This window comes from Oncorhynchus mykiss, chromosome 4, assembly GCF_057628025.1.
Source record: "Oncorhynchus mykiss isolate SJ-2025 chromosome 4, ASM5762802v1, whole genome shotgun sequence".
NCBI lineage: Eukaryota > Metazoa > Chordata > Actinopteri > Salmoniformes > Salmonidae > Oncorhynchus > Oncorhynchus mykiss.
The window spans coordinates 55,363,645-55,507,823 of NC_143025.1; the positions used below are offsets into that span (position 1 = coordinate 55,363,645).

At 42.7% G+C, this 144,179-nt stretch overlaps 3 protein-coding genes and 1 pseudogene across 8 annotated transcripts; 3 read left to right on the forward strand and 1 right to left on the reverse strand.

Annotated features, from left to right (window-relative positions):
* Window positions 1–27,480: 27,480 nt before the first annotated feature.
* On the reverse strand, window positions 27,481–29,492 carry LOC149984074 (uncharacterized; annotated as a pseudogene).
* A 14,119-nt stretch (window positions 29,493–43,611) lies between these two features.
* On the forward strand, window positions 43,612–75,254 carry LOC110521993 (papilin). 2 transcript variants are annotated; one of them, XM_021600030.3, is made up of 13 exons: window positions 43,612–43,702; window positions 46,313–46,374; window positions 46,775–46,884; window positions 46,979–47,039; window positions 47,132–47,234; window positions 49,158–49,288; window positions 56,394–56,702; window positions 63,837–64,013; window positions 67,280–67,430; window positions 69,018–69,089; window positions 71,290–71,437; window positions 71,693–71,771; window positions 74,809–75,254. In XM_021600030.3, the coding sequence occupies exons 2-13, from the start codon at window positions 46,318–46,320 to the stop codon at window positions 75,085–75,087; spliced, it is 1,677 nt and encodes a 558-aa protein (XP_021455705.3). In that variant the 5' UTR covers window positions 43,612–43,702; window positions 46,313–46,317; the 3' UTR covers window positions 75,088–75,254. The 2 variants fall into 2 exon arrangements, with proteins under 2 accessions (XP_021455705.3, XP_021455706.3); XM_021600031.3 differs by having other exon boundaries at window positions 71,323–71,437.
* Window positions 75,255–75,933: 679 nt separating this feature from the next.
* On the forward strand, window positions 75,934–81,798 carry LOC110521994 (enhancer of rudimentary homolog). The gene is made up of 4 exons (XM_021600032.3): window positions 75,934–76,076; window positions 79,332–79,419; window positions 79,934–80,054; window positions 80,833–81,798. Exons 1-4 carry the CDS (start codon window positions 76,074–76,076, stop codon window positions 80,933–80,935), a joined length of 315 nt encoding a protein of 104 aa, XP_021455707.1. The 5' UTR covers window positions 75,934–76,073; the 3' UTR covers window positions 80,936–81,798.
* A 1,952-nt stretch (window positions 81,799–83,750) lies between these two features.
* LOC110521995 (serine/threonine-protein phosphatase 4 regulatory subunit 3) lies at window positions 83,751–105,935 on the forward strand. Of its 5 annotated transcripts, none has more exons than XM_021600036.3 (16): window positions 83,751–85,364; window positions 86,167–86,222; window positions 86,423–86,521; window positions 86,813–87,433; window positions 90,405–90,482; window positions 93,243–93,359; window positions 93,604–93,720; window positions 97,112–97,243; window positions 97,652–97,754; window positions 98,122–98,280; window positions 98,577–98,746; window positions 98,973–99,115; window positions 100,115–100,329; window positions 100,600–100,796; window positions 101,036–101,069; window positions 104,522–105,935. In XM_021600036.3, the coding sequence occupies exons 1-16, from the start codon at window positions 85,214–85,216 to the stop codon at window positions 104,545–104,547; spliced, it is 2,418 nt and encodes an 805-aa protein (XP_021455711.2). In that variant the 5' UTR covers window positions 83,751–85,213; the 3' UTR covers window positions 104,548–105,935. The 5 variants fall into 5 exon arrangements, with proteins under 5 accessions (XP_021455711.2, XP_090088431.1, XP_021455708.3 ...); XM_090232305.1 differs by having other exon boundaries at window positions 83,751–85,355; XM_021600033.3 differs by lacking the exon at window positions 101,036–101,069.
* The last annotated feature ends 38,244 nt before the right edge of the window (window positions 105,936–144,179 follow it).

The window sequence follows — 144,179 nt, forward strand, 5'->3', positions numbered from 1 at the left end:
CATAAGTTAATAGACCAATATGAAAGAGTTCCAAACCTCTCTGCCAGCTTCAGGTTAAATGTCCCTCACTCAGATCACTCCCAGACAGTCCTAGGAATTCTATCATTTTTTAAAGCCATTTTAATGGTAAACGATTACAGTAAGGTACTTACTTGATTGTTACCCAGAAATGATTTCATACAGAGATAGAAATGCCTTAATGAGATCTAGGTTTCCCTAATCAGAAAGCCTGGTAAAGTAAATGGCAGAAAGTAACTATAAAGGGGTGGAAACTCGGTGTAAATCAGTGACTCCTCACAACACATCCAGCCAATTAAATGCCTTGCTTGGGCGGAGCTCCAAAGGTGCTCTCTAGATTAGTGCCATAGGATCAACTGTGGGAGCAATTATTAGGAAATGGAAGACATACAAGACCACTGATTATCTCCCTCGATCTGGGGCTCCACGCAAGATCTCACCCCGTGGGGTCAAAATAATCACAAGAACAGTGAGCAAAAATCCCAGAACCACACGGGGGGACGTAGTGAATGACCTGCAGAGAGCTGGGACCAAAGTAACAAAGCCTACCATCAGTAACACACTACGCCGCCAGGGACTCAAATCCTGCAGTGCCAGACGTGTCCCCCTGCTTAAGCCAGTACATGTCCAGGCCCGTCTGAAGTATGCTAGAGAGCATTTGGATGATCCAGAAGAAGATTGGGAGAATGTCATATGGTCAGATGAAACCAAAATATAACTTTTTGGTAAAAACTCAACTCGTCGTGTTTGGAGGACAAAGAACACCATACCTACTGTGAAGCATGGGGGTGGAAACATCATGCTTTGGGGCTGTTTTTCTGCAAAGGGACCAGGACGACTGATCCGTGTAAAGGAAAGAATGAATGGGGCCATGTATCGTGAGATTTTGAGTGAAAACCTCCTTCCATCAGCAAGGGCATTGAAGATGAAACGTGCCTGGGTCTTTCAGCATGACAATGATCCCAAACACACCGCCAGGGCAACGAAGGAGTGGCTTCGTAAGAAGCATTTCAAGGTCCTGCAGTTGCCTAGCCAGTCTCCAGATCTCAACCCCATAGAACATCTTTGGAGGGAATTGAAAGTCTGTGTGCCCAGCAACAGCTCCAAAACATCACTGCTCTAGAGGAGATCTGCATGGAGGAATGGGCCAAAATACCAGCAACAGTGTGTGAAAACCTTGTGAAGACTTACAGAAAACGTTTGACCTCTGTCATTGCCAACAAAGGGTATTTAATTGAGAAACTTTTGTTATTGACCAAATACTTATTTTCCACCATAATTTGCAAATACATTCATTAAAAATCCTTCAATGTGATTTTCTGGATTTTTTTTTCTCATTTTGTCTGTCATAGTTGAAGTGTACCTATGATGAAAATTACAGGCCTCTCTCATCTTTTTAAGTGGGAGAACTTGCACAATTGGGGGCTGACTAAATACTTTTTTGCCCCACTGTATTTAGATGGCAAGTTGGTCAGGATGATATCTAAGAGGGTACCCATGGTTACGGATTTAGGGTTGTACTTGGGCGGTTCCTTGATCATTTGTGTGAGATTGCCCAGCACATGTGAGAAATACATCTGCAAAGTTCATGCACACACACTTGCATACTGTCTTACATGTGCTAATTAGAGTTGATTGGTTGATGTTCTTCTCATTTTTGTTTTATATCTATAATATTTTATTATTATTTGTTTTTGTTGTTTATACACCTTGTGGGTGGGGGCAATGGTTAAAACTTTTTATTTTGTAGTTCCTCATTCCTCATTGTACAGTATATAAGAATAAATCACTATGTTGCCAAAAACATTCAAGACTGTTATTGTTTCCCTATAAAATGCATTTAAAACTACTTTCTGCACATTTATGCTACTTTCCTGGGCTATATAAGTGATATCTCTTGCAAAAAAAAAAAATGTATGTTTACACCTATGCAGTACCTTTAGCAATAATAATAATAATAATAATAATAAACCTCTACTTTAGTAAAGAAAACAATTATGACAGGTGTGTTGTAATAAAAACAAATGGTGTCCACTGATTAAATGCAGTCTTTCAGCATTGTGAAGAGGGAAAACCCAGATATTCAAAGTTTGTGATGAATGACAGGTTGTTTCTTCATGCTAAATAGATTTGGGGTTTAAAATTCAATTATGCTGATTTATTTCAGGGGTTTAGTGAAGGCGGGTCATTTTTATACAGTACCCAGAATGTTAAGACTACACAAGGGTTAAGCAGTGGGAGAATACAGATAATACTGTGAAGGTACCTCTGGACTTCTCTTGTTTATCTTATTCTAGCATGATGCCCAGGGAGATGGACCGCCAAGGTCTTTGATTAAAAGTTTTCATCTGTGCTCTGGGTTTTCTATCCAAGCCGTAAATTAGTGTATACATGATACAATTGTGTTAATATATTTCCTGACTTCCCTCGTTCTAAATGGGGTTTTGTTTTGAGGAAATCTGTGTAGCTTATGTATATTTACATATATGTATCCTTAGTTCAGCTAGAATAGAGGCTAAGTTTTCTAAACACATTTTCAGATACATATCTCCTATGATTAATATGCTTCCGGTGTGTCATGAATCTTTGGCAATAATTAAGGAATTAGGGTTGTTGTTGAAAAACAAGCAATTACAGCAAGACCGCCTCATCAGAACACTCATGTTACAAAACTGTAGATGTGAATTTGAATCTAAGAGGCACCCAAATATGAACAAGAAACTAGCTCTCTGGCGAAAGTGGCCTCAACATCGAGAAAACATTACAGACTGGCAAAAATGTTATGTACTATCTATACCAGTGACCAATTTTTGATTGAAACCTCTTAGGGGAAAATGTCATTGCAATTAGAGGAAGCAATTTAGTGCTCCTCTTTACAGGATATTATCTATAGTATATTCCGTTTAAAGGGGATTGCGTGACTAGCTACCTTGTTTCCCCTCTACACTGTCGCTTTCCATGTAGCCGCCTCGTTAATTTGATGGGTTATTATGTCGACACGTGTCTCCTCTCAGAGTAAATATAGATAGATTTATAACGCTTAATCTCTTATAATTTATAATCTCAGGTTTAATGTTTCTCCATTTTAAATAATAAAACGCCAAACTACCTTAAACATTGACCCTCTAGTAGCGAGTGGGTGATTTTATTTTTCATTATTCATATTTTGTCCTCTTGGCCCACAGTAAAAGAGTCTCTGCCAGCTTTGCATTGTTATTTTGTCCTCTTGGCCCACAGTAAAAGAGTCTCTGCCAGCTTTGCATTGTTATTTTGACCTCTTGGCCCACAGTAAAAGAGTCTCTGCCAGCTTTGCATTGTTAGTTTGTCCTCTTGGCCAAGAGTAAAAGAGTCTCTGCCAGCATGATAAAGCATGATAAAGCACTACAGAATAGTAAAGACCACACAAATCCTTCTGTCAAATCTTCAACCTAAAGTATGTTGAAAGGAGATGATAGTATGTGTTGTGTTCTTAGGGTAAAATTCACCTTAAATCACAATTACATTTGTTTTATGATATGTTATTGTCTGGCTTTTAATAACAATATGGTATACTTACAACATATGAGGTGCAAAGTCACTTAACAACATTAAGTGACTGTTTGTGTGAAATATAATAATTCTGCCTCTTAATTGAATTGTTTTGGCCAGCGTTTACCTTGGGGCTTAATTTAATTGTTGTGCCCAATGTTTACCCACAGGCTTAGAATAAGCCCAGACATTTTTGCAAAATTCCTTCAAACAACTGTACCTGGCTACTCCGGGTTAGTTGAAGACACAAGCGTTGAGCTTAAATGGTCATTTCTGTAGAGATATACATAAATTACTGGACCAAGCTCTGTTTAACATCTGTTGTCCCAGTTTTACATGGGTGTTCTTTTAATGGACTATAGGACACTGCTTGGAAGTATGGTCCCTAGCTACACAGCATCCTGGTTTATCCTGTAGTGTGATTCAGTTTAGTGTTCCCTAGGTTTAGTGTTCCCTGGGGTCATGCAGGGACAGCCCCTAAGACCTTGGCTGGTGGAGGGGTGTGTTTGTGTGTGTGTGTGTGTGTGTGTGTTGGAAGCAAGATGTGTGAGAGTGTTGGGAGCAGGTTGTGTATCTTTGTAAGCAGATTGTGTTTGAAGCAAGTTGTGTGTGTGTGTGTTTTGTCTATTTCTGTTTGTGTGTGTGTGTGGGGGGGGGTATTTCTGTGTGTGGTGGGTGTCATGTCTGTGTGTCATCTATGTGTGTGTTGTCTATTTCTGTTTGTTTCTGTTTGTGTGCATGTTATCTCTGTGTTGGTGTGTGGTGGGTGTCATGTCTGTGTGTCATCTATGTGTGTGTGTGTGTGTTGTCTATTTCTGTTTGTCTCTGTTTGTGTGCATGTTATCTCTGTGTGTGGGTGTGTGGTGGGTGTCATGTCTGTGTGTCATATGTGTGTGTGGCTTTGTGCACATGCTGCTGTTGTGTGTGGCTCTGTGTGTGACTTTGTGTGTATTGTGTTCACAGGCAGCGTTGGGATTGGGATTTCGATGCCTATAAACCATTTGTTTCCACCTCGACACCTGCAGAGTTTAGGGCCCTAAAGAGGAGGAAGGTCTAAGCATTAGCCAGCAATCTACTCACAAGATTATCAGGCTTACATAAAACCCACCCAGTGATTAAATATTGAAAAGTGCCCGTTCTGTGGTTCTCTCACAGAAATCAAAAGTGATTGCAAAGCCCTTGGTTGCCCCCTTACTTCAGCCAGCCTTCTCTGTCCTGTGTGGCTTAGTTGGTAGAGCGTGATCCTTGCAATGACAAAGTTGTGGGTTCAACTCCCATGGGGGACCAGTATGAAGAAAAGTATGAAAATGTACGCACTCACAACTGTAATCCACTTTGGATAAGAGTGTCTGCTAAATGACTAAACTGTATTGTATAAATAGGTTTCTTTTCACCAGCCCTTGCTATGGGTGACACTATGTTCAGAGGAAACCGTTGCTACTGAGACACAATGTTCTAAGTGACTCAACTGAGGTTGTTTTGAGCGGATGTCTGAATTTGAGTTTACATTTTAGAGGCTTCTCAACTAGTGGATGTTGATGTGTATTGTATGCTGTTGCATAGACATTGTATCGCTAAGGGATGAGAGTTAAGAGTGAGAAGGACTCCCTGGAGAACAGTGGCAAGTGTTACTGAGTGGACTAGTATCCTGGCTAAATAAATTGAATTAAATGAGAAGTGTCTAGCTTGCATCACTTGGGGTCCAAGAAGACACTAACAGTTGAAAGAGACTGGGCGCCATGGCAATTTTCATTTAGTCATTGATCATCCTTGAGATGTTTCTACAGCTTGATTGGAGTCCACCTGTGTTAAATTCAATTGATTGGACATGATTTGGAAAGGCACACACCTCTCTATATAAGGTCCCACAGTCGACAGTGCATGTCAGAGAAAAAAAGCAAGCCATGAGGTTAAAGAAATTGTCCGTAGAGCTCAGAGGTAGAATTGCATCTAGGCAGAGATTTGGGGAATTGCAGCATTGAAGGTCCAAGAACACAGTAGCCTACATCATTCTCAAATGGAAGAAGTTTGGAACCACCAAGACTCTTCCTACAGCTGGCTGCCTGGCCAAACTGAGCAATTGAGGAGAAGGGCCTTGGTCAGGGAGGTGACCCAAGTACCCGTTGGTCACTCTGACAGACCTCCAGAGTTCCTCTGTGGAGATGGGAGAACCTTCCAGAAAGACAACCATCTCTGCAGCACTCCACCAATCAGGTCTTTATGGCAGAGTGCCCAGACGGAAGCCACTCCTCAGTAAAAGGCACATGACAGCCTTTTTTTTTTAGGAACTCCCCAAATACAGGTGTGCCAAGCTTGTAGCATCATACCCAAGAAGAGTCGAGGCTGTAATCACTGCCAAAGGTACTTAAACAAAGTACTGAGTAAAGGGTCTGAATACTTAACACGACTTCACACGAGAGCCTTTTAAGAATAATCCTGACTAATTTGTTCAGAGATGACTGCAATTCATTTTTTATTACCTTGGGGGTACCAGGAAGAGCATGCATATTCTAAGTGGCTCTGAACAAGAGCTCCTACCAATGACACCATTGCATTTTTACCCAGATATTTGGAGGTTCTTGCCAGAATCCTAATTTTATGGTTCACTTCTGAGAACTTTTTGTGCCATACGCTACCCTCTAGCACACATCCAAGATAATTCATAGTATTTTGCTGTGACTACTAAGTCACCTACTAACACCTTAAAATCCAGGAATTTCCTCAGTTTCCCTTTGGTCCCGAACAAGATGGACTCTGTTTTTCCAAGATGAAGTGACACCATATTGTCATATAACCCTTTACTGGCATTCAGAAGTTCAGAGGGCTGAGGGCTTTCTCAACCACATTTTTGTCTCTGTGGGGAAACCGCCATTGCAGAATCATCTGCATAGAGGAAAAGATCACATGTACAGGCAGATTTCAGAAAGAAAACTGGACCCAGCACACTCCCTTGGGGTACCCCGCACACCCCCTTGGGGTACCCCGCTGTTCAAAATTTTAGGTGAAGACAGGGTCCCATCCACATCCACCATCTTTTTCTTCCTTGCAGATAAGAGCTAACCCATTTTACGGCTAATTTGTTAAAGCCCATGTCTTTGAGTTTGATTAACAGAATCTCACGATCCACTATATCAAATGCCTTTTGGAGATCTAACATAAGCATACCACAAAATGTCCCTCCATCTACTTCCTTCCTGACGTGGTCAGTTAGATATAGTAGACAAGTGTTGGTGGAATGGGATTTCTTAAAGTTAGATTGGAGCTCATATAGTAGGTTATGTACGGAAATATAATTGTCAATCTTCTCAAACATAATCTTTTCCATGGCCTTCGCTAAAATGCACAGGGTTGAGAAAGGCCAATAGTTTCCATGATCTAACTTATTAACATTTTTATATAGAGGAATGTGAGTTTTAGTTCACTGGGATAAAGCCCTTTTGATCCGGAAAAAAGCAGCTTGCCACTAAAAAACATTTCAAAAGTTGCCTATAAACTTTGCCAAAATATTTCAAACTACTTTTGTAATACAACTTTAGTTATTTTTAAATGTTAATAAATCGATCAAATTGTAGACGGGGCAATCTGTATTCAGTAGAGCAAGTAAACAAACCATGCACCTTTTTTCATCTTGCGTAACTCTCAACAGTGTAACGTTGTTCCAGGATGTGCTTCTTCTTCGTTGCACCAATGATTAACTTCAACCCAATTACTAAGACTGGTGACATCCTGTGGAAGTCGTAGGAACTGTAAAATGGTCGCTATCAAATATCCCTTGGCAAAGGCAAAATTCTGAACAGTTTTTTCTCTGGGTTTTGCCTGCTACTTAAGTTCTGTTATAGTCACAGACATGATTGAAACAGTTTTAGAAACTTCAGAGTGTTTTCTATCCACACCACATATGCATAGAATCTATTCCTGGCATGAGTAGCAGGAAGTTGAAACTGTGCACGCTATTTATCCAACAGAGAAAATGCTGCCCCCTATCCTTAAGAAGTTTTTAACACACTTCTCAGGACGAGTATGGTGAGCTGACTCAGGTGGCACCAAACTGACAACACGTTCCTGGTGCTTCCTCCACCAACTCAACAACTCTCCCATTTCTCTTTCCTCCAAATTCTCCTTCTTCTCCCAGACTGGCTCTGGTTCACTCCTCGGCTCCGCCGACTGCTCCATGTTCCCCCCCAAAAAAATTTACTTGGGGTTTCTGTGGCCTTCCTCCCCGACTTCGTCACTGTCCTTCCTTCGCTGCTTTCGCCTGCTTCCACGGCAGGCTCTTCTCTCCTGCCACTATGTCGTCCCAAGTCCAGGATGTTCTCTTCCTAATCTCGTCCAAAGACCAGGATGCCATTGCCTCCCAGACGAGATTAGGAAGAGAACATCCTAATAAACCGAAACTCGCCAAACAAAACAATAAAGCACAAATGAAACGTGAAGCTAGCAGTGCTACTAGTCAACTTTACATAGTCAAGATCCCACAAATCACAATGGGGAAATGGCTACGTAAATATGAGACAACGATAAACACTTGCCTCTGATTGGGAACCATACCAGGTCAACATAGATATATAATTCCCCTAGATGATCCACCCTTAATCCTACCCCGATCTAACTAGCATAGAGAATAAATAGCCATTCTCTCAGCGCAGGAGAAAAACTCCCTGCTTTTGTTTGAAAATGGTGCTGTGGCCACTGTTTGAGAAAATCTTCACCGTTGAATCGTCCGGTTGGAAAATGTAATCCATATGGCCTTCACTCATATCCAGCATCCCAAAGAATGTCTTAGATGGTTTTGTCATTGTGTTCTTGTCACGAGGAGCGCAGTTCACCTACAATTTGTCTAGGAGACGTGTTTAATGGTACGCCAGTGGTGACTACTTGTAGGCCTAATAAAGAAATCTGACTTCCTGGTTGCAATCAGATACTGCCAAGTTGATGAGATACATTTCTATTCATGTTTAGCTTATAGTCATGAAATGAATTAGTATTTGTATTGTTTTGGTATACTCCTTTTCTATGGAAGCCAATGTTAATGACTAGCTACAAACGTCTTCATTTGTTGCGTTATTAATTAAGCTAAGAGATGGAAGCTGTTTTTTTCTGCTGTCTGTCTAGTGCACAAGTTGAGAGGAGTAGTGAGGGAGACCTCACAAATGAGATCTGTCAACCCTTTGATGACAAAGGAGTAGAGAACTCTATGAATGAAGAGCTGATGGAGAGTCTTGGAGAAGAGGCAGGCACAACCGGCTCTCAATGCACCAGCTAGCTGGACATCTACACTGGGCTCAGAGAACTTAGCCAACTTAGTGAGTGTGCATGCACAATATGATGAAATCACATTTTATTTGTCACATACTCCGAATACAACAGACTTTACTGTGAAATGCTTACTTCCTAGCGATTTTTCCAATAATGCTGTTAAAAAGAAAAAAAATATAGAAAAAAACCATAAATAACAATAACGAGGCTGTATTCAAGGAGTACCTGTCACGGCTGATTTCCTCCTCTTCGTCTGAAGCAGCTCTGGACAGGCAGGAGACTCTAGCAGCTCTGGACAGGCGGGAGACTCTAGCAGCTCTGGACAGGCGGGAGACTCTAGCAGCTCTGGACAGGCGGGAGACTCTAGCAGCTCTGGACAGGCGGGAGACTCTAGCAGCTCTGGACAGGCGGGAGACTCTAGCAGCTCTGGACAGGCGGGAGACTCTAGCAGCTCTGGACAGGCGGGAGACTCTAGCTGCTCTGGACAGGCGGAAGACTCTAGCGGCGCTGGAGAGGAGGGAGGCTCTAGCGGCGCTGGAGGGGAGGGAGGCTCTAGCAGTGCTGGACAGGCGAGGCGCACTGTAGGCCTGGTGCGTAGTGCTGGTGGTACTGGGCCGAGGACACGCACCTCAGGGCGAGTGCGGGGAGGAGGAACAGGGAGTGTTGGGTTCTGGACATGCACAGGAAGCCTGGTGCGGGGGGCTGCCACTGGAGGGCTGGTGCATGGAGGTGGCACTGGATAGACCGGACCGTGCAGGCGCATTGGAGCTCTTGAGCACCGAGCCTGCCCAACCTTACCTGGTTGAATGCTCCCGGTCGCCCTGCCAGTTCGGCGAGGTGGAATAGCCCGCACTGGGCTGTGCAGGCGAACCGGCGACACCATGTGTAAGGCTGGTGCCATGTACGCCGGCCCAAGGAGACGCACTGGAGACCAGATGCCTCGAGTACAGGAGGGGGAAAGTACACACCCCTGATGGGCCCCTGTGTTAGGGTCAAAGTAGCTTTCTCAGCGTCACTCTTTCCATCTGCATCAGCTCAACTCATAGGGCCCTTTAATACTGGCCCTTTAATACCTGATATTCACAAATTTCATCAAACATTGGCAGAGCGTACAACTCTGGAACAGGTACAGTTAGTCCTTTTTTTGGTATGATTTATTTGTAACGTTTAAACAGCACAAAACTTACACAAACATCGACTACATCACAGCCGTCCAGAACCACGTTCTCACATCCTCATCTCCTCCAGCTTCCGCATCACTCTCCACCACATGGCCTAAAACTGCACCATTTTGTTTCTCTTCATTCTCTTCGACCTTTAGATAATAAAGTGTTTGACCTTTCCATTGTGTTAATGATGGAGGATTGGTTGAGTTCCAGTTTTTTAAGTAGATGACGAAAAGTATCGTCCAGTCTCAAGAATACAACAATAAATAAAACACATTGGTTATAAAAAAAACTCAAGAGTAAATCAGATGGTGTATTATTTATTGTTATTATCAATATCTGTTATTTCAAAGTTATACCAGTTGGCCATAAGGGTTTCACGTTGTCTTGTTTGTGGTTTTAGGCTGGGTTTCTGTACAGCACTTTGTGACATCTGCTGATGTAAAAAGGGATTTAGAAATACATTTGATTGACTGATATCTTATTCCTTTACTACTACAGATAACTCAGACATGAATTGAATCTAAATGTAGCATTCTCCTTTAATCGAAATATACTTTTGTCTTTGGATTGCATTTTTCTGCCATATCATAGTAAAAAGTGTAGGGTAGGTTTAATTAGATTTTTTTCAATGTTGGTTCATAATCACAGAGTGGAGTGAACATTGCTGATACAGCTAGCGTTTCAAAATTCTGGTCATTACCCCCAAAATTCCCAGGTTTTCCATATATCAGGCTGGAGGATTCCCAGATTTCCTGATTATGCCCTCATGATTCCAGGAGTCTTCCCCAACCAGGATTTCTACAAAACCTGGGGATTTTTGAAAAGTAATAAATATGTTATAAATAAACATATCCATTAATATATAACTCAATGTGTGAAGGGTGGTCAGACACCCCAACAAACACCTCACACCAGTTCATTGTAAGCTCTGAGATTGTTTTAGCTGTGGTGGTGTTGCTGTGCTGTTGTGTTAAGACTCGGGCTCAGACAGAGTGTTCCTGTTTCCACATCGCCAGACCTGCTTCCCACCACACCAGCTTTCCCGTTCGAGGTCGACAGACTGCTGAGGGAACAGAAACCCCAAGTTGATAGCCCAAGTGGAGAAACTGAACAGTGTAATTCTTATATTGTTTTGTCATCGTGTGTCAGTATTGCTAGGGGCATGCAGGGAACAGCCTTTGTGACCATGTCACAACTTCGTGGCCGTGTGTGTTCATCATCCTCTCTCCTGTATCTCCTGTACCTGTGTTGAGACGTGCATAGGCTCAGGCTGTCAATCAATCTGGCATCAAACATGATGTGTAGAAATTTGAACATATTGTGTTTTTCTACAAGTGAAACTAAAACTGTCCTTCTTCGCTTCACTTATGGTCAATGACGAACATTATGACTTGCAGCCTTTCAACAAAGACGTCACCCTGGTGTACAAGAAGATCACTATAAACATTGATGAAGCATATAACCCAGATCCAGGTATTTACCCACTAGATAGGTCTTTCAACATCATATTAAAAGGTGCAATCTGTAACTTTTGTGTCAATATTGCTGCCCTTACACTTGTTTGTAAACTGAGAGGGTGGGACTTGGCAAATCAAATAGTTGGTTTTATCTTTCGGTTCTTGATAAAGTGTTTGTAGTACCTTGAGTTGCCACTGGCAATAATGAAAGGTACAGATTGCACCTGTATGTATTTTACTGAGGTGTCTTTGTAACACTCCTTCCATCCATCTGTTTTCACTCCACACTTTATCTTTAGCAGTATGTCCTATTTTCTGTTATTCCCCATCATAATTACACAAAGTTATTTTTGTCCACCTTGCTTTCTCAACTAATACAGGTATCTTTACCACACCTGTGGGAGGGGCCTACTACTTCATAATCACTTGTAGTGTGGGAAATTCAGGGCAGGTGAACGCAGCATAGCATAGGAACAGTGTGAAAATGGCTGCCATCTATGAACATGCCAACCCAAAAATCTGGCATTTACCACAGCGAGGTGAATGGAGTCACGCTAGACCTAGCGGAAGGAGACTAGGTCTATGTTGTTCCCTGGAGTGGCAATAGAATCTTTGACAACAGCAGAATTAGCATGTTCAGTAGTTACCTTCTATTTCCTATCGATAATAAGTAAAAGTAGGTCTAAAATACTAAAATTACAGTGCATGACTATTATCATGAATTGGAAATGCTTATTTCATTAACTGTTAAAACTGAAGAATACAAAGATGAAAAGTGATGTGTCCATGTAATATATTTAACACGCTTACACACTTACAATCACATATTTGTGATAATTGTTGAGTGGTCCCTGCAGTGTACCATCGCAAACATGGGGCGGCAGGTAGCCTCGTGGTTAGAGCATTGGAGCAGTAGATCCAAGATGGTGTAGCAGTCAGACGTATTTGTCCTTCGTCTTGTCGTGTCCCATGTATCCCATGTTTACAATTGGCTCATTTATCCCCCTCCTCTCCCCTGTAACTATTCCCCAGGTCGTTGCTGCAAATGAGAACGTGTTCTCAGTCAACTTACCTGGTAAAATAACGGATAAATAAAATAAAAAATAAATAAAATATATATTTTTATATATTTTTCTTTGCAAATCTTTTTATAGTTTTCTAAACCCTTACTTCAAAATACTCTCCTGCAACCCGCCTCACCCAATGTGGTGTGGACCTGCTTTTTCTCTAAAGTATTTGTCTTTACCTATATTACTGGAATCTCTCCAACATAAACTAGCCAGCTAACTAGCCAGCTGACGGTCATCAGCTATCCTCTAACTCAGATAGCTCTCGCAAGTTTGTACAACGCGATTCAACCAGAGCATACCGAACCTATTTTTCTCTCCATATCCCTGGATTCCTATTGCAAGCTCTGAACCTTCTCACCTTCCGACCTTCGTAGCTAGCTGTCTAGAGCACAACGGACTGTTGGCTTACGAGGCCCATCGAATACATTCCGAAGCCACTAGCTAGCAGTCAGCTATCCTTTGCTAGCGGTCATCAGCTACCTTTATCCCGGACAACTCTCGCCAGTCTGTACAGCACCACTCAAACCAGAGCTAGTCGGACTTATTCTTCTCGATATCTCTGGATTCCTACCGCAAGCACTGAACCTATTTTTTTATTTTTTAAATTTTTTTATTATGATTATGATTATTTTCTTTATATTTTTCACCTGGAATTATAGCAGCTAACGACCCCTGAACTCACAGCCGCTAATCTGCGGCCTGCTAGCTATCTAAAGCACATTGGACTGCTGGCTTAAGAGGCCCTTCGGACATATTTCTTCGGACACTATTCATATTTTGCCAACTGGCCTGGTTTACCACAAGGAGCCCTGCTGATCTGTCCGCTGATGTAACTGCACGAGGGGGCCACAACAGACTTCCCTCTGTCAAGTCATCCCTCTAAGGCCTTTCTGTTAGCCTGCTAGCCTCGTGCCGCTAGCTGCCTGAAGCCACGCACTGGACTTGTATGATCACCCGGCTACGCATGCCTTTCCCTAACGTCACCATGCCATGTGGATTGCTGTTCTGGTTTGTAACTATTGTTTTATTTCACTGTAGAGCCTCTAGCACTGCTCAACACGCCTCAGCTAACAATTTAGTTCGACCCCCCCACACACGCAGTGACATCACCTGGTTTAAATGCTATTTCTAGAGACAATATCTCTTTGATTATCACTATATGTACAGGTTTACCCCCACTGTATTCACATCCTACTATACCTTTGTCTGTACATTATGCCTTGAATATATTCTACCGTGCCCAGAAATCTGCTCCTTTTACTATCTGTTCTTAACGTGCTAGGCGTCCAGTTCTTTTAGCCTTTAGCCGTACCCTTATCCTACTCCTCCTCTGTTCCTCTGGTGATGTAGAGGTTAATCCAGGCCCTGCAGTGTCTACCTCTAAGCCCATCCCCCAGGCTCTCTCATTTGTTGACATCTTCAACCGTAAAAGCCTTGTTTTCATGTATGTTAACATTAGAAGCCTCCTCCCTAAGTTAGTTTTATTCACTGCCCTAGTACACTCCACCAATCCGGATGTCCTAGCCGCGTCTGAATCCTGGCTTAGGAAGACCACCAAAAACCTTGAAATTTCCATTCCTAACTATAACATTTTCCGACAAGATAGAACTGCCAAAGGGGGCGGTGTTGCAATTTACTGCAAAGATAACCTGCAGAGTTCTGTCTTACTATCCAGGTCTGTAACCAAACAATTTGAGTTTCTACTTCTAAAAATGAACCTTTCCAGAAACAAGTCTCTCACCCCCCATCTATCTTCTGAGCTCGGGCAGCTAGGTGACATAAACTGGAACATGCTTAAAACACCCCGGCCATCCTACAATCTAAGCTTGATGCCCTCAATCTCACACAATATATCAATGAACCTACCAGATATAACCCCAAATCCATAAACACGGGCACCCTCATAGATATCATCCTAACTAACTTACCCTCCAAATACCCCTCTGCTGTTTTCAACCAAGATCTCAGCGATCACTGCCTCCATGCCTGCATCCGTAATAGGTCTGTGAGCAAACGACCACCCCTCATCACTGTCAAACGCTCCCTAAAACACTTCTGCGAGCAGGCCTTTCTAATCGACCTGGCCGGGGTATCCTGGAACGACATTGACCTCATCCCGACAGTAGAGGATGCCTGGTTATTCTTCAAAAGTGTCTTCCTCACCATCTTAAATTAAAATGCCCCATTAAAAAATGTAGAACCAGGTATAGATATAGCCCTTGGTTCACTCCAGACCATTCTGCCCTTGACCAGCACAAAAACATCCTGTGGCGTTCTGCATTAGCATCGAATAGCCCCCTGTGATATGCAACTTTTCAGGGAAGTTAGGAACCAATATACACAGGCAGTTTTCAAAGCTAAGGCTAGCTTTTTTAAACAGAAATTTGCATCCTGCAGCACAAACTCAAAAAAGTTCTGGGACACTGTTAAGTCCATGGAGAATAAGAGAACCTCATCCCAGCTACCCACTGCTCTGAGGCTAGGAAAGACTGTTACAACCGACAAATCCACTATAATTGAGAATTTCAATAAGCATTTCTCTACGGCTGACCATGCTTTCCACCTGGCTACCCCTACCCCGGTCAACTGCCCGGCACCCTCCACAGCAACCCGCCCAAGCCTCCACCATTTCTCCTTCACCCATATCCAGATAGCTGATGTTCTGAAAGAGCTGCAAAATCTGGACCTCTACAAATCAGCCGGGCTAGACAATCTGGACCCTCTCTTTCGTAAATGATCTGCCGAAATTGTTGCAACCCTTATTTCTAGCCTGTTCAACCTCTCTTTCGTATCGTCTGAGATTCCCAAAGATTGGAAAGCTTCCGCAGTCAATCCCCCTCTTCGAAGGGGGAGACACTCTAGACCCAACCTGCTACAGACCTATATCTATCCTACCCTGCATCTCTAAGGTCTTCGAAAGCCAAGTTAATAACTTCTTGTGACTCCCCATCCCGGATCCAGGAGCGTAATCATCGCCTGACACTAATTAGCATAACGCAACGGACATAAATATCCCTAGAAAATATTCCTATTCATGAAAATCACAAATTAAATATATTGAGACACAGCTTAGCCTTTTGTTACTCACACTGTCATCTCAGATTTTCTAAATATGCTTTACAGCCAAAGCTAGACAAGCATTTGTGTAAGTTTATCGATAGACTAGCAGCAGGCAACCTTGTCACAAATCAGAAAAGCAATCAAATTAAATCGTTTACCTTTGATGAACTTCGGATGTTTGCAGGAGAGTATTTTGAAGTAAGGGTTTAGAAAAATATAAAAAGATATGCGAAGAAAATATATTTAAAAAAATATATATACATGGGACACGAAAAGAAGGACAAATACGTCTGACTGCTACGCCATCTTGGATCACTTTTTCTATCTTGTCGGAAGATGGTATAGTTAGGAATGCTTTCCAGAGAGACATCAGGGATTGTAACACAGAAACATGGCTCTCTCAGGATATGCTGTCGGAGTCAATACAGCCACCTGGATTCCTGTGTCACGCCGACAGGAATAAATATCTCTCTGGGAAGAAGAAGGGCGGGGCTGTATGTTTCATGATTAACGACTCATGGTGTAATTGTAACAACATATAGGAACTCAAGTCATTTTGTTCACCTGACCTAGAATTCCTCACAATCAAATGCCAACTGTATTATCTCCCAACATAATTTACTTTGGTTATTGTCACAGCTGTGTTTTTACACCATCAAGCCAATACCACGATGGCCCTCAAGGAACATCACTGGAAACTGGATACCATATATCCTGAGGCTGCATTTTTTGTAGATGGGGATTTTAACAAAGCAAATTTGAGAAAAAGGCTACCTAAATTCTTACAGCATATCGACCGTAGCACAAGCGCTGGAAAAACACTGGATCACTGCCAAGATGGCGTAGCAGTGTAGACGTGGTTTGTCGTCCTCTCGTACTTTTGTATTTTTCGTCTTTTTTTGTATGTATTTCAATTTATTTTCAATCACTTTTTAATTTCTAAATTAAATATACCTTCCGGTAACCCGCCTCAAACAATTTGACACAAATCCATTATTTTCAAGACCTTATAGCTAGAAACTCCATCAGGAGCTAGCCAGCTAATTAGCTACTAGCTATTTAGCCATTGTTAGCCAATGCTAGCTGCCTTTTCTTCTGCACAAACACCAGACATTTTTTTTTTTTTTTGCCTGGATAATACTTTCCAGCATCGGACTGTTTTCTCCACTACAATGCCGGATTCCTGCAGTAAACCTGGACCATTACTCCTGATGATCACAGCTAGCTAGCAGCCACCGAGTGACCCAGCCCCGACTCTAGCCCTGAGCCAGGCCCACCTCCCGGCCTACTCTTTGATCACCCAGCTACTCAGCCGAAGCCTTCCGGACTAAACCCCAACACGGCTAGAATCCACCACTCCGCCGGATCCTTGCAATAAGCACCAGTTAGCCGCGAGCCAGGCTCATCTCCCAGCTAGCAAACAAAATTACTACAACTACAATTACCTCTTTTGCCATCTGGTCTGGACCCTTTGTCAACACGGCGCCCCGCCGTACCACAACGACTGGTCCGCCAACTTAACTCCATCAGCTGTGCCCTCAACTGGCCTTCGCCGGACGTAAGAGCAGACGCTTCTACTTACCCCGGCTTGCTAACTTTAAACTCTGTGTCTCCCATGTGCTAGCGTAGCAACGACTACCCCGCAGCTTCTCTGTTCCATCTATTGCTGTTCACTGGACCCTATAATCACTTGGCTACATAGCTGATGCCTGCTGGACTGTTCATTAATCACGGTACTCCGTTTTGTTTATTTTTTGTTTATCTGTCGGCCCCAGCCCCAGCCTCAAACTCTGGCCCTGTGTGTGGTTAATCGACCCTCTCTGCCCATTCATCGCCATTTTACCTGTTGTTGTCTTAGCTGATTATCTGTTGTTGTCTTACCCATTCTTATCTTAACTAGATCTCCCAATCAACACCTGTGATTGCTTTATGCCTCGCTTTATGTCTCTCTCAAATGTCAATATGCCTTTTACACTGTTGTTTAGGATAGTTATTATTGTCTTAGTTTACTGCAGTGCCCCTAGTCCCACTCAACATGCCTCAGATACCTCCTTTGTCCCACCTCCCACACATGTGATGACCTCACCCAGCATAACTAGCCCGTCCAGAGATGCAACCTCTCTTATCATCACTCGGTGCCTGGGTTTACCGCCACTGTACCCTCACCCCACCGTACCCCTGTCTGTAGATTATACCCTGAATCTATTCTACCACCCTTAGAAATCTGCTCCTTTTATTCTCTGTCCCCAACACTCTAGATGACCAGTTTTAATAGCCTTTAGACATACCCTCATACAACTCCTCCTCTGTTCCTCGGGTGATGTGGAGGTTAACCCAGGCCCTGCGTGTCCCCAGGCACTCTCATATGTTGACTTCTGTAACCGAAAAAGCCTTGGTTTCATGCGTGTTAACATCAGAAGCCTCCTCCCTAAGTTTGTTTTACTCACTGCTTTAGCACACTCCGCCAACCCTGATGTCCTAGCCGCGTCTGAATCCTGGCTTAGGAAGGCCACCAAAAACCTTGAAATTTCCATCCCCAACTACAACATTATCCGTCAAGATAGAACTGCCAAAGGGGGAGGAGTTGCAATCTACTGCAGAGAGAGCCTGCAAAGTTGTTATACTTTCCAGGTCTATGCCCAAACAGTTCGAGCTTCAATTTTTTTTATTAATCTTTCCAGAAATACGTTTCTCACTGTTGCCGCCTGCTATAGACCCCCCTCAGCTCCCAGCTGTGCCCTGGACACCATATGTGAAATGATTGCACCCCATCTATCTTCAGAGTTCGTTCTACTAGGTGAGCAAAGCTGGGATATGGTTAACACCCTGGCAGTCCTACAATCTAAGATAGATGCCCTCAATCGCACACAAATTATCAAGGAACCCACCAGGTACAACCCTAGATCTGTAAACATGGGCACCCCCATAGATATTATCCTGACCAACTTTCCCTCCAAATATACCTCAGCTGTTTTCAATCAGGTTCTCAGCGATCACTGCCTCATTGTTTGCATCCGCCATGGGTCCACGGTCAAACGACTACCGCTGCACTAGCATCGAATTGTCCCCGCGATATGCAACTTTTCAGGTAAATCAGGAAACAATACACGCAGTATATATATATATAAAAGCAAAGGCTAGCTTTTTCAAACAGAAATTTGCTTCATGTAGCTCTAACTCCAAAACATTTTGGGACACTGTAAAGTCCATGGAGAATAAGAGCACCTCCTCCCAGCTGCCCACTGCACTGAGGCTATGTAACACTGTCATTTCTCTACGGCTGGCCATGCTTTCCTCCTGGCTACCCCAACCCCGGGCCAACAGCTCTGCACCCCCCGCAGCTAATTGCCCAAGCCTCCCCAGCTTCTCCTTCACCCAAATCCAGATAGCAGGTGTTCTGAAACATTTGCAAAACCTGGACACGTACAAATCAGCTGGGCTAGATAATCTGAACCCTCTCTTTCTAAAATTATCCGCCACCATTGTTACAACCCCTATTACCAGTCTGTTCAACCTCTCTTTCGTATCGTCCAAAGACTGGAAAGCAGCCGCGGTCATCCCCCTCTTCAAAGAGGGTGACACTCTAGACCCAAACTGTTATAGACCTATATCCATCCTACCCTGCTTTTCTAAAGTATTCGAAATCCAAATTAATAAACAGATCACTGACCATTTCGAATCTCACCATACCTTCTCCGCTGTGCAATCCGGTTTCCGAGCTGGTCACGGGTGCAGGTCAGCCACGCTCAAGGTACTAAACGATATCATAACTGCCATCGATAAAAGAAAGTACTGTGCAGCAGTCTTCATCGACCTGGCCAAGGCTTTCGACTCGGTCAATCATTGAATTCTTATTGGCAGACTCAACAGCTTTGGTTTCTCAAATGACTGCCTCGCCTGGTTCACCCACTACTTCTCAGACAGAGTTCAATGTGTCAAATCGGAGGGCCTGTTGTCTGGACCTCTGGCAGTCTCTATGGGGGTACCACAGGGTTCAATTCTTGGGCCGACTCTTTTCTCTGCATACATCAACGATGTCGCTCTTGCTGCTGGTGATTCCCTGATCCACCTCTACGCAGACGACACCATGCTGTATACATCTGGCCCTTCTTTGGAATCTGTGTTAAGCATCTCCAATCCAAAAATTTAATCTAGAATCGGCTTCCTAGTTTGCAACAAAGCCTCCTTCACTCACGCCACCAAACGTACCCTCGTAAAACTGACTATCCTACCGATCCTCGACTTCGGCGATGTCATTTACAAAATAGCTTCCAACACTGCACTCAGCAAACTGGATGCAGTCTATCACAGTGGCATCCGTTTTGTCACCAAAGCCCCTTATACCACCCACCACTGCGACCTGTACGCTCTAGTCGGCTGGCCCTCGCTATATAGTCGGCGCCAGACCCACTGGCTCCGGGTCATCTATAAATCTATGCTAGGTAAAGCTCCGCCTTATCTCAGCTCACTGGTCACGATAACACCACCCACCCGTAGCACACGCTCCAGCAGGTATATCTCACTGGTCATCCCCAAAGCCAAAACCTCCTTTGGCCTCCTTTCTTTCCAGGTCTTTGCTGCCAATGACTGGAACGAATTGAAAAAATTGCTGAAGCTGGAGACTTATATTTCCCTCACCAACTTTAAACATCAGCTATCTGAGCAGCTAACCGATCGCTGCAGCTGTACATAGCCCATCTGTAAATAGCCCACCCAATCTACCTACCTCATCCCCAGATTGTTTTTATTTACTTTTCTGCTCTTTTGCACATCAGTATTTCTACTTGCACATCATCATCTGCTCATCTATCACTCCAGTGTTAATTTGCTAAACTGTAATTACTTTGCTACTATGGCCTATTTATTGCCTTACCTCCTCACGCCATTTGCACACACTGTATGTAGACTTTACTATTTTTCCATTGTGTTATTGACTATACGCTTGTTTATTCCATGTGTAACTCCGTGTGGCATTTGTAAATGAGAACTCAACTAGCTTACCTGGTTAAAGGTGAAATAAAAAAATACTCTAATGTCAGTGATGCATACAAGGCCCTCCCCCACCCTCCTTTCGGCAAATCTGACCATGACTCCATTTTGATCTTCCCTTAATATAAGCAGAAACTCAAACAGGAAGTACCCGTGCTAAGGACTGTTCAATGCTGGTCTGACCAATCGGAATTCACGCTTCAAGATTGTTTGGATCACACGGACTGGGATATGTTCCGGGTAGACTCCGAGAATAATATCAAAGTATACACTGATTCGGTGTATGAGTTAAGAAAGTGTATAGCAAATGTTGTACCGACAGTGACTATTAAAACCTACCCTAACCAGAAACCGTGGATAGATTGCGGCATTCGCACAAAACTGAAAGCTTGAACCACTGCATTTAACCATGGAAAGGTGACTGGGAATATGGCCGAATACAAACGGTGTAGTTATTTTTCCACAAAGCAAACAAACAAGCAAAATGTCAGTATAGAGACAAAGTGGAGTCGCAATTCAACGGCTCAGACACAAGATGTATGTGGCAGGGTCTACAGACAATCACGGACTACAGTCGTGGCCAAAAGTTTTGAGAATGACACAAATATGAATTATCACAAAGTTGCTGCTTCAGTGTCTTTAGATATTTTTGTCAGATGTTACTATGGAATACGGAAGTATAATTACAAGCATTTCATAAGTGTCAAAGGCTTTTATTGTCAATTACATGAAGTTGATGCAAAGAGAAAGAGTCAACATTTGCAGTGTTGACCCTTCTTTTTCAAGACCTCTGCAATCCACCCTGGCATGCTGTCAATTAACTTCTGGGCCACATCCTGACTGATGGCAGCCCATTCCTGCATAATCAATCCTGGGATTTTGTCAGAATTTGTGGGTTTTTGTTTGTCCACCCGCCTCTTGAAGATTGACCACAAGTTCTCAATGGGATTAAGGTCTGGGGAGTTTCCTGGCCATGGACCCAAAATATTGATGTTTTGTTCCCCGAGCCACTTAGTTATCACTTTTGCCTTATGGCAAGGTGCTCCATCATGCTGGAAAAGGCATTGTTCATCACCAAACTGTTCCTGGATGGTTGGGAGAAGTTGCTCTCGGAGGATGTGTTCTCAGGCAAAATTGTGAGTGAGCCCACTCTCTTGGCTGAGATGCAACCCCACACATGAATGGTCTCGGGATGCTTTACTGTTGGCATGACACAGGACTGATGGTAGTCCTCACCTTGTCTTCTCCTGACAAGCTTTTTTTTGGATGCCCCAAACAATCGGAAAGGGGATTCATCAGAGAAAATGACAATCCCTGCACCTTTTGCAGAATATCAGTCTGTCCCTGATTTTTTTCCTGGAGAGAAGTGGCATCTTTGCTGCCCTTCTTGACACCAGGCCATCCTCCAAAAGTATTCGCCTCACTGTGCATGCAGATGCACTCACACCTGCCTGCTGCCATTCCTGAGCAAGCTCTGTACTGGTGGTGCCCCGATCCCGCAGCTGAATCAACTTTAGGAGACGGTCCTTGCGCTTGCTGGACTTTCTTGGGTGCCCTGAAACCTTCTTCACAACAATTGAATCGCTCTCCTTGAAGTTCGTGATGATCCGATAAATGGTTGATTTAGGTGCATTCTTACTGGCTGCAAAATCCTTGCCTGTGAAGCCCTTTTTGTGCAAAGCAATGACAGCACGTGTCTCCTTGCAGGTAACCATGGCTAACAGAGGAAGAACAATGATTCCAAGCACCACCCTCCTTTTGAAGTTTCCAGTCTGTTATTCGAACTCAATCAGCAAGACAGAGTGATCTCCAGCCTTGTCCTCGTCAACACTCACACCTGTGTTAACGAGAGAATCACTGGCATGATGTCAGTGATTCTGCAATGAATGATTCTGCAATTAATTGCAATTCATCTGATCACTCTTCATATCGTTCTGGAGTATATCCAAATTTCCTTCATACAAACTGAGGCAACAGACTGAAAATTTATATTTGTGTCGTTCTCAAAACTTTTGGCCACGACTGTACAAAAGGAAAAGCAGCCATGTCATGGACACCAACGTCTTGCTTCCAGACAAACTAAACACCTTCTTTGAGGATAATACAGTGCCACCGACGCGGCCCACTACCAAGGACTGTGGGCTCTCCTTCTCTGTGGCTGACGTGAGTAAGACATTTAAGCGTGTTAACCCTCGCAAGGCTGCCTGCCCAGAAAACATCCCTAACTGCATCCTGAACACATGTGCAGACCAGCTGGCTGGTGTTTACAGACATATTCTCGCTATCCCAGTCTGCTGTTCCCACATGCTTCAAGATGGCCACCATTGTTTCTGTACCCAAAAATGCAAAGGTAACTGAACCAAATGACTATCACCCCATAGCACTCACTTCTTTCATCATGAAGTGCTTTGAGAGACTAGTCAAGGGTCATATCACCTTCACCTTACCTGTCACCCTAGACCCACTTCAATTTGCTTACCGCCCCAATAGGTCCACAGATGATGCAATCGCCATCACACTGCACACTGCCCTATCCCATCTGGACAAGAGGAATACATATGTAAGAATGCTGTTCATTGACACAGCATTCAACACCATAGTATCCTCAAGCTCATCATTAAGCTTGAGGCCCTGGGTCTCAACCCAGCCCTGTGCAATAGGGTCTTGAACGTCAGGACGGCCTCCAACTCAATTCTCAATTTATTATAACCTACTGCAGGCCTAAAACCTATGGGTTTAACCTTCTGAATTAGTAGCCTAGGTCTACTCCCAACCGGTCACGTTGTATATCGCCATATTTTCCTAATATTAAAAACAGTCAAATGCATTCCTGAATTCAATCGCATTTGCTGACATGTTGAGGTTTATTAATTTTTTAAATATGCAAGGCTCCCTTTGTTATTTTATAACTACTGTAAATTGATTGAATGTTTTTAAAGACATGGATGACCTGCATGTTGTGTGATGACATGCACAAATTAATGAGTGATTGATTGATATACTGTATATTGAAGTAGGTCTTTATGCTAATAGTAAGTTATGCTAAAACAGCTCCAGTAAACAGGACTCTAACACGGAACCCAAACCGGCTGTGCGCGAGCACCATCGTGGGCTATCGTGCATAAATGTATTTTGCCCCCCCCCCCCCCCCCCTCCCCCCCACACACACACACACACACACCAAACGTGATCACGACACGCAGGTTAAAATATCAAAACAAACTCTGAACCAATTACATTAATTTGGGGACAGATCGAAAAGCATTAAACATGTATGGAAATTTAGCTAGTTAGCTTGCAATTGTTAGCTAATGTTAATTTGTCCTATTTAGCTAGCTTGCTGTTGCTAGCTAATGTTAATTTGTCCTATTTAGCTGTTATTTTGTTGTTATTTTACCTGAAATGCACAAGGACCTCTAATCCGACAATTAATCCACACATAAAACGGCCAACCGAATCGTTTCTAGTCATCTCTCCTCCTTCCAGGCCTTTTCATCTTTGAACTTATATGGTGATCGCATCTAAACTTTCATTGTATTACCACGACAACCGGAAACAAAGATCGTCTTTCAATCACCCACGTGGGTATAACCAATGAGGAGATGGCACCTGGGTACTTGCTTCTATAAACCAATGAGGAGATGACTTTCAGCGCGATCTGAGTCAGAAATAGGAACAACTTCTATTTTAGCCCAGAGGGCATCTTTGAGAAGGTTAAGTCTGCGGCGCTCGTAGGTGCGCGCGAGCAGTGTGGGTGCAATATTTGAATAACATGGATTTCTAAATTTTTTTTGCGAAGCTCGCGCACACGACGTGCCCGGTCTGGTCAGCATGTTAGGCCTACAGCTCCATGTCATTTCAATAACTTAACCTTCTCAAAGATGCCCTCTGGTGGTCAAACTAGCATTAACTAGCATTAATGGCTGACACTTAAGTAACGATATAAATTCTGCCATAGAATTCTGCGGCAACATGCAAGTTGTGCTGCAGTATGACGCAATTTTAAAGGAAGAATGACTGTAGATCATAGCTAGACAGCAATTTTCAAGTCTTGTCATAGATTTTCAAGCAGACTTAACTCAAAACAGTAACTTGGCCACTCCGGAACATTCACTGCCTTCTTGGTAAGCAACTCCAGTGTAGATCTGGTCTTGTGTTGGTAGGTTATTGTCCTGCTGAAAGGTGAATTCCTCTTCCAATGTCAGGTGTAAAACAGATTGAAGCACATTTTCCTCTAGTCTTTCGCCTGTGCTTAGCTTCATCCCGTTTCTATTTATCGTGACAAACATCTTTGCCGATGTGAAGCATACTCATACCATGATGCAGACACCACCATGCTTTAAAATAGTTACTCAGTGATGTGTTTTGTTGGATTTGCCCCAATCATAAGGCTTGGCATTGTTGCCAAAAAGTGTATTCTTTTGCCGTGTTTGTTTTCTTCATTATTAGTGTCTTGTTGCATACAGGATGCAAGTTCTGGAATAATTTGATGCTGTATATTTGTATTATTTTCACTCTGTAAAGTAGGTAATTACTATGGAGTCACTCAAATATTGTTGATCCATCCTCAGCGTTCTCCTATCACAGCCATTGAACTATGTAGCTGTTTTAAAATCACCAATGGCCTCACGGTAAAATCCTGCAGCTCAGTTCAGAAAGACGACTGTCTCTTTGTGTCTGTGTGGGTTAAAACATCATCCACAGCGTAACTGTTAACTTGACCATGCTTAAGTAAATATTCAATGTCTGATTTGTTATTGTTACCCATCTACCAATCTCTGCCCTTCTTTACGAGGTTTATTAAAATCTCCATGGTCTTTGTAGTTGAATCTGTCCTTGAAATTCAATACTTGACGGAGGGACCTTACAGATGTTGTATGTATGGGGGACAGAGGATGGGGTAGTCATTCAAAAATCATGCCAACCCCTATTATTTCACACAGAGTGAGTCCATGTAACTTTATTATGTGATTTGTTAAGACTTGCCTAAACAAAGGGGGTGAATACTTATGCAACAACTATATTTTAGTTATTAAAAAATATATACATTTGTAAAAATGTGAAGAATGTTCTTTTCAATTTGACATTATGGACTATATTGTCTAAATCAATTACAAAAAATCTCTTAAAATATTTTTTTCCCACTTTGTAACACAACAAAATGTGAACAAATCTTGTATTCAATGTGCAATTTAATGTGAAATGCCCCAAAATTCTAAAACCATATTCTTCATGTGAACTCCTTGCCTCAGTGAACATTATTAGGAAATGTGTCAGCCTGTAAACTGTTTTCAATGTTATTGTCCAATGTCGTGTCTACAGTTTGCAAGAAACCCATTTCATGGCCCATGGAAAATACAATAAGGTAACAGCTGTCATACTCTGTAATATCTAATACATTTTCTCACTAAGATCACTGTTAAGATCAATCCTATTTCAGGGGGGGGGGGTAGTTGCCACCCGTAACACCCCTTCTGAAACAGCCCCTACATATACCCTGGCCCTACATCAAAGAGTTGCAATCTACGTCTCTGGGGGAACCTTCTTAACCTTCTCTAAGGCATTGTGGTTTACTGGTTTGATTGGTTTGGTTAGTCCTCCATACAATCCCTTGAGGGCTCTGAAAGGTACACAAACCCTTATGTTAATGATCTTATGGCCTCCCACAATGCCCTGCTTGTGTTTGTGCCATGTTGTCCAACAAGGCAGTTTCTGCTGCAGCTACGGTGGAGTTCATCCCAATTGGTGAAGCAATGTCATCCTGATGACAAATGTTCCCTGCCCCCATCATTCATCTTTATAGGACAAAATGACTGAATATTTTGGGAGAATAATAATCAATGGAGAAATCCGGCCAGGATAAAAATGTCCCAGACTATTTCAACCCTTGTCTTACTCTGTTTTATTTTCAGCACACAACCAGACTAAACTGAAGTAACACTATTATTTGTGACAGGGAATGGATGAGTTGTGGTCTGAGAAGAGGCATTTTGTATTACTTTCTGTAAAAAGGTGAAGGATGAAAAAGGCATCAAACAATCACTTCTCATCTCTTTGTCTGGCAGTACCATTAGCGAACCAGGAAAATAAAGTTAATGAAAGACGGTTTTGGGCAACATGTCTTGTCAGAACAACTAAAACTCTACTTGAGGCTTGACGTTTCAGGACTGTAGGCTAGGATCAGCCCGACACAGGGTTGTGTCCAATATGACATCTGTCAAAGCCCAGAGTGAGCTTTGTAAGGGTCAGGTTTGTAAACAGTTTGGCACCACTGATGATAAGCTATTAGGTTTGCGGGTGGGTACTTTAGTTCAACATGCAACCATTTCTAGGCCTACAGAAAGGCAATGTGGTGTAATGATCAGCTTGACACTTGCTGGCTTGGAGTTTCACATGAGTGTTTCTGAACACTATGGATTGTGAAAATGTTTGTGGTTGTCTTTGCCATTTATGATTATTAACCTAAATGTAAAAAGCTATAATATAATACTATTCATAGTTCTTATTCTCAAATTAGATGTAGCAAATAAATCAAGTATGTGGGTTAGCTCATTACTACGTAAGATTGGATTAATGGTGCTGTTTACAGTAAAGTTGTGACTGTGTTTTTCTGGTGTACAAACACCTCTGTATGAACATTTGACCTTATTTTGATAATACATGGATACTTTACATAAGTGTGGTATGTTGGTTCACCACCTGCCATGAAAAATAATTCCACGTACCAACAAGCAATATAAAATTGAAAAGTAGCCTATTAAAGACAAAGCAATCTTTCAGAGTATTAAAGATTTGAAATATGGTAGAAGTGGGTAATAGTGCGCAAACAAAATGTTCTTGAAATAAGCTCACAAAGCATCATCTTAAATCATTTTTTTCTAAATAACCTACTAGCCTATAGTGTAAAGAAATGACCAACAATAAAAAACAATATTATTCTCAAAGGGTTTTATTTTGTCTCTTGATATAGGCTACGTATTGCACATGGGTATTGTAAAAAGGAGGCTACATTTGGCTACAACATCAACATAGGCCGGTGCGCATCATTTGACTCCTACTAAAAAGATCATAACACAGTGAATCTTGCTTTGAATCAAGTTTAAATGGACATACCTGAGAGGGACTACATGTGTTTTCCTCTGCCAATCCATTCATGATATCATCTTATCATTGGGACATAACCTAAAGGCCTAAAAATAGCCAGCATTTGTGGAACCTATTTTCGTATAAATTGCTTAGTATTTGTGTATTAGTCCGTTATCCTTCAGAATATGGCCCAATGTAAACAACACATACATGCCTATAGCTCAATCCAGATGAGTCAAATTACTTAGTTAATTTCCTCAACAGTAGACAATCGGGTCACATTTGAACTGAAGATATAACCTATAGAAATGTTGTGATGCCAACAATCCAAATAACGGTGTCAAATTAAGGTATCATTTGGAATATTTTAATTATAATTTTCCCAAAGCGTTAATGCATTATAAGAATATAAAGGCCCTACACAACACTTTGTATGGTGTCTAAAAATCATGTGCGCTCTGGACATGTGTAGTTTTGACTGAGGCATCCCCGTTGTCCATGGTAACCAGCTCCTCCAGGAAGTAAGATGACCCTTCCGTTATTAAATCAGAATCACGTTGTGCATCAGTAAAGGTAACGAGTCCCCACGTACCCTGGGCCTGGTCAGAGGTAGAGTCTGTGCGCAAAGCCTGTTGGTCTGCGTTTGGAGCCGCTGAGGCTTCCGTGAGCATCACTCTTGTTCGAGAAGAATCCATAGCTTGACTCTCTTGGATAGAATCCAGCCCATATCCTTCCAGCGATTCCTGTTGTACTCCAAACACCCACCACGTCTCTTCTTGGTCCCTGGCTGTGTGCGTCGGCAAGTTCGCTGGATCCTCTTGAGTGACACTTGGAGACGCGTCTCTGACTTCTGTCGGCGTGGCCAATTTGTTCTGTGTGGCTGCGTAGCTTTGTGCGGTGACGAAGTGTACTATTGTTGGTCCTTCAACCGCTGTTGTGGGCGTATTGCCGTCTGAGGGGACCGTGGGACTTTTACTACTACTATCCAACCACTGAAATGCATTGGTCCCGGCGGTATCTGTTTTTATTGTAACAAGTGATGCCATGGACCTGGACTCATCGCGTGTAAAAGTGTCCGTCTTCTGCGTACCTGTGTGTATGGTATAATTTGGTACACTGGTGGTATTGTTCGTAGTATTTGCCGTTACGGTGGTCACAGCATTGGGTCTCGAAAATGATGATGAGGAGGAGGCAGACGTTGGTTTCCATATTAGGCTGTAATATATGGCCAATATGATAGCCCCCAGAGACACGGACAACACGTATGCGAAAACAGTGGCCAGTCTCACCCACTTTTTGTTGGTCTTCGCAGCCATTTTAGCCTTCTTGTCCCCGGTGTATGTGGCGGGTTTTCCCCGTTCTACGTTGGGCATGAAGTCCCTGTCCCTCATATTTGCCCTCCTCCCTCTGTGCTCCGCCACACCGTCATTCTTGAATGATTAGATGCTATACACCGTGCAATAGAAGATGCGTAGCCTGTTGGATGCTTAACACACACAATGTGTCCTTCACTGACGCTCATCTTGGCTAGAACACGGGCTTATCGCGTAAAACAATTGCACCATTCTGGTATTTATGAGGCATTTACTAGGAAGATAACGAGATGGTGCGCTATAGTCTCCGTGGTCCACGGGCTTTCAGATACACTCACCGCAATTGTTCACCCTGCCGGTGAAAGCTCGAATGGGCGTTTATGGATAGTCTCTGAGGTCCGGGCAGCGAGGTGGTTATTTATTAAATGAGGTAATGTAGCATACAAGGGCGCCTTCTCTCTTGTCCAGCAAATGAAGTGGACGTTCTGGTCTCAAAACATGCCGGGAGGCGGAGCGATGCAAGCCAATACCCTGCGTTGATTCATTTCACTGTCCTCAAATGCCACGATTTAAAGTATTCTTTATATACCTCATGAATAAGAACTCCACTGTTCTGTTTCTCTCTCTCGTTGCAGTAGCCTATAATGATTTCAATTTTTGCTTCCATGTGAAAAAACCTACAATACTGGTTGCAACACATTTTTAATTTTACCTTTATTTAACTAGGCAAGTCAGTTAAGAACAAATTCTTATTTTCAATGACGGCCTAGGAACAGCCTGTTCAGGGGCAGAACGACAGATTTGTACCTTTGTACCTTGTCAGCTCGGGGTTTGAACTTGCAACCTTCCGGTTACTAGTCCAAAGCTCTAACCACTAGGCTACCCTGCCGCCCCAGACCCCTATCCCACGTCATGAATTCACTACACGACTGGTTGCATATCTACAATTAATTAATTCCTATTCCTATTTTGATTACTTTTTTGTTATTGTTCAGCCATCGTCGAATATTTGAATTACAGTCCTTCTAGTCTTGATGCGACGTCACTGAGGTTAACCGCGTAATAAAACCATTGTGACATACACAGGTATGACGGTGCAGAAGTCAGTGTGTTGGCAATTGTGATTGTATACAGGATAGCCATCTTATTGAAATATTTTAAACTCCAAGGATCTTGAATCTCCCTGGCTATCGAAGGCTAATTTAATTACATTTTAACGATGGATGAATTGCTTGATGATGCCCTTAAAGCATTGTGCCATGAACGGAGGTTGGTGACACCTTACTTGGGGAGGACGGTGGAATGGTGTCAAATACATCAGACACATGATTTCCATTCCATTTGCGCTGTTCCAGGCATTATTATGAGCTGTCCTCCCCTCAGCAGCTTCCACTGGTGCCTATAGCTGTGTAGCCTACTTTTTAGTTACAGGCCTACCACTTTAATTGAGGAAGACTTCTATTCTTACCCTTCTATTTAGAAGTTATTGCGAATTTTAGCTTAACCAAATAGAGACCTAACTATGCTTTTAACCTTCAAATACATGCTCAGATCAGACGCTAATATTTCCATGTCGGCCTAAAATGAAGCCATATCGTCAATACAAAAACACAGGGCTGAAACCCAAACAAAAAGAGCGAGGAGTACCTCGAATAAATAACACACGCGCACAATGATTAACACACGGGACGTAATCATCTGCTCAATCCACAATGGCACGAAAGCCAAAACACACAGCACAGGTACTCACACGCACCAATGGACATAGGAACAATAATCAACAAGACCATGGTGAAAAAGGGCACATACACTGCTCAAAAAAAATAAAGGGAACACTAAAATAACACATCCTAGATCTGAATGAATGAAATATTCTTATTAAATACTTTTTTCTTTACATAGTTGAATGTGCTGACAACAAAATCACACAAATTATCAATGGGATTCAAATTTAGCAACCCACAGAGGTCTGGATTTGGAGTGACACTCAAAATTAAAGTGGCAAACCACACTACAGGCTGATCCAACTTTGATGTAATGTCCTTAAAACAAGTCAAAATGAGGCTCAGTAGTGTGTGTGGCCTCCACGTGCCTGTATGACCTCCCTACAACGCCTGGACATGCTCCTGATGAGGTGGTGGATGGTCTCCTGAGGGATCTCCTCCCAGACCTGGACTAAAGCATCCGCCAACTCCTGGACAGTCTGTGGTGCATGGTGGATGGAGCGAGACATGATGTCCCAGATGTGCTCAATTGGATTCAGGTCTGGGGAACGGGCGGGCCAGTCCATAGCATCAATGCCTTCCTCTTGCAGGAACTGCTGACACACTCCAGCCACATGAGGTCTAGCATTGTCTTGCATTAGGAGGAACCCAGGGCCAACCGTACCAGCATATGGTCTCACAAGGGGTCTGAGGATCTCATCTCGGTACCTAATGGCAGTCAGGCTACCTCTGGCGAGCACATGGAGGGCTGTGCGGCCCCCCAAAGAAATGCCACCCCACACCATGACTGACCCACAGCATTCAAAAGTGACCAAAACATCAGCCAGGAAGCATAGGAACTGAGAAGTGGTCTGCGGTCACCCCCTGCAGAACCACTCCTTTATTGGGCGTGTCTTGCTAATTGCCTATAATTTCAACCTGTTGTCTATTCCATTTGCACAACAACATGTGCAATTTATTGTCAGTCAGTGTTGCTTCCTAAGTGGACAGTTTGATTTCACAGAAGTGTGATTGACTTGTAGTTACATTGTGTTGTTTAAGTGTTCCCTTTATTTTTTTTGAGCAGTGTACAAATACAATCAGTGGGAATAGGGGCCAGGTGTGTGTGTGATGAAAGTTCCGGAGGGACCCGTGACATTCTCCCTTTAGTGGCGATATTGTTTATATGCATGGGACAACCTCTGTTTTAAAACCTTGGACACAGTCTACCATTCAGCAATTAGTTTTATCACAGGGGACAATTTTAAGACTCATCATTGTAGTCTGTACAAAATGTAGGATGGACCTCTCTGTCTGTAACAAGAGAGCTGCATTCTCTCTTATCTATTTACAAAGTAATCTGACAGAAACTCCCTCTATATGTAACATAATTCATTAAGATAATAATCATAAGTTACCAAACCCGTTCATAGGAATGGAAAACACTAGAGATTCCTACAGTCTCCACAGATTTGGAAAAATCTGCATTTAGTTTTTTTGCCCCGAATTTGTGGAACAATCTGCAGAGTTCACTGCAGCTAGATGTACAGTACCACTCAGGCAGTTTAAATTATTCATTCAGGACCTCTATGTAGTTGAACGTGATTGCTTTTATTAAATATGTTTATTTTGTTTTATTGTGCTGAATTATGTTGTTTTATACACGTGTATGTTGTTTTAATATTCTGTTTTTATTGTAATGTGTACAGGGCTCTCTTGTAAAATAGATTTCTAATCTCAATGTGACTGCCAGTTCAAATAAAGGTTAAATAAAAAAAATAAAAAAGTTTCACGCAAACATATGCAAACCCAACACCTTCCACTTGTGTATGTTGCACATCTATGTGTATATGATCAGATGTCTTCATGAAATAGCAGTACTTTCATTAGAGTAGCCTATGTCTGCACTATTGTTTGTGCCAACCACCTCACAGCTTAGGTTTGTGACTTTGAGAGTAGCTGTATATTTGAAAGGGACATATTTTGTGCTCAGTAACCTTTTCCATATTCCTTCTGGGATTGTATTAAATATGGATAGATAATCTCCAGGGAGGTGGAGGCAGGGGCCATAGGGTTAATGTTGCTGACTGACAGCCAGGCAGTCAGTCAGTTTCTCCTGGTGACTGTCACTCCAACGGCGTCAGCCTCAGGCCCAAGTCTGTGTTCTTCAGCATTTCACCCTCTACCAAATGGTGTGTGTGTGTGTGTGTCAGTTTGTATCTGAGTGTATGTATGTTCCACACACACATTACATGCTTATTTATGCATGTGTGTGAAATATTAGGCCTATGTGTAATTTTTGCAGGTTTGCTCGTTTATCTATGATTATGCTCATTCATGTGTAACTAGTGATCTGTGTGTGAGCGACAGATTTAACCAGTCACTGCATTTCTCTCTCTTATATCACAAGTAGCCATTTTGGTGCTAGGCAGGTGGCCTCCAAATCTGCTCTTAAAAATGGCCGCTATGACGACATATCATACATACATACACTTCCCACACATCATGACGTCCTCTTCAGAGCTATGTCAATACCCCATGTGACATAATTTCTTGTCTTTAGTTTTTACATCTTTGCCATCTTGTGACACAGTAAGTGTGTGTGTGAGCCCTGTTGGTCCTTGAGCAGCGGGGTTAGGTAATAAACTGGCATTGCTGGCACCAACAGCAGCAGCAGCTGGGCAATATAACACTTCTAGAGATAGAACGTTTTGTAATGTTACACATTTTGGCAAAATTATTATTTTGGGTTAAAAAGCACTCCAGGCCACTCTTGAAAGTCTAAAACTACATAGAAAGTATAAATTACCTGGTTACATTGTGCATGTTATGTCAAAGTGTGTCAAATATGTACGTTAAGTTCTAAACACTATGTTCAATGCATTGTTGTGTGTGTCCCTATTTTTGCCAACAAAAAACTGTGAATAGATCAGTGGTTCACCAATCAGAGCCTTGATGGGCTCGGCCACAGTAACAAGGGGTGTAGTGTAATGATGAAACAATTGTTTTGTTTTTTTGGAGAACGTTTCTTTGGGAACATCAGCCTGACGACAGATACACAGGAATGTTCTTGCAATGTTCCCATGAAACGTGTCTAGAACATCAATTATGCAGTAAATCCTGAGAACCCGGGAATTATTGTGTGACAACTCCTGACAAGGGCTGTTCTGAGGCCCGAGGCTCACTCAAGAGTTACTGGCAGCCTAACATGGAGAACAGAAAGCTCTGAAGTGCCATTTTTTTTGGCATCGATGTCAGTGGTGTGTTATTATGTGTTAATAACATTTAGACTACGTTACCCAGCAGGCTATGCGGGCGCGGGAGTTGGTTAAAGAATGCCTTGCATGGCTAAACATGGAGTTTTCTAGCTGAAGTAAATGTTCATTAAATGTAGTTAAACCTACGCCCCGGTTTGTCATTATATAAGGAAGAAACATAACATGGTGTCAGATTGGTAGTCGGTGTGACGAGACAGAGAAAAGGAGTAATTCCGCAAATTTCCGCAACGAAAATTGAACATTCTACCACAAGTCAAGTAACGTGAGTAGTCGAAGATGCTAGCTTGCAAGAGCGAGGACAACGAGCCGCAGCAGCGAGAGTGACAGCAGCCAGAGTGACAGCAGCGAGAGTGACAGCAGCGAGAGTGACAGCAGTGAGAGCGAGGCTGCAGTGGAATCTGTTGACGAGCAAGTTGATGAGCAACATACTGAAGAAAGGGAAATTGACACTGTTCCTGTTCTCCGTCATGGATAGGCTTAGTCCTCCTACTCCTATGCAGTTAACAGGCAATTTAGCTGACAATTGGAAACGTTTCAAGCAGAGATTCAATATCTACCTAGCAGCCAGTGGTGCAGGGGGAGATGATGACAAATTGAAAGCTTCCATTTTTCTGCATGTTATTGGAGAGGATGCATTGGACATTTACAATAGCTTTCAGCAAGACGAGGCAAACTTGCCATTGACTGTGCTACTGGCAAAATTTGAGGAGTACTTTGTACCAAGCCAGAACGTCACGTTTGAGAGATACAAGTTTTTCTCTCATGATCAGAAACAAGGAGTCAGTTTTGACCAGTATTTGACTGAGCTGAACACACTGAGCAAAACGTGTGAATTTGAAAATCTGAAAGACTCACTATTGAAAGACAGGATAGTCTGTGGCATTCTTGATAATGGACTCAAGGAGAGATTGCTGTTTGAGCAAGATTTTACTTTGGATAAAGCAGTGAATATGTGTCGAGCAGCTGAAACCACCAGAGCACAAGCTAAAGAGCTGTGCAGGGAAGAGACGTCAGTGTATGCAATAAAAAGAGAGGAGCAATACACACAGCGCCTTACAAAACAAAAACAATCAAAAGAGAGAAATCAAAACACTACATGTGGAAAATGTGGATTTAGCCACAAGCCCCAAAAATGCCCTGCATATGGCAAATCACGTAACAACTGTGGGGAAAATAATCATTTCTCAAAATGCTGCAACGCTGAGGCTACAAAGAAAATGGTTCACACAGTCGAGGAGATGGAAGAATTATTTGATTGTTGATTCTGTGGAAATATGCAATGCAGTAAATGCTGAATGGATTGTGCCATTGACTGTGAATGAAACTGTAATACCATTCAAGCTTGATACTGGAGCACAGGTAAACCTGTTGTCGCTGGATGACTCCAAAACACTGAAGGTGAAGAGCAAAATACACCCTGTGAAAATTAAGGTTACTGGTTATACTGGGGAGAACGTACCAGTCAAAGGTAGCTGCATAGTAACTTTACAGCATAAAGGAAAACAGTTCAGAGCACAGCTGCTGATTGTGGAAAATAGTATACAGCCTATTCTAGGAATCAATGCATGTGAAAAGCTCAATTTGTTGAAAAGAGTGTATGTAGTGACATCACAGACTGAAAATGACCAAGAATCAATACTGGCTGAGTATGAGGATGTGTTTGAGGGTCTTGGATGTTTACCAGGAGAACACAAAATATGTACTGATGACAAAATTACTCCAGTTGTGCCTGCATGCAGAAAAGTTCAATTTGCACTGAAGAAAAAGCTCAAAGAGGAACTCGGACGCATGGAAAAGATGGATGTCATCACAAAAATGGATGAACCTACAGATTGGGTAAGCTCACTGGTTATTGTGGTGAAAAAGAACGTTGATCTCAGGATATGTCTAGACCCGAGAGATCTCAACAAAGCAATCAAGAGAGAGCATTTCAAGTTGCCAACCAGAGAAGATGTCGCAGTTTGCTGGAGCAAAGTGGTTCAGTAAGCTTGATGCCTCATCAGGATTCTAGCAAATGAAGCTAGACGATGCAAGCTCAAGGCTATGCACATTCAACACACCTGAGGGCAGGTACAGATTTCTTCGTCTACCATATGGGATTCTCTCAGCGCCAGAGGTCTACCACAAGACAATTCACACAATCTTTGAGCACATTCCAGGAGTGGAGACTATGATGGATGACATCATCGTCTGGGGGTCCACAAAAGAAGAACACGGTGCGAGAGTGAGACAAGTGCTGGACCTGACACGGAAAGTCAACCTAAAACTAAACAAGGACAAATGCGAGTTTGGTGTGAAAACACTTACCTTCGTGGGAGATGCACTTCCAGAGGACGGAGTCAAACCAGACCCGAGGAAAACATCAGCCATCAACGACATGGAGCGCCCGAAGAACAAGGACGATGTGAGACGCTTCATGGGCATGATCACTTACCTTACAAAGTTCATACCTCAACTGTCAGCACAGTCCGCTCCACTCAGATGTCTTCTGGAACAGAAAAATGAATGGTAATGGTCCCATGAACAGGAAAACTGCTTCAAAAACCTAAAGAAGACAATCACAGAAGAGCCAGTGCTCAGTTTCTATAATCCAGAGAAAAGCACAAGGATTTCTGCAGACGCTTCACAGTTTGGCCTGGGAACAGTTCTTCTGCAACAGCATGACGACACATGGCAACCCGTCGCTTATACGTCCAGAGCCTTGACAGGCGCAGAGACAAGGTATGCACAAATAGAGAAAGAACTACTGGCAAGCACATATGCTTGCGAAAGGTTTCACCAATACCGGAGACTTCGAAGTAGATACCGACCACAAACCATTGGTGTCAATCATGTCATGGCTGGGGGGGTCAATGCAAACAGTCCGGGTGGCCATTTGATTTGATGTTCAGGAGTCTTAAGGCTTGGGTGTAGAAGCTGTTAAGAAGCCTTTTTGGACCTTGACTTAGCGCTTCGGTACCGCTTGCCATGCGGTAGCAAAGAAAACAGTCTATGACTAGGGGGGCTGGAGTCTTTGACAATTTTAGGGCCTTCCTCTGACACCGCCTGGTACAGTACAGAGGTCCTGGATGGCAGGAAGCTTGGCCCCATTGATGTACTGGGCCATACGCACTTCCCTTTGTAGTGGCTTGCGGTCGGAGGCCGAGCAGTTGCCATACCAGGCGGAGATGCTCTCTCAGGATGCTCTTGATGGTGCAGCTGTAGAACCTTTTGAGGATCTGAGGACCCTTGCCGTAACTTTTCGGTCTCCTGAGGGGGAATAGGCATTGTCATGCCCTCTTCACGACTGTCTTGGTGTGTTTGGACCATGAGGGTATGTTGGTGATGTGGACACCAAGAAGCTCTCAACCTGCTCCACTACAGCCCGTTGAGAATGGGGGGCGTACTCTGTCCTCCTTTTCCTGTAGTCCACAATCATCTCCTATGTCTTGATCACGTTGAGGGAGATGTTATCTGGCACAACAGTCCCAGGTCTCTGACCACCTCGCTATAGGCTGTCTCATCGCTGTCGGTGATGTGTTGTCGGCAAACTTATTAATGGTGTTGAAGTTGTGCTTGGCCATGTAGGGGTGAACAGGGAGTACAGGGAGTACTGAGCACGAACACTGAGGGGCCCCTGTGTTGAGGATCAGCATGGCAGATGGGTTGTAAACTACCCTTACCACCTGGGTCCGGCCCGTCAGGAAGTCCAGGGTCCAGAACGCAGAAGGTGTTTAGTCCCAGGGTCCTTAGCTTAGTGATGAGCTTCGAGGGCACGATGGTGTTGAACGCTGAGCTGTAGTAAATTAATAGCATTCTCACATAGTTGTTCCTTTTGTTCAGGTGGGAAAGGGCATTATGGTGCAACAGAGATTGAATCATCTGTGGATCTGTTTGGGCAGTATGCAAATTGGAGTGGCTCTAGGGTTTCTGGGATAATGGTGTTGATGTGAGCCAAGACCAGCCTTTCAAAGCAATTCATGGCTACAGACATGAGTGCAATGTGTTGGTAATAATTTAGGCAGGTTACCCTAGTGTTCTTGGGCACAGGGACTATGGTGGTCTGCTTGAAACATGTTGGTATTACAGACACGGTCAGTGACAGGTTGAAAATGTCAGTGAAGACACTTGCCAGATGGTCAGCGCATGCTCGGAGTTCACGTGCTGGTAATCCATCTGGCCCTGCGGCCTTGTGAATGTTGACCTGTTTAAAGGTCTTACTCACATCGGCTACGGAAAGCTTGATCACACAGTCGTCCAGAACAGCTGATGCTCTCATGCATGTTTCAGTGTTGCTTGCCTCGAACTGAGCATAGACGTTATTTAGCTCGTCTGCTCGGCTCGTGTCACTGGGCAACTCGTAGCTGTACTTCCCTTTTGTAGTCCGTAATAGTTTGCAAGCCCTGCCACCTCTGATGAGCATCGTAGCCGGTGTAGTATGATTCAATCTTAGTCCTGTATTGATACTTTGCCTGTTTGATGGTCCGTCGGAGGGCATAGCAGGATTTCTTTTAAGCGTCCGAGTTAGAGTCCCGCTCCTTGACAGCGGTAGCTCTACACTTTAGTCAGTGCAGATGCTGCCTGTAATTCATGGGGTATGTATGTACGGTCACTGTGGGGATGATGTCATCGATGCACTTATTGATGAAGCCAGTGACTGATGTGGAGTACTCCTCAATGCCATCGGAGGAATCCCGTAACGTATTCCAGTCCGTGCTAGCAAAACAGTCCTGTAGCTTAGCATCTGCGTCATCTGACCGCTTCCTTATTGAGTGAATCACTGGTACTTCCTGCTTCAGTTTTTGCTTGTAAGCAAGAATCAGGAGGATAGCATTATGGTCAGTTTGCCAAATGGAGGGCGAGGGAGAGCATTGTACGTGTTTCTGTGAGTGGAGTAAAGGTGGTCTAGAGTTTTTTTTTCCCTCTGGTTGCACATTTAATGTGCTGATAGAAATTAGGTAAAACAGATTTAAGTTTCCCTGCATTAAACTCCCCGGCCACTAGGAGCACCGACTCGATGAGCATTTTCTTGTTTGCTTATGGCCTTATACAGCTCATTGAGTGCCGTCTTAGTGCCAGCATCAGTTTGTGGTGGTAAATAGACAGCTATGAAAAATAGAGATGAAAACTCTCTGGTAAATAGTGTGGTCTACAGCTTATCATGAGATACTCTACCTCAGGCGAGCAAAACCTTGAGACTTCCTTAATATTAGATTTTGTGCACCAACTGTTATTTACAAATAGACACAGACCTCCACCCCTTGTCATCCTGGAGGCAGCTGTTCTGTCTTGCCGATGCACGGAAAACCCAGCCAGCTGTATGTTATCTATGTTGACATTCAGCCACGACTCAGTGAAACATAAGATATTACAGTTTTTAATGTCCTGTTGGAGGTATAGTTTTGATCGGAGCTCATCCATTTTGTTATCCAATGATTGCACGTTGGCTAATAGGACTGATGGTAACGGCAGATTACCCAATAGCCATCGGATCCTTACAGGGCACCCCAACCTATGTCCCCGATGTCCATCTCTTCTTCGTGTGAATGACAGGGATTTTGGCCTTGCAACTTTTAAATGAAGACCCACTGTAGGTGACCATGGCTAAGTTTTAGTTTGATACGTCACAACCCCATACATACACAGAACAAAAATATAAATGCAACATGTAAAGTGTTGGTCTTATGTTTCAAGACCTGAAATAAAAGATCCAGGAAAAGTTCCATACACACAAAAATCTTATTTCTCAACAATGTTGTGTATAAATGTTTACTTCCCTGTTCGTGAGCATTACTCCTTTGCCAAGATAGTCCTTTCACCTGACAGGTGTGGCATATCAAGAAGCTGATTAAACAGCATGATCATGAAACAGGTGCACCTTGTGCTGGGTACAATAAAAGTCCAATCTAAAATGTGTAGTTTTATCCCACAACAAAATGCCACAGATGTTTTGAGGGAGGGTGCAATTGGCATGCTGACTGCAGGAATGTCCACCAGAGCTGTTGCCAGAGAATTGAATGTTCATTTCTCTACAATAAGCTGCCGCCAACGTAGTTTTAGAGAAGTTGGCAGTACGTCCAACCAGGCTCAACCGCAGACCACATGTATGGCGTTGTGTGGACAAGAGTGTGTTACTTTGACTGCATTTGACAGAAATACACTTGTTATTAGGTAGAATTACTTGAAAACTAACTGCACCACTGTGCTTGCAGATGTACAAGAATAATGTGCAAAGAACTTCATGTGTATATGGTTTTGTGCTGGATAATGTGCTGTTATAATTCTTAAATTGTAGTATATCCACTGGATTCTTGAAATAAAAACAGCCTTTAATTGTGATTATTTTTCTCCTGTTCATACAGTAACTGGAGGGATGGAATGGAAGCAGATTTTCATAATATGACATCCAAGTCTTACAAGACATTGTTTTCTCTCTAAACAAAAGAGAGATGGATTACTAAAATATCCTGTGTGACACCCAGGCATGTAGACCAGTGGTTCCCAACCAGGTGTACTAGGACCCCTGCATGTACTTGGCCTATTGGCTTATTTGGATCCCCATTAGCTTTTGCAGAAGCAGCAGCTACTGTTCTTGGAGTCGACAAGAAACACAAAACACAAAACATTACAAGTAACAACACACTGATACACTGATAGACAAGGACAGTCACAGACATTTTTCAAATAACGATATGTAAGCAATACAACAACAAAAATTGCGTGTGAGTGTGTTTTTGTGTGTGTGTCCCCTCACAGTCCCTGCCGTTCCATGATATGAAGTTAGGTCTGTAACTTTGCTGTTTGCTTGAGTAATTGAAGATGGAAGCGAGTTCCATGCGATCAAAACTCTGTATAATACCGTGCACTGCCATGAATTCGCTTTGGATTTTGAAACTGTGAAGAGACGCTTGGGTATGAAAGAGTGTCTGAGTTGCATGTTATTTGAGTATGCAGACAATCTGTCATTTTCATCACGGTAATATTTCTCATAAAAACTCAAAGAGAAGCAGTTCATCTCTCGTCAACCCTCAACCAGGAAAGACTATGCATGTTGTTAGTTCTGTATGTGCAGTTAAGGGCAAGGTGTCCTGCTCTGTTCTGAGACAGCTGCAGCTTTGCTAGGTCTTTCTTTGCTGCACTTGACCATATTACTGCACAGTAATCAACATGGGACAAGACCAGAGCCTGAACAACTAGTACAGTTGATTTTTGTGTCAAGAACGCAGAACATCTTTTTTTATGACAGATATAGCCCTCCCCTTCTTCACAACAACTTTGCCCATGATAATTGATCATTGAATGTTCTACCTAGGAGTTTTTCCTCAACTTGCTCAATGGTCAAACCCTTTATGTACAACTCCAGTTTAGGGTTAGTTCTTAGAGAATGCTTTGAACTAAATACAATGCTTTTCGTTTAGATGTATTTAGGACCAGTTTATTAATAATCACCCAAATCTGATAGTGACTGTAACTCCTCTATTTTTCATACATAGTCATAACAGCTTCATGTAAGACCAGTGGCAAATCAAATGTAAAAATAGAGAAAAGTAACAGCCTGAGGGATATCGTGCTGTACATATCTGATGTTAGAGAAGCTTCAATTGAAGAACAGGTGCCTGTAAAGCCATAGCAAAAGTGAATTTAGGTTGCATACTTATTGAATTTGTCTTTGACTAAATGTGACCGACGTCCTTGATTCGGTCTTATGTAGCAAAATTTGAAGTAGTGTTTTTTACATTGGATAAAATCAGAGACAAAGAGCTACAACATGGTATATTATACACTGCATTTGAGGAACAATGGGAAAGTAATTCTGCTTTGAAAGTTGATAAACTTGTAACCTTACTTATGAGAAAATGGCCTTTGAATGTTTTTTGTCTACACCCGTTCTGCATCGTTCACACCCTCTTAAGCTTTAGATCAACCAATCACTTTAAGGGTTGATCCGAGCATTCTGTCCCAACAACAGCAGTCAAGCACCCAAGCTAACTGACTAACATTTGTCGCAGTGACATTCTATTGAAATGGATAATAGCATAGTGGAGTCTTTTGTTAAGACATGTAGCTAGCTAGCTAAACAATTAACCATAATCACAACTCATGACGTTACTACCCTGCATGAATCTGCAGGTAGCTAACCAACCAGGTTCAAAATTAGTGTAATATCTGAAAATGTAGCTAGCTAGACTATCTTACCCGTGGTTAGAAATCGGAGTAGATAGCCAGAGCGAATTTAACAGCTACGTCTATCAAAAGGTGTCACAGTGACATTCTATTGAAATGGATACTAGCATAGTGGAGTCTTTTGTTAAGACATGTAGCTAGCTAGCTAAACAGTGAACCATAATCACAACTCATGACGTTACGTCCCTGCATGAATCTGCAGGTAACCAACTAGGTTCAATGTTAGCTTTCTAACATTAGGCTATAACTACCTAAGCAAATGGCTCTGAGGTACGAATAACAAGATCATACACCTAACTTTAAGCTAGCTAGCTAACAGTACACTTTAAATGAAAACTAGTTTGTCAAAATTAAAAACTAACTCCTAGGCTTTAGTTCTGCGGACTGGACCCACGGTAAATCATAAATTGTGTCTCAGTTGAGAGGTCCCATCCTGTCCATATACAGTATGGGCTGATTTACAGTAGCATCTGTTCCCTATCATTACCTTTTACTCTCTGTCTTGCCCCTTTCTCAGTCCCTTTCTCTTGTGCTTTCTGTCTACCCTCCCCCTTTCCCTCTGTCCTTCTTTCTCTCTCCCTCCCCATTCTCTCCCCAGAATAGCCTACTGATTAAATTAAAGTATATAGTCCAGCATTCCGTTTGGCTGTTTGTTCAACAGCAGAGACGCAGTAATGTCTCCTCTTTCATCTGTTGAAAACGTGGCATGGGAACCGCTACTAATGGTTCTCTAACATATAGAAACAGGATTTCTTCACCACCCTGGCATGAGTCTTCCTCTGTGCTTTCACACTGAAATAACTCATAAGTAACCTCTTAAGACTTGGCGACTCCAACTGCTCTTCTCATGTGATTTATCAGTGTGTGTTTAGTGGGATTGTGGTTGTGGGGTGTGTGAAAGGGACTTTCAGTGGTCAGAATGAACCACATACAAACCATTAAAGGACATCACTTGTAAGCTGTTTTCTCTGTACGTGTTAAACATGTATTTTTCAAATGTGACACTCTATGCTTTTATTGATGTGTGTGCACAGTACCAGTCAAATGTTTGGACACGCCTATGCATTAAGAAGGAAAGAAATTCCACAAATTCACTTTTAAGAAGGCACGCCTGTTAATTGAAATGCATTCCAGGTGACTACCTCGTGAAGCTGGTTGAGAGAATGCCAAGAGTGTGCAAAGATGTCATCAAGGCAAAGGGTGGCAACTTTGAAGAATCTCAAATCTAAAACATATTTTGATTTGTTTAACACTTTATTGGTTACTACATGATTCCATGTGTTATTTCATAATGTTGATGTCTTCACTATTATTCTACAATGTAGAAAATAGTAAAAATAAAGGAAAAACCTTGAATGAGTAGGTGTTCTAAAACTTTTGACGGGTAGTGTATACATTCATCGTCATCTCCAGATAAAAATCTAATAAAATATGAAAGGCAAAGTGAGCGAAGGGGCAAATCCAAGTGGAAATGATCCAGTGAACAGGATATAAAAGGTGTTAATTTCATGCAAGGAGTTAATTGTAACCTGACACCTGTAGCTAACAGCTTTGAGAGCTGAGAGGTGGAGTGTACAGATAACTGAGTGTCAGTCGCTGTCCTGTCTTCTGGGTGAGTGCACTTCCTTCTAGGATGCTGGGCAAGAGGCTTGGATTTAAACTACAGAGATATTGATAAGCTACTATTGAATGATGATCATATATTCTATTATCATATTCTCATTCTCGTTACATTTTTGGAAACATTTTAGGGAATGTGTCTTTTGTGGTGACAAGTGGTTATTTTGTCTTCTCTGTGTATGTTAAAGCTGTCTGTGTGGCCTGTATGTAAAAGATACGCACCAATAGGATGTAGTCATTGGAACAATTAAATAAGGCAAATTACAATTTCAGCTTAGAGCGATTTCTTGGTCAATTTTCACTGTCATTTTCAGTTAGACACTTATGTTATTATATATTATCATTATATACAGTACCAGTCAAAGTTTGGACACACCTACTCATTCAAGTGATTTTCTTTATTTTTACTATTTTCTACATTGTAGAATAACAGTGAAGACAGAAAGCTATGAAATAACAGATATGGAGTCATGTAGTAACAAAAAAAATGTTAAATGAAAATATATATAATATTTCAGATTCTTCAAAGTAGCCACCCTTTTCCTTCATGACAGCTTTGCACACTCTTGGCATTCTCTCAACCAGCTTCACCTGGAATGACTTGTTGGCTGCTTTTCCTTTACTCTGCGGTCCAATTGGGTTAAGGTCGGGGGATTGTGGAGGCCAGGTCATCTGATGCGGCACTCTTTCACTCTCCTTCTTAGTCAAATAACCCTTACACAGCCCGAAGGTGTGTTTTGGGTCATTGTGCTTCTACACCTTCCTTGCTTGCTGTTTGGGGTTTTAGGCTGGGTTTCTGTACAGCACTTTGTGACATCAGCTGATGTAAGAAGGGCTTTATAAATACATTTGATTGAATTTGATTTATTGTCCTGTTGAAAAACAAAGGATAGTCCCACTAAGCACAAACCAGATGAGATGGTGTATTGCTACAGAATGCTGTGTTGTAGCCATGCTGGTTAAGTGTGCCTTGAATTCGAAATAAATCACAGACAGTGTCACCAGCAAAGCAACCCCACACCATCACACCTCCTCCATGCTTCACTGTGGGATCTACACATGCGGAGATCATCCGTTCACCTACTCTGCGTCTCACAAAGACAAGGCGGTTGGAACCAAAAATAGCAAATTTGGACTCATCAGACCAAAGGACAGATTTCCACCGGTCTAATGTCCATTGTTCGTGTTTCTTGGCCCAAGCAAGTCTCTTCTTATTACTGGTGTCCTTTTAGTAGTGGTTTCTTTGCAGCAATTCGACCATGAAAGCCTGTTTCACATAGTCTCCTCTGAACAGTTGATGTTGAGATGTGTCTGTTAGTTGAATTCTGTGAAGCATTTATTTGGGCTGCAATTTCTGATGCTAAAGAACTTATTCTCTGCAGCAGAGGTAACTCTGGGTCTTCCTTTCCTGTGGTGGTCCTCATGAGAGACAGTTTCATCATAGCGCTTGATGGTTTTTGCGACTGCACTAGAAGAAACTTTCAAAGATTGACTGACCTTAATGTCATAAAATAATGATGGACTGTCATTTCTCTTTGATTATTTGAGCTGTTCTTGCCATACATTTATTTATCCTTGATTTAACTAGGCAAATCAATTAAGAACAAATTATTATTTACAATGACGGCCTACCCCGGCCAAACCCTAACATGGACGACACTAGGCCCCCTATGGGACTCCCAATCACAGCCGGATGTGATACAGCTTGGAATCGAACCAGGGTCTGTAGTGACGCCTCTAGCACTGAGATGCAGTGCCTTTGAACGCTGCGCCACTCGGACTTGGTATTTTACCAAATAGGGCTATCTTCTGTATACCAACCCTACCTTGTCACAACACAACTGATTGGCTCAAACACATTAAGAATTAAAGAAATTCCACAAATGTACTTTTAACAAGTTGGTTTAGAGAATACCAAGAGTGTGCATAGCTATCATCAAGGAAAAGGGTGGCTACTTTGAAGGATCTCAAACATGAAGTATATTTTAATTTGTTTAACATTTTTTGGGGTTACTCCATCATTCCATGTGTTATTTCATAGTTTTGATGTCCACGCTATTCTACAATGTAGAAAATAATAATTAAAAAATTAAACCTGGAATGAGTAGGTGTGTCCAAAACGTTTGACTGGTACTGTATATAATTGTATTAATCCGAAAGTTGATCAGATGTTAAATGAAACGCGTTAGAGACATTTCAGAAATGTTTTCCTTCATATTCATCATCTCCAGCACCACCCCGACATAAACATTTGTGAAAATTGACTGTTTCTATGTTTTCTAGTAAAATAGACAGAAGAAGCTATTGACAACACCGGTGTACATCATGTGATTTTAACCAATTATGAGTAGGAATTGCATACTAATTGCCTACAAACGTTCTTCTAATTAGTTGATGATATCATTGGAAACACATTCTCTTCCTTTATATTTTTTTACTACAAAACATAAAAATTGCATCATGTTCACATGCTGATGTTGGGGGAGATGATGAACATGAAGTTGAACATTTTAGAAATGTCCCTTTAAAAGGACATTGCTGTAAGGTCTTTACAATCTGTAGCTTTCTTCAATGCAGTACTATCATTGCACTTACTCCCTAGTAAACATGGGCATCCTACTGGTCCTGGTTCTCCTGCAGTTACTGGCTGTACCATCATTCTCTGTAAGTGATACTTATTTGATTGTATTATTCTGCAGTGTAAAAACAAGTACAAAGTACACACAGGAAATACAGTACATATGATAATCTAATAATACCACATACACAACATACACATAAAATAGCAAAAATAATACAACACAACTCAATAGCATACAATACAGTTCAAGTTTACACTGAATGTACACACACACAAATAGTATGATTCTGTTTACAAAAACAGCTGGAATGTGGGGATTTTCTATCTTTACCGTACTGGTGTATAATAAAGGTTTGTGTAATGATATGGAATGGTTTGTGGTGATAGGATGTTTTCCAGTTGCTATTCTGGTGTAGAGTACTGTGTGTACTAGTGCACAGTGGTGTCTCAGTGCTTGATGTGTTGGCTGCTGTTGTGTTCCAGCTAACATCGCCCAGCAATGACTACTGGGGGGAGTATGGGGCTTATGGGGCATGCAGTCGCCCCTGTGGCACTGGAGTAGCCATGAGGATCAGGCAATGTATCACTGCAAGGTAAAAGAAAGAGACAGCCAGCATGCAAGTGAGAGAGAGAGAGTGTATATGATGATTGTGTGTCTTTCTGACTCTACTTCTCTTTGACTTGCAGGACGGATGGAGGAAACAACTGCGTGGGATCTTCAAAATCTTACCGCATCTGTAATATGCAGGTGCACACACATACACACACACACACAATCTCTCTCTCTGTTTCCGATGTAAACACTAACAGACGGACATTGTCTGTAATTGCTCCATGCAGGCATGTCCAGTGGGATCCAGGGACTTCCGTGAGGAGCAGTGTGCCCAGTTTAGTAGGATGGACTTCCAGGGCAAACGTTACACCTGGCTGCCTTACCATGGAGGTGCAATACGGATTATATACTGTATTGCCATATAGTATTTTTTTAGCACTTTGATGCTATTTTCACAAGTATGTGGGGGAATTTTCTACACTCTTAGTACAAAACTCCAAACTGGTAACACTTGTAACGAAGCAAGTCTCATATTCAAAACCTTTTATTTTGCATTTATTTTGTTTGGATACAACTTTAACATAGGGTGGGGGAAAAAGTACCCAACTGTCATACTTGAGTAAGAGTAAAGATGCCTTAATAGAAAATGACTAAAGTAAAAGTTTAAGTCACCCAGTAAAATTCTACTTGAGTAAAAGTCTAAAAGTATTAAAAGTTAAATTATAAATAATTTCAAATTCCTTTTATTAAGCAATCCAGAAGGCACCATTTTCTTGTTTTTCTTTATTTACGGAAAGCCACGGGCACAGGCCAACATTCAGACATAATTTACAAACAAAGCATGTGTTTAGTGAGTCTGCCAGATTAGAGGCAGCATGGATGACCAGGGATGTTCGGTTGATAAGTGCGTGATTGGACTAATGTCCTGTCCTGCTAAGCATTCAAAATGTAATGAGTACTTTTGGATGTCAAGGAAAATGTATGGAGTAAAAAGTACAATATTTTCTTAAGTTATGTAGTGAAGTAAAAGTTGTAAAAAATATCAATAGTAAAGTACAGATACCCAGAAAAACGACTTAAGTAGTACTTTAAAGTATTTTTACTTATGTACTTTACACCACTGCTTTTACCACGCAACCTTTGATCCAAAATAGGTTTACTGTGAAATATGAGCACATTGATTTAATCACCAAAACACAACATCATGACATAATGATATATTCTCCATTTTGTTGTTTTAACAACCAGTCAATCCAATAGCAAAAAATGCAAGATACATGTTTAAAAATTGCCCTTACAATGGATTATGCTACAGTACTGTAAATTGCCAATGTTTACCGACACCGGCCATATTCAATGGGTGTTGTACACTTTAGCTTAAGACATGCTGCTAGCTAGGTAAACAATGAACCTAGTAAACAACGTGTAAGATCACACATGTCACGTAACTTTAGCTAATGAGCCAGCCAGCCAACGTTAGCTAGTTAAACAACAATGAGCACAGTGACAATTCAATTCATTACTACCCTGCATGAAAATGCTCGGAGCTAACCAACCAGGTTCAATGTTAGCTAGCTAACAATAGGCTCTAACTAGAAAAGCAAACGGCTCTGGGATATGAATATGAATAATAACGTAAACTAGGGAGCCAGCCAGCTAATATTAGCTAGCTAGCTAACAGTACACCTTTGATCACACCTTAGATTTTTGAAGGGTCAATTCATGTAGGTGTTGCAAGTGTATTGCCTAAAACAGTGTAATGTACTGTAATTTACAGTACTGTAGCATATTATATTCAAAGGGCAATTTTGAAACGTGTATCTTGTATTTTCTGCTATTGGATTAACTGGTTGTTAAAACAACTAAAATGTGAAAAAAATCATTATGTTGTGTTTTGGTGATTAAATCAATGATGTCGTGGTATTTCACAGTACAATTATATAGACAATCATATCAAAAGTAATGTGAGCATTGCATTGTGATAAGCAGTCACTCTATATGAACACATATTCCAATGCAAAACCTGTATTTCTAGGTGTAAAAGTGACTATGATTTTGTGTGTTGTACTTAGTCAATTGAAATCGCTCTTAGAATTTTGAAACGACTTCCTTTATGATGATCTGTTTTGACTTTTGTACTAAGTGTTGTCAAAATGTACCACATACTTGTGAAAAGCTATTGAATAAAACTGTAATATTGATGCAAATAATAGTTTAACATTTCGCTATGGATTGTTACCCATAACAACATTACCCATACACAAAGATGGGCAATGTACTTTGTTGTTTACCTGTTGTTGTTTACCTGTGAAGCCTCCAACCCATGTGAGCTGAACTGCGTCCCCCGTGGAGAGAACTTCTTCTACAGACACAGGCCTTCCGTGGTGGACGGGACACCCTGCTATGTGGGGCGCAGTGACATCTGTATCAACGGCATCTGCAAGGTTAGTAGTTAGTACTTTCCCACTGGGCACACTTTGGTTGAATCAACGTTGTTTCCACGTCATTTCAATTAAATTACGTTGAACCGGCGTGGAATAGACATTGAATCGACATCTGTGCCCACCGGGTAGGTAGGTACTTCAACTTGCTTGTTGAATTGGAAAATACATTAGAAATGTTATCTTTCTGATGACGGCAACACACCAAAATGCATGGGGCTGTTTTAGTGGGTAAAGTGCCAGCACCTTAAACACAAATGCAATACATGTCTTTGTATCTGTCTATCCCCTTTCACTGAAATGTATAATTTTAAATGTTTAGGTCTCTTTTACAGATGAGCCATGAATTACATAAATTACAGAAAATACACACATCAACATAAATAAACATAAATGCAAGCAGAAAGAAAAACTTGCTTGTCTCCACCCCCTCCAGGTGTCGCTTATTATCCCCGGTGTATTTATCCCTGTGTTTCCTGTCTCTCTGTGCCAGTTCGTCTTGTTTTACCAAGTCAACCAGCGTTTTCCTAGCTCCTGTTTTTCCCAGTCTCTGTTTTTTCCTAGCTCTCCTGCTTTTTGACCCTTCCCTGTCCTGACGCCGAACCCGCCTACCTGACCTCTATGCATGTTCTGACCTCGAGCCTGCCTATCCTCTTGTACTGTTTGGACTCTGATCTAGTTTTTGAACTCCCACCTGTCCCCGACCTGCCTTTTGCCTACCCCTTTTGTTATAATGAATATCGGAGCTCAACCATCTGCCTCCTGTGTCTGCATATGCGTTTCGCCTTGTGTTATGATAGTACGAACTGGCCATGACTGACCCAGCAGACTTGGACCAGCTCCGTCACATTGTCTCCCAGAAGGGAGCCACATTGGGAGGCATGAAGAGCTACTGAGGGACCTTTTGGAAGGGCTTCGTTCCGCCACGACCAAGGGTTCAAGGCTATTATGGAGCAAATCTGTGAATTAGCTCATAGGCAGCATACTACATCTGAGACCTCCCAACCACCCAGTAATCTTTCTACTACTAGTGGTTTTGTTCAACCTACCCTGGCTCCCCGAGAACCCCACTTACCTCCTCTGGAGCGCTGTGTAAGCAATCTTGGTAGCTGCTGGGCATTCCATCCCCAATGCTCCCTCATTTTTGAACTCCAGCCCTCTTCATTCCTGTCGGACCGATCGAAGATAGCGGTTTTAATCACACTAATGTCTGGAAGGGCGCTTTCCTGGGCAACGGCTGTGTGGGAGCAGCAATCCGCTGTGTGCCATAGCTTGGAGGAATTCATGGCAGAAGTGAGGAAGGTTTTCGATTCTCCGGTGCCCGGGTGGGAGGCGGCTCAAACTACTGCTGGTACATCAGAACTCCCGTAGTGTGGCAGACTACGCAGTAGATATTTGCACATTGGCCGCCAAGAGTTCCTGGAATCCAGAGGCTCACACCTTCCTCCTCCAAATACCACGGGCCCTCGATTCCCTCATCGTCCTGGTGATTAGGATTGATGGGCGCCTACGAAAATGCCGGTGTGAAAGGACGATGGGTTCGTCTGCTGATGCTGGCACACGTCCTAAGGAAACCGTAAATCCCCGACGTGTGTATTCCAGGGTAGAGCTCAAAAACACTCGAGGTTCCCCGAGAATCATCGGCGATGAGTGAGTTTGATACTCCTGAGCCCATGCAACTGGGAAGAGCTAGGTTATCGGTGGGGGAACGCTCACATAGGCTGAATTCTAACTGTTGTCTATACTGTGGAGGGGTGGGACATTATATAGCCACTTGCCTTGTTAAGAAACCATTTTCTTTAGTGGGTACAAGTACTCTGGTGAGCCAGACTGGGAGTCCCCTAATTTAGTCACCCGCCCACCTTTTTTTGTGATTCTGCTGTGGGAAGACCAGTCTAAGTCTCTCCGGGTGCTCATTGACTCTGGGGCTGATGTACAGTGGGGCAAAAAAGTATTTAGTCAGCCACCAATTGTGCAAGTTCTCCCACTTAAAAAGATGAGAGGCCTGTAATTGTCATCATAGGTACACTTCAACTATGACAGCAGTGATGTTTTGGGGCTGTTGCTGGGGAACACAGACTTATGGATGCTAGCATGGTTTCGGAATGAGGTATTCCCACTCAACTTCTCTTTGTCCCCATGGATGCAAGGGCACTGGACGGCTGCTATATTGGTAGAGTCACCCATAGCACAGTGCCCGTTCATATACGGATATCAGGAAACCACAGTGAGACCATGCAGTTCCTCCTCATCAATTTTTTAAAATTATTATTATTATTATTTATTTTTTTCCTGTGGTTTTGGGATTCTGTTATTGACTGGACCACGAGCTCCATCCTGTGTTGGTGCTTTAAAGAGGCACAGCCGTCCTTGAGACGTCACCCTCGGGATGTTAGCAAAGCCTCAGATGTCTCTGCCGTTCCCACTGAGTACCATGACCTGGAGGTCTTCAGTAAGGCACATGCCTACTTCTCTTCCCCCACACCGTCCTTATGTTTGTGCCATTGATCTCCTCCCTATCCGGCCTGGAGACCAAGTCCGTGGAGGAGTACATTGAGGATTCTCTGGCTACTGGAGGCATCCGTCCATCTGCATCTCCTGCCAGTGCCGGTCCTTCTCTTTGTGGAGAAGGACAAGACCCTGCGTCCGTGCATTGACTACCAGGGTCTGAATGATATAACAATCAAGAATCGTTACCCCCTACCACTCCTCTCCTCGGCTTTCAAACCTCTCCAGGTGGCCACCATTTTTTCCAAGCTGGACCTTCGGAATGGCTACCACCTAGTTCGGATACGCGAAGGAGATGAGTGGAAGACAGCATTTAGCACAGCCAACGGACATTATGAGTACCAGGTCATGCCGTTTGAACTCACCAAGAATCGCTGTCTTCCAGGCCCTGGTAAACGATGTGCTCCGGGACATGCTAAACCGTTTTGTTTTTGTTTACCTTGACGACATCCTGTTTTTTTCCTGCCCAAGAACATGTTCTTCATGTCAGACAAGTCCTTCAGAGCCTCCTGGAGAACAAATTGTTTGTGAAAGCCGAGAAGTGAGTTCCACCGCTCTACAATCTCCTTTCTGGGATATGTCATCGCTGATGGAAATGTCCAAATGGATCCTGAAAAGTGAAAGCAGTGGTAGATTGGCCTCAACCTAAGTCCACGGTGCAGTTACAACGTTTCCAGGGATTCGCTAACTTCTACCGCCGTTTAATTCTGGGCTACAGCACCCTAGCAGTCCCCCTCTCTGAACTCACGTCTCTCAATGTACCGTTCACATGGTCTCCAGCTGTCGACTGAGCCTTCGTGGACCTGAAGCAGCGGTTCACCTCTACCACCGTCAATTTGTGGTAGAGGTCGAAGCTTCTGATGTTGGAGTGGTGGCCATCCTGTCCAAGCGATCTGCCCAGGACCAAAAGCTCCATCCCTGTGCTTCCTGTCCAATCGTCTCAATCCTGAAAAGAGGAACTACGAAGTAGGCAACCGAGAACTCCTGGCGGTCAAGTTGGCACTGGAAGAGTGGAGGCACTGACTGGAAGGAGCCGAACAGCCTTTCTTGGTTTGGACCGACCTTAAGAATTTGGAATATCTACTTACAGCCAAGAGCCTTAACACCAGGCAGGCCCAGTGGGCCTTATTGTTTACAAGATTCAACTTCACCATTTTCCAGTGTTCAAAAATGTGAAGCCTGATGCCCTCTCCCGCCTATCCAGTTCCTCTGCCACACCATTGTCTTCTAAACCCTTCTCCGTGCCTTGTCGCTTCAGTGGGTTAGGTATTGTAGCCTTGGTCCGCAAGGCACAACGCTCCCAGTCTGAACCTGAAGAGGGCCAAGCTAATCGGTTGTTTGTCCCTATCTCACACTGGTCCCGGGTCCTTGAATTGGCTCATTCATCCAGGCTGACCTGTCATCCAGGTTGCCGTCGTACCCTAGCCTTCCTCCGACAACATTTCTGGTGGCCCACAATGGTTCCTGACGTCTCTGCCTTCATCACCTTGTGCACTGTCTGTGCTCAGAACAAGATTCCACAGTAAGCTCCTTCTGGCCTCCTTCAGCCACTACTAGTCCCTCATCGTCCCTGGTCCCATATCTTTCTGGACTTTGTCACTGGGCTCCCTCCGTCTGATGGCAACACTGTCATTCTGACGGTAGTGGATCGGTTCTGCAAAACCACCCATTTCATCCCTCTCCCCACACTACCCTCTGCCAAGGAGACAGCCCAGTTTATGGTGCAGCACGTCTTCCGGATCCATGGACTCCCGGTAGACATGGTCTCCTACCGGGGTCCTCAGTTCTCGTCTCAGTTCTGGAAGGCGTTCTGCACCCTTATTGGGTCATCGGCCAGCCTGTCCTCCAGATTCTATCCAATCCAACGGCCAGTTGGAGCGAGCTGACCAGGACCTGGAAACCACCCTAAGATGCCTGGTCTCAACCAACCACACTAACAGGAGCCAACAACTGGTCTGGGTGGAGCATGCCCGGAACACCCTTCCCTGTTCAACCACGGGACTCTCCCCTTTTGAGTGCTCTATGGGGTAAAAGCCTGCACTCTTCCCAGAACAAGAGCAGGAGGTCAATGTACCCTCGGCCCAGATGTTTGTCCGCCGCTGTCGACGTACCTGGAGAAGGGCTCGGGCGGCACGTCTCAAGACCAACTCCAGGTATCATCAACAGGCGGACCGTCGCCGGACTCCAGCTCCCCGCTACCGCATTGGGCAAAGGGTATGGCTCTCCACACGGGACCTGCCCCTTCGGGTGGAGTCCCGCAAATTGTCCCCCCATTTCATTGGCCCTTTTCCCATCTCTTGAGTCCTTAGTTCCACTGCTGTCCATCTTTTGTTACCCCGTACCCTTCGTATTCACCCTACTTTCCATGTGTCTTAAGCCCGTGACTCACAGCCCTTTGTCTTCTGTCTCCAGGCCCACCCCTCCTCCCATGTCATCGATGGCCATCCGGCCTACATGGTGAAACGCCTCCTGGGTGTTCAGCCACAGGGCAGGGGTTTCCAGTACCTGGTTGACTGGGAGGGTTACGGCCCGGAGGAGAGGTGCTGGGTTCCTGCGAGAGACATCCTGGATCCAGCACTCATCACCGACTTCCACCGCTGACACCCTGGTCAACCAGGTATGCGCCCAGGTAGGACGCCAGGTGGCGCCCGCTAGAGGGGGGTACTGTCACGCCCTGATCTGTTTCACCTTTCCTTGTGCCTGTCTCCACCCCCTCCAGGTGTCGCTTATTATCTCCAGTGTATTTATCCGTGTTTCCTGTCTCTGTGCCAGTTCGTTCAACTAGCGTTTTCCTAGCTCCTATTTTTCCCAGTCTCTGTTTTTTCCTATCCCTCCTGGGTTTGACCCTTGCCTGTCCTGACTATGAACCCGCCTGCCTGACCACTATGCCTGTTCAGATCTCAAGCCTGCCTATCCCCTTGTACTGTTTGGACTCAGACCTGACCACTGAACCCCTGCGTGTCCTGACCTCAAGCCTGCCTATCGCCTGGTACTGTTTGCACTGCAATTCATGTCAATGGCCTAATAGTACAGTAGAGCTCTTTTGACTTGCACACAATATAGCTGGGTTACCCTGTCTTGTCCCTGAGGGTCCACGGCCCTGCAGCGCCCCAACACACCCCACTCAGCTTTAGGATCTTAGTGAAACATTCTTTAGTGGTTTCGGGTGTGTTAGGCCAAGGCCAGAGTGACAACAGTACAGCAGACCTCCAGGGCCAGGACTGAGCAGCCCAGCAGCTAGGGATTGCCTAAATACACTCTAAATCTTGTAATAAATGCAATTTCTTCTGATAAGTCTCCAGTATCAACATTTCCAACCAAACAAAAACAGGTTAAAGGGAGAATCTGTAGACATATTGAGATAAAAGAACACTCTTTGCCAGAATTCAGCCAGCCTTCCCAAGACCATAGCCTAATAATCCCCAGTTTACAATTGGCTCATTCATCCCCCTCCTCTCCCCTGTAACTATTCCTCAGGTCGTTGCTGCAAATGAGAACGTGTTCCCAGTCAACTTACCTGGTAAAATAACAGATAAATAAAATAGCATATTGAAACATGTTCCCTTATGTGTTTAACACCTCCAGATTAGGAAGTACATTTCAGAGTGCATGATATTCAGTTTCACTGGCATATAGTACGTTCTATGGATGGTCTTAAACTGCAGTAATTTATGTCTGAGATATGAACATGACTGGGAATTCTAACATATCTGTATCCATTCATCATCATTAGCTTCTCTCAGGTCTTCCTCTCATTTTTGTTTTACATGTTTTGTGTCACCGAGAAAAGCCTCTATCAACCCTTGATACAGTTTTGAAATCAACTTTAGAGGTTTGTCACACTGCCTTAAATGTCTTTCAGTCTTTGAAGCTTCTTGCTTGTCCAGTGTTTGCTGCACAGAGAGAATAAAGTGTTGTATCTGCAAAAGTTCACTTCTGCGCCGTCAGAGACTGGTCTTCCCTGGTTCTCCGACCCTGCTGTGATCCCTGTCACCATCTGATCCTGTTCAGATGAGGCATGACAAAGAAATACTTGTGTACATTTATACGTTATATTATCCAAGAATATAATCAATGGTTCAGCAATTGAAATTACCATTATTCACAGATCCCAGATTGTAGCCTACACATTAACCTGATCCTACTAAGACATTATGAGCATAGTGTTGTTTACTGACTTTTCACCATGACAGTGTAGAGCTGTTTATACAATGTCAGTGTGAAAGTAGGGAATTAGCTAGGGAAACTGTCAGATCAATAACATTACTATACTGACTAAAAACAAACATTGCATTGAGAAAACATTTGGCAGCAGGTTTCATTGTTTGATTCAGGTCTAGTGTGATTAAGCAAAAATAGCTGTGTGGAGTGGCTGCCAAAGCTCCATTCTGGGTGTGTACAGGAGGACTTGGCGTGGCTCCTGTTGCAGGGTTGGGGCTGCCATCGGGGGCAGGAGTGTCCCGGGCCTGTCCTGGGGATGGGAGTAGGGAGGATAACCAAAACTAGCATGGGAGGGAGGTTGTGGGGGGGGCATATAACTGTGTCATCTGTTCAGGGATGTTGTTTGACCATGTAATCCTCCTATATTTTCCTTCTCTAGGCTGTGAGAAATGGAGAAATCATTGGCATGGACCACGATGTGGTGCCTGCCATTCCCGCTCCCGGTGCCAACCTCCGCTACCGCGAGCCCCTCACGTATGCCTACACATACAGCGCCTGGTCCGAGTGCTCGGCCCCCTGCAACAGTGGCACCCAGCACCGCAGCGTGCAGTGCATGGTGCAGGACTCGATGGCACCCCATGTAGTGGATGACTCTTACTGCGTCTCCCAGCAACTGCCCAGGCCGGAAAGCCAGCAGGCCTGCAACCAGCAGGGATGTGCCGAGTACAGCGTGTCCAGCTTCAGTGTGGTGGGTACCTGGGGGGACCAGTATGGTCGGTATAGTGAGACTGTTACCAGTATTATTACTAGTATGATTATAAGACTAAAGGGTGGCTGTGGGAGTGTGGTGGGTTACCAGTCAGACCTGGGTTGAATACATAATGTATGTCAAATACTTTCAAATACTTTGAGTTGCAATGGATTTAGTTTAGCCGGTACCAATGGAATAGTCCCAAAAGTACATACTCCAAACTAATTCAAGGACATCTAGTCTCAAATACTTTCATGTATTTGACACAGGTCTGGTCCCAGTATGGTCAATAGAGGGGCCTGAAATGACTTATATGCTTTCTAAATATAGTATAATCAAATTATAAATCCACTAACTACAAGATTTCACCTTCCTTATAACTGAAAAATACATATTTGCATGTTTAGTGTTAGAGAAAATGTACATATTTTCTTAAGATCCCTCTTGATCAAAACATCTGATCCCTCCGCTGTGAATGCTACACTGAGGTCTAGTTTGGCTTCCTGAACTCGCTAGGAACACATCTTTCATTTCTTATTATACTTATCCATCAATGACGAACGAAGATTTTTTTGTTGTTTAAAATCTAATCATATTTTTTATTTTATTTATGGCTATAAATCGATCTCTGGATATGCTATAATGATCAACTCTCCTGCTGTGTTAAGATGTAAGGATTTGTCTGTGGCTGTGACATACTGTAGGGTTCAATCAGGAGTTGATGGACAGTCTCAAGTAGTTTCCCAGCCTCAAGTAGTTTCAGATTTCACATCCTACATCACACAGACGAACAAAATATATTACTGTGGCTGTTGCAATCAGGGCAATTGCTCAATGCATGCCATTTCCATCTACAGTGTCCACACATCAATTTATACGCCAGAATGTCAGTCGGAACCGGTACCAGAACCACGGAAAATATTGTATGCTACAGATTGGAAAATAAATCAAATGTGACTCTGGATGACAACATAATGATGTTTGCTTCCAACATTAGGGCTGTTTTCCTAAAGAATATCAATCCGCTTCGTGTTTTGTTTCCTTACCACGATACTACCAAGTATCGCAATAATGGCATTGTCCCACCAAACCAGTAAAAAAAGGCACATTACACCCTGTTGTGATAATTGTCTTGCTTGCACTATAACCCATTCGTTCATACGCCACCTTGATATACAATAAGGCCAAGACAACAGTCCCACAGTGGTGATATGAATTCAACTACACCTATATTTGTTTCATAACAAAACCGGAAGGGCAAAATCTGTACTGTGAAGTCAACAAAGCAAATAAATATTGCATGTAACAAACAGTTACATGGCCTACAGCATGGTCAAGCAAGTTAATGTTTCTGCCATTTTACTAAACAACTACTAATTTAGAACCATGGAGTTAAGCAAGTCAGCACAAAGGAAACAGGAGCATTGCCTCCGCTATTCCAGCACCATTTCTTCTTAAACATTGAAACATCATCAAATCAACAAGGTTGTATGCAATGTATGCTTAGTTTAATACAGTGAAAACAAACTTAAATATACCAAAAACGATTTAGTCCAATCAACAAACTATACTGGAAACAATAAAACACTATGAAAAATCAGGGAAACCTGGCCTGGTATTCAAAGCTGACTTTGGAAAGACTTTTGATAAAGTATGACTGGAATTTATATATAAATGCCTGGAATATTTACATTTTAGAGAATCTCTTATACAATGTGTTAAAGTTATGTATCTTAGGTGTAAAATGTATCTTAGGTGTAAAATAGAAAATAATGGCTACTTCTCAGAAAGTATTAAACTGTCAAGAGGAGTAAAACAAGGCTGTCACCTATCAGTATATTTATTTATAATGGCCATCGAAATGTTAGCTATAATATCAACTATAATATCAAGCGGCTAGAAATCCAGGGTTTAAAAGTTGTCATTGTATGCTGAGGATTCATGTTGTTTTCTTTTAAATCCACAATATGGATCCTTTCACAGCCTCATCGAAGATCTTGATATTTTGTCCTAACCTCTCTGGATTACAACTAAATCGTGATATGTGTACTATACTATGTTTTGGATCACAGAAAAAGTAACTTTTACATTACCATGTAGTTTACCAATAAAATGGTCTGACGGTGATGCGGACATACTCGGTATTCATATCCTGAATATGATCACACTACAATACATTTTTATAGGAAAAAAATCACCCTGATTAACTCTTTAGCCATATCCCAGTTTACCTATTTATTTATGGCCTTGCCTACACCTAGCGAAAAATATGACATTTTAATTTGGAATGTCAAGCCAGACAAAATTGAATGTATTTATATAATGAATATTAATTCGGAGGGCAGAAATGATTCAATATTAAAGCATTAGTCCTCTCACTAAAGGCTTCAATCTCACCCCATATTCAGATTACAGCAATAGAAAGTTGGTTGCAATTTAAGTTTAATCCACCAGAAAAGACAGAACAAACAATACTACAAATACTATGGTTCAAATATACACTACTGTTCAAAAGTTGAGTCACTTAGAAATGTCCTTGTTGACAGAAAAGCATTTTGTTTGTCCATTAAAATAACATCAAATTGATCAGAAATACAGTGTAGACATTGTTAATGTTGTAAATGACTGTTGTAGCTGGAAACGACAGATTTTTTTTCTGGAATATCTACATAGACATACAGAGGCTCATTATCAGCAACCATCAATCCTGTGTTCCAATGGCACATTGTATTCGCTAATCCAAGTTTAACATTTTAAAAAGGCTAATTGATCATTAGAAAACCCTTTTGCAATTATGAATGATTTTAAGAATATAGATATTTATTACTTGCCAAATAAAATTTATATTTCCATGGAAATACATGGGTAGCCATGAGAAAGACCCCCCTCCTAGCGATCGACTATCGCTTTGGGGTGCAATCGGGCGATGTAGGCTTGTACACAATCGACTAACCTTAACACAAACCCCCTCTTTGTGTATGGTTACAGTAGGCAAACGTATGTTAATGGTTTTAGGAACAGCAGTAACATCAGGCAGGATTTAGGCTACCAACTGCCTAGCCAGTTGTAGCTCAAGCTTGGGTGCAATGATCACGTTCCCGGCCTGGCTGACTGTGTGGATTCTCATCGATTTAACGTTACGTTAACCTACATGTTACACTAGTAAAGTTATAAATTATATAACGTTAGCTGTCGGCTATATTAGCCATGAATTACCATTCTTTGTGCAGCTTCAAATGTCAAACAAAAAAAGTTGGAAGTTGTTGCACCTCAGTCTGTAATTTTCTTCCCGCATGTTTTGCAAGTTGCAACCGTTTTTTTTTGTTGATACAGCTTAGTCTTTATTTCCAAAAATAATAATTTTGGGTAACATCTTTCCAAGGGTTCCATCTGAATTCACCCACCGACGTTCCTCTGCACTGCCACGTGCAACTTTTTCCCAGCTGGCACAATTTGATTGGCTGTTGTCCGATTCAACTGTAATCTGTTGAATGAAGAGTTGATGTGCTGCACACTTTAAGAGCATATTCTTTTATATTTGGGCTTGGGGAGGGTATCAAGTCAGTTCGAGTCAAAAGGCTCAAGTCCAAGTTGAGTCACGAGTCACTGGTGTTAAAGTGAAAGTCGAGTTGCAAGTCATCATATTTGTCATGTGACTCGAGTCTACACCTCTGCCTTGTAGTAACCCATTTATTTTTAAACAAATCCAAATATATTTTGGGTCCTTCAAAGTAGCTGAAGTGGGGCAAAGAAGTATTTAGTCAGCCACCAATTCTGCAAGTTCTCCCACTTAAAAAGATGAGAGAGGCCTGCAATTTTCATCATAGGTACACTTCAAATATGACAGACAAAATGAGAAGAAAAAAAAAATCCAGAAAATCACATTGTAGGATTTTTAATGAATTAATTTGCAAATTATGGTGGAAAATAAGTATTTGGTCAATAACAAAAGTTTATCTCAATACTTTGTTATATACCCTTTGTTGGCGAATGACAGAGGTCAAACGTTTTCACACACTTGGCCCATTCCTCCATGCAGATCTCCTCTAGAACAGTGATGTTTTGGGGGTGTTGCTGGGCAACACGGACTTTCAACTGCCTCCAAAGATTTTCTATGGGGTTGAGATCTGGAGACTGGCTAGGCCACTCCAGGACCTTGAAATGCTTCTTACGAAGCCACTCCTTCGTTGCCCGGGCGGTGTGTTTAGGATCATTGTCATGCTGAAAGACCCAGCCACGTTTCATCTTCAATGCCCTTGCTGATGGAAGGTGGTTTTCACTCAAAATCTCACGATACATGGCCCCATTCATTCTTTCCTTTACACGGATCAGTCGTCCTGGTCCCTTTGCAGAAAAACAGCCCCAAAGCATGATGTTTCCACCCCCATGCTTCACAGTAGGTATGGTGTTCTTTGGATGCAACTCAGCATTCTTTGTCCTCCAAACACGACGAGTTGAATTTTTACCAAAAAGTTGTATTTTGGTTTCATCTGACCATATGACATTCTCCCAATCTTCTTCTGGATCATCCAAATGCTCTCTAGCAAACGTCAGACGGGCCTGGACATGTACTGGCTTAAGCAGGGGGACACGTCTGGCACTGCAGGATTTGAGTCCCTGGCAGCGTAGTGTGTTTCTGATGGTAGGCTTTGTTACTTTGGTCCCAGCTCTCTGCAGGTCATTCACTAGGTCCCCCCGTGTGGTTCTGGGATTTTTTTTGCTCACCGTTCTTGTGATCATTTTGACCCCACGGGGTGAGATCTTGCATGGAGCCCCAGACCGAGGGAGATTATCAGTGGTCTTGTATGTCTTCCATTTCCTAATAATTGCTCCCACAGTTGATTTCTTCAACCAAGCTGCTTACCTATTGCAGATTGTCTTCCCAGCCTGGTGCAGGTCTACAATTTTGTTTCTGGTGTCCTTTGACAGCTCTTTGGTCTTGGCCATAGTGGAGTTTGGAGTGTGACTGTTTGAGGTTGTGGACAGGTGTCTTTTATACTGATAACAAGTTCAAACAGGTGCCATTAATAGAGGTAATGAGTGGAGGACAGAGGAGCCTCTTAAAGAAGAAGTTGCAGGTCTGTGAGAGCCAGAAATCTTGCTTGTTTGTAGGTGACCAAATACTTATTTTCCACCATAATTTGCAAATAAATTCATTAAAAGTCCTACAATGTGATTTTCTGGATTTTTTTTCTTCTCATTTTGTCTGTCATAGTTGAAGTGTACCTAAGATGAAAATTACAGGCCTCTCATCTTTTTAAGTGGGAGACCTTGCACAATTGGTGGCTGACTAAATACTTTTTTGCCCCACTGTATCTTTTGCTTTGATGACAGCATGGCACACTCTTGGCATTCTCTCAACCAGTTTAAACTGGAATGCTTTTCCAACAGTCTTGGAGTTCCCACATATGCTGAGCTTTTCCTTCACTCTGTGATCCAACTCATCCCAAACCATCTCAATTGCCAGTTGGGTGATTGTTTAGGCCAGGTCATCTGATGCAGCACTCCATCACTCTCATTTTTGTTTAATTAGCCCTTACACAGCCTGGAGGTGTGTTGGGTCATTGTCCTGTTGAAAAACAAATGATAGTCACACTAAGCGCAAACAAGATGGGATGGCATATCGCTGCAGAATGATGTGGTAGCCATGCTGGTTAAGTGTGCCTTGAATTCTAAATAAATCACTGACAGTGTTACCAGCAAAGCAACCTCACACCATCACACCTCCTCCATGCTTCACGGTGGGAACCACACGTGCAGAGATCATCAGTTCACCACTATGCGTCTCACAAAGACAAGTGGTAAGAAAGGAATAAGAAGGAAAGAAATTCCACAAGGCATACCTGTTAATTGAATACATGAATCTGGTTGAGAGAGTGTCAAGAGTGTACAAAGCTGTCAAAGGCAAAAGGTGCCTAACTTGAAGAATCTAAAATACACTTTTTTGGTCACTGCGTGATCTCATATGTGTTATTTCATAGTTTTGATGTCTTCACGATCATTCTACAATGCAGAAAATAGTAAAAGAAAGAAATAACCTTTTAATGAGTAGACGTCCAAACTTTTTACTGGTATTATCTCTATGGGGGATTGGAAATGATGCAGACAAATACATGGATATTAAAGCTGATATACCCCTTACAGAAATTGGTCCAATCAATGTGGCTGTCAGCGGTACTGATTTCTGTCTCTCTCTCTGTGTGTGTGTGTGAGAGTGTGCATAGACTAGATGAAAGCCGATGTTCATGGGTCTGTTCATGGGTCTGTCATATAGTACGCTTTTTTGTCATACTTGTTGTCATACTTAGGCTTGCTAGCCTAAGTTCCTCGCATGGGCAACAATGAATCAGCTAAGTTAGCTAGTTAACATGAGCCTACATATTACATTTCAATCGTCTCAGTGGCACAATATATGAATTCATGATTAGATTCGCCGTCAAAATCATTGGCCTGTACAGAGTGTTAAGTCAAAACCACAAGTCCAAATCCCCATCTCCATCCATGACTTAAGAAAAGGCTGATTTAGTAAGCTAGCTTCTGCAGGACAACAACACAAGCTGATCAGAAACACGTTTCTGACAATGACGTTTTGCTTTGGATGTGATTTGATTGGTGTGAAACCAAATCCAAACTGGCCTCTCTTGGGGTGTTTTGCTGCATCAGGACAACCCACAGTTGAGCTCAGCTCAATGCTGATTGGCTAAATGCTTGCTGGTATCAATCAAAAGGTACGGCGACAACGTCATACTCTTTTGATCCAGACAGCATCAGATACAAGGGCTACACATACTGAAACAGAGGGGCGCTGTTTCCCTTGTTCGGATGATTTCTCCGGTGAGATTGAGACACTTTGAAAACACAGAGATACATTTTCATTGGTGAAATATTTGGGGAAGCCTGGCTTTCCATGGCAACCATGAATACACGCCACTGCTCGTTTGAATCCCTGAGCCGACAAGGTGAAAAAAATCTGTCAATGTGCCCTTAAGCAAGGCACTTAACTCTAATTTCTCCAATGTAAGTTGCTCTAGATAAGAGCGTCTGCTAAATTATTAAAATGTCAAATGTAAGATTGAGCCATTGATCTTGTTTTGATGCCAAGTTTCCCTGTTATATATTTCCCATTCCCAGTGTTCGGTGACCTGTGGGGACGGCCAGCAGACCAGAGAGGTGGTTTGCGTGGGGGCAGGAGGGGAGCGCTTTGGTGACCAAGCCTGCAGTGGTCTGGTACGCCCACCTGCAGTCCAAGCCTGCCGCAAGCCAGCCTGCCACATCCACATCAGCTGGCACGTCCATGACTTCGGACTGGTAACAGAGAGATACATTTAGTTGTTTGTTAAATTGTTCCACATTGTTGCTTTGGCAATACATACAAGTCATTTTGTCATGTCAACAAAGCATTTTGAATTGGAGAGGGATGTTCGACCTCATACTATACCAGAGGAGGCTGGTGAGAGGAGCTATAGGAGGACGGACTCATTGTAATGGCTGGAATCAATGGAACAGCGTCAAATGTAGTTTCCATATGTTTGATACCATTCCACTTACTCCATTCCGGCCATTACAATGAGCCTGTCCTCCTATAGCTCCTCCCACCAGCCTCTTCTGTACTATATCCTTATGTAGCATCTCTGTAACAGAGACACAGGAATACAAAACAGGAGTAGTCTAAACATGAAACCATACCACCTAATGGATGATAAAACGGAGTGCTAGATAAAGTTGAAGTAATCAGGGAGTGATGAAGTCCAGGTGTGACCGGTGGTAAGTAGACAGGCGACGTCAAGTACCAAAGCGGGAGTAGACTTGACAGTACACCCCCCCCCCCGAGGAGGGAGACAGGTGGCATGGGGCTTGGGAAAAACCTCCCAAAGATCCTGGTAAACCTCCAGGATGTCGGCCTGAAGAGCAACCACCAGGGTCACGGCCCAGGCCGTGATCGCCATTCTCAACCAGGAGATGGTGGGGTCGTGGCGTTGGAGCCACAAGATTCTGAGGATGACTTTGTGTACGGGTGCCTGGATGATGAGGAAGGGAAGGTTTTCTTGGTACAGGGGTCCAAAGGGTGATGGTGAGTGGTCCTGTGATGTGTGTCCCAGATCCCAGTGGTCAGTTATCCTGTTTGGGATAGGGGGCTGCATTTTCACATTTGGAAGAAAAGCGTGCCCAGAATAAACTTCCTGCTACTCTGTCCCAGAAGCTAATATATGCATATTACTAGTAGTATTGGATAGAAAACATTTGACATTTCTAAAACTGTTTGAATGATGTCTGAGTATAACAGAATTCATATGGCAGGCGAAAACCTGAAAATCCAACCAGGAACCGGGAAATCTGAGGTTTGTAGTTTTTCAACTCATTGCCTATTGAATATACAGTGTCTATGGGGTCATATTGCACTTCCTAAGGCTTCCACGAGATGTCAACAGACTTTAGAACCTTGTTTGAGGCTTCTAGTGTGAAGTGGGGGAGAATGAGACCGGAATCAGCCACGAGCTGATCATGCGTGCACACAGCCACTTTAATAATGGAAATTAATGTAAAAATATATCACTATCCACTTTAAACGATGCTACTTAATATAATGTTTACATACCCTACATTACTCATCTCATACAGTGGGACAAAAAAGTATTTAGTCAGCCACCAATTGTGCAAGTTCTCCCACTTAAAAAGATGAGACAGGCCTGTAATTTTCATCATAGGTACACTTCAACTATGACAGACAAAATTGTATTTTTAATGAATTTTTTTGCGACTCCTCTCTTTGGCTGGAAAATGGCAGTGTGTGTTTTTGTGACTAGGCTCTGACCTAACATAATCAAATGGTGTGCTTTCGCTGTAAAGTATTTTTGAAATCGGACACGATGGGAAGATTAACAAGAAGTTAAGCTTTAATTTGGTGTATTGCACTTTTGAATGTATGAAAGTTACATATTTCCCCCCCAAAAAATTGATTTTAGCGCACTGCCTTTTCAGCTGAATGTTGTCGAGGGGTTAGCCTCGACAACATTCAGAACCTAGCCAAGGCCAGCATACAAGGCCAGCATCCCCTAGCCATAAGAAGTTATACAGCTCTTGAAACGGAAAGGAGAGCAGGTATGATGTTATTTTCAGGGAAGAGGCAAGGGCCTGGTCAATAAAATTCCCAGTGGCATCGGAGTCCACTAGAGCTAGGGCGTCCTTTGAGGTGCAGTCGGTGAGTTTAACCTCCCTGGGATAGGGGGACGCAAATGTCCCACTTAGCCAATAGCCAGGGAAAATGCCAGATTCAAATAAAATACTATAATATTCAAACTTTCATTAAATCACACATGCAGGATAGCAAATTAAAGCTACACTCATTGTGAATCCAGCCAACATGTCCGATTTCAAAAATACCTTTCGGCGAAATCATAAGAAGCTATTATCTGATGATAGCACAGCAGTAAACAAAGAGAGTAGCATATTTCAACCCTGCAGGCGCTACACAAAATGCAGAAATAAAATATAAAACATGCCTTACCTTTGACGAGCTTCTTTTGTTGGCACTCCAATGTCCCATAAACATCACAAATGGTCCTTATGTTCGATTAATTCCATCCATATATATCCAAAATGTCAATTTATTTGGCGTGTTTGATCCAGAAAAAAACTGCTTCCAATTTGCGCAAAGTTACTACAAAATATCTCAAAAGTTATCTGTAAACTTTGCCAAAAAATGTCAAACTACTTTTGTAATACAACTTTAGGTATTTTTAAACGTTAATAATCGATCAAATTGAAGACTGGTCTATCTGTTTTCAATAGAGGACGAGAGGAAACTAACACTACTTTTCAAGTCTTGGTCAACTCTCAACAGCGTTACCCAGTTCCAAGATGGCCGTACTTCTTCATTGCACAAAGGAATAACCTCAACCAAATTCCAAAGACTGGTGACATCTATTGGAAGCGGTAGGAACAAGTGCAACTGCAAACAAGTCCCTAAGAAATATTGTTTCCCCATGAGAACTCACTGAACAGACCGAGACCTAAAAAAAAAAAGAATTCTGAACGGTTAGTCCTCTGGGTTTTGCCTGCTACATAAGTTCTGTTTTACTCACAGACATGATTCAAACAGTTTTAGAAACTTCAGAGTGTTTTCTATCCAAATCCACTAATAATATGCATATCTTATATTATTGGCATGAGTAGCAGGAAGTTGAAATTGGGCACGCTATTTATCCAAAAGTTGAAAATGCTGCCCCCTATCCCAAAGAGGTTTTAATAGGAAAGACCATGGAGTGAATACAAAAACAGGAGTAGCGTCTAAACATGAAAACAAGAAACAATACTACCTAATGGGTGACACAACAGAGTGCTAGATGAAGGGGAAGTAATCAGGGTAGTGATGAAGTCCAGGTGTGCTTCATGATGGGGCACAGGTGTGCGTAATGATTGTTGCCAGATGTTCGTAATGATGGTTTGCCAGGACCGGTGGTTAGTAGACCGGCGATGTCCTACAATTTTCTCTTATATTTACACAGAAGTAGAAAGGATATCTATCATGCTCTCTCTGTCCTCTCTTTCTCTGCTCTCTCTCTTCCTCCCTATAGTGCTCTAGGAATTGTGGTGGAGGGGTGCGGGAGAGGAGGGTAATGTGTATGGACACAGACCAGAACCCATATGAGGAAGACAGGTGCACCCCCCACCCTAAACCTGCTACCGTGGAGCACTGTAACACCCAGGCCTGCCATGAAGCCCAAAGTGAGTCAAATTCCAGTGTGTGTGTGTGTGTGTCTATATACACTACCATTCAAAAGTTGTGTCACTTACAAATGTCTTTGTTTTTTAAAGTAAAGCAAAAAAAGTATATTAAAATTACATCAAATTGACCAGAAATACTGTGTAGACATTATTAATGTTATAAATGACTATTGTAGCTGGAAACACTTGATTTTTTTTAATAGAATATCTACATAGGTGTAGAGACCTGGAACACGTTCCAGTGGCACATTGTGTTAGCTAATCCAAGTTGATCATTTTAAAAAGCTAATTGATCATTAGAAAACCCTTTTGCAATTGTGTTAGTACAGCTGAAAACTGCTGTTCTGTTTAAAGAAGCAATAAAACTGGCCTTCTTTAGACTAATTGAGTATCTGGAGCATCAGCATTTGTGGGTTCGATTACAGGCTCAAAATGGCCAGAAACAAAGACCTTTCTTCTGAAACTCGTCAGTCTATTCATGTTCTGAAAAATGAAGGCTATGCCATGCGAGAAATTGCCAAGAAACTGAAGATCTCATACAACGCGGTGTACTACTCCCTTCACAGAACAGCGCAAACTGTCTCTAACCAGAATAGAAAGAAGAGTGGGAGGCCCCGGTGCACAACTGAGCAAGAGGACAAGTACATTAGAGTGTCTAGTTTGAGAAACAGACGCCTCACAAGTTCTCAACTGGCAGCTTCATTAAATATTACCCGCAAAACACCAGTCTCAACATCAACCTTTGAAAAGGCGACTCCGGAATGCTGGCCTTCTAGAAAGAGTTGCAGAGAAAAAGCCATATCTCAGACTGGCCAATAAAAATAAAATATTAAGATGGGCAAAAGAACAGACACTGGACAGAGATATAGCTTTTCTTTGCAGCTCTGCCTACAAGGCCAGCATCCCAGAGTCGAATGAGAGTGTGCAAAGATGTCAAGGCAAAATATGGCTACTTTGAATAATCTAAAATATATTTTGATATGTTTAAAACGTTTTTGGTGACTACATGATTTCACATGTGCTATTTCATAGCTTTGATGTCTTCACTATTATTCTACAATGTAGAAAATAGTAAAATCTTTGAATGAGTGGGTGTGTCCAAACTTTTGCCTGGTACTGTATACATACTGAAAACAAATCAACAACTTGTAAAGTGTTTTTAATGAGCTGAAATAGAAGATCACAGAAATGTTTTTTATACACCAAAAGCTTATTTCTCTCAAATTTTGTGAACAAATTTGTTTTACATCCCTGTTAGTGAGAATTTCTCCTTTGCCAAGATCATCCATGAGGAGTATTTCTGTATGTAATAAAGCCCTTTTGTGAGGAAAAATTCTGATTGGCTGCATCTGGCTCCCCAGTGGGTGGGCCTATGCCCTCCCAGGCCCACCCATGGCTGTGCCCCTGTCCTGTCATGTGAAATCCATAGAATAAGGCAAAATTAATACATTTCAATTGACTGATTTCCTACTTTGAACTGTAACTCAGTAAAACCTTTGAAATTGTTGCACGTTGCTTAGATATTTTTTGTTCAGTATATGTATGTGGGGTGGTTCTATTCATGTATCATTGTCTCTCTATGTTTAGGTGTCCCAAGTATCCATGACCCAACTGGACATGACAGCACTCTGAGAGGATATGTGCCTTATGACTCTTCAGGTACGAGTGTGCGTTAGGGATGTTTTTGTCTCTATGCATGCATGGGCATGTGTATCAATTTGTGTGCGTAATTATAATCATATGTGTGTAGATTGACTTGGGATAATTAAAATACTTCTTAGGGCTAGGCGTCCCGCTAGCGGGACAACTTCCTGTGAAACTGGAGGGAGCGCATTTCAAATAAATAATCATACAAATTATTGTTATTAAACATTTTTTAGGTAAATATAAGTGTCTTTCGGTTGAAAGCTTAAATTCTTGTTAATCTAACTGCATTGTCCGATTTACAGTACCTATTACAGCGAAAACATGCCATGCGATTGTTTGAGGACGGCGCCTCATGTCAAAATATTTTTCCTCCAGCACAGGTTTCATAAATTCACAAATAGCCATTAAATATTCACTTACTTTTTGAAAATCTTCCCATGATTTGTCATCCAAAGGGTCCCAGCTATAACATGTAGTGTGTAGTGTTTTGTTGGATAAAATCCTTCTTTATATCCCGAAAAGTCTGTTTAGTTGGCGCCATCGATTTGAGTAATCCACTCGTTCAACTTGCAGAGAAAGGAATCCAAAAATCTACCCCTAATCTGTGTCAACAAGTCAAAATAGATTTCTATTTACTCCTCAGATACCCTAAAATGTAATCAAACTATAATATTTCTAACGGAAAGAAGTATGTTCAATAGGATACCGATTTTAGCAGTTGTGTCCTGTCTTCATGGCGCATGCAAACACAAATTTCCAAGAATGTGTCCCTGTACTAAAACTGATATTTCTTATTTGTTTTGGAAGTTACAAGCCTGTAACATTGAACATAGACTGACACCCTGTGGAAGACATAGGAATTGCATCTTGGGAGTTAATTTTAGGATGCTCTTACACTTGCCATTGTAAGAGGATGGTCTCTCTCAAAAAAAATTCTGGTTGGTTTTTCTTTGGATTTTCTCCTACCATATATAGTGTTATATTAATTTGAAAATTAACTTTTCTATCTCTCCTTAAGCTAAAACACCTCTCTTATAGTATGTTCCATTCTCTGTCTAGACAGTGTTGTAATCCATCAAAATATTATAACTACATATCGACAAGACAGGATCCACTAGTCAAAGTGGTATATCAACATCTGAAAATATACTCTCTGGCTAAACATAACTATGGAATTCCTAAATATACGATAGCAAAAATAAACACCTTCAAAACATGTATTATTTACATTTTTATCCATCTACACTACTGTTCAAAAGCTTGGGGTCACTTAGAAATGTCCTTGTTTTTTTAAAGAAAAGCACATTTTTGGGCAATTAAAATAACATCAATTTGATCAGAAATACAGCGTAGACATTGTTAATGTTGCTACTATTGAAGCTGGAAACAGCTGATTTTTTAAATGGAATATCTACATAGGCGTACAGAGGCCCATTTATCAGCAACCATCACTCCTGTGTTCCAAATGTTGTGTTCGCTAATCCAAGTTTGTAATTTTAAAAGGATAATTGATCATTAGAAAACCCTTTTGCAATTATGTTAGCACAGCTGAAAACTGCTGTCCTGATTAAAGAAGCAATAAAACTGTCCATCTTTAGACTAGTTGAGTATCTGGAGCATCAGCATTTGTGGATTCGATTACAGGCTCAAAATGGCCAGAAACAAAGACCTTTCTTCTGAAACTCGTCAGTCTATTCATGTTCTGAAAAATGAAGGCTATTTAATGTGAGAAATCACCAAGAAACTGAAGATCTGGTACAATGCTGTGTACTACTCCTTTCAAAAAACAGCGCAAACTGTCTCCAACCAGAATAGAAAGAGGAGTGGGAAGCCCCAGTGCACAACTGAGCAAGAGGACAAGTACATTAGAGTGTCTAGTTTGAGGAACAGACCAAGTCCTCAACTGGCAGCTTCATTAAATAGTACCCGCAAAACCCCAGCCTCAATGTCAGTGAAGAGGCGACTCCGGGATGCTGGCCTTCTAGGCAGAGTTCCTCTGTTCAGTGTCTGTTCTTTTTCCCATCTTAATCTTTTCTTTTTATTGGCCAGTCTGAGATATGGCTTTTTCTTTGCAACTCTGCTAAGGCAAAAGCCAGCCTCCTGGAGTCGCCTCTTCACTGTTGACGTTGAGACTATAGCTACATTAAGTATATAGGCTATTTATATAGATCATCTAAAGATTTAGCCATATGTCTGTGTTTGCTCTCTCTAGCCACTAACACAGTGTACGACCCCTATTCCACAGCTGTGGTTGGTCCTCACTGCTCCCAGTCATACTACGGCTGCTGCCCCGATGGCCACACTTCCTCCGGTGGGCATAGAGGAGAGGAATGTCCTGCAGATGACTGCGTACGCACCCGGTAAGACCTAGGTGGCATCTGTTCAGTTGGGTGCAACTTTACATAACTTTAAGATAGAGATAACATTGTGTAAAACAGACATGGCATGCAGAGGCAGATTAACTTTGTTACTTTGACAGTCCAACTAGTGACATTCACATTCATGGATGCTGTCTGAGTCCATGTTTCTGTCTCACCTACCTTTGTGCCTTTCCATAACAGCTATCGTTTTTTTGTCTACCCTATACCTTACCTGTGTTTGTCTCCGGTTGTCAGGTACGGCTGCTGTCTGGATGGGGTGACTCCTGCTCAGGGTCATAGAAGGGCAGGATGTCCTGATTCCCACCCACTTGCGGTAAGAGCTGCCCACTACCCATTGTGGCAAGACCACTCTTTTTCTTTCACAATCAAAAGCAGTCTATCCATCCCTTTAGATTGGAAAATCTCTCTCTAAGTAGATAATAAATAATAAACAAAAGTGAAATAAACAATACAAATTAACAGTAAACATTATTTTAGAACTTCTGTGAGTGTAAAGACATTTCAAATGTCATTATGTCTATATACAGTGTTGTAAAGATGTGCAAATAGTTAAAGTACAAAAGGGACAATGAATAAACAGAAATATGCCTCTCTCTCTCAACCAGTCTTTTTCCAATTCAATGTAAGGGCTTTATTGGCATGGGAAACGTATGTTTACATTGCCAAAGCCAGGGAAATGGATGATAAACAAAAACATTTTTTTACAGTAAACATTACACTTACAAAAGTTCCAAAAGAATAAAGATATTTCAAATGTCAAACTATTATTTATATATACAGTGTTGTAATGATGTGCAAATAGTAAAAGTACAAAAGGGAAAATAAATAAACATAAATATAGGTAGTATTAACAATGTTTGTTCTTTACTGGTTGCCCTTTTCTTGTGGCAACAGGCCACATATCTTGCTGCTGTGACTGCACACTGTGGTATTTCACCCAATAGATATGGGAGTTTATCAAAATTTGATATGTTTTCAAATTCTTTGTGGGTCTGTGTAACCTGAGGGGAAAGACACTGCTCAAAAAAATAAAGGGAACACTTAAACAACACAATGTAACGCCAAGTCAATCACACTTCTGTGAAATCAAACTGTCCACTTAGGAAGCAACACTGATTGACAATAAATTGCACATGCTGTTGTGCAAATGGAATAGACAACAGGTGGAAATTATAGGCAATTAGCAAGACACCCCCAATAAAGGAGTGGTTCTGCAGGTGGTGACCACAGACCACTTCTCAGTCCCTATGCTTCCTGGCTGATGTTTTGGTCACTTTTGAATGCTGGCGGTGCTTTCACTCTAGTGGTAGCATGAGACTGAGTCTACAACCCACACAAATGGCTCAGGTAGTGCAGCTCATCCAGGATGGCACATCAATGCGGGCTGTGGCAAGAAGGTTTGCTGTGTCTGTCAGCGTAGTGTCCAGAGCATGGAGGACCTACCAGGAGACAGGCCAGTACATCAGGAGACATGGAGGAGGCCGTAGGAGGGCAAGAACCCAGCAGCAGGACCGCTACCTCCACCTTTGCAAGGAGGAGCTCTGCAAGAGCCCTGCAAAATTACCTCCAGCAGGCCACAAATGTGCATGTGTCTGTTCAAACGGTCAGAAACAGACTCCATGAGGGTGGTATGAGGGCCCGACGCCCAAAGGTGGGGGTTGTGCTTACAGCCCAACACCATGCAGGACTTTTGGCATTTGCCAGAGAACACCAAGATTGGCAAATTCGCCACTGGTGCACTGTGCTCTTCACAGATGAAAGCAGGTTCACACTGAGCACATGTGACAGACGTGACAGAGTCTGGAGACGCCGTGGAGAATGTTCTGCTGCCTGCAACATTCTCCAGCATGACCGGTTTGGCGGTGGGTCAGTCATGGTGTGGGGTAGAATTTCTTTGGGGGGCCGCACAGCCCTCCATGTGCTCGCCAGAGGTAGCCTGACTGCCATTAGGTACCGAGATGAGATCCTCAGACCCCTTGTGAGACCATATGCTGGTGCAGTTGGCCCTGGGTTCTTCCTAATGCAAGACAATGCTAGACCTCATGTGGCTGGAGTGTGTCAACAGTTCCTGCAAGAGGAAGGCATTGATGCTATGGACTGGCCCGCCCGTTCCCCAGACCTGAATCCAATTGAGCAGATCTGGGACATCATGTCTCGCTCCATCCACCAACGCCACGTTGCACCACAGACTGTCCAGGAGTTGGCGGATGCTTTAGTCCAGGTCTGGGAGGAGATCCCTCAGGAGACCATCCGCCACCTCATCAGGAGCATGCCCAGGCATTGTAGGGAGGTCATACAGGCACGTGGAGGCCACAAACACTACTGACCATCATTTTGACTTGTTTTAAGGACATTACATCAAAGTTGCATCAGCCTCTAGTGTGGTTTTCCACTTTTTAATTTTGAGTGTGACTCCAAATCCAGACCTCCATGGGTTGATACATTTGATTTCCATTGATCATTTGTGTGATTTTGTTGTCAGCACATTCAACTATGTAAAGAAAAAAGTATTTAATAAGAATATTTCATTCATTCAGATCTAGGATGTGTTAGTTTAGTGTTCCCTTTATTTTTTTGAGCAGTGTATGTCTCTCTAATATGGTCATACAATTGGCAGGAGGTTAGGAAGTGTAGCTCAGTTTCCACCTCATTTTGTGGGCAGTGTGCACATAGCCTGTCTTCTCTTGAGTGCCAGATCGGCCTTCGGCAGTCTTTCTCAATAGCAAGGCTATGCTCACTGAGCCTGTACATAGTCAAAGATTTCAGGTATTCTGCCAGTGTGTACTCTCTGTTTAGGGCCAAAGAGCATTCCAGTTTGCTCTGTTTTTGGTAAATTCTTTCCAATGTGTTAAGTAATTATCTTTTCGTTATCTCATGATTTGGTTGGGTCCAATTGTGTTGCTGTCCTGTGGCTCTGTGAGGTCTGTTTGTGTTTATGAACAGAGCCCCAGGACCAGCTTGCTTAGGGGGTTCCTCTCCAGGTGTACTTCTCTGTAGGTGATGCATGAATTGCTTCCTTTTAGGTGGTTGTAGAATTTAACGTCTTTTTTCTGGATTTTGATAATTAGCGGGTATCGGCCTTATTCTGCTCGGCATGCATGATTTGGTTTTATGTTGTACACAAAATATATTTTTTGCAGAATTCTGTATGCAGTCTCAATTTGGTGTTTGTCCCATTTTGTGAATTCTTGGTTGGTTGTGCAATGGGTTCTATAACTGATTCTAGTATTTTAGCCAAATCCTAATTGGTATGTCAAATTTTATGTTCATTGTGATGGCATAGAAGGACCTTCTTGCCTTGTCTCTCAGATCGTTCACAGCTCTCTCACTCTCCTTCTTTCACTTTCTAGGACCACTCCGCTCCTGCTCAGTCTGGCCCTATGTGTTCCCTGTCACATGACGCAGGACCCTGTGCCATTTGGACTTCCCGCTTCTACTACAACTCAGCCACTGGCAGTTGCACCCAGTTCTGGTTCGGCGGATGCCAGGGCAATGCCAACAACTTTGTCTCCAGGGACCATTGCCAAAGGAAGTGTGGCGGTGCCGTCGTGACACCAAGAGTGGCATCCCCACACGCACGGTCCGTGAGGGTGAGCACAAGGGCGAGGGCATACCGTGTCCGGTCTTAAGAGACACAAGAAGAATGTGTTTCAGTGACACACAGGGGAAAGGAAAAATATGAAGCAATATGATTTACCTGTTTAATCTGTGAATGAATGTCTTCCAAAATTTGACCTGCACCATTTCTATTATTTCTGTCATTGTTGATATCAATAAACTGAACAGATCTGTTGAATCATGGTGTCCTTCTTGTATCATACTTTTTATTTCCTTTTTACAGGGGTGGAAAAAGTACCCAATTTTCATACTTGAGTAAAAGTAAAGATACCTTAATAGAAAATAGTAACCCAGTAAAATACTACTTGAGTAAAAGACAACATTTGGTTTTAAATATACTTAAGTATCAAAAGTAAATGTAACTACTAAAACATAATTAAGTATTAAAAGTATAATTTAAAATTCCTTTAAGAAAACCAGATGACGCTATTCTTGTTTTTTAATTTATTTACAGATAGCCAGGGCACACTCTTATCACTCAAACAAAATGTACAAACAAAGCATGTGTTTAGTGAGTCCGCCAGATCAGGGGCAGTAGGGATGACCAGGTATATTCTCTTGATACGTGTGTGAATTGGACCATTGTCCTGTCCTGCTAAGCATTCAAAATGTAAGGAGTACTTTTGGTTGTCAGGGAAAATGTATAGAGTAAAAAGTACATTATTGTCTTTAGGAATCTAGTGAAGTAAAAGTTGTCAAAGAAAGTAAAGTACAGATACCCCCAAAAACGACTTAAGTAGTACTTTAAAATATTTTTACACCACTGCCTTTTTACATTGAGACTGACCCCAGTCTATTTATGTTAAATAAAAACGTACAAAACACTTTTTTACAAACTGGTGCTTTTACTTTGAAGTAGACATTGACCTTTTTCTACCGGAAGAGAATCTACCTTTACTTCCTTTCTTTAACAGCTGCATTGCACGGGGATAGCAAAGCAGTATAACAGCAAATTAAACACTGAATCTGCAAGTCTAGCTTGGACACCAGAACAAACATGGTAAGAGTGATTGTTTATCGGGGGGGTTTTCGTCATATATTGCATGAAACTTTTATTCAATCATTTGGCTTTTGCTAAGATAGCTTACTGTGGCTAGCACTAGCCCGAGCTCGCGACTTTACTAGCAACTACTATAGTTGCTAATTTGTCTAAATGTTATGAGCTAAACGTAGCTACTAATGTTAGCCTGTGCATTATTAGGTAGGTCATGTTAAGGGGAAAAGCCACTCAAACGATCTTTTGTTTTTCACGGTTGATACAGTCCTAGTCTGATTTAATCAGGCTGTAATACACAATTAATTGGCATATACAGCAGGAAACTAATGACTGCAAAATCTTAAATGTTCCTTTCGAGGAAGAATGTTTAATAAAATGACATTTGAACGTACTTTACCTGCTGTGGTGTTGGTCCTTCAGATGGTCAAAATTTGATACAAAAAAATCCATGCGTGTACTTAAGTCTTGTGTGCATGCATACTAACTGAAGTCAGCGGGTATTTATATTGTATTGCGCGTGTGCCTGGTGATAGAAATGTCTACTTCAGGACCAGCACTCTAAAAAGTAATAAATACATTCCTGTTGATATTGTCTCAATTTCAACCATCTTAAGGACATGGTTTTGTAGTCATTAGTTTCCGGCTGTATATACCAATTCATTGTGTATTACAGCCTGATTAATCAGGCTAATAGAGGAGAAGATGGGGGAGGAGCAGGCGGCCGAGAACGGAGAATAAACAAAAGATAACTCATCCCAAGGGCTTTGACTTCTCAAACATGACAAAGCTTACCAAATATGATGCCCCATCACCTTATTCATTCAATAACTTACTTAGATAACAATTGTTGTGACTATACTTGAATTAATCTGATGACTGCTATCTCTAAATAACAAATGTTTAATTGTTACCCGATGTTTAATTTAATCATGTAACAATTAACTCATTAGGATTTGGGGCACCACGAGAGGTTATTTAAAGAGTTACCATCTCCCAAATTAAACTCTAGAAGGTATTACATTGATGAACAGTCATCTTATTAATCATTACCTCGTATCATTATCATTCTGAACAGGCGTAACCTTCTTGGATCTGCAAACATCCCAGCTTTGCTCATGATTCGGTTCTAGACAAATTGGCTTATTTATTTTCTAGCTAATTAAATAACACAGAATAAACATACACCCTTCATACATGAGAAACGGGTCCCTAGCGGATTCTTTTCATATGACGGCTTGTTACGCAGAAAATTAATAGTGGGGGGAGAGAAAGAGGGACACTTATCGTGGATACATTTTAGAACTTTTCCCACAGTAATCATATACTTTGCACACGAACAGCCACCCGTTTGGAATAAGAAGTCATGAATGAATTTACGTGCGAGTACCTTTGTTTGCCGTCTCAGTCTGAACCAGGCCGCCTTAGGAAGGATGTGGGTTGGCCTTTCAGCGGCACGCTTGTAAGGCTCTGATTGTCCGAAAGGTTCTACTGTTGTTCACTCTGAAAGGTAGCCAGCCGTGATGATGGTAGGAGAATACTGTGATTTGAAGAGTAATAGGATGGTGTGAAGAGCACGCTTGTCTAGATATTTTTGTATGGCTGAAAGTAAAGTAAAGCCACGACACTATCAAGCAAGTCAGTTACAATGACTGTCTAGGAACAGTGGGTTAACTGCCTTTGTCAGGGGCAGAACGACAGATCTTTAACTTGCTAGATCGAATCCCCGAGCTGACAACCTTTCAGTTACTGGCCCAATGCTCTAACCACTAGCCTACCTGCCGTGTCATATAGGTTGTACACTCTGCAAACAATATGTCCACTCAGACAATGACAACAGCAAGCCTGGAATAATAATAATAAATGCATTAAAATAAATGACCGTAACCAAAGTAAAACATTGTAGATTATGAATGATAGGAATTAACAGTAAATGTCCTACTGGTGATATGCAATGGGGAATTTATATACACTAACAATCAAACGCAAACAATTCACACAATTTTGCGGGAGAGTGCATTCTGGAGAGAGAAGTGCATCTGGGCACATGGTCAATCCGACATCTGCATTGGCCATGCAGCATTTACGGTGATGTGACCTCAGCTAAAGTCAGGGCATTCACAATTATTGCATTTCGCAGACCAGTGCAGCGCTGTTGTCAAGGAAGTGAGTTTGTTTATACAGGATGTACCGCCCCCACCTACCGTCAACCAATCATGTCTTCAGTACAGCTTTTGACATAATTGATCAGTCTGCTGCTGGAAAATCGTATGTGTTATGGCTTTACACCCCCTGCTATTATGTGGATAAAGAGTTACCTGTCTAACAGAACACAAAGGGTGTTCTTTAATGGAACCCTCTCAAACATAATCCAGGTAGAAGGAATTTTCCAGGATAGCTGTTTAGGCCCCTCAAACGGCTTGTCTCTGTGTGACCCAGAGGCCACAATATGTCCAAAGCATCATTAAATCACTACTAGTCATGCTTCATTCCGGGCCTGCTATTTGCACGGTCCCTGCGGTCAGACAGAGCTACTGTCAATGTTTACTAACGACTAGCTGCCTTAACACTCAACAAGGCAGGTCCAACAGGCCCTGGTTTTGTCGCACCTGGACTACTGTTCAGTTGTGTGGTCGGATGCCACAAAGAGGGACTTGGGGAAAATTGCAGTTGGCTCAGAACAGGGTAGCATGGCTGGCCCTTGAGTACACGGAGAGCTAACATTAATGATATGCATGGCTCAAAGTGGAAGAGAGATTGACTTCTTCATTACTTGTTTTTGTAAGAGGTGTTGACAAGCTGAAAGTACCGAGCTGTCTGTTTAAAATACTTGCACACAGCTTGGACACCCATTCATACCCCACAAGACATGCCACCAGAGGTCTCTTCACAGTCCAAGTCCAGAACAGACTATGGGAGGCACACAGTACTACATAGAGCCATGTCGTGGAGTATGGGCCTGAGGGCGTGTTGTGAATTCTGTAACAAATGTATTGTTGTACGGTGTGGTACAGAGCTTGATCTGGCCTCTGCATGTCTCTGTAGGCTCTGCAGTTGCGTCACATCCTCCATATGAAGCCTCCAACCACATTTTCGAATCAAGCTAAAATGGGCTTTTAGTCAAGGCCTCCAATGGATTAGTTCACTGAGATGGGCGCAAATGTGTTACTGCTCGAGTCAACAATCTCGGTCGACCAAACTATCGACCAGTTGGGGTCAGCCGTAGTCTGTGATAACTCTTCTTGTTTCTCTGTTTTGCAGTCACACACAATTCTGCTTGTCCAGCCAACAAAGAGACCAGAGGGGAGGACATATGCCGACTACGAGTCAGTCAACGAATGCATGGAGGGTGAGAGTCAATCTACAGACAGAGTGCAACAGTTTTTAAACCAAGAGTTCCAACTGGCTAATACTTCCGGGAATGCCTTGAGAAGCAGACCCCACAGACCAGACCGTGGTTTGGGAAGTGGATGGTAGAAGTTACATTTGTCCTTATTTGTTCATTTTTTTCAATCTAAAGGCACAACCTAGATTTGAGCCAATTTCTAATGTAGCTGAGCATGTCATTACTACAACCTCGTGAAAATGACAAACTGACACTTTCGTCAAAAACGACATTATAGCAAAGGAATGCCTTTGATTTGACGACCTGCACGTGCGCGACACAATCGTTAGATCAGATGATGTTTCTGCACATGAGCTTAGCTAGCTAACGTTGCCATTATGCTACAGTGTGCCCTTTTGAACACGACCCTAGTGTAAAAAATAAAGCTTTTAATGGTTTGTTGGCGAGGTGTTTTGTCTGTAACTTAAGTATTTTCCCATGTAGTTCTATGTCTCACCCTGTGTCCCTCTTGATCCAGGTGTGTGTAAAATGTACGAGGAGCACCTGAAGAGGATGAACCCCAACAGTCCCTCCATCACCTATGACATCAGCCAGCTGTTTGACTTCATTGACGATTTGGCGGACCTCAGCTGTTTAGTGTAAGTAGTACTGTACAACCTCACTGTTAAAGGGATAGTGCAGTACAATTTATGTCTGCCTGCAGTTTGAAGGAAGGTCAGTTCTGGGGCCATTGCTAATTAGCATTAGTGTAATGACGAAGTCTACAGGAACAGCTAGCATGCTACACCTAATGGTTTAGCCTTAACTTCACCTTGCTTACTAGAGTGCTAATCAAACTAATACTAAACTGCAGGATTGTACTCGTTAGTCCACACTGTAGCAATACGGTTTGCAAAGTAAAATGAATACAAGCCTTTATCAGGTAATCCCGCCCTGTTTCATTCCTAGTGAATACGACCTTGTTTTATCCAGTCATTTCACAGCTCTTGAGGAGCTGTCAACAGTTGGCCAAGGTTTAGGGGACTAGGGGTCAACTTCAGATTGGGACTAAGAATTGCCTTCTGTTTTCACCCCAGTAATAATGAGGTCCAGTAGGCTATTTGACAATAAGGCTTCATCTCATGAGAACAAAGTTACGTTAATGACATGTCTCTCCTGGGTCGTATTCAAAATGTTGTGTGATAGAAAACTAGTGTTTCTTATTGGACAATTCAATGGGTTTAATCATTAGTCATAACCCTTCCAAACAGTTGCAATTTGCAACGACAACGAGAGTTTCTATTGGACAAATTTAGGTAGGTCCCTCCCTGTTATGTTTGGTTCCTAGTGAATACACCCCAGGTATTTCCTCTCAAATGTCTTTTTTTTTCTTGCATTTGTTGTCTAATAAATACGAACCATCACCTCTCCATCCAGATACCGGGCGGACACTCAGACATACCAGCCATACAACAAAGACTGGATCAAGGAGAAGATCTACGTGCTGCTGCGGCGTCAAGCCCAACAAGCTGGGAAGTAAAGACAGGAAGGGAAGGAGCTGAGAGGTTGCCCCCTTTGCACAGCTCTAGGATCAGTTTACTCCACCCTGAAATGAAAATCACTAGGTAATGAAAAGCCCAAACTGATTCGGGACCAGTACATAGGGGCAACTTCATCCTTGGCTTTTTGGTAGAGGTTGTAAAGAGGGAGGGGGACAGTGGCCCTTTTCGAATACACAACGTGCATTCACCCTCCCTTGAGATAATCACAGATCGAGAAGTGATTGGATAGATGAGAACAAGGTTATCAACCTATTGCTTTCACCAATTCAACTGAATCTGATCATTGATTACGCCAAGTAAGGGAGGAAAGTATTCGAACGGCGACAGTGATCTATGGGCGGGAGACAAGCCTATCATTTGTTTGGGTCTATTCTTTGTGGAAGTGGCTAGTTGATTGAAGGACAAATGTATTGGTAAAGATGGGTCTTTTGAACAAAAGAAACTAGACAAGATTACATGAACTAAAAACAGGACAACTATTTTTGTTTCTTTCATTAAATGTCCATTTCTGTTCAAGGAAGAGGGTTATGAGGAGTGACTTTGCTTAGTTTTTTAATGAAAATTGAATTGAAACATGCCACTGATGGTGTCCGTTAAGGGTGTAATTTGGTAATTTTGTAACATTGACGAATGTGATTTACCTTAAATGCTGATTATTAATTTAGGGTGAATTATGTCAGCTTTATTTTCCGTATTTGCAACTCTTACTACCATTTTTATTTTAGACCTGTGAAATCCTGTTTTTGTAAACTTGATATTTGGAATTTCTGACATCTAATTTCATGTTTTCTCTGGTAATTGTTTTTTCTCTGAATACAGGAAATAAACTTTTCAGATTTTATTTGGTGTGTTTTACTGGAAGCATATCAACACACTACTGCATCTGTTTATTTACTGAGAGAATGTGAAGAAGTTCTACTACACCGGCTCTGACGCTCGTCGGCTGTGGCAGGGCTTGCAAACTATTAGACTACAAAGGGAAGCACAGCCGAGAGCTGTCCAGTGACACGAGCCTACCAGACGAGCTAAATAACTTTTATTCTTGCTTCAAGGCAAGTAACACTGAAACATGCGTGAGAGCATCAGCTGTTCTGACGACTGTGTGATCACGTGTCTGTCTAACCAGACACCTAGGTATTTATAGTTGTCCACATATTCTAAGTCAGAACCGTCCAGAGTTGTGATGCTAGTCGGGCGGGAGGGTGCGGGCAGCAATCGATTGAAGAGCATGCACTTAGTTTTACTTCCATTTAAAAGAAGTTGTAGGCCTCGGAAGGAGTGTTGTATGGCATTGAAGCTCGTTTGGAGGTTAGTTAGTGTCGAAAGAAGTTCCAGATGTATACAGAATGGTGTCAACTGCATGGAGGTGGATCAGAGAATCACCAGCAGCCAGAGTGACATCATTGATATATACATAGAAAAGAGTCAGCCTGAGATTTGAACCCTGTGGCACCCCCATTTAGACTGCCAGACGTCCGGACAACAAGCCCTCCAATTTGACACACTGAACTCTGAGAAGTAGTTGGTGAACCAGGCGAGGCAGTCATTTGAGAAGCCGATAAGAATGCAGTGATTCACAGAGTCAAGCCTTGGCCAGGTCAATGAAGACGGCTGCACAGTAATGTCTTATCGATGGCGGTTATATCGTTTAGGACCTTGAGCATGGCTGAGGTGCACCCATGACCAGCTCGGAAACCAGATTGCATAGTGGAGAAGGTATGGTGGGATTCGAAATGGTCGGTGATCTGTTTGTTAACTTGGCTATCTAAAATTTTAGAAAGGCAGGGCAGGATGGATATAGGTCTATAACAGTTTTGGTTTAGAGTGTCTCCACCTTTGAAGAGGGGGATGACTGCGGCAACCTTCCAATCTTTGGGGATCTCAGACGATACGAGAGGTGGAATAGGCTAGTAATAGGGGTTGCAACAATTTCGGAAGATCATTTTAGAAAGAGGGTCCAGATTGCCTAGCCCAGCTGATTTGTAGGGATCCAGATTTTGCAGCTCTTTCAGAACATCAGGTGTCTGGATTTTGGTGGAGAAGCGAGGGGGCTTGGCCAAGTTGCTGCAGCAGGTGCTAAGATGTTGGCCGGGGTAGGGGTAGCCAGGTGGAAAGCATGGCCAGCTGAGGAAAATTAAATGATCGATTATAGTAGATTTATCGGTGGTGGCAGTGTTTCCTATCCTCAGTGCTGTGGTCAGCTGGGGTGCTCTTATTCTCCATGGGCTTTAGTATCCCAAACTTTTTGGACAGTGCTACAGGATGCAAATTTCTGTTTAAAAAAGCTAGCCTTAGATTTCCTAACTGACTGAGTATATTGGTTCCTGACTTCCCTGAAAAGTTGCATTTCACAGGGGTTATTCGATGCTTATGCACAATGCCACAGGATGTTTTTGTGCTGTCAGGTCTGGGTTGAACCAAGAGTTATATCTGTTCTTTGTTTTAATGGGGCATGCTTATTTAAGACTGAGGAAAGCACTTTTAAAGAGCAACCAGGCATCCTCTACTGACGGGATGAGGTCAATATCCTTCCAGGATACCCGGGCTAGGTCAATTAGAAAGGCCTGCTCGCTGAAGTGTTTTAGGGAGTGTTTGACAGTGATGAGGGGTGGTCGTTTGACCGCGGAACCATTACGCACGCATGCAATGATCCTGGGTGTAGACAGCAGAGGAGTATTTAGAGGGCAAGTTGGTCAGGATGATATCTAAAAGGGCTCCCATGGTTACGGATTTAGGGTTGTACCTAGTAGGTTCCTTGATAATTTGTGTGAGATTGAGGGTATAAGTGTTGGGTGTTAAGCATGTCCCAGTTCAGGTCAGTTCAGTACGAACTCTGAAGATGGATGGGGGCAATCAACTCACATATTTTCATAACTGTATGGTTGGGTAAGGGCTTGTAAGTAAGGATTTCACTGAAGTGTCTACACCTGATGTGTTCGGTGCATGTGACAAACACTATTAGATTTTAAGTGCATTTAAGACTCACAAATTAATTAAGAGATGGAGGAACATATTTGAATTGGTAAACTACCAGTGGATGAAAAATTGGCATTCTCCAGGGAAGCCTGAATATGAAAATAGTATCTTACAAATAATGTTTAATATTTTTCTATTACTTGCAAGGTATATGTAGTAGTTATGAGTCCTTACCATTAGCTGGATATTTCTTCATATTCTGTCTTTTGCACCAAGTGCAGGGCCGCTTACAATTGGCCCAGGGTCGTCATGTTAAAATAATAATTTGCTCTTAACTGACTTGTCTAGTTAAATAAAACAAGGCTCAGGGTCGTCTCATCTTTTGAAAACTGTACTGTTGCTTTAAAATGTGTCAGGCTGCCCTGTTGTTGCTGTGCTGGAAACCCCGTACTTTCTGAAAGGACCCAAGATGGCTGAACGCACACAGGGGGGGTAGTTGGCAATTATCTGTGCAATATGATGGACATTCATGTTAAATAACGTTAGTATGTGAAACGTAACATTGATGGAGTTATACGATTACAGCTGGTTGATCTGCATAATTTTTGAGTGCAAGAATACCTCGTAAGGAGAGAGACGGGTCTCTCTGCGGCCCAGAGCCAGAACATGGCGGAACACTTGGGAAAGAAATAGCTAGCAGCTAACGGTATTATCAAGAGACACCGAGCTAGCTGATCCGAAACGTCGGGGGCTACATTGGACAACACTGGTTGTAAACGGGCAATAATATAACCGGTGCATAGTATTTCGCATAGTATCGCTATTTAACAATTTACTGTTTTCATACGATGTTTAATGTAGCTAGGCAGTTGGCTGACTAGCTAACTTGCCTAGCTAACTTGCTAGCCAGCGATCTAGCCCACTACGGTAGTTACAGTAGCTAGCATACAACAATCATCTCACTGTAGCTGAAGTCTGAGGATATAGCCAGGTGATCTTACCTGAATGTTTACCTTTGAAACATACTCGTCATACTTATTAGTTAGTCTGTGCTGTTTCTGGAGGAGAACGCGAACCTAACTAGCAAGTCGGTTATGTTAAACAGCGCGACTTGATCATGCGTCGTGCATTTCTAGTCTGCGAAAGACATGTTTTGCGGAAGCCAGCTAAGGTTAGTTATCTGTAGGAAGTTACAATTAGCAAACAGCCAAACCCAAGTAATCTAGCTACTGTTTTTGAAAGCGAAAGTGGATCTAGTTATCCTCATACGAGGAAGTCGGTAGAGTTGCGGCGCAAGGTAAATACATCGGCGGGGGAAGCGGCCACGACCACCTGCCAAGATGACGGATACCCGCCGCCGAGTCAAAGTTTATACTCTCAACGAGGACAGACAATGGGATGACCGCGGTACGGGACACGTCTCCTCCGGTTATGTGGAGAGGCTGAAAGGCATGTCTCTGCTGGTGCGAGCGGAGAGCGATGGTGAGTCAGGTATAAGTATTGTTGCTACTCTAATACCCTCAACCATTGGTTTAACTCTTTGTTCTGATCATTTCATGAATCATGTTGTTGATAACACCTAATTTGTTAGCAGTAAACAAACTATATCGTTTGTGTGAACTATTATGGTAGTTTTTGTGTACTCTTATTTAGACTGTCAAAAAATAAGCCTTGATATCTAGTGAGTGGGTGGTCCATTAAGCCCTTGACATCATAAACAAGGCACTAACCCTAAATCCCCATATTGTGCACTGAAAGACGAAAAAAACATAGCTCGACTGGATCATGGAATGTCCCCCATCTCTTTCCTCCAGTTGTATTGAGCCATCACGCTGTTGTAAACTTTCTCAGTCCAAGAAGTCTGTCATCGCCTTGCACTTATGCCTTGTTCGAAACAACTGAAGTCTAAAAAAAATAGTGATCTTCGGGGCGGAAAGTGGGAGCTCTAGAAAAAGGCCAGAGTTCCCGAGTTGGGATTCCAAGTTGGATGACCATTCAAATCAAGTTTTCACAGCGGGAACTACATTTTTTTCAGAGTTCCCAATTGTTTTGAACGCGCAGAACTCTGAGATTTCCGAGGTCCCAGTTGTTTTGAATGTGGCATTACATAACCACACTGTCCTCACAGCCTCCCAAAGAGGGTTTTGAGATACTCAAATCTCAATTTAGCACCTCTACTGTCCTGTTTATAGCAGTAACCTGCTACCTCCCCTTTCGAAGTCTTTGTGCAAACTGCGAAACTGCACGTTCGTTGTTAGTGTAATAACATACTGTGTTTTTTCTCATCCCTCAGGTTCCCTACTGCTCGAGTCGAAAATCAACCCAAACACAGCCTACCAGAAACAACAGGTCAGTCACTTGCTTGATGAAGACACTTGAATATGAGCATTATGTGGTCTATGACCTGGTCCATGTTCATTAGGCACCAAATGGAAGAAACTGGGAGGAAATTACTGGAGCTGGTCACATAAGAAACATCTGTGTTTTCAGACACCGCATGCCCTGATGAACACGTTGCTAGCTTTTTTTCCCTTCTCTTGTCCTTTCAGGACACATTGATAGTGTGGTCGGAGGCTGAGAACTATGACCTGGCCCTCAGCTTCCAGGAGAAGGCCGGCTGCGATGAGATCTGGGAGAAAATCTGTCAGGTTGGTAACCTTATATTCCTGTGTGTATGTTCAGTGTATGTATAAGTTGAAGGTGAATCAGGCTCAACTCTGTTTTGTGGCCAGAAGCCCAAAATCCCCCTAATAATGAAGGAAAATGGGTTAGCACTCACTTGACAAAGTGACAGCAGATACTTTGATTTAAAAAATCAAAGTATGGTTTAAAAGTAGGATCATGCTTGTTCTTGTTTAACACATTTCTTCATGCGTTGTGTTTTGACTTGTCTCTCTGTTCTGTCCCTCATGTTGTGTTATAACTCCGATCTCCAACAGGTCCAGGGCAAGGACCCGTCAGTGGACATCACACAAGAGCTGGTGGACGAGTCGGAGGAGGAGCGCTTTGATGACATGTCCTCCCCAGGCCTCGAACTCCCTCCCTGCGAGCTGGGCCACCTTGAGGAGCTTGCCGAGCTCGTGGCCTCATCACTCCCCTCCCCCTTACGCCGTGAGAAACTAGCCCTGGCTGTGGAGAACGAGGGCTACATCCGCAAGCTCCTGGAGCTCTTCCGCCAGTGCGAGGACCTGGAAAACGCAGACGGCCTCCACCACCTATACGAGATCGTCAAGGGCATCTTCCTGCTAAACCGCACGGCCCTCTTCGAGGTCATGTTCTCTGAGGAGTGCATCATGGATGTGATTGGTTGCCTGGAGCATGACCCTGCGCTGGATGGGTTGCCGCGGCGACACCGCGACTTCCTCACCAAGACGGCGCGCTTCAAGGAGGTCATCCCTATCGGTGACCCCGAGCTGCGGGCCAAGATCCACCAGACGTACCGCGTGCAGTACATCCAGGATATGGTGCTGCCCACGCCGTCGGTGTTCGAGGAGAACATGCTCTCTACGTTGCACTCGTTCATCTTCTTCAACAAGGTGGAGATTGTGGGTATGCTGCAGGTGAGGTCGGGGCGTAGGGAGCATAGTAGAATACACATGCAAGTAAGGTATCCTGATTTTCATACTGTTCTGTTACCATACTGGGATATACGGGATTACCGTCAGTGTACACAAGGGGCGCTATTTCTTTCCAAAGGTGTTTGTGCATAGCCATCTCTATGGAAACGCAAGAGTGTTTGGTAAGTGAGTTAAGACACAGATGGCACAATGAGCCAGATGTTTCACCGGATGTATAAATCTGAAGCATCGGGTTGGCATTTCCACTCGCCACCAAATATGGTGATGAGAGGAAGCCAAGTGGCCGGAAGTGGGAGAAGATTTATTTTGTTCGACATTCTGCTAATTTTCTCAATACAGTTTTGTGTTCCCCAAACTAGAATTTGTTAGTTATTAACAGAGTGGACTAAGTTTTTTTTGTAGACTTTTAAAGTTACATTTTTTTTGCATTGTTTAGGAGTGCAAGGGCCAATTGAGTTATTGCACTTGCACACTTCAGAGTAGGCGTTCCCTAATGGAAATATACAAATACATGCAAGAATGCACCAATAGGATCTTGGCTCTGCCCACCACCTTGCTTGTTCTTCCCACTGATTAATTTGCTCCCATTGGAAACAACAGACGTGGTCTGTCTTGGGTTACTTATTTAAAAAAATCTTTGGTTACGTTGCTTGATGGATACGTAGAGAGGTTGGTTGTTTTGCAACAAAACTGATGTGTGCGCAACAATGGGGTAAAACAGACTGGGTTGGTTTCAATTGGTTTACGTGTTGTCAACAGTGATCCCAGAAATGTTCCATATGCACAAATTGCTTTTCTCTCATTTTCTGTTCAACTTTTGTTTACATCCCTGTTAGTGAGCATTTCTCCTTTGCCTAGATAATACATACACTTGACAGGTGTGGCATATCAACAAGCTGATTAAACAGCATGATCATTACACAGGTGCACCTTGTGCTGGGAAAATAAGGCCACTTAATGTGCCGATTTGTCACACAATGCAACAGATGTCTTAAGTTCTGAGGGAGCGTGCATTTGGCATGCTGACTGCAGGAATATCAGCCAGAGCTGTTGCAAGAGAATTGAATGTTCATTTCTCTACCATAAGCCACCCCCAACGTCGTTTCAGAGAATTTGGCAGTATGTCCAACCGGCCTCACAGCCGCAGACCATATGTATGGCGTTGTGTGAGTGAGCGGTTTGCTGATGTCAACGTTGTGAACAGATTGCCCCATGGTGGCGGTGGGGTTATTGTATGGGCAGGCATAAGTTACGGACAATTGCATTTTATCAATGGCAATTTGAATGCACAGAGATACCGTGACGAGATCCTGAGGCCCGTTGTCGCGCCATTCATACACCGCCATCACCTCATGTTTCGGCATGATAATGCACGGCCCCATGTCGCAAGGATCTGTACACAATTCCTGTAAGCTGAAAATGTCCCATTGAATGCATAGTCAGACAGGTATTGTGCAGGTTTGGGATGCTCTGGATCAACATGTATTCCAGTTCCTGCCAATGTCAGCAACTTTGCACAGCAATTGAAGAGGAGTGGGGCCACATTTCACAGGCCACAACCAACAGTCTGATCAACTCCATGTGAAGGAGATCGTGCTGCATGAGGCAAATGGTGGTCACACCAAATACTGACTTGTTTTGTTTTTTGAAGGTATCTGCAGTGGTGTAAAAATACTGACGTAGGTCAAGTGGGTACTTTATCTACTGCTGGGTATCTGTCACCAACAGATGCATATCTGTATTCCCAGTCATGTGAAATCCATAGATTAGAGCCTAATGAATTCATCTAAATTGACGGATTTTCCATATGAACTGTAACTAAGTAAAAACGTTGAAATTGTTGCATATTTTTGTTCAGTATTATTTTCCACAATGTGTACTTGTCTCAGTTGTTGGTCAGCTAGGTAGCATTTTTTTTGTTGACATATTAATGTTGACAGAAAATTAGTCAACACCTCAAAGCAAGAACAATAATTTTTTTTTTTACCTTTATTTAACTAGGCAAGTCAGTTAAGAACAAATTCTTATTTTCAATGACGGCCTAGGAACAGTGAGTTAACTGCCTGTTCAGGGGCAAAACGACAGATTTGTACTTTGTCAGCTCGGGGATTTGAACTTGCAACCTTCCAGTTACTAGTCCAACGCTCTAACCACTAGGCTACCCTGCTATTAGCTGAAATGGGGCACCTACGATTCCCCACATGGCAGCTTCTTGTCTTTTTGGCTATCATAAAAAATCATAACAAAGTACGACTTCCGACACCATGGATGTGCTCACATAATTTTTGTGACGTTGTCAGCCAATCCGTCTGTAGCTCATGCTCATCAGGCACCAAATGGAAGAAAACGGACTGAAGCAGGAAGGCCGCAGCTGGGCATGTCCAATAAATAAAAAAAAAGCACATTTTCATTTTCTGTCACAAAACATTAAACAAACAAAAAAAATTGTCTGTGTGCCCTAAACAACAAGACTCTGGTTAACACGATACAGCTACACACTATGTGAAGGTCTGACTGAAACGGAAAATGGTCAAACTGTCATAAAGACTTCTCAAAGGTCCTTTATCATGGCTCTAACCTGGCCAGTCTGTCACCTGCAAGTCAGGGTTGTGTTCAGAAGGCACAAAAAACAACAATGTGTTCGTATTGGACAGGGACAGATAGTACATCCTGTTTTTCAAAATGTTTTCTCCTGTTTTGTGCCTACTGAAACAACCCCAGGGAGTCGGGCATGGTGGGACAGCTAAACAGCAGACCAACTGCCAAAATGCCTGAAATTAAACACTATAGTGCAGTGATGCAAGCGACAGCTAGAAGTTGCCTTCATAGGCACAGCTCTAGGATCAGCTTACCCGTTTCCAACCATAACCGTTTGGGAGTCAAAACAAAGAATTGGCAGTAATCAGTGTCCATCTTTCATGTTCTCTTCTTTTTTTCCTTTCCCCTCCCTCAGGACGACGAGAAGTTCCTGACGGACCTCTTTGCACAGCTCACAGATGAGGCTACCGACGATGACAAGAGACATGAACTGGTACGCCAACTGACAGCAGCGCAGGCACAAATGTTTTTTTTTACACCTGACAAATATCCCCACCTTCCTTACACAATGTAGTCTTTCTCCCCGGCTGATTTTTCTGGGCTAACAATGGTAAGAAATAATACAAAATACTGCAAAGTTTCCTAAGGCCGAGAAGTGTTTATTAGACCTATGGTTCTAGGGATGTAACGATTCCCTCTGTCCTCAGTTCCAATGTTTAAGATCCAATGCATCGGTCTGCGGGAGCCCAATCCCATCCAAATGTGAAGCACGCATCGGTCAGAAAACCCATTCAAACATTAAGAATGCGCACACCGCAGAGTGTGCGAGACAGCTGCTCACCCCAACGAGAGGCCTATCCCTGTTCTAGGCTATTTGTACATCTGCTGGGCACCTTCAGAATTGCTGCTTGTAAAATGGCTTTTGCATTGTCAAATCATGGGTTTTATTATTTGAGTGACAACCAACGTAATTTGCTGAGTCATTGTTACCTTTGCCAAATGCACTGTAGAAAATAGTTTTTTTACCAGTGTTGTGTAGCCTACCGGAGTGGATACAACTCACATCCAACTGCTGATTGGGGTTTTCAATCATTTAGATTGTTCAGGTTTGCCATAAGATGTTGATTTGCTTTAAACAGTGTATTTGGTCCTTTTTTTACCCGAACAGGGTAGGACATCAATGATTTTTGTGAGCTGTGCATGGTCACATTCATTGGTCAGAGTGGGATAAAAGACAGGGTAAAATCCAAAGTTGCATTTGATTAATTAGTTACATTTCTGAAGATAAATATGGACATAGTACTAGCTCTCAAAATGTTTCATCTGTAGGAATGTCCAGTTAATCAAGTAGGTGATGATGATTTCAGAAAAAAACTATGGGGGGACAAAAGCCTAAATTGCCCCCACCCCAGGGGTGGTAGATGCTCAGCCTGCCCTATGGCTCAGCTCAGGTGCCTACACACACAGACACTGAGGGCCACGAAGCTTAAGCTGAAAGTACACTACAGACTTTTGTCCCCGATTTAGCTGTCCCAGACAAGTTTTTGTGATCGGAGACAAATTACCCATGTTGTTGCCAACTTGAGACTCTCGGTCGTCACTGACACTTATTTAATGTGATCGGGTCAGAGACGCAATCTGAGGGCTACCGATCCTGTCTTTGAGCAGTCCCAGACGTCCCGATGTTTTCAAACCTGTTTGTTTTCAAACCTGTTTGTTTTCAAACCTTGCTTCTACACCTGCATTGCTTGCTGTTTGGGGTTTTAGGCTGGGTTTCTGTACAGCACTTTGAGATATCAGCTGATGGAAGAAGGGCTTTATGAATAAATTTGATTTGATTTTATCGGCACAATCTGCAATACTCTTGGGTTGCGCATCTCGCACTTCAAATTTTTGGCAATGGTGATCAGCAATAGCCACTTAGAGCTCACCAGAGAAGAAGCCAGTGGGGAGATGTTTCACTTTACCCAGAATGTGTTTACTCAAGCATGACACCAAGTATGCCTTTGTCAGTAATGTAAAGTACTTAAGTAAAAAATACTTTAAAGTACTAAAGTAGATTTTTGGTGTGTCTGTACATTACTATTTATATTTTGGACTACTTTTACTTCACTACATTCTTTAAAATATATATTGTACTTTTTACTACATACATTTTCGTTGACACCAAAAGTACTTACATCCCCGGTCATCACTACTGCCTCTGATCTGGTGGACTCACTAAACACACATGCATTGTTTGTAAATTATGTCTGAATACTGGAGTGTGCCCCTGGCTATTCGTAAATTTAAAAAAAACAAGACACTTGTGTCTTCTAGTTTTCTTTAATATAAGGAATTTTAATTATTTATACTTAATACTTAAGTATATTTGAGCAATTACACTTACTTTTGATACTTAAGTATATTTTAAACCAAATACTTTTAATCAAGTAGAATTTTACTATGTGACTTTTATTTGAGTCATTTTCTATTAAGGTATCTTTACTTATACCCAAGTATGACAATTGCAGTGTTATTCAATTCAAAATGTTGGCTACAAACTTTTGAGGCTGCTTTGAGCCGCCACTCGTTAACGTAGCTACAAATCTAATCACATGTCATTGTGTTTGTGAGACAGTGTGGCGGTATGGCGAATCCTCACGACTAAGTGAAGAATCTTGTCATGTGTGTGACACCCCCGTCTGCATCTAGATGCGTATCGAATCGTTCATGAAAGGAGAGTTGCACATCCTTAATGCTTCCTGGTCCTGGGAATCCAAAGGGGATGCAGCACGTGTTTGTTTTTCCCCCTTCCACGCACACACTTCGTTCAAATGATCAACTCATCTTTAAGCCTTTAGTGAAGGGGTGTCAAACGCATTCCATGGAGTGTTTGCAGGTTTTCCCTTGTACTTGATCAATCATTTAAGGTGATTGATTTGTTAGGAACTCCCCGTCACCTGGCTGTCTAGGTCTTAATTGGGCACGAATTGAAAGGAAATAACAAAAACCAGCAGACACTCGGACGTCCATGGAATGGGTTTGACACCCCTGCTTAAGTTCAGTCAGCTGTGTTCGTGCTAGGGCGAAAACAAAAAACTGGGCTTGGAGACACTGCATTAGACAATTAAAAGAAACGCACATAGCAAATGAGACATGCAAATGAAATAATTGAGGATGATGCCAAAACTGGTGTGCCATAGGCCGCTGCACCACTCGGGAGCCCAGTTAGTTAGCCAATGGCTAACACAAAGCATTGTTTTCCCCACAGGTAAACTTCCTAAAGGAGTTCTGCGCCTTCTCACAAACGTTACAACCTCAAAACAGAGACACCTTCTTCAAGACTCTGTCAAACATGGGAATTCTCCCTGCACTAGAGGTTATACTGGTGAGTGCCCACACACACACATGCCCTAGCCCCAACCTGTGTAAATTCCACCTAGCCTATTTGAGGGCAAGGTGGACCTTATTGCTTAAACCAATTACCTACACAGTTATTTAAGGTCTACATGGATGGAATATTGTACTCAAACTCACTGCTTTGTATTCCTTAGCTGTCTTTTCCAATGTTATTCTCCTCTGTTCTGATTGTTCATATTGTATTCCGTTGTGAATATTGTGTGTGCCGTCAGGGGATGGATGATGTGCAGGTGCGCGGCGCAGCCACCGATATCTTCTCCTATCTGGTGGAGTACAACCCCTCTATGGTACGAGAGTTTATCATGCAGGAGTCCCAGCAGAACGACGATGTGAGTACAGCTCTTTTACCTGCACACCTCCCTCATGCAGTAGGGCAACAGAGATAGGAATCTGAGTTTTAGACTGGACGTGGGACATATATCTAATGCAACAAGACAAACGGACTTCTGTAGGCTACAGACAGACACATTTTGGCAGGTGAGATGTCTTTTTCACCAGCAACGTTGGTTGGTGATCCTGGCTCCACAGTGTGAGCATTTCACAGTCAAGTATGATCACATTTTGTAAAATGAATGCTACAGGAGCTGTTTTCAAAGTATTTTGATGGTGAGTGCAGTTTTTTGTTTCATAGCTGGTAAATTAATCTCTGTCAAAGAACTACGAATCCTATATAGCCTGTCCCATCTCACACTGCAATCTCACAGGCACAAACGAGCCTTTTACCATGGTAACCTCGCGCACTTAAAGGGCAAGGTGAACATTTTTGTCTCGTCTTTGATATTTTGGTTCAAAGGAACAAAAAATGTAACTAAATACTATACCACATTTACTTATTACTTGAAATGCATGTTATTGTTTTCGATACATTACAGAGCATGCTCATCAGTTTTGTTGGTTTAATTATAGTGAGATATTTTAGCTGGTAAAAAAAATCTGAGTGTCTGGTAGATTTTTATATCTACCTGCCACAGTGGCTAATGAAACAAAAAGTACATTTTAGGCCCTGAATGTAAATGCTGCTTGTGTGTGCTAAAGCACATAATACATTTACAGTATTCATCTAGGCCTACATTAAAATGTATGTAAACATGCGATCAGTATTTATTATAAAGTTAAGTGAATTTAAGTTAATATTTCAGTGTTCTGATCAGCGATCTACCTCCATTCCCGACGGGTTCATATCTCTGAGGTCCTACCGTATGGTAATTTAAAAGTTTCTAACGAACATCTTGCTTCTGCCCTTTGAGGCGTTGCAGTCTGACTGTATGTCGCCAAGCCTGTGTCATAAGGAGCGGAGAGTGACAGGGCTTAATGTAGGTGCCACAATACTTTGTTTTTCCATAGGAAAACACAAAGCAGACTAAAAAAATATATATATAACTGCTTGATGTCAAATGTAATGTAAATATAAATAAACTCATGTGATTCTGAGTGACAACATTAGGATTGTTTTCCTCTGAAATATTGTCTGCTTCATGTTTTGTTTCCTTGCCAAGAAACCTTTTTGAGTATCGCAAAACTGGTACCAGGTCCTAGAACAGTGGGGCTCTGAGTGATTGACAGAACAATTACATGACCATCTGAGAAAATAACTTCTTTTTTTATATTTTATAAACACGAAAGGACCTGGGCTCAGTCCTAAACTTAACCCCAACCTTGGATAGTTAGTGGTCTTGTTTTGTGGCTTCATTGTATTCTTTAATCAATGTTTCATTCAGATCTTAGTGCACGATTGTCACAAAGGTGTCAGGAATATTTCTGCCATTGAAATCTTTGGGAGGGCCATCTTAGCATTTCAGTTCAATCTTCGTCTCTCCCGAGCCCGTACGGGAGTTGTGGCGATGAGACAAGATAGTAGCTACTAACAATTGGATACCACGAAATTGGGGAGAAAAAGGGGTAAAAAGGACATGAAGGACAGTCAATCCTGAAAATTTCAAGCACACTCACAAAAACCATCAAGCACTATGATGGAACTGGCTATGATGAAACCATCAAGCACTATGATGAAACTGGCTATGATGAAACCATCAAGCACTATGATGGAACTGGCTATGATGAAACCATCAAGCACTATGATGAAACTGGCTATGATGAAACCATCAAGCACTATGATGGAACTGGCTATGATGAAACCATCAAGCACTATGATGAAACTGGCTATGATGAAACCATCAAGCACTATGATGGAACTGGCTATGATGAAACCATCAAGCACTATGATGAAACTGGCTATGATGAAACCATCAAGCACTATGATGGAACTGGCTATGATGAAACCATCAAGCACTATGATGAAACTGGCTATGATGAAACCATCAAGCACTATGATGAAACTGGCTATGATGAAACCATCAAGCACTATGATGAAACTGATGAAAGCCACCATTGTGTATGATGCAGGCAGCTCCTCATGCCACAACGAAACCAGATGTCATTGTTTTCGTTTTTGAAATATTTTTCATTTAGCTTTTTTTTGCTAACAAAAAGAATACATAGACAAACACAACCGACTTAATGTTTACATACATTCATCTAATTGTTGTTTGTCTAGACAATTTTTTTTTTCTTCCAAAATATTTAAATTATAAAACATTTGATTCTTTCATTCTCTTAAAGTTGGATCAATTGACTTCCAGTATTTATGTAATGACTTATTCAATACAAGTGACAAAAATAATATTGTACAACCCATTGCACGCCCAATTTTTCAGTTTTTGATTTGTTAAAAAAGTTTGAAATATCCAATAAATGTCGTTCCACTTCATGATTATGTCCCACTTGTTGTTGATTCTTCACAAAAAAATACAGTTTTATATCTTTATGTTTGAAGCCTGAAATGTGGCAAAAGGTCGCAAAGTTCAAGGGGGCCGAATACTTTCGCAAGGCACTGTATTTCCAAAGGGGGTGTTTTTAGGGAGTGATATTGGTTCTTGTAGAATCCATTTAATTTTCTAAACTGTAAAGTTGTTCATGTTCTTAGCTCCATCCTTCGAAACCAGACACGTGAAAAGATTCTGGGGATGAGCATGCGTATCTTCAATATGTACCCATTGTTCCTCTTTAGTGCATTTAACAATATGACGCAAGTAAAAAAAAAAAATAAAAAAAAAAAGCCTTGCTTGGTGAAAAGATACAATTCCAAATCTGGAAGGTTAAAACCACCTTTAAATTTAGGGACATGTAAAACTTTCCTATTTATTCCGAGTTTTTTATGAATTCTCTTATGGCAGAGTATATTTTTTTAAAGAATGTTTTCGGTGGGGTAATTGGTACTACTGAAAATAAGTATTAACTTTGGGAGCCATGCCATTCTAGGGGTTTGTTCCGCATGTACGTTTTATGGGGATTATTCCATTTAATTATATCTGATTTCAATGTTTTTAATGAGACTGATGGCAATTTTGTATTTTTACCTTTTGACGTCTCACACAGATGTTAGGCCTCATGAACAGTCTTGACTTAGAGTCTAGCTAAGAGGTTTAAAGTACCATATTCATTCAGTTTGAAATTCTGGACATAAGCCAGCATACTCTTCAAACCAGCCAGCCAGGTAAACTACCAAGCAACAAAGGGTAGTCCACAATATTTCATGGCATCCGGCGCGTCTTCCTACGAGTCGCCTATGTGTTTTGAATGCTAGTGGCGAATTTGCTTCTAGACTCTGATCTTCAGCCAGTTTTACATTTCCCCCACCAATGGTCCCTTGGTGTCTCCCAGGACATCCTGCTGATCAACCTGATCATCGAGCACATGATCTGTGACTCGGACCCGGAGCTGGGCGGCGCCGTACAGCTGATGGGTCTGCTACGCACCCTGGTGGATCCTGAAAACATGATGGCCACCGCCAATGTGAGTAGAGCGGCTCGCTTCTGACCTTTTTCCTTACCCCTTTCACCCTGATAACATGCTGGTCATGGCCAATGTAAGTCTTACAATGCCCTCTCACCCCCCCTGAGAGAGTGGCTGGAATTCGAATCGACCCTTAGCTCCTAGTCCTTGGGCAGGATCTAAATCCCACCAGGCATACTTCCTAGAGGCTCCGCTACCGTTTTGTGACTTCACTTAGGCACCACACCTAGGGCTTCGCACAGAGATTTCGCTGCATTCCATCATTTGAAACTAAGGAGATCACTTGGTAGAGTGTAAACCAAACCCAACTTACTCTCTAGGCACTTCCTTCAGGTCATGTGTGTTTTGGTGAAACCCTTTTCACTTGGAGTGTTAGCATCTCATGGTTTGACTCTCCTCCTCCTGCAGAAAACGGAGAAGACAGAGTTCCTGAGCTTCTTCTACAAGCACTGCATGCATGTCCTCTCTGCTCCTCTACTGGCCAACACCACGGATGACAAGCCCAGTAGAGGTGTGTCCCCTGTGTGTGTGCAGAGAAACAATGTTTTACCTGCATCCAACTGAACCAGAAATACACTATAAGATATATGTGTGTGTGAGTGCCCTGTTATTGTCAGGATGACTGGCACACTCACTTAAAGTTCTATATACAGTATCTGATGCGACCAGGTACAATTTAGCGCTCTGTCACACGTACGCGCATGCATGCACACCCGAGATGAGCCACCATATGTCAGTGCTCTGAGTGAATGAATGACCTCTTACACAAGTACACACACACACACACACACCATATGAGCCACTGTATGTCTGTGTGAGTGCTTCATGTTTGTTATGAACACCCACACCGTTAACCACCTCCCTGTAATCCCCTCCAGATGACTTCCAGACGTCTCAGCTGCTGGCGCTGATCCTGGAGCTGCTGACGTTCTGCGTGGAGCACCACACCTACCACATCAAGAACTACATCATCAACAAGGACATCCTCCGTAGGGTCCTGGTGCTCACTGCCTCACAGCACGCCTTCCTGGCCCTCTGTGAGTCCTCTATACACACACACACAACATAACGTTCAGCTCGCCAATAACCCGTCACTATATCCTCACCAAGCCTGTGTTGTATCTTTCTGCATCACCACCACACTCTAGACCTTTAAAACACTTGTCCTTTTCTCTTTCTATTCCAATATCTCACACACACTTGCTGAGTCTCTCTCTGTGCTGACACTCAGGAGAGAACTGTAACATCTGCACACTGTACGAGTTGGTTGGAACATTGTTTCTGTATCAACTTGATCACAGTGAGAAGGTGAATGTGTGTCAAACTCCTCCAGGCGCGCTGCGCTTCATGAGGCGGATCATCGGGCTGAAGGACGAGTTCTACAACCGCTACATCATGAAGAACTTCCTGTTTGAGCCGGTGGTCAAGGCCTTCCTCAACAACGGCGCCCGCTACAATCTCATGAATTCAGCCATCATCGAGATGTTTGAATATGTCCGCGTGGTGAGCATTTCTTCGCTTCCAATGTCTCCTGTGTTTGTGTTTGAACTTTTATTGTAAAAAACAATTATATCACGAAAGAAAGTATAAATGGTAACATACTACTAGCGGCCTTACTTTTGACAATATCACCTCTGCTTAGACAGAACAAAACCTAAGCTGAGCAAGAATGGTATGGTCTTTCTCTCTCTCTTCTCTTTCCTCCTCTATACGCTACCGTTCTCCCCAGGAGGATGTGAAGTCCCTGACGGCCCACATAGTGGAGAACTACTGGAAGTCCCTGGAGGATGTGGACTACGTGCAGACCTTTAAAGGACTGAAGCTGCGCTATGAACAGCAGAGGGAGAGGCAGGACAACCCCAAACTGGACAGGTTCATATATTGTTTTTGTGTTTATTTATTGTCATGTGTCCATTGTTTTTACTATGTGCTTCAAAATGAATTGCACCTCTGGGATAAGAAAGACCACTCTAAGACTGAGGGGGAAGGGTGATGGGATCAAACAAATCACGTTTATTTATATCGCCCTTCGCACATCAGCTGATATCTCAAAGGGCTGTACAGAATCCCAGCCTAAAACCCCAAACAGCAAGCAATGCAGGTGTAGAAGCACGGTGGCTAGGAAAAACTCCCTAGAAAGGCCTAAACCTAGAGAGGAACCAGGCTATGTGGGGTGGCCAGTCCTCTTCTGGGTGTGCCGGGTGGAGATTATAACAGAACATGGCCAATATGTTCAAATGTTCATAAATAACCAGCATGGTCAAATAATAATAATCACAGTCAGAACAGTTGAAACTGGAGCAGCAGAACAGCCAGGTGGACTGGGGACAGCAAGGAGTCATCATGTCAGGGAGTCCTGAGGCATGGTCCTAGGGCTCAGGTCCTCTGAGAGAGAGAGAAAGAAAGAAAGAGAGAATTAGAGAGAGCATACTTAAATTCACACAGGACACCGGACAGGAGAAGTACTCCAGATATAACAAACTGACCCTAGCCCCCCGACACACAAACTACTGCAGCATAAATACTGGAGGCTGAGACAGGAGGGGTCAGGAGATGGCTGGATGGATAGATGAAATACATATTCTGCTAGTGATGTTTGGGGTTGGTAGTGGGCGTTCTAGCTGTAGTTTTGAAATGGCTGCCATTAGCTACAGAATGAGTGGGTTGTTGTCTTTGGCTTTAAACGATTCCAATTGGCTAGTGATACAGTCTTCTTTTAGCTCGACTCAAGCTGATTGGCTTTATGAATGATTGTCCATTTTTTACCTTTGGAATCCACAGGGTTCTATCAATTTGCTATCCCTAATTTGTCTGTAACTCAACTCTGCAGTCGTGCTCAAGTTGAATTGTTTGCCAACTCTCCTTACACAGCATGCGGTCGATCCTGAGGAACCACCGGTTCCGGCGTGATGCGCGAACGCTGGACGACGATGAGGAGATGTGGTTCAACGCGGACGAGGAAGAGCTTGAGGACTGCGAGGCGGTGGTGCCCCCCTCGGACAGCAAGATCACCAAAGCGAGCGGTGGCGCCGGCGAGAATGAAGACCTCATGGACCCCATCAGCAAGTTCATGGAAAGGAAGAAACGTAGGTCGCAGGGAAAGAATGCATGAATTACTGACAGAACTGGGTCAAATGCATATGTGAAGTGCTATTTTTTAAGGGGAGTTTAGATGCACTTGTTTTGGTTTGGAATTTGTACTTTTTTTTTCGGTGCTCCGGGGAAATTAAATGAAGTGCATTTGAGGGTTGCTGATATACTCTGTACTGAGAAGAAAATAAGTTGTCTTGCGTCTTTAGAAAAAAGTAAAACTGACAGTCCACAACTGTCTGGATCTTTGTCTTTCTGTCGAACAGTGAAAGACTCCGATGACAAGGAAGTCCTGGGCAAGTCCAGTAGTCTGTCAGGCCGCCAGAGCCCCAGCTTCAAACTCTCCTTCTCCGGCTCCACCACCAAGACCAGCCTGTCCAGCCCGCCCGCATCGCTGCGCCCCGGCTCACCTGGGTCAGGGGCCAAGGGCTCGCCCCCGACAGCAGCCACAGTCACCACGAAGGTGGGTAGAATCACCAGACTAGTCTCCACCGGGACCTGGGTTGTGTTCATTAGGGCACAACAGAAAACATTTCAAATGTAAAATAGTTATTGGACAGTTCAAGTTTGTCTGTTTTCTTCATTCTGTGCCTAAGAATGGAATAATTATTTGGGGGTCAGAGTTTAGTTCTTACAAAAACACAGGGATCGTTTACCCAAAGTATAAAATTGACACATTTTGTTTCCTTACCTTGAAATCAGTCCGGAGAAGGACAGACTGCAATCCACACTTCGGGTTTGTTTGCCGAACCACTGCTAACAACATTCACTTTTGCAAGTGAAAAACCATTAGAAGTCAATTTACCCCAATCGCACGCTCCCTCTGAACTTGAGACATCTGTGACATTGTGTTATATAACAATTCTACTGCCAATGTTTGTCTATGGAGATTGCATGGGTGTGTGCTCGATTTTATACATCTGCCAGCAACAGTTGTGGCTGAAATATCCAAATCCGCTAATTTGAAGGGATGTCCACATGTATGTGGACAGTGCATTCAAAAAGTATTCAGACCCCTTGACTTTTAAACATTTTGTTACGTTACAGCCTTATTCTAAAATGGATTAAAACAAATGTATCATCAATTTACACACTACCCCATAATGACAAAGCAAAAACAGTTTTGCTTAAAAAAAAAAATGTATTTACATAATTATACAGACCCTTAAAATTCAGACTTATAATTGAGCTCAGGTGAATCCTGTTTCCATTGATCATCCTTGAGATGATCAATTGATTGGACATGATTTGGAAAGGCACACACCTGTCTATATAAGGTCCCCCTGTTCACAGTCCATGTCAAAGCACTGCAGCACTCCACCAATCAGGCCTTTATGATAGAGTGGCCAGACTGAAGCCACTCAGTAAAAGGCACATGACAGCCCGCTTGGAATTTGCCAAAAGGCAACTAAAGACTCTCAGACAATGAGAAATTAGATTCTCTGGTCTGATGAAACCAAGATTGAACTCTTTGGTCTGAATGCCAAGCGTCACGACTGGAGGAAACCTGGCACCATCTCTACGGTGAAGCATGGTGGTGGCAGGATCATGCTGTGGGAATGTTTTTCAGCGGCAGGGACTGGGAGAGTAGTTAGGATCGAGGGATAGATGAACAGAGAAAAATACAGAGTGAAGAATAGAGATCCTTGATGGATCACTCAGCCTCCGACTGGGGCGAAGGTTCACCTTCCAACAGGACAACAACCCTAAGCACAAGATAACTCAGGACTGGCTTCGGGGCAAGTCTCTGAACGCTCTTGAATGGCCCGGACTTGAACCTGATCGAACATCTCTGGAGAGACCTGAAAATATCTGTGCAGCGACGCTCCCCATCCAACCCAGAGCTTGAGAGGATCTGCAGAGAAGAATGGAAGAAACTCCCCAAATACAAATGTGCCAATCTTTTAGCGTCGTACTCAAGAAGACCTGGTTGTCTGCTTTCCAACAGACACTGGAAGACAAATTCACCTTTCAGCAGGACAATAACCTAAAACACAAGGCCAAATATACACAAGTTGCTTACCAAGATGACATCACATGTTCCTAGTGGCCTAGTTACAGTTTTGACTGAGCATATATTTTCAAGCCGATTTAAGACTTAAACATTTTCAATTCAGGTTGTAACACAAAAAAATGTGGAATAAGTAAATGGGTATGAATACTTTCTGAAGGCCCTGTGTGTGTATATACTGTGTGTGTGTTTATATTTTAACTCAGCAAAAATAGAAACGTCCCTTTTTCAGGACCCTGTCAATCAAAGATAATTTGTAAAAAATTGCAAATAACTTTACAGAGCTTCATTGTAAGGCGTTTAAACACTGTTTCCCATGCTTGTTCAATGAACCATAAACAATTAATGAACATGCACCTGTGGAACGGTTGTTAAGACACTAACAGCTTACAAACGGTAGGCAATTAAGGTCACATTTATTAAAACTTAGGACACTAAAGAGGCCTTTCTACTGATTGAAAAACACCAAAAGAAGATGCCCATGGTCCCTGCTCATCTGCGTGAACGTGCCTTAGGCATGCTGCAAGGAGGCATGAGGACTGCAGATGTGGCCAGGGCAATAAATTGTAATGTCTGTACTGAGACGCCTAAGACAGTGCTACAGGATGGACAGCTGATCGCCCTCGCAGTGGCAGACCACGTATAACAACACCTGCAAAGGATCGATACATCCGAACATCACACCGGCGGGACAGGTACAGGATGGCAACAACTGCCCGAGTTACACCAGGAATGCACAATCCCTCCATCAGTGCTCAAACTGTCCACAATAGGCTGAGAGAGGCTGGACTGAGGGCTTGTAGACTTGTTGTAAGGCAGGTCCTCACCAGACATCACCGGCAACAACGTTGCCTATGGGCACAAACCCACCATTGCTGGACCAGACAGGACTGGCAAAAGGTGGTCTTCACTGACGAGTCGCGGTTTTGTCTCACCAGGGGTGATGGTTGGATTTGCGCTTATCGTCGAAGGAATGAGCGTTACACCAAGGCCTGTACTCTGGAGCGGGATCGATTTTTGGAGGTGAAGGGTCTGTCATGGTCTGGGGTGGTGTGTCACAGCATCATCGGACTAAGCTTGTTGTCATTTCAGGCAATCTCAACGCTGTGCGTTACAGTGAAGAAAACCTCCTCCCTCATGTCGTACCCTTCCTGTAGGCTCATCCTGACATGACCCTCTAGCACCACAATGCCACCAGCCATACTGCTCGTTCTGTGCGTCATTTTCTGCAATGGAATGTCAGTGTTCTGAAATGGCCAGCGAAGAGCCCGGATCTCAATCCCATTGAGCACGTCTGGGACCTGTTGGATCGGAGGGTGAGAGCTAGGGCCATTCCCCCCAGAAATGTCTGGGAACTTGCAGGTGCCTTGGTGGAAAAGTGGGGTAACATCTCACAGCAAGAACTGGAAAATCTGGTGCAGTCCATGAGGAGGAGATGCACTGCCGTACTTAATCCAGCTGGTGGCCACACCAGATACTGACTGTTACTTTTGATTTGACCACCCCTTTGTTCAGGGACACATTATTCCATTTCTGTTAGTCACATGTCTGTGGAACGTATTCAGTTTGTCTGTTTTTGAATCATGTTATGTTCATACAAATATTTACACGTTAAGTTTGCTGAAAATAAATGCAGTTGACAGTGAGAGGACGTTTGTTTTTTTGCTGAGTTATATGTATGTAGGTGGGTGGGTGTGTGTTTACACATACACTACCGTACAAAGTTTCGGGTCACTTAGAAATGTCCTTGTTTTTTAAAGAAAAGCAACAAAAAAAATCCATAAAAACAACATTGATCATAAATACAGTGTAGACATTGTTAATGTTATAAATTACTATTCTGATCAATTTGACATTTTAATGGACAAAAAAAATAGCTTTACTTTAACAAACAAGGACCTTTCTAAGTGAACCCAAACTTCTGAACGTGTGTGTGTGTGTATAGGTTTTCACTCAAGGATTTCAATGGCTGAAAAGTCCTTGAAGTCCTCTTAAGGGGCTGATTCTGATGGGAATCAGACATCAGTTTGGGGGCTCTAAGATAGTAGCTTTCAGGCCTTAAGTTTTAGACCTCTGTTATGGTAGAGTTAAGTAGTTATTTTCTGTAAGAAATCTAATCAAGATCAGATCTGAATACATGAATGACCTCGCCCCCACTTTCTCTTGCTCTTTCTCAGGTGGGGCTGGTGGACTACCCCGATGACGACGAAGAAGAGGAAGAGGAGGTGGGTGGCGAGAGTAAAGAAGAGACTCCGCCCTTGTCCAAGAAGTCCAAGCTTAGCTCCTAATAAAAATACATTGTTAATGACTGCTTTCCACCGATCCCATGATAGACCCCACACAGGATGGAGCAAACTCTGCTCAAACTGTTAAAACGAATACACAAACCCCCTCTTGGTTTTCAATGGGTGCTTCTGTTAAGGAGCGGACTATGGATGGAAACGCGTCTCCTCCAACTAATCCCAATATACAAGTGCCAATCGGGAGGCCGCAGAGCTAGGAACGAACGAACGGAAAAGAGAAAGGCGGAGATGGAAGACTATTACCGATAGCGGCGTCAGATAAAAGGGGCAGACTGACGATTTGTAATCCAACAAAGCTAAAATACAGCGGGAAATGACCACATAAACACACACATTCATCCACACACAGACTTAAACCCCAAAGAGCTTCCGTGCTCGGACCATGACCCCCAAACCCCCCCCCCCCACTCAGGGAAGGACATCACAGCGCCCCCCCTCCCCCAATGGGGCCGACCAATCAAGATGCAGAACCACTCACCCCCTACGCTGACTTCTCCACCCACTTCTGTTAATTTCTCTCTTCTCCCTCCACTACTCCCCCCCTTTCTAATTTTTTGGTTCGTTTTTAAGTTGTTTTTTTTTAAAGATGTTAGTTTCTAAGACCAGACGGGAGACTGCAGACCAACGGCGAAATCACTGTCGTTGTTTTTCATTTTATTGATGTCATCAGTGCTGTCGTCTTTGCTCAGCGGAAGTTCTTCCTCTCAATAGAGAAAAGCCAGCTGTTAATTTTTTTTCCCTTTTTAATCACTCTCTCTCTTCTGTTTTTGTAAATGACAACAAAGAGACCTGCCTTTTACATGTTCAGGAACTTCTGTCTCACTTGAACAGGTTTTTAAAGACCGCAGTAGGTTGAGCTAGTTTTACCCTTTTTTTGCCCTTTGAAACTGCAGATTTTTTGGACAAAATAATTTGTAATCCTGTCTTGATTAAAGATTGAGTGGAATTAGATGTGATCAATTTTATCATATCTTCACTTTTTTTTTAGTTTTGTTTTCCATTGTTCAGAAATATTTGGGACCATTAAAAATGATCTTTGCTGTATGATGTCCAACTACCTTTTGTGAGACTGAGATTGTGTTCTCTGCACTGCTATGTTGCAGTAGCCTAGTCCCAGATCTGTTTGTGCTGTCTTGTCAACTCCTATGGTGGCGTGACCATGACCATCAGAATCGGCAAGACTTTTCACTTTACACTTTTCATTTTTTGGGATGTTGAAAGGTGTAGTAGAATATTTTATTGTGAATGTGAAGTTTTTATAATTCATAAACCCATTTTTAGCAATTTTGTAATGGTTTGACTTGATAATGAGGTCATCTTTTTACAAGGGTGAACCTCAGTTGTTGTATGTCTGCACTGTCTCCACCTGGTGGTGCTCTCGTATCACACAATACATGGAAAAGAGAAGAAATGTGGCTATATAGTCCTGTAAGGTCTTGAGGTGCACCGTTTGTCCGTTCCGTTTTCTTTCTGCACCGGTTTTCTTTCTTTATAATTTATCATAAGGTTCAGAATTCTATCAAAGTTTGTCATCACTAAAGTTCTACCAAAGCTCAACATTTTTTATATTTTCAATTTTGCAGGGAGTCTATGGGTGAGTTTAATGCTATAAATTCTATTCATCCCCAAGGGGAAATTATTGATGGAATCTACACTTTACATTTTTTATTTTATTTAAATGGTAAAACCAAGGATAGATGTGTGACTGATCATTTATATTTATGCTAAACATCGATTAGTCATGTCTCCTTCCCCATTTCTATCTGTGCCTCGGCAGGAGCTGGAAGAATTCCCAAAAGCAAACAGCGACATGGGGTCACCTTAGCGCAGGTCGTATTATCCCACCTCATCACTTCAATAGCAGTCGACTATCAAACCTCTGCTATTAATTAAAACCATCTGATTTAAACCCATCTGATCCCCAGAGGCTCAGCGGGCCCCTATTCACTTACTCACGCTGCTTATTTAAAACTCCATTCACTACAAAGCCTTTTACAGACTTTGGAGTGAATGGACTTTTCAAAATTACCACCCCCCCCTCCACCACCAATGCTATGTCTATTCCCCAGCATGATGGTGTCAGTGTTTGTGAGTGACTGTGTGTTCTCCCTCGACTCCCTGGAGCAAGAGGGGCAGTCTGGTAGTAGCCAGGAGATGCCAGGTCTACTCGTCCGAAAGGCATGCCATCCCAACGCAAGGTTTTTGCCAAGACTCTTGCCCCCTTGCGTTGCCCGCCTGTGTGTCTGCCAGCCTGAAGGCATCCCCACTGGCGGAACTGCTAGCGTGCCGTGGACTTCCTGGCGTGGCACTGAATACCCTCTTTGACAGCTCTTTTGATTGGCACGACACCCATCTTCTCCTGCCTTGCTGCCTCCAGTTTCGCAGGCTGGGATAGTCTGACTGATCAGGAGCTGTTCGATAGTTTGACGTGTCAAGGATGAACAAGAACAGGAATGCATGTAACCCACAACACAACATACCTGGTTCAGTTGTACACTGTCTCCTAGGCCCTTTAGACCAGTGCTTTTCCTCTAATTTCCAGGTGGGCCCCCAAAGCAACATCCAGGCCCTCGTCTGGCATCACAATTATCAATTGTAGCCAACTTCTTTCAGGCAGGGGAAAACCGGTGTACACTTATTGTCAGATCATCATCCTGTATCCAAACTACCCGAGCAGTGGTCCACAAACTTTTGGTAATGTAGCGTATCCTCATAATTCCCTTGCCAATACGTTTGAAAACATGGTCTCATGGGTTCCAGCTGAGGGAAATGTAAGCAAATGTTACTGTCATTTGGTTGAGGTGAAACTAGATGAACATACAAAATGTTATTATGACAGTGGTAATTTGTGTTTGTAAATTAGTAGGAATTGAGCGTCATATACAGGCAGGTGTTCAAATGGGGGGGGGGGGGACCGGATTCTGGGATTGAAATAATTTTGTCATGAACAAAAATTATAAGGTGAATTCAAGGATTTTATATGAGTGATTTTCTACCCCTGGTATACAGGTTGAGAGTTAGGCTAACTCAATATTACTTGATCCAAGATGGCGTAGCAGTCGGACGTGTGTCTTGTCCTGTCCCGTGTAAATATTGTTTTCCTTGTTTTTTTTCCCCCCGGTTATATTTCGTATTCATTTTAATTTCCATCTATATTCCATCTACGGACTCAATATACTCTCCGCCTCACCCAATGTGATACAGATCTGCTATTTTTATACTTCTGAACCAGAATCCCCCATCAGAAGCTAGCCAGCTACTAGCTAGTAGTCAGTTAGCCACTGCTAGCAGTCTTCACCGTCAACTCGGACACCAGCCAGCCTCAGCTCGGTCAATACCTGCCAGTCTGCACAGCGCGATATCAACCCAGAGCATATCGGACTGCTTTTTCTCTACCACATCTCCGAATTCCTACCGCAAGCTCTGAACCTTTACACTGGATCATTGCAACGAGTGGCTACTCCTGACTAACGTCTCTGTCCCAAAAAAAGCACCAGCTAGCCTCGAGCTAGGCCTATCTCCCAGCTAGCCGAAGAGGTTCACCAGCTAATTCTTGGGCTACAATACCTCTTTTGCCTATTGGCCTGGACCCTTTACTGCCGATCCATCATGACTGGTTTGTTGATGTAATCGTCCGAGCAGGTTTCAACAGGCTCTTCCGTTGTGACGTCGCCGAAGGCACATCTGCTAGCCCCGGCCCGCTAGCTGTCTGATTCGCCGTGTCTCCAGCTCGCCTAGCGTAGTAGCGACTACTGAACGGCTCCCTGACTAACCTATTGCTACTCATTGAACCCTATGATCACTCGGCTACACATGCCTCTCCCTAATGTCAATATGCCTTGTATATCGCTGTTTTGATTCATTATTATTGTCTTATTTCACCATAGAGCCCCCAGCCCTGCCCAATATGCCTTAGATAGCCCTTTTGTCCCACCCTCCACACATGCATTGACCTCAGCTGGCTTAAATGGTGCCTCTAAAGACAAAACCTCTCATCATCACTCAATGCCTTGGTTTATCTCCACTGTACTCACATCCTACAATACCCTTGTCTGTACATTATGCCTTGAATCTTCCACGCCCAGAAATCTGAACGCACTAGACGACCAGTTCTTACAGCCTTGAGCCGTACCCTTATCCTACTCCTCCTCTGTTCCTTTGGTGATGTAGGGTTAACCCAGGCCCTGCAGCCCCCAGCACCACTCCCTTTCCCCAGGAACTATCATTTGTTGACTTCTGTAACCGTAAAAGCCTTGGTTTCATGCATGTTAACATCAGAAGCCTCCTCCCTAAGTTAGTTTTTTTCACTGCTTTAGCACACTCCGCCAACCCTGATGTCCTAGCCATGTCTGAATCCTGGCTTACCGAACTACAACATTTTCCAACAAGATGGAACTGCCAAAGGGGGCGGACTGGCATTCTACTACAGTGAGAGCCTGCAGAGTTCTGTCATGCAATCGTGGTATGTGCCCAAATAATTCAAGCTTCTTTTTTTAAATCCACCTTTCCAGAAACAAGTCTCACCGTTGCCACTTGTTATAGACCCCCCCCCAGCCCCCAGCTGTGCCCTGGACACCATATGTGAATTGATTAACCTCCCCATCTATCTTCAGAATTCTTACTGTTAGGTGACCTAAACTGGGATATGCTGAACACCCCGTCCTTCCTTCAATCTAAGCTAGATGTCCTCAATCTCACACAAATTATCAAGGAACCTACCAGGTACAACCCTAAATCTGTAACTACCCTCTTAGATATCATCCTGACCCCCTTGCCCTCTAAATACACCTCTGCTGTCTTCAACCAGGATCTCAGCGACCGTTGTCTTTGTGCGTAATGGGTCCGCGGTTAAACGACCACCCCTCACCACAGTCAAACGCTCCCTAAAACACTTCAGCGAGCAGGCCTTTCTAATCGACCTGGCCCGGGTATCCTGGAAGGATATTGACCTCATTCTGTCAGTAGAGGATGCATGGTTGCTCTTTAAAAGTGCTTTCCTCACCATCTTAAATAAGCATGCCCCATTCAAAAAAAATGTAGAACTAAGAACAGATATAGCCATTGGTTCTCTTCAGACCTGACTGCCCTTGACCAGCACAAAAACGTTCTGTGTCGTTGTGCGTTAGCATCGAATAGCCCCCGCGTTATGCAACTTTTCAGGGAAGTCAGGAACCAATATACACAGTCAGTTAGGAAAGCTAAGGCTAGATTTTTCAAATGGAAATTTGCATCATGGAGCACTAATTCCAAAATGTTTTGTGACACTGTAAAGTCCATGGAGAATAAGAGCAGCACCTCCCAGCTGCCCACTGCACTGAGGCTAGAAAACTGTCACCACCGATAAATCTACAATAATCAATCATTTCAATAAGCAGCTCTGCACCCACTGCAGCAACTTGCCCAAGCCCCCCTGCTTCTCCTTCACCCAAATCCAGAGAGCTGATGTTCTGAAAGAGCTGCAAAATCTGGATCCCTACAAATCAGCTGGGCTTGACAATCTGGACCCTCTCTAAAATTGTTGAAACCCCTATTATTAGACTGTTCAACCTCTTTCATATAGTCTGAAATCTCCAAAGATTGGAATGCTGCCACGGTCACCCCGCCCCCCCCCCCCCCCCTCTTTAAAGGGGGCGACACTAGACCCAAACCGTTACAGACCTATATCCATCCTGCCCTGCTTTTCTAAAGTCATCAAAAGCCAAGTTAACAGATCACCGACCATTTTGAATCCCACCGTACCTTCTCCACTATGCAATCTGGTTTCCAAGCTGGTTATGGGTGCACCTCAGCCACGCTCAAGGTCCTAAACGATATCATAACCGCCATCGATAAAAGACAGTAATGTGCGCCGTCTTCATCGACCTGGCCAAGGCTTTTGACTGAATTCACTGAATTCTTATCGGCAGACTCAATAGCCTTGGTTTCTCAAATTACTGCCTCTACTGTCTAAATTTGGCTTCCTATTTCGTAACAAAGCCTCCTTCACTCATGCTACCAAACATACCCTAATAAAACTGACTATCCTACCGATCCTTGACTTCGGCGATGTAATTTACAAAATAGCCTTCAACACTCTACTAAAGCAGACTGGATGTAGTCTATCACAGTGCCATCTGTTTCGTCACCAAAACCCCATATTCTACCCACCACTGCGACCTGTATGCTCTCGTTGGCTGGCCCTCGCTACATATTCGTCGCCAAACCCTCTGGCTACAAGTCTCTGCTAGGTAAAGCCCCGCCTTATCTCAGCTCACTGGCCACCATAGCAGCACCCTTCTCGTAGCACACGCTCCAGCAGGTATATCTCACTGGTCACCCCCAAAGCCAATTTCTCCTTTGGTCGTCTTTCCTTCCAGTTCTCTGCTGCCAATGACTGGAACGAACTGCAAAAATCTCCCTCACTAGCTTTAAGCACCAGCTGTCAGAGCAGCTCACAGATCACTGCACCTGTACATAGCCCATCAATAACAGCCCATCTATCTACCTACCTCACCCCCATACAGTATTTATCTATTTATCTTGCTCCTTTGCACACCAGTATCTCTACTTGCACACCATCATCTGCACATCTATAACGCCAGTGTTAATTCTAAATTGTAATTCTTTTTCCACTACGGACTATTTATTGCCTTACCTCCCTGCTCTTCTACATTTGCACACACTGTACATAGATTTTTATATTGTGTTATTGACAGTAAGTTCGTTTATGTGTAACTCTGTTGTTTTTTTGTCGCACTGCTTTGCTTTATCTTGGCCAGGTCGCAGTTGTAAATGAGAACTTGTTCTCAACTGGCCTACCTGGTTAAATAAATGTCAAATAAATAACATGCATACATACATACAGTTGAAGTTTACATACACCCTAGCCAAATACATTTAAACTCAGTTTTTCACAATTCCTGACATTTAATCCTAGTAAAAATTCCCTGTTTTAGGTCAGTTAGGATAATAGTAGAGTGATAGTAGAGTGATTTATTTCAGCTTTTATTTCTTTCATCACATTCCCAGTGGGTCAGCAGTTTTCATACATTCAATTAGTATTTGGTAGCATTGCCTTTTAAATTGTTCAACTTGGGTCAAATGTTTTGGGTAGCCTTCCACAAGCTTTCCTCAATAAGTCGGGTGAATTTTGGCACATTCCTCCTGACAGAGCTGGTGTAACTGAGTCAGGTTTGTAGGCCTCCTTGCTCGCGCATGCTTTTTCAGTTCTTCCCACAAATGTTCTATGGGATTGAGGTCAGGGCTTTGTGATGGCCACACCAATACCTTGACTTTGTTCTCCTTAAGCCATTTTGCCACAACTTTGTAAGTATGCTTGGGGTCATTGTCCATTTTGAAGACCCATTTGCAAATAATCTTTAACTTCCTGACTGATGTCTTGATGTTGCTTCAATATATCCACATAATTTTCCTTTCTTGTGATGCCATCTATTTTGTGAAGTGCACCAGTCCCTCCTGCAGCAAAGCATCCCCACAACATGATGCTGCCACCCCCGTGCTTCACGGTTGGGATGGTGTTCTTTGGCTTGCAAGCCTCCCCCTTTTTCCTCCAAACATAACGATGGTCTTTATGGCCAAACAGTTCTATTTTTGTTTCATCAGACCAGAGGACATTTCTCCAAAAAGTACGATCTTTGTCCCCATGTGCAGTTGCAAACCGTAGTCTGGATTTTTTTAATGGCGGTTTTGGAGCAGTGGCTTTTTCCTTGCTGAGCAGCCTTTCAGGTCATGTCGTTATAGGACTTGTTCTACTGTGGATAGACAGTGCCTTGCGAAAGTATTCGGCCCCCTTGAACTTTGCGACCTTTTGCCACATTTCAGGCTTCAAACATAAAGATATAAAACTGTATTTTTTTGTGAAGAATCAACAACAAGTGGGACACAATCGTGAAGTGGAACGACATTTATTGGATATTTCAAACTTTTTTAACAAATCAAAAACTGAAAAATTGGGCGTGCAAAATTATTCAGCCCCTTTACTTTCAGTGCAGCAAACTCTCTCCAGAAGTTCAGTGAGGATCTCTGAATGATCCAATGTTGACCTAAATGACTAATGATAAATACAATCCACCTGTGTGTAATCAAGTCTCCGTATAAATGCACCTGCACTGTGATAGTCTCAGAGGTCCGTTAAAAGCGCAGAGAGCATGAAGAACAAGGAACACACCAGGCAGGTCCGAGATACTGTTGTGAAGAAGTTTAAAGCCGGATTTGGATACAAAAATATTTCCCAAGCTTTAAACATCCCAAGGAGCACTGTGCAAGCGATAATATTGAAATGGAAGGAGTATCAGACCACTGCAAATCTACCAAGACCTGGCCGTCCCTCTAAACTTTCAGCTCATACAAGGAGAAGACTGATCAGAGATGCAGCCAAGAGGCCCATGATCACTCTGGATGAACTGCAGAGATCTACAGCTGAGGTGGGAGACTCTGTCCATAGGACAACAATCCGTCGTATATTGCACAAATCTGGCCTTTATGGAAGAGTGGCAAGAAGAAAGCCATTTCTTAAAGATATCCATAAAAAGTGTCGTTTAAAAATTGCCACAAGCCACCTGGGAGACACACCAAACATGTGGAAGAAGGTGCTCTGGTCAGATGAAACCAAAATTGAACTTTTTGGCAACAATGCTAAACGTTATGTTTGGCGTAAAAGCAACACAGCTGAACACACCATCCCCACTGTCAAACATGGTGGTGGCAGCATCATGGTTTGGGCCTGCTTTTCTTCAGCAGGGACAGGGAAGATGGTTAAAATTGATGGGAAGATGGATGGAGCCAAATACAGGACCATTCTGGAAGAAAACCTGATGGAGTCTGCAAAAGACCTGAGACTGGGACGGAGATTTGTCTTCCAACAAGACAATGATCCAAAACATAAAGCAAAATCTACAATGGAATGGTTCAAAAATAAACATATCCAGGTGTTAGAATGGCCAAGTCAAAGTCCAGACCTGAATCCAATCGAGAATCTGTGGAAAGAACTGAAAACTGCTGTTCACAAATGCTCTCCATCCAACCTCACTGAGCTCGAGCTGTTTTGCAAGGAGGAATGGGAAAAAATGTCAGTCTCTCGATGTGCAAAACTGATAGAGACATACCCCAAGCGACTTACAGCTGTAATCGCAGCAAAAGGTGGCGCTACAAAGTATTAACTTAAGGGGGCTGAATCATTTTGCACGCCCAATTTTTCAGTTTTTGATTTGTTAAAAAAGTTTGAAATATCCAATAAATGTCGTTCCACTTCATGATTGTGTCCCACTTGTTGTTGATTCTTCACAAAAAAATACAGTTTTATATCTTTATGTTTGAAGCCTGAAATGTGGCAAAAGGTCGCAAAGTTCAAGGGGGCCAAATACTTTCGCAAGGCACTGTACTTAGGGAAAGCTTAGCTAAAAGCATTATTTCAGAATGGGATTTTCTTTTCTTCTCGAAGACAATTGGCCGGTGCCAATTTTATTCATCTGCTTTTCTATTTTTGTATAGGACAAAATTAACCGCTAATGAAACCCTTGCCATGTTTATATCTCAATTCCGGAAGGATGATGCAAGTGAAGTTCAGGCTAGTGCTGTAGGTTGGTTGTCTTTGAATGCAGCAGTTAACCATTCTTAAAGTCTTTACTTAAAGTGAATTGTTAATAATTTCCTTATTTAAGACATCAATTCCAAACTTAACATGGTTCCACATGGTGATGTTTTTTATGTCCCCAAAAAGTTTCAAGTTGATAGGCCATTTTGGAGAGGATCTAAATGGACACGTACAGTGGCTTGCGAAAATATTCAAATCTATTTTGTTTCCTTACAACCTGGAATTAAAATGGATTTTTGGGGGGGGTTGTATCATTTGATTTACACAACATGCCTACCACCTTGAAAATGCTAAATATTTTTTAGAAAATGGAAAACTTCAGCGTGCATAACTTATAGTCTCTATAAGCTTGGCACATCTTGCCAGTGGGATTTTTGCCAATTCTTCAAGGCAAAACTGCTCCAGCTCCTTCAAGTTGGATGGGTTCTGCTGATGTACAGCAATTTTAAGTCATACCACAGATTCTCAATTGGATTGAGGTCTGGACTTTGACTAGGCCATTTCAAGACATTGAAATGTTTCATCCCCCATGGCGTTTTTCCTGTTTTGTCGCAATACAACTTCTAATTTAAATGGATTTTTATTTGGATTTCATGTAATGAACATGCACAAAATAGTCCAAATTGGTGAAGTGACATGAAGAAAGTAACTTGTTTAAAAAAATTATGAAAAAAAGTGGTGTGTATATGTATTCACCCCCTTTGCTATGAAGCCCCTAAATAAGATCTGATGCAACCAATTACCTTCAGAAGTCACATAATTGGTTAGATTGCACACAGGTGGACATTATTTAAGTGTCACATGATCTCAGTATATATACACCTATTCTGAAAGGCCCCAGAGTCTGCAACACCATTAAACAAGCAGCACCACGAATAACAAGGATCTCTCCAAACAGGTCAGGGACAAAGTTGTGGTTGGGTTATAAAAATATCTGAAACTTTGACCATCCCACGGAGCACCATTAAATACATTATTAAAAAATGTAAATAATATGGCACTACAAAAAAAACAGGCAAGGAGGGCATTAATCAGAGAAGCAACAAAGAGATAACCCTGAAGGAGCTGCAAAGCTCCACAGAGGAGATTGGAGTATCTGTCCATAGGACCACTAAGCCGTACAAATGTACACACATAGATTTTCAGAGCTGGACTTTATGAAAGAGTGTCCAGAAAAAGCCATTGCTTAAAGAACAAAATAAGCAAACACATTTGGTGTTCAACAAAAGGCATGTGGGAGACTCCCCAAACACATGGAAGTAGGTACTCTGGTCAGATGAGACAAAAAATGTAGCTTTTTGGCCATCAAGGAAAAATCTATGTCTGGCGCAAACCCAACACCTCTCATCACCCCGAGAACAACATCCCCGCAGTGAAGCATGGTGGTGTTGGCAGCATTGTTGTCACTTTGGATAAGTGTCTGCTACGTAAATAGCATATATTCTGGTATTATAGTACTGTATTGCCACTGCTGTAACATCTGCTAGTCTGTGTAAAATACACTTTGATTTGATTTGTTTTGTTACATACAGTACATCTCTGATCTTGTGAATATCAGATTTTGTGTAAACTTACTAATATCATAAGTCATCATCATAGTAGTATATTTAAGCAATACGGCCGGAGGAGGTATTGTATATGGCCAATATACCACGGCTAAGGGTTGTTCTTATGCACAACGCCATGCGGAGTGCCTGGATATAGCCCTTAGCCATGGTATATTGGCCGTATACCATAAACCCCGAGGTGCTTTATTGCTATTATAAACTGATTACCAACTTAATTAGAGCAGTAAAAATAAGTATTTTGCCTTACCCGTATAAGGTCTGATATACCACGGTTGTCAGCCAATCAGCATTCAGGGCTCGAACCACCCATTTGGTTCCGCCTGGTACGGCAACTGCTCCGCCCTCAACCGTAAGGCTCTCCAGAGGGTAGTGAGGTCTGCACAACGCATCACCGGGGGCAAACTACCTGCCCTCCAGGACACCTACACCACCCGATGTCACAGGAAGGCCATAAAGATCATCAAGGACATCAACCACCCGAGCCACTGCCTGTTCACCCCGCTATCATCCAGAAGGCGAGGTCAGTACAGGTGCATCAAAGCTGGGACCGAGAGACTGAAAAACAGCTTCTATCTCAAGGCCATCAGACTGTTAAACAGCCACCACTAACATTGAGTGGCTGTCGCCAACACACTGACACTGACTCAACTCCAGCCACTTTAATAATGGGAAATGATGTAAATATATCACTAGCCACTTTAAACAATGCTACCTTATATGTTACTTACCCTACATTATTCATCTCATATGCATACGTATATACTGTACTCTATATCATTGACTGTATCCTTATGTAATACATGTATCACTAGCCACTTTAACTATGCCACTTTGTTTACAAACTCATCTCATACTGTACTCGATACCATCTACTGTATCTTGCCTATGCTGCTCTGTACCATCACTCATTCATATATCCTTATGTACATATTCTTTATCCCCTCACACTGTGTACAAGACAGTAGTTTTGGAATTGTTAGTTAGATTACTTGTTGGTTATTACTGCATTGTCGGAACTAGAAGCACAAGCATTTCGCTACACTCGCATTAACATCTGCTAACCATGTGTATGTGACAAATACAATTTGATTTGATTTGAACCACCCATTTATAATGGAGTATATATCATACTTTATATGTTTCTACTTTACAGACATACATTTTCATTATGTACTTCTCAAAGTGTGTACTAGACTCAACAGTTTACATGTCAAATCCATAGGTTTACCAAATGTTTAAGTGATCATCATCAATGAAGAGCAGTCGGATTAAGTAATAGTAAAATGTCTCATAACAAAAGAGAAGAGAATCATATCAAAAGCACTGCATTGTGAAAGGCAATTACTTTACATGAATGTATTGCAATGTGAAACGCATTTCTAGATGAAACACTGATTTAAGTTTGGTGAGAAAGTGACTGATTTTGTGTGTTGTACTTAGTCAATTGAAAATGCGCATAGAGTTTTGAAACAACTACCTTTTTGATCTGTTTTGAGTACTAAGGGCCGCCCTTCTTGCTCCCCATATCTAGCTGCAAAATAGGAAACGTAGCCTCAACGGGGAGGAAATCCATGGCCTTGCACTGAGAAATTGTTGAAACAAGCCCCTCACAATGTGCACTTTAATGTCCGCAAAATAGACCCAGGCGTCGTGGCCGCTACAGACGGACAATGACCTGTGTACTCGTGCACAAAGTGTCCTCTCTCCCTCTGTGTCTGTGGTGGCTCCCCGGCTCTAATAGATGTGATTTGGCCACTCGGCACAGCATGTCCAAGCGTGTATGATTAATCAAAAACAGCCAGGTCTGGTGTGCTGTGTGTCCTACAGGGGTGTGAGAGCGGCACGAGGCTCCGAACAGTCAGGGACCGCCGGTGGCTTTGAGACGCTGTTAGAACCATGTGTGAGGACACAGCAACTCAGTCCGCATGCATTCTTTGATAGCTGTGATAAAAGACCAGGAGAAAAGTCATCCGTTTTGACCATGTGTTTTAGATTAATGCTGCGGCCGGGAGAGGAGAGGCCTCATCGTAGTACTACACTGCTGGGTTTCTGCCAGCCTTAGAGTTTGATTTTTAGTTGTCAGTAGGTGTGTTGATGAGAGACACGTTACAGACAGACTCCCTCGTGATAACTTGGTTCACACACACTGTAAAGGTCAGATATAGACCTACTGGATGAATTCCCCTTGTTATTGCATATAAAATGTGTAGTTTTACCCTTTGCAGTAGCCTACTCTGTATTTTGAATTGTGCCAAGCATTATCCATTATGTAGGCCTACAGTGTGTGTGTGCATATGTGTGTGTGTGCACATGCGTGTGTTGCTCACTTGCCTGCCTGCATGCTGATATCACTTCTAACCCTTATCTCATCCACTGTAAAACAATTGTCCATGTGTTTTGCATCTGTGATTTCATGTGCAACACTACTTAACTTCTACGGGATCGGTGTGTGTGTGTCCCGAGACGGTTGAGCTAACGTAGGCTAATGTGATTAGCATGAAGTTGTAAGTAACAAAAACATTTCCCAGAACATAGACATATCTGATATGGGCAGAAGGCTTAAATTCTTATTAATCTAACCGCACTGTCCAATTTTGAGTAGCTATTACAGTGAAAGAATACCATGCTATTGTTTGAGGAGAGTGCACAATTATGAACTTAAAATGTATTAATAAACCAATTAGGTACATTTGGGCAGACTTGATACAACATTTTGAACAGCTATATAATGGTTGATTGGATCAGTCTAAAACTTTATGATCCCAGATGACCAGACACTAGTACACTGAACAAAAATAAAAACCTAACATGTAAAGTGTTGGTCCTATGTTTCATGAGCTTAAATAAAAGATCCCAGAAATGTTCCATACTTACAAAAAGCTTATTTTGCCCAAATATAAAAAAAATCCCTCTTAGTGAGCATTTCTCCTTTCCAAAAATAATCCATCCACCTGATAGGTGTGGCATATCAAGAAGTTGATTAAACGCCCTGATCATTACACAGGTGCACCTTGTCCTGGGGACAATAAAAGGCCACTCTAAAATGTGAAGTTTTGTCACAGAACACAATGCCACAGATGCTGACTGCAGGATTGTCCACCAGAGCTGTTGCAAGAGAATTGAATGATCATTTCTCAGCCATAAGCCGCATCCAATGTTGTTCTAGATAATTTGGCAATAAGTTCAACCGGCCTCACAACTACAGACCACGTGTAACCACGCCAGCCCAGGACCTCTACATCCAACTTCTTCACCTGTGGGATTGTCTGAGACCAGCCAGCAGATGAAACTATGGGTTTGCACAACTGAAGAATTTCTGCACAAACTGTCAGAAACAGTCTCAGGGAATCTCGTCGTCCTCACCAGGGTCTTGATCTGACTGCAGTTCGGCGTTCGATAGCACGCTGGAAAAGTGTGCTCTTCACAGATTAATTCTGGTTTCAACTGTACCGGGCAGATGGCAGACAGCATGTATGACATCATGTAGGTGAGCGTTGTGAACAGAGTGCCCCATGGTGGCGGTGGGGTTATGGTATGGGCAGGCATAAGCTACGGACAATGAACGCATTTTATCGATGGCAATTTCAATGCACAGAGATACCGTGACGAGATCCTGGGGCCCATTGTCGTGCCATTCATCTGCCGCCATCACCTCATTTTTCAGCATGATAATGTACATGCCACATGTCGTACACAAGTCCTGAAAGCTGAGAATGTCCCAGTTCTTCCATGGCCTGCATACTCACCAGACATGTCACCCGTTGCGTATGTTTGGGATGCTCTGGATCGACGTGTATGACAGCCTGTTCCAGTTCCTGCAAATATCCATCAACTTCGCACAAACATTGAAGAGGAGTGGGACAACATTCCCCCGGCCACAATCAACAGCCTGATTAACTCTATGCAAAGGAGATGCTGCACTGTATGAGGCAAATGGTGGTCTCACCAAATACTGACTGGTGTTCTGTTCCACAGGTATCTTTGACCAACAGATGCAAGTCTGCATTCTCAGTCATGTGAAATCCGTAGATTATGGCCTACTGAATTACTTTCAATTGACTGATTTGCTTATAAATCAAACTGTCACAGTGATAAAGAGCGCACCTCTGCACCGGGAATGTGTGTTGTGTGTGTGTGTGTGTGTGAAAGAGAGAAAGAGAGGGAGGGATCATGTGTGAGTAGGAAGTGTACACTCGGTTGGCGCACTTTAAATCCTACTCATCATGAGCAGACGACCAGTCCAAAATAAACCTCTATGGCTTACACACACACAATCTCTCCCTCTATTTTACTGTGACCGCAGGTCTCATTCACAGTAATACAACAATCTCTAAGGATTCTATTTTTCACCGCTGTTACTATTTGAAGTCACACATTGACTACAGATAAAACCTCCACCTCCAATTTCTCCCCCCATTAAGACATACAGTGCCTTGCGAAAGTATTCGGCCCCCTTGAACTTTGCGACCTTTTGCCACATTTCAGGCTTCAAACATAAAGATATAAAACTGTATTTTTTTTGTGAAGAATCAACAACAAGTGGGACACAATCATGAAGTGGAACGACATTTATTGGATATTTCAAACTTTTTTAACAAATCAAAAACTGAAAAATTGGGCGTGCAAAATTATTCAGCCCCTTTACTTTCAGTGCAGAAAACTCTCTCCAGAAGTTCAGTGAGGATCTCTGAATGATCCAATGTTGACCTAAATGACTAATGATGATAAATACAATCCACCTGTGTGTAATCAAGTCTCCGTATAAATGCACCTGCACTGTGATAGTCTCAGAGGTCCGTCAAAAGCGCAGAGAGCATCATGAAGAACAAGGAACACACCAGGCAGGTCCGAGATACTGTTGTGAAGAAGTTTAAAGCCGGATTTGGATACAAAAAGATTTCCCAAGCTTTAAACATCCCAAGGAGCACTGTGCAAGCGATAATATTGAAATGGAAGGAGTATCAGACCACTGCAAATCTACCAAGACCTGGCCGTCCCTCTAAACTTTCAGCTCATACAAGGAGAAGACTGATCAGAGATGCAGCCAAGATGCCCATGATCACTCTGGATGAACTGCAGAGATCTACAGCTGAGGTGGGAGACTCTGTCCATAGGACAACAATCAGTCGTATATTGCACAAATCTGGCCTTTATGGAAGAGTGGCAAGAAGAAAGCCATTTCTTAAAGATATCCATAAAAAGTGTCGTTTAAAGTTTGCCACAAGCCACCTGGGAGACACACCAAACATGTGGAAGAAGGTGCTCTGGTCAGATGAAACCAAAATTGAACTTTTTGGCAACAATGCAAAACGTTATGTTTGGCGTAAAAGTAACACAGCTCATCACCCATCCCCACTGTCAAACATGGTGGTGGCAGCATCATGGTTTGGGCCTGCTTTTCTTCAGCAGGGACAGGGAAGATGGTTAAAATTGATGGGAAGATGGATGGAGCCAAATACAGGACCATTCTGGAAGAAAACCTGATGGAGTCTGCAAAAGACCTGAGACTGGGACGGAGATTTGTCTTCCAACAAGACAATGATCCAAAACATAAAGCAAAATCTACAATGGAATGGTTCAAAAATAAACATATCCAGGTGTTAGAATGGCCAAGTCAAAGTCCAGACCTGAATCCAATCGAGAATCTGTGGAAAGAACTGAAAACTGCTGTTCACAAATGCTCTCCATCCAACCTCACTGAGCTCGAGCTGTTTTGCAAGGAGGAATGGGAAAAAATGTCAGTCTCTCGATGTGCAAAACTGATAGAGACATACCCCAAGCGACTTACAGCTGTAATCGCAGCAAAAGGTGGCGCTACAAAGTATTAACTTAAGGGGCTGAATAATTTTGCACGCCCAATTTTTCAGTTTTTGATTTGTTAAAAAAGTTTGAAATATCCAATAAATGTCGTTCCACTTCATGATTGTGTCCCACTTGTTGTTGATTCTTCACAAAAAAATACAGTTTAATATCTTTATGTTTGAAGCCTGAAATGTGGCAAAAGGTCGCAAAGTTCAAGGGGGCCGAATACTTTCGCAAGGCACTGTATAAAACACACTGAATGGAACGCAGAGTTAAAACAGCCCCCAAGGCTTTCATAGTATAGCAGACTATTCAGGAGGTGTTATTGAGGAATGAGACCACACTGGGGAACGTTCAGGAACACAACGGCTCTTCTGAATGCAGGCCAAAGGCAGAGAGAGACAGACATCCTGACAGGGGTTGTATTCATTAGGGCATGCCGTAGAAAAATGTTTTGCAACGGGATATGAACATGAGCGTTTCGCATTGGGAAGTTCAATGTAGTTCCGTTTTCTCCCGTTTGGTACCTAATGAATGCGACCAGGGGCAAGCTAACCTCATTCACAGCCATGTAAAATCCCTCGGGGCATAGAAGTGAATGGCCAACAACCAACCGTGATGCAGCTATTGAATTCACTTCATTCACTTTGTGTTTAAAGCCGACTCAATAAACAGGGGAATTAGACGTCAAGGACCTCAATGTTCAACTGGAGTTTGAACATGGGGAGCGAGTCACAGACTCGCAGCCAAACCGCAGCCACCGGTAACAGGATTTACACTGTGATAGTCTGTGTATGTTCGACTCACATTTAACTCAACATGTAACTCAACAAATCAAAAAACGGTTGCCGCTATGTTAATTTCTTGGCACCTGCCAGGTTTTGCTTGTAATATAAAATTAACCAAATATAACTTGTGTTATACACACAGTAGTGGTATAAACATTGTTTGACATTCACACTTCCCTTCCAAATTTTCCACAGACAGAGTGGTCATTTTTTTTGATACGGCGGACTATCAGCTCCAAAGATGTCGAATCAGGGCCATCAAGCCAACATGGTGGCCCGCTGAGGTGTCTGGAGGATTGTGGCGGCGGCTCTTTGTCATGGGGCGATGGCGTCTGTACCCTGCCAGTTGCACTGCGCCTGGCCTGCTGTGTCTGTGGTCATCGGGGAACTGGGTGGCCATGGGGGAGAGAATGGAACCAGGTCAAAGCCAAGCCCCTGCTAGCTTAACTCATCCTTTCCCCATCTGTCTGTCTGTTGCTCGCTCTCTTTTCTCTCTCGCACTATCAATCTCTCTCCATTCCTCGCTATTGCTATATTTTCTCTCTCATTCTCTCACTTTCTCCATTCATCCTATTTGACCGCTCCTACTCTCTTTTCCCTGTCCATCTGGCATGTGCCCGCTCTCGTACACATGCACACACACATGCCACACACACACACCGCTCCCTCCCGCCCTCTCTGTGGCCTAGGGGCATGTGGTTTACTTGGGCAAGAGATAAGAGAAGTGTGTCAGCTGGTGGTTGTGAACAAACCCATCTTTAATTTCTTATTTTCAGCTCTCCTGTTTGGACTCCTCTCTCACTTCTCCACCCCATTCCCAACCCTCTCCTCTCTCCCTTTCATTTCCCCACTATTTCCTCTCTTCCTACCTTCTCTCTCTTTCTCTCTCTCTCTCTCTCTACCTTCCTTTCCCCACTTATCGCCTTCCTGACCTAACCCCTCTCCTCTCCTCCCTCTCTCATTTGTCTGGGCACAATTGCAAGAAGAAAGAGCAGCATTTTCTTGGTCTTCTTGTGTGATGAAGAGAATGGACTTCAAATGCTCTCCAGGATAGAGAGGGGGGGAAGACAAAGGGATGAGAGAACGAGACACATCTCCTCACGCTGAAGGAAAATAAGTCTTCTTCCTCTCTCACTCACTTGGGACGTCCGCTATACATCAGAGGGCAGAGGCACACACCCCTCTTTCTGGGCGAGTGATTTCCACCAGCCTCCTTTCCCTGCCCACACACACACTGGGGGCGCTTTGATTTCCTGATTGCCTTGGTTTCTTTGGCGGGCCAGTTAGGTTACAGTTCAGACTCAGTGCCAAGGTGTGTGTGTGTGTGTGTGTGTGTGTGTGTGTGTGTGTGTGTGTGTGTGTGTGTGTGTGTGTGTGTGTGTGTGTGTGTGTGTGTGTGTGTGTGTGTGTGTGTGTGTGTGTGTGTGTGTGTGTGTGTGTGTGTGTGTGTGTGTGTGTGTGTGTGGAAAAGAGGGCTAAGAATAGCAGCTAACGATTGCCTCCACTGGCTCTCTCTCTCAGACACACACACACGATTTTGCAACATTTGCCCATTATTATTTTCATAACTTCTTCATGCTCTGTCAAATTGGATGTTGATTATTGCTAGACAAACATTTTCTAGTCTTGCCATTCATTTTAAAGTAGATTTAAGTCAAAACTGTAACTCAGCCACTCGTTCACTGTCTTCTTGCTAAACTCCAGTCTAGATTTGGCCTTGCATTTTATCCTGCTGAAAGGTGCATTCATCTCCCAGTGTCTGGTGGAAAGCAGACTGAACCAGGTTTTCCTCTAGGATTTTGCCTGTGCTTAGCTACATTCAGTTTATTTTTTATCCTGAAAAACTCCCCAGTCCTATTACAACATACCCATGTTGGTTGGGCATCAAATAAGCCATGTGGGTTTTATGCTAGCTAAAATTCCCTCTTTGAAGTTAGTAGCTAACTTGAGAATGCATCTTCTTTAGGAGTGCTGTTTATATCCTGTCTACTACACATCATTCATACTGTGTCTCATGATTGCAGGTAAACAAATGTGTAAAGTATATGTTTTATACATTTATGAGCACCAGCTAGCAGCGTATTAGCGTATATGTATTATATTTCTTCACCACAAGAGTGACATTGAGTCATTTTTCAGGTTAATTTGATATCTTTTGATACTAAAATGGAGGATAGTTTATTCTGATGGTGTAAATATGGAGATTATAGATGGAAAATATGTATTTATTTTTATTATAGTAAATGCGTTTTTTATTAGAAATGGTTAAATCCACTATAACAGTGGTTCCCAAACGTTTTATATTCCCGTACCCCTTCAAACATTCAACCTCCAGCTGCGTACCCCCCTAGCACCAGAGTCAGCACACTCTCAAATGTAGATTCTTTGCCCTCATTTTAATCCTGCCACACACACACTATACGATGCATTTATTAAACATAAGAATAAGTGAGTTTTTGTCACAACCCGGCTCGTGGGAATTGACAAAGAGCTCTTATAGGACCAGGGCACAAATAATAATATAATAATAATACATTTACATATAAAACATTATTTGTTCATCGAAATATGTGAATAACTCACCACAGGTTAATTAATGAGAAAGGTGTGCTTGAAAGGATGCACATAACTCTGCAATGTTGGGTTGTATTGGAGAGTCACAGTCTTAAATAATTTCCCATACACAGTCTGTGCCTGTATTTCGTTTTCATGACCATATCCCCCGTGCATCCCGCAAAGGCGGAGGTGTTGCTAACATTTCCGATAGCAAATTTCAATTTACAAAAAAAAAAAACGTTTTGGTCTTTTGAACTTCTAGTCATAAAATCTATGCAGCCTACTCAATCACTTTTTATAGCTACTGTTTACAGGCCTCCTGGGCCATATACAGCGTTCCTCACTGAGTTCCCTGAATTCCTATCAGACCTTGTAGTCATAGCAGAAAATATTCCAATTTTTGGTGATTTTAAATATTCACTTGGAAAAGTCCACAGACCCACTCCAAAAGGCTTTCAGAGCCATCATCGACTCAGTGGGTTTTGTCCAACATGTCTCTGGACCTACTCACTGTCACAGTCATACTCTGGACCTACTCACTGTCACAGTCATACTCTGGACCTACTCACTGTCACAGTCATACTCTGGACCTAGTTTTGTCCCATGGAATAAATGTTGTGGATCTTAATGTTTTTCCTCATAATCCTGGGCTATCGGACCACCATTTAATTACGTTTCCAATCGCAACGAATAATCTGCTCAGACCCCAACGAAGGAGCATCAAAAGTCGTGCTATAAATTCTCAGACAACACAAAGATTCCTTGATGCCCTTCCAGTTGCACCCCTAAAAACTAAAAACATTTGCAATAAGAAACTAGCTCCCTGGTATACAGAAAAGCAAGCTTCCAGAAAATTGGAACTGAAATGGCGCCACACCAAACTGGAAGTCTTCGGACTAGCTTGGAAAGACAGTACCATGCAGTATCGAAGAGCTCTGACTGCTGCTCGATCATCCTATTTTTCCAACTTAATTGAGGAAAATAAGAACAACCCAAAATTAATTTTTTATGCTGTCGCAAAGCTAACTAAAAAGCAGCATTCCCCAAGTGAGGATGGCTTTCATTTCAGCAGTAATAAATTCATGAACTTCTTTGAGGAAAAGATCACAATCATTAGAAAGCAAATTACGGTCTCCTCTTTGTATCTGCTTATTTCTCCTAAGCTCAGTTGTCCTGAGTCTGCACAGAACTGCCAGGACCTAGGATCAATGGAGACACTCAAGTGTTTTAGTACTTTATCTCTTGACACAATGATGAAAATAATCATGGCCTCTACACCTTCAAGCTGCATACTGGACCCTATTCCAACTAAACTACTGAAAGAGCTGCTTCCTGTGCTTGGCCGTCCTATGTTGAACATAATAAGCGGCTCTGTATCCACCGGATGTGTACCAAACTAACTAAAAGTGGCAGTAATAAAGCCCCTGTTGAAAAAGCCAAACCTTGACCTAGAAAATATAAAAAACTCTCTGCCTATATCAAATCTTCCATTCCTCTCAAACCTTTTTCGCAGCAACTCACTGCCTTTCTGAAGACAAACAATGTATACGAAATGCTTCAGTCTGGTTTAAGACCCCATCATAGCAGTGAGTCAGCACTTGTGAAGGTGGTAAATGACCTTTTAATGGCGTCAGACCGAGGCTCTGCATCTGTCCTCGTGCTCCTAGACCTTAGTGTTGCTTTTGATACCATCGATCACCACATTCTGTTGGAGAGATTGGAAACCCAAATTGGTCTACACGGACAAGTTCAGGCCTGGTTTAGATCTTATCTGTCGGAAAGATATCAGTTTGTCTCTGTGGATGGTTTGTCCTCTGACAAATCAACTGTACATTTCGGTTTTCCTCAAGGTTCCGTTTCAGGACCACTATTGTTTTCACTATATATTTTACCTCTTGGGAATGTCATTAAAAACAGAATGTTAACTTTCACTGCTATGCGGATGACACACAGCTGTACATTTCAATGAAACATGGTGAAGCCCCAAAATTGCCCTCGCTAGAAGCTTGTGTTTCAGACATAAGGAAGTGGATGGCTGTAAACGTTCTACTTTTAAACTCGGACAAAACAGAGATGCTTGTTCTAGGTCCTACAAAACAAAGAGTTCTTCTGTTGAATCTGACATTTAATCTTGATGGTTGTACAGTCATCTCAAATAAAACTGTGAAGGACCTCGGCGTTACTCTGGACCCTGATCCATCTTTTGACGAACATATCAAGACTGTTTCAAGGATAGCTTTTTTCCATCTACGTAACATTGCAAAAATCAGAAACTTTCTGTCCAAAAATTAATCCATGCTTTTGTTACTTCTAGGTTAGACTACTGCAATGCTCTACTTTCCGGCTTCCCGGGTAAAAGCACTAAATTAACTTCAGGTAGTGCTAAATACGGCTACTAGAATCCTGACTAGAACCAAAAAATTTGATCATATTACTCCAGTGCTAGCCTCCCTACACTGGCTTCCAGTTAAGGCAAGCGCTGATTTCAAGGTTTTACTGCTAACCTACAAAGCATTACACGGGCTTGCTCCTACCTATCTTTCCATACCATACCTACACGTACGCTACGGTCACAAGACGCAGGCCTCCTAACTGTCCCTAGAATGTCTAAGCAAAAAGCTGGAGGCAGGGCTTTCTCCTATAGAGCTCCATTTTTATGGAATGGTTTGCCTACCCATGTGAGAGATGCAGACTCGGTCTCAACCTTTAAGTCTTGACTGAGGACTCATCTCTTCAGTAGGTCCTATGATTGAATGTAGTCTGGCCCAGGAGTGTGAAGGTGAACGGAAAAGCTTGCTGTCTCTGGGGGCTGTGCTTTTGCAAAGGGCATCAGTGTATTAACAGCGCGATTTGCCAAGGCAGGATACTCTGAGCGCAGCCCAATCCAGAAATCTGGTAGTGGCTTCTGATTAAATAAAATGTTCACAGAAACGCTTGTTGCAATTTCGATGAGGCTCTCTTGTTCATATATTGGTAAGTGGACTGGAGGTAGGGCATGAAAGGGATAACGAATCCAATTTCTTGTGTCATCCATTTCGGGAAAGTACCTGCGTTATTGCGCACCCAACTCACTCAGGTGCTTTGCTATATCACATTTAACATTGTCCGTAAGCTTGAGTTCATTTGCACACAAGAAATCATACAATGACGGAAAGACCTGTCTGTTGTCCTTGTTAATGCAGACAGAAAATAACTTCTTAATCATAGCCTCAATTTTGTCCCGTACATTGAATATAGTTGCGGAGAGTCCCTGTAATCCTAGATTCAGATCATTCAGGTGAGAAAAAACTTTGTGTGAGAAACTCATCATTATGCAAGCTGTCAGACAAGTGAAAATTATGGTCAATAAAGAAAACTTTAAGCTCGTCTCTCAATTCAAAACAAGGTGTCAATACTTTGCCCCTTGATAAGCAGCGCACTTCTGTATGTTGTAAAGCGTTACATGGTCAGTGTCCATATCATTGCACTATCATCATCACTATAGTGTCCAAAACGTCTTTCAAGCTGTCAGGCATTCACTTGGCAGCAAGAGCCTCTAGGGGGATGCTGCAGTGTACCCAAGTGGCGTCAGGAGCAACTGCTTGCATGTTTGTTACCACTCCACTATGTCTCCCTGTCATGGCTTTTGTGCCATCAGTACAGATACCAACACATTTTGACCACCAAAGTCCCTTTGATTTCACAAAGCTGTTCAGTACTTTAAAAAGATCCTCTCCTGTTGTCCTGGTTTCCAATGGTTTGCAGAAGAGGATGTCTTCCTTAATTGACCCCCCATAAACGTAAAGGACATATACCGGGAGCTGTGCCAGGCCCGCCACGTCTGTTGACTCATCCAGCTATAATACATAGAATTCACTGGCTTGTATGCGAAGCAGTAGTTGTTTCAAATCATCTCCTGCCATTTCACTGATGCATTGTGAAACAGTGTTGTTTGATGGAGGCATTGTCTGTATAGTTTTTTTGGCCTTTTACCCCAGCATTGTCCCAGCCATATCCGCGGCAGCAGGATAATTAAGTCCTCCACAATAGTATGGGGCTTGCCTGTCCTAGCCACTCGGTAGCTCACCAAATAAAACGCTTCTAGCCCCTTCTTATTGATAATATCTGTTGCTTTTACACGTCTTACTACTCGAAAGTCGTCTAAATTCTTGCTCAAAAAACTCCTGTGGCTTATTTTTCAAATTGACATGTTTTGTTTCTAAATGTAAAGCTTTCTTTGAGTTGTGAGATATTACTTTTGCACATATAACACACTGTGGCTGAGCAAAGGCACTACTCCTTTGTGAACCCCAAATCAATGTAGTTCTCATCATATTTGCGCCTCTTCGATGGTCCAACATCCCTGTCTGTTGTTCGGTGCTTTCCCAGGTAAGGGGACAGTAGCTCTTCGGCTGCATCAGATTCCCAACTGTCAGTGTCCTTGCTAGCTGGGCTAACAACAAATGTAGAATTACTGATGCTAGCATTGGATATGCTCATGGAAGCAGAACAACTTGTGTCATCAACAGGTGCAGGTGTAGTACTGCTGGTGGTAGTAGTAGTAGTAGTAGTAGTAGCTGGTATGTGTCTCTATGAAAGAGGGCCTTACTTTTTTTGAACCATTTACCCATTTTCGAGCATACGGAATGAGCAGCAGCTACGTTTGGCTACATACAGACCGTTAGTGGAATTCCCGTGAGAGAGTAACGGTTAATGTGATTGGATGTTAATTATTTGACTAGGCTACCTGTATTTGACATTGTGTTGTTATTTCTCCGAACACTAGATGGTTTAACTTCTTCGATATAGGGGGCGCACTTTTAATTTTTGGATGAAAAACGTTCCCGTTTTAAACAAGATATTTTGTCACGAAAAGATGCTTGACTATGCATTGTTCTTTTTGGAAAGAAAACACTCTGACGTTTCCAAAACTGCAAAGATATTGTCTGTGAGTGCCACAGAACTGATGCTACAGGCGAAACCAATATGAAATGTCAAACAGGAAGTGCCCCAGATTTTGAAGGCGCTGTGTTCCAATGTCTCCTTATATGGCTGTGAATGGAACAGGAATGAGCTTACACTTTCTGTCGCTTCCCCAAGGTGTCTGCAGCATTGTGACGTATTTGTAGGCATATCATTGGAAGATTGACCATTTTACACTACATATACCAGGTGGTCGCTTGGTGTCCTCCGTCGCAATTATTGCATAATCTCCAGCTGCGTGTATTTTTCTGTTTGCTTCCGAAGAGAAACCCAACTGCCACAAATGATTTATCATCGAATAGATATGTGAAAACACCTTGAGGATTGATTCTAAACAACGTTTGCCATGTTTCTGTCGATATTATGGAGTTAATTTGGAAAAAGGTTCGGCGTTGTAATGACTGAATTTTCTGGGTTTTTTCTTAGCCAAACGTGATGAACAAAACGGAACGATTTCTCCTACACAAATAATCTTTTTGGAAAAAATGAACATTTGCTATCTAACTGAGAGTCTCCTCATTGAAAACATCCGAAGTTCTTCAAAGGTAAACGATTTTAGTTGAATGCTTTTCTTGTTTTTGTGAAAATGTTGCCTGCTGAATGCTAGGCTTAATGCTATGCTAGCTATCAATACTCTTACACAAATGCTTGTGTAGCTATGGTTGAAAAGCATATTTTGAAAATCTGAGATGACAGTGTTGTTAACAAAAGGCTAAGCTTGTGAGTGAATATATTTATTTAATTTCATTTGCGATTTTCATGAATAGTTAACGTTGCGTTATGGTAATGAGCTTGAGGCTATGATTACGCTCCCGGATACGGGATTGCTCGACGCAAGAAGTTTTTAAAACTTTTGGCAGTGAAACGAAGCTACTCAGGTGATTAAAAAAAGTCACCCAAATCTTTAGCCCCGTTGAAAAATATAAATGGACTTTTTGAAAATGTGAAGAAATTAAGAAATTAAGGAAAAATATTTCAATATATTTTTTAAATGTGAATCTCATTTTTATCTGGCGTACCTCCGACAGCATTGCGCGTACCTGCACTATACTATCAGAATGACTTTGATAGACAATTCAATTGTTTTTTGTTAGTATATTATACAGCAGATTTATGGAGAATTGCTGTGGGAGTGCTATTTATATCCCATCAACTACTGACAATTTATCCATACTGTGTGTGTGTGTCTCATCGTTGCAGCTTTGGAAATAAAATAACTGTCCATCCATTGCTCCTTCCTGTGTTGACTTGCTGACTTGAGGGACGGGACCAGGAAGGTCACACCGCCACAACTATGCTTGAAAATATTGAAAGAGGTACTCAGTAATGTGTTGTATTGGATTTGCCCCAAACATAACACCTTGTATTCAGGACAAATATGTTATAGCTTTGCCACATTTTTTGCAATATTACTTTAGTGCCTTGTTGCAATCATTAGCATATTTTAGAATATTGGTATTCTGTACAGGCTTGCTTCTTTTCACCCTGTTAATTAGGTTAGTACTGGGGAGTAATTACAATGTTGTTGATCCATCCTTAGTTTTCTCCTATCACAGCCATTAAACTCTGTGACTGTTTTAAAGTCACCATTGGCCTCATGTTAAAATCCCTGAGCGGTTTCCTTCCTCTCCAACAACTGAGTTAGGATGGACGCCTGTATCTTTGTAGTTACTGGGTATATTGATACACCATCCAAAGTGTAACTAATAACTTCACCAGGCTCAAAGGGATATTCAATGTCTGCTGTTTTTTACCCATCCACCAATAGGTGCCCTTATTTACGAGACACTGGATAACCTACCTGGTCTTTGTGGTTGAATCTGTGTTTGAAATTCACTGCTCGACTGAGGGCCCTTACAGTATGTGTGGGGTACAGAGATAAGGCAGTCATTCAAAAATCGTGTTAAACACTATTATTGCACACAGAGTGAGTCCATGCAACTTATTATGTGACTTGTTAAGGAAATGTTTACTACTAATACTAATGTCAAAGTGGAATTATGATTTTAGACATTTTTACAAATGTATTAAAAATGCAAGCTGAAATGTCAATAAGTATTCAACCCCTTTGATATAGCAAGCCTAAATACATTCAGGAGTAAACATTTCCTTAACAAGTCACATAATTAGTTGCATGGACTCACTCTGTGTGCAATAATAGTGGGAAAAGTGTGGTAAAAGTCAAGGGGTGTGAATACTTTCTGAAGGCACTGTAGAAATGTGGTTAACGTTAACATTAGCAAAGATAATGACCCTACTTGTCTACTTGCAAAAGGTAACTTGCTAGTGCCGTAGCTGGCTATAGGTTATCCATCATCATGATCCATGGTTATTTATCAAGCTGACCAAATTAGCAAATGTCACGTTCCATGGCTACATGGGCTACTACACGGCCTGCAAGGACTGTGAACACCTATATAACCTGGTACTAGCTACGCTATAAATAAACATCGAGACAACACACAGACCCGACAGCTAGGAGGATATCCATCTGAACGACGGCAGCGGGAGGAAGCACTGAGAGCTGCTGACTTGGCGCTGTCTCTTTTGGGTCTCCAGTTGTGGTTTGCTGATATTTTCACCCAGTATGTCCAGAACCAGATGCTACGGAAAATAGCCTACATACACCCACTCGCCACTTCTGTGGCTGTAACACAAACACACACTGTTTCCTCCCTTGCCATAGCCACACACAAACATGTCTGTTGATCTGGTTTGTGAGTCAGAAGGCAGATCCTGGCTATGACGCCCATTGAATCCAGCTTTGGTTTATGAGTCATGCCATACATGCACGCTCACAAAGAAACCCCAGAACAACGTACATTTATCTCAGCCACACACACACACACACACACACACACACACACACACACACACACACACACACACACACACACAAAATCCCCCAGCCAACTATCACACACAGTGTCTCGTCTTTCAGATAAGAGCTGCCCTGATATTGATGAGGTCATTATGGGCCAACACTGTCCTGACCTTTACCGACCACCGTCCATTTGTCCAGCCAGATGGCCAAAGAGAGAGAGAGGAGAGAGAAGGAGGTGGGAGAGTAGATGGAGAGAGAGAGAGAGAGAGAGTAGGTGCACGCTGCACGCTGCACGCTGCAGCAGCAGCTCTTGTCTGACAGATGTTCCACTCAAAGGCTCTGTATCTGTATGATGTACGCGCGTGATAAATAAGATACATAACAAATATACTGTTCACACGTGCTAATTAATTAGACCGATAAGCATGACCAGTCAAATGTATTAACGGTATTTCCATCAATGAATAGGCTAAATACATTATTTCACAATGGGATTGTTTCTTCTTCTTCTCCTGGACACTTGGCTGCCTCCAATTGTATTCATTGTCTTTTCTATTTTCTTTATTGGACAAAAGCTGGCTATTACCAGCTAACGTGTGTGTGTGTGTGTGTGTGTGTGTGTGTGTGTGTGTGTGTGTGTGTGTGTGTGTGTGTGTGTGTGTGTGTGTGTGTGCGTGTGTGTGTGTGTAAGACACTTTGCTGAACTGTAAGTAAAGACGGTGTGCGAAACACTAGTGAACCATCATACTGAAAAGTTGCTCAGTAATGTTTCCCAGGTCTTCTCCTCAGTGTTTAATATCTAACCCAATACCAGTTTGATATTAGTTTAGGAATGCTGTCGATCTACCCCCTGTGGTTTCAATCTGACCCCAGACTAGAAGTTATGTGTGTTTAGGAATTCTTCCAACTACTCCCCTGTGTTCAATATCTGATCTGGAACCAGAGTTTAGAAGTATAGGGCGTGAACCTTTTTCTAGGAGGCAATCTCCAATCTCCTGTCATGAAAAAAATATTTGAAGAGACAAACATCTTTGAAGAAGTCCTAAGATACATAGAATAGGTTCTATTTTTATAGGTTATAAAAATAGATTCCGCTTCAGAGCTCCTTTGAGAAATATTGAATGCGATTCCTGCATGTTTCTTTCATTGTTTTTTTCATCTTTTGTGATTACAGTATATTGCCCATTGTGACATGTTTCTTTCTACTTAGTCACGTGGTCACTCAGATGGGTTTTGGGACTCAATAAGAGCTGAATAAGCTAGCTAAGCCGACCAATTTCTGCCCATAGAATTGCACAATGCAGTAACTCATGGTTGTAACACATCTTCAAGGGAAGAAGGTCTGTTACCAATCTTCAGTTCAGTGTCACCTACTTTAGAGACATCTAACCATCAACAGACAACTTGTTTCCCTCTCTGCAAAACTGTCCATCTGCATCTTATCACCAACAACACCCATCCCCCATCCATGTCCCATCCACAATTCCAAAACTCCACTGCCCTCACCCAAGGGGTCAAAGTTGTTCCCCTGCCCTGTTTCAGATCTGATTGGCCTCTCACTGCACTCGCACAAAGGAGTGTGTGTGTCTATGTGTGTGCAAGATTGTTCTGTGTGTGTTCGGTGTGTGTATGTGCGCTTTTATGCATGTGTGCACGTGAGCGAGCAAGCGTGCACGTACGCATGAGCGTGCGTGTGTGTGTGAGAGTAGCCAGTGGCCACTGAGCAATTGTGGGTTCGAAGCCTACGTTAAGGATCCATTAGCTAGACTGCTGTAGGTCAGATAGGGGAAGTTTCTATAGGTCACTAGAGATGCCACATGCTCGGCCGTCTGTTCTCTCTGGTCATCGGACCATCAACGTGGGCTCGGGTGACAGAGCAATGGCTTTGAGAATGGATCCTCCACTCACTAAATTGTGTATGTGTCTGTGTGTCATGGGTGAAATGATTCATTCAGATTCAGTTCCCCTGCTGGAGAGGTTGGCAGATGTGTGGGGGGGGGGGGGGGGGGGGAGCAGGTATGGGCTGGGCCTTTTTGTCTATGGACAAGACATAAACTTGAATAAGGTAGGCTAGATTCAGTTTATGGTTAAGTGGAAACAGAATCTACTCTATTCAATGTCTATTCCAAATCGCTGAATTGAAAGCATTCAGAGAAAATACTGATTCGTTTTCAGAACAGGGCTTATTTTGAGAAACGGCTGGAGAAGGCTACATGTTTGAGGTACAATTGTGTATTTGATGTGTGTAGTGTGTAATACGTGTATTTGTGATTGATTGATATGATGGATCCCGTATGCCAGCCTCGCTCTCTCTCGGTCTCTTTCTCTGTCTCTCTCTCACACACACACACACACACACACACACACACACACACACACACACACACACACGGAGTTGACCCTGACAAGACAGGACAGGGCTCAGTTCCATGGGCCAAGCTCCAGTGCTTCTACTAAGGGGGTGAAATGCAACACCTCAGTGTCCCGGATCGATGGGCTCACCCCTCTGACTACTGTCTCTGTGGTCTCCTCCTACCCCCTGCCATATCTTTATCTCCTCTCTTTCTCACTCCTTCTCAACAATCTCTCCATCTATGTCAGTGATATCTCCATTTTCTTGTTCATCCTCTCTCAATAATTCTCACCATCTCTATCTATTCCTCTTCTCTCTCCTTCTCTCTCTCTTCCTTTCTCTCTTCTTTTTCTTCTCTCGGTCTCTGTCTCAAACATCCAGCTCTCCCTCATTCCCACTTTTCCTTTCTCTTTCACCTCAAATCATTTCAGCTTGGATGTGACTACCTCTTGTGTTTCTGATGCTCGAGGAAGAGATGAGTGTGAGAGTAGGACCGGGGTTTGAGTGGAACATCCGTAAAGGGAGACGCAATACAATACAGCTCTGTCCAACGTCTCAATCAGTCTCACACACTGTGTGTTTGTCTGTGTATGTGTGTGTGGTATTCGCCGCCAGAGAGTCTCTTCACTACCACTCAGGGACCACTTGGCCCTCACAAAGCCATGACTGTGGCCCTCTGTGTCCAGGATCCAATATAAAAACTTGTGAATTCCAGCAAAGGTTTTCTGTAAATGTCCTCTTCTGGCTGAGAGAGACCTTGTATCCACTGTTAACTCTCAAGGAAGCCTAAGAAAATCCCTCAAACCTTTCATCCCAGACAACGATAATTACCTTCAAATGGCCGCCTCAGAAACGTGTGAGCCTCTCACACATATTATCTTAACACATGTTACTTACTGTACTTACAATGAGAGCTCCCATCTGTATATTTCCCTGCTCCTTTCTTCTCAGCTACAGAGAAACACAGTTCATTAATCATCACCTGGGACTCTGACAGCCGTTTGATTCCGCTTTTTGATCCAGTCCCTTTCACAGCTCCCTCTCTCTGGCAAACGGTATGCCAGAGGGGTAAGACAGGAGGAGTGCAGGCTGGGATGGAGGGGTGGAGGGGGGGGCACATCACAGCTCCCTCTCTCTGGCAAACGGTATGCCAGAGGGGTAAGACAGGAGGAGTGCAGGCTGGGATGGAGGGGTGGAGGAGGGGGGCACATCACAGCTCCCGCTCTCTGGCAAACGGTATGCCAGAGGGGTAAGACAGGAGGAGTGCAGGCTGGGATGGAGGGGTGGAGGAGGGGGGCACATCACAGCTCCCTCTCTCTGGCAAACGGTATGCCAGAGGGCTAAGATAGGAGGAGTGCAGGCTGGGATGGAGGGGTGGAGGAGGGGGCACATCACAGCTCCCGCTCTCTGGCAAACGGTATGCCAGGGGGGTAAGACAGGAGGAGTGCAGGCTGGGATGGAGGGGTGGAGGAGGGGGGCACATCACAGCTCCCGCTCTCTGGCAAACGGTATGCCAGAGGAGTAAGACAGGAGGAGTGCAGGCTGGGATGGAGGGGTGGAGGAGGGGGGCACATCACAGCTCCCTCTCTCTGGCAAACGGTATGCCAGAGGGGTAAGACAGGAGGAGTGCAGGCTGGGATGGAGGGGTGGAGGAGGGGGGCACATCACAGCTCCCTCTCTCTGGCAAACGGTATGCCAGAGGAGTAAGACAGGAGGAGTGCAGGCTGGGATGGAGGGGTGGAGGAGGGGGGCACTTTCACAGCTTCCTCTCTCTGGCAAACGGTATGCCAGAGGGGTAAGACAGGAGGAGTGCAGGCTGGGATGGAGGGGTGGAGGAGGGGGGCACATCACAGAGGCGGAATTGGCCGTGAGTGAGTAGTTACCGGATCGTCAGCAAGGTCTTTTCCGACAGTGGTTGTGCGTGTGTGTGTCTTTACGTGTGTTTGTACGTGTGTGCATGTGTGTGCATCCTTCTCTCCTTTCTCTAACTCCGTTCCGCTCTCCTGCTTCCCATTAGGTTTCATTTGAAATGCAGATCTATAATGACTCATCAGAAACACATGTTGGACCAACACACACACACACACACACACACACACACACACTCCCCCCTCATACAATCTGATAGCCGATCTGTGGAGTTCACTGTAAAATCTGCCCAAGGTGCGTTAGACCGGGACCGCTCTGGAAATACCTGGAAGTTACCCCGGATGCATGTTGTTTTATCCTGCCTCTCCGAGGTCACCATGGTTCAACCAAGCTTCATAGGCATACCTCTATGATTGATTTGGATCACAGCCAAGGAATGTTCTGCCCTCAGGCAGCACGCGGGGCTCAGACAGAACCAGGGTTGCATTCATTAGTGCACACCATAGCAAAGTGTTTTGCAACAGAAAACGCACAAACGTTTCCTATTATACAAGTTCAGTCTGCAAAAACTATGGTAAATACTGCCAAATTTTATTTGCATATACCCTGCCTATTCCCCTACCCCATATCGCAACTTGAACCACCCATACATGAGAAACCCATATATTGTGTTCCCTACAGGTTATAGAAAAGATCAGAAGTTCTTTACTATCTATTCAGACCCCAGTCCAACCTACCTACAGGTGATAGAACATTGGCTCATTTAGTATGTATCCAGTATGAAAGCCTCTACTTCTGTGTCAAAGAAAATACAACTAAAACACTATAGTAAATACTACAGTAATGTTTGGAAAAACACTACTGTACTACAGTATACTACAATTTGCAAAATCACTACATTAGGGTCTCCTGAGTGGCCCAGCGGACTAAGCACCACATCGCCGTGCTGGAGGTATCACTACAGACCCAGGTTCAATCCCAGGCTGTGTCTGGGAGACCCATGAGGCGGCGCACAATTTGACCAGCGTCATCCTGGCTAGGGGAGGGTTTGGCCGCCCAGGATTTTGTTGTCCCATCACACTGTAGCAACTCATTATTGCGGGCTGGGTGCCTGTAAGTTGACTTCGGTCGCCAGCTGGACGGTGTTTCCTCAGGCACATTGGTGCAGCTGGCTTACAGGTTAAGTGAGCAGTGTTTGAAGAAGCAGTGCGGCTTGGCAGGGTTGTACAGTGCATTCGGGAAAGTATTCAGACGCCTTGACCTATTCCGCATTTAGTTTTTTTGCAGCCTTATTCTAAAATGGATGTAATTGTTTTTTCCCCTTATCAATCTACACACAATACCCCACAGTGACAAAGTGTCTGAATACTTATGTAAATATGATATTTAAGTTTTTAAAACCTTTTTAGGATAGGCATCCTGCTAGGGGAACACCTCAACAACATCTGGTGAAATTGCAGAGCACGAAATTAAAATTACAGAAATATAAATATTTAACATTCATGAAAATACAAGGATTATACATCAAAATAAAGCTTAACTTCTTGTTAATCCAGCCGCTTTGTCAGATTTCAAAAGGCTTTACGGCGAAAGCATACCATGTGATTATCTGAGGACAGCGCCCCGCTTAAAAAAGCATACAGACATTTTCAAGCCAAGTAGAGGAGTCACCAAAGTCAGAAATAGCGATAAAATGAATCACTTACCTTTGATGATCTTCATCTGGTTGCACTCACATGAGTCCCTGTTACACAATAACTGTTTGTTTTGTTCGATAAAGTTCCTCTTTATGTCCCAAAAACTCAGTTGTGTTGGCGCGTTTTGTTCAGTAATCCACTGGCTCAAAGGTGGTCATATCAGGCAGATGAATTCATCCTAATAGTACCGGTAAAGTTAGTTGAAACATGTCAAACAATGTTCATAATTAATTCTCAGGTTGTCTATTGTCTGAATGATCTATAATATTTAAACCGGACAATAGCGTCTTCAATAGAAAGGAAAAAGAATGAAGGGCGCGCAATCGGTCACGAGCGCAAAGGAGCTCTGGTTCATTCTGCATGCCACTTGCAAAATGGTCTCATTCTTCCTCATTCTTCAGAATACAAGCCTGAAACAATGTCTAAAGACTGTTGACATCTAGTGGAAGCCATAGGAACTGCAATCTGAGTCCTAACCCAACATATACTGTATAGGCATTCAATTGAAAACTACACACATTAAAAATATCCCACTGGATGGATTTTCCTCAGGTTTTCACCTGCCATATCAGTTCTGTTATACTCACAGAAATACTTTGAACAGTTTTGGAAAGGTCAGAGTGTTTTCTATCCAAATATATTATAGGCATATTCTAGCTTCTGGGCCTAACAGGCAGTTTGAACTCTGGCCTGAATGCCAAGCTTCACGTCTGGAGGAAACTTGGCACCATCCCTACAGTGAAGAATGGTGGTGGCAGCATCACACTGTGGGGATGTGTTTCAGTGGCAGGGACTAGGAGACTAGTCAGGATCGAGGGAAAGATGAACGGAGCAAAGTACTGAGAGATCCTTGATGAAAACCTGCTCCAGAGCGCTCAGGACCTCAGACTGTGGCGACGGTTTACCTTCCAACAGGACAATGACCCTAAGTACGCAGCCAAGACAACGCAGGTTTCGTTACACGTCTCTGAATGTCCTTGAGTGGATCAGCCAGAGCCTTGACTTGAACCTGATCGAACATCTCTGGAGAGACCTGAACATAGCTGTGCAGCGATGCTCCCCATCGAACCTGACAGAGCTTGAGAAGATCTGTAGAGAAAGATGTGAGAAACCCCAAATACAGCTGTGCCAAGCTTGTTACATCATACCCAAGAAGACTTGAGGCTGTAATCACTGCCAAAGGAGCTTCAACCAGGTACTGAGTAAAAGTTCTGAATACTCATGTAAATGTTATATTTATTAAATGATACATTATACCTGTTTTTTGCCTATTATGGGGTATTGTGTGTAGATTGATGAGGCAAAAAAAGATTTTACCCATTTTAGAATGGAAGTCCTACGGTGTCAGAACGTGTTCCTACGGTGTCAGAACGTGCTCTGTGCTTTGTCTGGGGGTGGTTGCACTCTGAGGCCCCCTTTCATAACCCTTGGGCCCCGCCTGTCTGAAATGAAAAGCCTTTCTGTCCTTTTATCGTGGGAAGTTGCACAGTGTTGGTGATGCATCTTAGAGTACCTTAGATATGCAGTCCTATCGAATAACAACATGGACATTTCCGGGAGGCACGTATTGTATGTTTGTTTTTGTAGTAGTGTGTATGTAGATCGTGTATGTCTGATATGGGTGGTACTGTGTAAGGTGGTTAATGAGATTCTGTCTTTTTACTTTTCAACAAGACATGTTTTAATGCTTGTTTTTAACAGCTATTTATTTTTCAAATGTATTTATTTACAGAGTTTTTCTGGAACTTTCTTCCTGACAGCTAAAGGTCCCGAAGCTTCTGCCCATGTGTGGGATTCTCTACTTCCTGCACAGTCTCTGCTCCACTCGTAGAGAACAGGCTGCTCTGGCGAATGGTGCTTGTCTAAAAAGCTGAATCAAATGTCTGCAAGATCACATAATGATAGTACTCTACATAACATAACCGAATATAATAGCACAGTATAACGTTACTGTTAGACAAAAAAACACAATTTCTTATGAGATTTTAGGATGATTGTGCAAAGGGTCGCATTTTTTCTCTCATGTGGCCACAACTCAACAGCATGCCACTAGGCAAAATATGTACTTTGATTGAAACAAAACACAGGTAGTCTATGCTACCGTTGTTAGAACCATACGCTCTAAATTCGCTTACTGTGCATAATTCTGCTCTAAAATTCGCACACTGTGCATAATTCGAAACAACACACGCATAACTGAGAATGTCTAAATGCATATTCCCAAGAAAGTGATTGAGGTCAAATGGTGACCATAAAATGATGTGAGTAAAGTCCGGGTAAAGAAACACATGCGCAGAACGTGATACATATCTTTCCAGGCGTTCCAGAGGGACGGGACAGGGTGTATTCATACCTATTGACTTATTCCACATTTTGTTGTGTTACGGGCTGAATTCAAAATGGATCAAATAAAATAAAAATGTTGCCAATCTACACACAATACCTGATAATGACAAAGTGAAACATGTTTTTAGAAATGTTTGCAAATGTATTGAACATTAATTAAGAAATATCTAATTTATATAATTATTCACAACCCCTGAGCCAATATTTTGTAGATGCACCCTTGAGTTGTTTTGGGGAATTTTCTCGCATTCTTCCTTGCAGATCTTCTCAAGCTCTGTTAAGTTAGAGGGGCAGTAGTGGTGAACAGCAATCTTCAAGTCTGGGCTTTGGCTACGCTACTGAAGGACTTTCACATTCTTGTTCTGAAGCCATCCCAGTGTTGCTTTGGCTGTATGCTTCAGGACATTGTCCTGTTGGAATGTAAATCTTCACCCCCAGTCTAATGTCGTTTGCACTCTGAAGCAGGTTCTCATCAAGGATTTGCCTGCATTTGGTTCCATTCAGTGTTCCCTCTATTCTTACCAGTCTCCCAGTCCCTGACACGGAAAAGCATCCCCATAGCATGATGTTGCCACCACCATGCTTCACGGTAGGGATGGTGTTAGACTAGTGATGAGCTGTTCCTGGTTTTCTCCACACACAGCACATTCAGGCCAATAGTTAAATGTTTGTCTCATCAGACCACAGAGTCTTTTGCCTTATGCTCTGAGTCTTTCACGTGCCTTTTAGCAAACACCAGGTTTGCTGTCATGTGCCTTTTTCTCAGAAGTGGCTTCCATTTGGCCACTCTCCCGTCAAGCCCAGATTGGTGCGCTGTAGAGACTGTTGTCGTTCTGGCAGTATTTACCTTCTCAGCCAAGGAACTCTGTAGTTTTGTCAGACTGGTTATTGGGTTCTTGTTCACCTCCCTGACCAAGGTCCTTCTTGCCCTGTTGCTCAGTTTGGTCAGATGGCCATCTCTAGGCAGAGTCTGGGTAGTATTACATATTTTCCATTTCCCAATGATGCAGACCACTGTGCTCTTGGAAACTTTCAACACTCTAAAAATGGTTTTATACCCTTTCTGAGATAAATGTCTCACCACAATTCTAACTCGGGGATCTACAGATAGTTCCTTGGAGATCATGGTATATTTTCTGCTCTGACATGCACTGTAACACATGGGACCTTATGTAGAGGTGTGTTTCTTTCTAAATCATTTCCAAATAATCCATTTGGCCACAGGTTGACTCCAATCGAGTTGAAATGACATCTCAAGGATGAACAAATTAAGTTGGATGCACCTGAGCTCAATTTGGAGTGTCAGAGCAAAAGGTTGTGAATACTTACGTAAATGAGGTATTTCTGTATTTCATTATCAATAAATGTACAAACATTTCTAAAAACATGTTTTTACTCGGGTATTATGGAGTATTGTGTGTAGATGGGTGACACCCCCCCCCCCCCCCCACCCTGATATAATCCATTTTGAAATTCAGTCTGTAACACAACAAAATCTGGAATAAACCAAAGGGTATTGCTTCCTCACGAGGTGCCATAATGGAATGTATTTCACAGCCAATATTTTCTGTTGGTAATGCTTCCTCACAAGGTGCCATAATGGAATGTATTTCACAGCCAATTTTTTCTGATGGTAATGCTTCTTCAAGAGGTGCCATTATGGACATCTATTTAACAGCCAATATTTTCTGTTGGTAATGCTTCCTCACGAGGTGCCATAATGGAATGAATTTAACAGCCAATATTTTCTGTTGGTAATGTTTCCTCACAAGGTGCCATAATGGAATGTATTTCACAGCCAATATTTTCTGTTGGTAATGCTTCCTTACAAGGTGACATAATGGTCATCTATTTCTAGAGAATTCAACCTGTTTCTTGGGTGTTCGGTTGAGAATAAGCTATTGAACCCCTTACAAATTAGGATGAATGTTTAGGTCTTCATCTGGGACTTATTTTCACACATCACACTGACCATTGTATGTCGCACCACAGGACCATTATTCCTGTCCAACCGTATGAGCACCATAACCATAATAACCAGTGCATGAGGTAATTAGATAAGTAGATACGCATTTCTGTTGTTCCTGTGTGCTGGGATTATTATGCTTATCGGGGGTGGGGAGGGACAGGGGTGTTCAGTAATGTGTGACATGTGTTTATGCTGAAGACATTGTGATTTTTCCCCCAGCACCCTCAACAAAGAAGACGGTGCTTCAGGTTGTCAAAAGGGAGAGGAGTGTTAATTCATTTCCCATCTCTTTCCTTTGTTCTCTTTGTTTTACCCTCTCTCTCTTATGTACGCTCGCTCTCTCTTTATCTCCCATTATCTCTGTCACGGGTACTTTCCCTAGGTCTCCCTCCCTCCCTTTTTCTCAAGTGTGCTCCCTTGCTCTACCTCCCTCCCTCCTGCTCTCCTTCTCTCCCTCCCTCTCGTTGTCCTTCCACGTATATCTCAGTCCATGCTGTAATGTGTAGATGATGTCATTGCGGAGGTTGCATTTATTGCCTAACGTTACTTGCTAGAAGGCAGACATGAATACATCCCAAATGGCACCCTAATCCCTTTATAGTGCACTACTTTTGACCAGGACCCATAGGGCTCTGGGTCAAAGGTAGTGCACTACATAGGGAATAGGGTGCCATTTGGGCTATTCCCATAGACATGTAGACAACTGTTTTTATTAGGAGTAGACACAATGGGAGCTCTTCAGGTGTTGGTGAGGATTTCATCCCCTTTGTCTCTCTCTGTCTGACTGATGACTTCCTTTGTGTCTTTGTCTCTTCGGTACAGTATCCCTTTTTCCACTTCTTCGTTTTTCTCTTTCTCGCTCTCTCAATTCAATTCAATGGGCTTCAATGGCATGGGAAACGTGTTTACATTGCCAAAGCAAGTGAAATAGATTTCTCTCTCTCAATTCAATTTCAATTTACTTTCAATTTAAGGACTTTATTGGCATAGGAAACATATGCAAGTGATATAGATAATAAACAAATGTGAAAAAAAACAATAAAAAATTAACAGTAAACATTACACTTACAAAAGTTCCAAAATAATAAAAACATTTCAAATGTCATATTATGTCTATATACAGTGTTGTAATGATGTGCAAATAGTTAAAGTACAAAAGTGAAAATAAATCAACATAAATATAGGATGTATTTACAGTGGTGTTTG

Coding starts and splice junctions, on each gene's coding strand:
- LOC110521993 (XM_021600030.3), top strand. CDS start 46,318: ATGGGCATCCTACTGGTCCTGGTTCTCCTGCAGTTACTGGCTGTACCA. Junction 46,885..46,978: donor AGGCAATGTATCACTGCAAG/GTAAAAGAAAGA, acceptor TTTGACTTGCAG/GACGGATGGAGGAAACAACT. Junction 71,438..71,692: donor GATGACTGCGTACGCACCCG/GTAAGACCTAGG, acceptor TCCGGTTGTCAG/GTACGGCTGCTGTCTGGATG.
- LOC110521994 (XM_021600032.3), top strand. Junction 79,420..79,933: donor AGTCAACGAATGCATGGAGG/GTGAGAGTCAAT, acceptor CTCTTGATCCAG/GTGTGTGTAAAATGTACGAG. Junction 80,055..80,832: donor GCGGACCTCAGCTGTTTAGT/GTAAGTAGTACT, acceptor CTCTCCATCCAG/ATACCGGGCGGACACTCAGA.
- LOC110521995 (XM_021600033.3), top strand. CDS start 85,214: ATGACGGATACCCGCCGCCGAGTCAAAGTTTATACTCTCAACGAGGAC. Junction 93,360..93,603: donor CTGCACTAGAGGTTATACTG/GTGAGTGCCCAC, acceptor GTGTGCCGTCAG/GGGATGGATGATGTGCAGGT. Junction 98,747..98,972: donor TGTTTGAATATGTCCGCGTG/GTGAGCATTTCT, acceptor CGTTCTCCCCAG/GAGGATGTGAAGTCCCTGAC.